The sequence below is a fragment of the Halichoerus grypus genome, unplaced genomic scaffold (genome assembly GCF_964656455.1).
Source record: "Halichoerus grypus unplaced genomic scaffold, mHalGry1.hap1.1 HAP1_SCAFFOLD_103, whole genome shotgun sequence".
In the NCBI taxonomy this organism is placed as follows: domain Eukaryota; kingdom Metazoa; phylum Chordata; class Mammalia; order Carnivora; family Phocidae; genus Halichoerus; species Halichoerus grypus.
In genome coordinates, this window is record NW_027555032.1 from 1 (window position 1) to 103,029 (window position 103,029).

At 40.9% G+C, this 103,029-nt stretch overlaps 1 long non-coding RNA gene across 7 annotated transcripts; it reads left to right on the plus strand.

The window, feature by feature from the left end:
* The first annotated feature begins 15,941 nt into the window (after nucleotides 1-15,941).
* Nucleotides 15,942-96,857, plus strand: LOC144380719 (uncharacterized). Of its 7 annotated transcripts, none has more exons than XR_013444928.1 (4): nucleotides 15,942-16,029; nucleotides 28,513-28,754; nucleotides 89,320-89,436; nucleotides 96,778-96,857. It is a non-coding gene; the product is annotated as an uncharacterized LOC144380719 (long non-coding RNA). The 7 variants fall into 7 exon arrangements; XR_013444924.1 differs by having other exon boundaries at nucleotides 28,513-28,550; XR_013444927.1 differs by lacking the exon at nucleotides 96,778-96,857 and adding an exon at nucleotides 94,010-94,097 and having other exon boundaries at nucleotides 28,513-28,550.
* Nucleotides 96,858-103,029: the final 6,172 nt, after the last annotated feature.

Sequence of the window (103,029 nt, forward strand, 5' to 3'; positions counted from 1 at the left end):
GAAGCAGACTCCCCACTGAGCAGAGAGCCGGAGGTGGGGCTCGATCCCAGGACCCTGGGATCATGACTTGAGCGAAGGCAGATGACCAAAGGACTGAGCCACCCAGGTGCCCCAAAACAAAATTATTTTAAGCACCAACAGGTAAGACCGCTGTCTCTTCTCCCCTAGAGCAATAGGCTTTCCTTGTGGGCCCAGGACTGAGAGATCCCGGGACATGGGAATTTCAGTGCTAAAATCGGCCAAGTCCCGGGCAAACTGGGATGAGTCGGTTATCCCACTTTCCATTCTTCCCTTCCTACATCTCTGTCATCAGATGGCACTGGAAAAAATACAGAGCCTATGAGATCTGGCAGAGGGGAGATTGAATAAGGGATGCATTTAGTTTTGGCCTGGTGGGTAGATGCCTGTGGTTGGCGATCATTCTGCGTTAAGTTATGGATAAGTGTTGCAGTGTAGGATCAGCGTCCAGGGTGCTAGCACTGACCCACTCAGCATTCTCTGACCCATCACAGCGCCCCACTCAGCATTCTCTCACCAAGACACAGAACCTCAGCTCACGCCACATTATGACCATGTCCTACTGCGCCCGGCACCTGGAGAACAGGTGTAGTGGGGGGGAACAAGGTTTGGAGAGTACAGGGCCAGAAATCAATGTGTGGAAAGCCTTCCAATGATCGAATATATACAATTGATGATAGAAGATGGAATTCTCATTGGTATTTAGTCAAAATGGAAGTTCTCCCCTCTCAAGAATCAACTCGAGAATGCAGTGTTATACCAATACAAAGGCATCATGGATTTTTTCTTTTTGGGAATTGAGTGAAGTGTTGTTTTTCAGATTTCCTATTTGAAAGGTTTTAAAATGAATGTGTTGGTGTCTGAATTCGTATGTGTGATACATCCCAATTATCAAGAACAAAACAATTTTTGATCAAGTCTACTAAAGGAAAGGCTAACTTTTCTTGTTATTTTCTCTATGGAAAATATACAATTGCAATTATGTAGTGAGGTGATCAAAGAATATGAAGCCAAAAAATGTAGGAAAATAAAAACACTACTACAGACATGCATTAAGCAGTCATTTCATAAAAAATATTATGCCATCTTTCTGGATTAGGGGCATAGTTGAGATATTTGTCAACATATTAAATTTTTTTTCTGTTGTGATTTCTTTTCACACTTTGGACAAATACTCACTTTTGTATCAAATTTTGTGTTTATGTTTGCATTTTTCATAAAAGGTCATTTAATAAATAAAATTACATGAATTTATTCCTCAGCCCTGGATCTTTCTCTGAAAGAAATGTATAAAAATCCTACAAGAACAGATAGGAGTCTATATGCATTTATTTTTTTTTTTTTTTTTTAAAGATTTTATTTATTTATTTGAGAGAGAGCGAGAGAATGAGAGACAGAGAGCATGAGAGGGAGGAGGGTCAGAGGGAGAAGCAGACTCCCTGCCAAGCAGGGAGCCCGATGCGGGACTCGATCCCGGGACTCCAGGATCATGACCTGAGCCGAAGGCAGTCGCTTAACCAACTGAGCCACCCAGGCGCCCCGAGTCTATATGCATTTAAAGTGGTGGGGTCCTCAGGCAATGTGGAATCCTACAAAGCATTAAAAAAAAGATAAGCAAATTTCACTCTATAAATAGCATGGTAAAAGATGACTTCAGTAAAGTCAATAGAAAATTATAAATTTTGAAAAATATGTTTGCAACCCAGATAGCACAGAGTGTTATCATCTAAACTGTATAAGGAGATCTTAAAACCAACAAGACGAGAATGCACAAACCATTTGAGAAAAAATAACCTAAGATGTGAAGAGGCAGCATTTCTTTTAAGCACATGTATTAGGCCAGAAAGGACATTGTAGCAGTTAATTTAGCTTTAATATTATACAGACCCAGAAGTCTGATCACAGTTAAGTCAGAGAATGGGAGCATAATAACCAGAAGAACCCATTCACATGGGAACATGAAACACATCTAAATAACTCATGGGCCAAAGAATCCATCATGGAAATTAAGCAATTCTTGAGAATTGGACAATAGTAAGAATACCTCATATCAAAATTTGTGGGCGGGGCAGGGGGGCTCCTGGGTGGTTCAGTTGGTTAACCCTCTGACTCTTGGTTTTGGCTCGGGTCATGATCTCAGGATCCTGGGAAAAGTTGTGGGAATGTCCCTAAAGCTAGAGCCTTAAATCCTTATGTTGGGAAAGAAGGTTAAATGAGCTAAGTGTCCACCTCCAAGAAAATTCTTAATAAGGATACGGTTCCCGAAGAAGTCAGAAGGAAGAAAAAATACATAAGCACAAGTTAATAAAATAGAACACAAAGAAAATCACTCAAAAAAAAGGAAAATGCTTCCTTTGCTTTAATTAATAAAATGGAAAATTCTGATGTGGTTGAGCAAGAAAAGAAAGAAAAGGCATTAATAAATATTAGGAACTAAAAGGGGTCACGATTAGAGATACAGTGTAGATAATGGTAAGAGAAAATCATGAATGAATTTACACCAACTAATTAAAAACAGAGATATATGGATCATTTTCTAGAAATTATTTAGTTCTGATTATATTTATCTAATTTTCTAATTGCACAGGTAACTTAACAGAAATTGTATTTCAAGAAGAACCAGAAACCAGAATTGATGTTTAACCATTACAATATTTTTTTAGAATCAGTAAATGACAGTCTATTTCCTGAATTGACTCGGGTCAGATGTCTTAGGAGCTAATTTTTGCAAAAATGAAGAAATACATTATCCGCATTTATACATCATATTTCAGAAAGTAGAAGAAATGAAGTGAGCCTCCTTAACTCCCTTTCTGAAGTTAATAATGACTTTGACACCAGACTGAAAAAGAACAGCACAAAATGTATTATGCAATCTCTCTCATGAAAGTAAACTCAAAAATCCTCAATAAATAGTAGCAAACAGAAGTTACCACTTGATTATTTTTAAAACCATTATGATCAAGGTTGATTTATCATGAGACATCCTGGATGATTTAAGACGAGAAAAAACCATAAATGCAATTCATCACACAAACTAATTTAAAGGATAAGAACTTTCTAAAATACCCAAATGTACATAAAACAAGAATTTATTAAAATCCAGTATCCATCTAAGATTTGCATATACACATATGCACACACAAAGCATAGAAAGCTAAACCTTAACTTATAAATATTATCTCATTCAACACTACAAACTACTTTATGTTTAATAGTGAAATGTAGAGCCATTATTTTGCAAGTCAGGAACAAGGCAAAGATGAGTCCAGTGCAGTAGGAAAAGGCAGAAACAGCTCTAAAAAATGATGAGCTAGCTTCTATGGAGGGAAAACAGATTTTATTGAATGATGCAGAGTAAAGAAATTAAGCAAGCTCTTGGATTGGAAGACATGCTTTCATAAAGATGCCAATTATTTTCAAATTAGTATATAAATTTCATGCAATCCTAATCAAAATCCAATCGGTTTTAGGTAGAACTCAAAATGCTCATTCTACAATGTATATGGGAAACATGAGGCAAAAAAAAAAAAAAACCCTGGTAACAAACAAACAAACAAAAAAACCCCACATAATTCTGAAATAGAACAAGGTAGAGAGACTCACCCTACCAGATATTCATATTTATTATAAAGTAATACCAATTAAGAGAGTGTGTATCAGTGCATGGTAGAAAAAAAGCAAGTTCAGGAAAGATAATGTACCTGACACTATTTATGTCAAGCGCCAAACATACAAAAATAATATGATTTATGCACATGGAAGAAAATGTGCAATGAAAACATAAAAATATTAATAAAAGTGTAAGTTATCAGAGGCACCTGGGTGGCTCAGTCAGTTAAGCTTCTGCCTTCAGTTCAAATAATGATCTCAGGATCCTGGGATCAATGGAGCCCTGTGTTGGGCTCCCTGCTCAGCGGCGAGTCTGCTTCTCTCTCTCCCTCTGCCTCTCCCCCCGCTTGTGTGTGCTCGCACTCTCTCTCTCTCTCAAATGGATAAATAAAATCTTTTTAAAAAAAGAAAGTGTCAATTTTCAAATTTCAGATTTGTAGTTCCTTTAAATGGGAAGAGAGAGGTACAAACCCACAGAGGCTATAGCTACAATTGTAATGTTTTATTTAAAAAAAAAATTTCTAAAGCAGAGATTCCCAATTTTCTTGGTTCATAGCACCTTTATTATCTCCATTCTTTTGTGATGCTACCCAAGCTGAAAGAAATGTCTAAAGGTTCAATTTATTAAGTATTTAGAGTCCAAAAATTTTGATAGTAATGGTTGTGAGGTGTCCAATGTCCCCATGTGTCCCTTGAAAACTAAAAACATACGATGGCATTCCTATGAGTTCCCTGTGGCACACAGTTTGGGAACCACAGATTTTTAAAACAGATCTTGAAAATAATCTAAATTCAACCAAGCTAGTTGATAGATCCATGAAAGTTTGTTGTATTTTCTCTCTACTTTGATGAATTGGGCTGAGTGCTTTGCACAAGTCATTCCATTTTGTCCTCACAAAGGATCCTGTGTTCTCTTCCTGTGTGAGAAGAAACAGAGGTTTAATAAGTTGGAGAAAATTCGCTGTCACACACTTGTAAGTGCTGAGGCCTAGACTGAAGCCAGTCCTCTCTGATTGAAGGCCACCGGGTCATGCGTTAATGGGACAGACCACTACTGAACATGTGTTTCAGGTACTAAACCCTGTCAGCCAAGGGAGAGTGGACATAGCCATTGTCCTTGCACATGTGGTGGGAGACAAACAGGGAAGGAGTGTAAGCACCGGGGAAAACGTGTGCTCAACCCAGTAGTGAGCAGTCAGAAGTCAGGAGGGGTTTGGGGTTGAGTTTGTGCTGAGGCTTGCAAGATAAATACACATTTGTTTATGGGGATCCACCAAAGTACAAAGACAGAGAGATAAGGAACCCTGTGGTCCTCTTAAAAAGCAATGGGTTATGCCCCAATGGCCAGGGCAAATATTAAATTATTTGTAAGGACTGCACCGTGATCTTACCCCCCTCCCTTGGCCCCCAAAGTGTTAGTGACTTTGACTACTCAGAGTCCAATTCCATTTTATTTCTATCACATCTTCCCATTCCTCCCAAACCAACAATAAAAGCTTTACACTAAAGATACATCTTTTACATGTCGAGTGACAGCTTACTCATTTCTGTATTTCCTAAGACCTCAGCCTATGTCCTGAATATGTTCTAAAGGGAATAGCAATTTTGAATATTTTTTGAAATCTGGATTGTTTGGGCTCACAAGTATTAAGCTGAAGGAAAAAGGAAAGGCTCAGTGCGTTTTCATATATGCTCTAGCTGTCCTATGAATCCCCTGGGTCTTAGGAATTTACAGAAAGGTACAAGAGTCCCTGCCATCTTGATGTTAACTTCTAATGTTCCAATTGCAAAAGCAAGTGAATGTTCTGAGCAGTCCTGGCTTCAGAGGTCCCTTGGAAATAGAATTCCATTTACACAGCAAGGCTCTGGGTCAAAAATCTGCCTGGGTTAAGTGGTGACTTTCTCTCCTTTGAAATTCATTTGAGTTCTGTTTCCTGCCTGTGTAGTTCTCCCCTTCTTGTGATGACAAACCTTGGCTTACCTTTAGTCTGGGTTTTCTAGGTCTCAATACCAAACTTTAAACTGCTTGTTTTGGGGTGCCTGGGTGACTCAGTCATTAAGCGTCTGCCTTCGGCTCAGGTCATGATCCCAGGGTCCTGGGATTGAGCCCCGCATCGGGCTCCCTGCTCGGTGGGAAGCCTGCTTCTCCCTCTCCCTCTCCCCCTTCTTGTGTTCCCTCCCTCGCTGTGTCTCTCTCTGTCAAATAAATAAAATCTTTAAAAAAAAAATAAAATAAACTGCTTGTTTCTCCTTTTGCTCATGCGGACCATACCACATATTCATTTCCCATTGCTCCTCATACTTGCCTTGTTCCATAACTCAACCTAATTTTTGACCTCCAGCCCTTTGACCAAAGATCTAGTTGACCTTTGACATCTCCATTCTCTGCAAGATACAGTCTGTTTTTCACCTCCTTGTTGCGTGTTCCAATCTGCGTATCATCTGCCCTATGCATCTCCAGGTGGTCTCCTAGAAAATAAATGGAGAACAGAACATGATGAACCTATGAAATCAAATAATCCAGAGACCATACTCTGCTCCCAGGAGATCAGATATGCCCACCCTTTGTGGTCTTGGAAAAGGTCATCGCAACTCAATTTCTCTGGTGGGATCCTTTAGAAGGTCCCTGGAACAGACATGACTACTGTCCAGATAGCAGAACAGAGGAGCTCCAAGAACAATTTTAGCCACTGCAAAATTTAGAGTGCAGGGCATCGAAATACTCCAAGTGACTCAGTGGAGAGAACCCCAAAATAGGAGTTGTGGGCTCTGGTGAGACAGTGTAAGGGTGTACCTCTGAAGAGTGCAACTCAGGAACCCCCAGCCCAGTAGCTCTATCTTAGAGTCCCCCAGTGTGGCTGCACACCAGCCTCCTGTAAGAGGCTAGGACACACGGTGCACTCTGGGCACAGGATGAACTCTTCTGGATACCTCTGCCATGGGGAATGTCCCCAGTGAGTTTACCCAGGTTTCACACTGGGCCTGGCCCTCTTTAGCATAAGGGAATTTACCTGCTGCATTCTGTGTTCAGCCTTATTAGGAATGTTGGCTTATGTCTCTGCTTTTCCTCTACAGCCTCCCCATAGAACAAGAGTCAAGGACCATACCATGCACTTCTAACAGGGCGGGCCCTGTGACTTCCATTCTCCTTAACTTGAACTCATGGGGCATCCTACAAAAATGACTCCTCCTTGCCTCTCTTCTGACCCTCACTGAAAACCCTTCTGCCAAGATCACCCCGTGATTGGCAAGTCAAAATATTCTTTTCCATTTATACCATACTTGCTTTTGTTTTGTTTGATTTCACTTCTTCAATTTTTAAAATTATGTACTCTACTATATTTAGCAATAATATACTTATTATTATATATTTATTATCTATGGAGGCACAGATCAGCATTTCTCAGTGGATACATGACAATTCCAACACCCCAAAGAATACCCCTGTTCTGCCTCTTTGTGTTCAGACTCTCCCCACCTTTAACCCTTGGCAACCACTGATCAGGTCTCTGTTCTTATATTTTTCACTTTTCCAGAATGTCATATAAATGGAATCATACAATATGTAATCTTTTAAGACTACATTCTTTCACTCAGTCAAAAGGGTGAACATGATTCTCAATCAGGACATTCAGCCATGTCTGCAGACATTTTTAATTGTTATGAGTTGGAAAGGGAAAACGTTACTGCCTCCTATGTATAGGGGTTGGATTGCCAGCAATGTGCTTGAAAAGCCTACAACACACCAGATAGGCCCATAGCAAATCATCCAGCCTCCAGAAAAGTTAAGAGCCATGATTTTGAGAAAACTTGACTTAGTACAGTTCCCTTAAGATTTATTTATATGGTCACATGTATCGAGAGTTCGTTCTTATTGAGTCCTGAGTTGTAGTCCATTGTGTGGATGTAACACAGATTGCTTATCCTTTCATCCTCTGAAAGACATGGGGGTTGTTTCCAGGGATGGGCAACAATGACTAATACTGCTACAAATATTCATGGAGAGGTTTTATTTTTTGGTTTTTATTTAAATTCCAGTTAGTTAACATACATGGATAGTTTTTGATTTAACATAAGTTTCATTTTTCTGGGATGCATATCCAGAAGTGGGTTGTCTGGGTCACCTGGTAAGTGTATGGTAACTTTTTAGAAACTAACAAAGGTTTCAGGAATGGCTAAACCAATTTGCATTTCCATCAGCAATGCTTGTGCTTTCCTGCTGTTCTGCCTTCTCAATAACACTTTAACCATACTTTGCTTTATGCCAGCATTTGACACTGTAAATTAAGAAATAGAACATTACCCGGGCACCTTTGACTTTGGCTCAAGTCATGATCTCAGGGCCGTGAGATCAGGGTCTTGAGATCAAGTCCCGTTTCAGGCTCTGTGCTCAGCAGGGAGTCTGCTGGAGATTCTCTCTCGCCCTCTCCCTCTGCCCCTCTCCCCACTCTAAAATAAATCTTTAAAAAAAAAGAAATAGAACATTGCCAACAACCCAGATCCTCCTTGGGCTCCCTTCCTATTACCACCCACTGCTCAAAGGTTAACACCATTCTAACATCCAACAGCAGAGATTCAGTTTCAATGTTTTGAACTTTATATCACTGAAATCATTGAACACACACTCTTCAATGTCTGGCTTTTATCTCTCAATATTTTGTGTATGGGACTTATCCCTATTGTTACGTGTAGTTGTGATTGTTTATACTCTTGATTACATAATGCCCTCTTGTGTGATTTATATTCTATTCCAGATGAATGTTTGCTTTTCTTTTTACTGAGGTTTAATTTGTAGTCAATAAAATGTACCGATTTTAAGTGTGCAGTTCAACAATTTATGAAAATACATATACTCATGTGAACATCAACTTCATCTAAATACAGGACATTTCATCACACCAAAAATATTTTCTCGTTCCCCTTTGCCCACATTCCCCTGTGGTACCCCCGTGCCCAGCGGCACATCGATCCACTTCTGTCACATTGCTGGGTCTTGTCTAGAGTTTCATGTAAATGGAAATATAGAGTATGCCATCTTTTTTTGTCTGACTTCTCCAGCTCAGCATAACATTTTTGAAGTCCATCTATGTTGTTGTATGTTATTATATGGTGTTGTATGTATGGTGTTGTACGTATATTGTATGTATGTTGTTGTATGTATGTATCAGTACTTTGTGTTATTTTATGGTCAAAGGACACTCCAATCCATATACCACAATTTTTTATCTCTTCACTTCCTGTTGGACATCTTTGCTATTCCAGCTTTGGGTTATTTTGAATAAGGCTGCTATGAAAAACCATATACAAGTCTTTATGTGGACACCCATTTTTATTTTCTTGGGTAAAAAAATAGGTGTGAGACTCCTGTGTCCTTGGTTATATCTACATTTAACTTTATAAAAATAACATGTCAAAGTGAATTCCAGATGGATTGTGCCATGTTGCATTCCCAGCAGCAGTAAATAAGAGTTTTAACCGCTTCAACATCCTCACCAACAACTTTTGGCAAGACTTTGCTTTGTTTCATTTTTAATTTTGCCATTCTAGTTGGTGCGTAGTTGTATCTCATTGTGGTTATAGCTCATACTGGAGTGTTCTGTCAGGTTATTCAAGTCTTCCTTCTCTTCACTGATTTTGTCTCCTTATTCTATACATTACTGGGAAAGGAGCTAAAATCTCTAACTATAGTTTTACACAATGCCTGTTTCTCCTTTCAGTTGTATAAGGCTTTATTTCATGTATTTTGAGGCTCTCTATTAGGTACTTACACATTTAAGATTATTATGTCCTCTTGATATCTTGGCTTCTTTATCATTATATAATGTTTTTCTTTATTCCTGGTCATTATCTCTTCCTGAAGTTTTCATCCGAATTTATATAGTCACTTCAACTTTTTTTTTATCCCATTCGCATTCATTTTACTTTATTCTTTTTTTAAAATTTTTTATTGTTATGTTAATCGCCATACATTACATCATTAGTTTTTGATGGAGTGTTCCATGATTCATTGTTTGTGCATAACACCCAGTGCTCCATGCAGAAAGTGCCCTCTTTAATACCCATCACCAGGCTAACCCATCCGCCCACCCCCTTTCCCTCTAGAACCCTCAGTCACATTCGTTTTACTTTAATTCAGCATGGATTTAACAAATACTAGTTGATTGTCTGTGCATCAGACACTATTGTAGGCATGGGGATAACATTAGTGAACAAAACAAAGACTTTTGGCCTTACAGGGCTTATGTCCTGTGGGGAGAGACAAACAATAAACAATCATCATAATAAATGAGCAAATAGTATGTTAGATGGTGATCAGCCCTATAGAAAATAACAATAGAGTAGGGTAAATGAATTGAGAATATAACTGTGGAGAGGGGGAGATGGTGGTTAGGTTTCCACTTTTTAACAAAGGGGTGTCCAGAGTTGTCTTCACTGAGATGATATTTGGGAGAAGATTTCAAAGGAGTGAGATGGTTGGCCATGGGGATTTTCATGATGAGACTTCTAGGCAGGGGACACAATGAGTGTAAAGGCCCTATGGCAGGAACGTGCAACTTTCTTTTGATTAGTGTTTGCGTGCTGTATGTCTTACTGCGTTCCTTGATTTCTAACATATGTCTATCTTTACCTGTAAAGCGTATTTATTTTAAAGAGTACATAGTTAAATCATGCTTATTAATTCAGTCTGACAATATCTACCTTTTATTTGAGGTATTTAAGACATCTCCATTTAATGCAGTTATTAAGTGTTTGGGTTCAATCTGCCATCTTGTTACCTGTTTTATATTTCTTACAGCTGTTCTTTGTTCCCTTTCTATTTTTTCATGCATTCCTTTGAGTTAATTTACTATTTGTCATGTCTCCTTTTTACCTTCATTATTGGTTTATTAGTAATTCCTCTTTGTTTTATAGTTTAGTGATTAAAGTTTAAAATGTGCATCTTTATCTTATACTCTATCTTCTCATAATAGTATATAACATCTCTTATGATGTAAGAACTTACATGAAGATATTTCCATTTCCTCTCATCCTTTGTGCTATTGTTGTCAGGCATTTTACTTTTGCATATATTAAAAATGAAAGACACTTTATTATTTTAGTTTTAGACAATCAATCATTTATTAGAGATATGCTGTTGCCCCAGCACCATTTATTGACAAGATCATCCTTACCACCCCGGGAAATGCATAGGTATGGTGCTGCAGGAGTAGGCACAAAGCATGAGGATCTGTGTATCACAGATTCAGGTCCACCAGAGAACATCCACTTGCAGGAGAAACACTAAATGGCTTGGTTGACAGGATGATTTATTCGATAGCTATAAACCAGCCTCTATCCTCAGCTGTTCTAATGTATGCATAATGGGGCCATGAATTGAGTAGTCATAATGATAGACTATGCATGAGCCCAGAGGTATGGGTTTCATCTTACCAAGACTGATCTAGCTATTGAATGTTTGGCCTGGTGGCCACAGCAATAAACATTTAGCCCTTAATGTAACTCCATCCCTTAAAGAGACCACCCATCTTCTTAGCGGCAAGATGATTACACCAGTCTATCTACATCCTGAAAATAAGAATTTTCTTGATTAGAACTGTCTTGTACATTGGGTATGGGTTCACTTTTCTTGTCCATATGTCTCACTGTCCAGAGGCTCACAGACTATTTATTTAACCACCGCCATGGGATCATGCAATGACATTGTCCCAGACCAAGTGGCCCACTTTATAGCACAGAGAACTACAATGGACATATAACCACAGGATCCACTGGTCATATTATATAACACATCATCTCGAAGCTGTTAGCCTGAATATTGACAGATAATGTGTAACAAGTTTATGGTACTATCCATCACCAACAACTTAAACCAATGACTGTTGTATGGTAATTATTTTTCCTCCCCAACAATTTTAGGTTCTACAGATCTAGAAGGCTTGTATCCCAGAGAAGGAATGATTTAACAGTAAGAATTCCATTAATACAGAGCTATAACTGCTGCATGGTCATATTGGGCTTCTCACACCGGTAGACTAGGCAAAGAAATAAATTACTCTACTGGTGGGGTAATATCCTCATCATCATGAAAAATGGGATTGCTCTACATAATATAGGAAGAGAGGAATGCATTTGGAGCCCAAGAGATCTTGGGGCCTCCATATCCAGGTTTGACTACAAAAAAGCAATTAGCCTAACTGCACTCTGATAAAAGCACAGACCCAGGGTCTAAAGCCCCTCAAGGATAAAGGGATCATCTCAACAAACAAACCATCTAGACCAGCAGAAGTGGTAATAGTGAGTAGAATCTAGAAGAGTTAGTAGAAGACTGTAAATTATGATGTTCTGATCAACTACAGCAGTGGGAGCTATGGCTCATCCTACAAACTCCCCTATTTTAATGTTTTCCTTTTTCTCTTCCCAACACCTTTAAAAAGCTATAATAGGATAGAGTGAAATTAATGTGATGTAAGTGGATCAGACTAGTGTAAGGAATGGACTCTATGGACATGTCCATACTCCACCCAGATCCCCATAATTCTCCTTTATTATTTATGGGTCCCCCTCCCTGGTTTTGTTACTCTTTCGTTTCTAAGAACCCGTTCTTGCAATTCTCTTGAGAAGACTACCTTCAGACTTCTGGATCCCCTTTGTCCCATAAGTAGAGAGCCAAAAGTGCCTGGGAGTTTATATCCCCAAAGGAGCCCTTAGCTAAAAACTGATTCATGTGGGACTTTGGAAGCCCAGTTCCCTTTCCACAACCTGTAAGAAACCCCATGGCATAATTTCCACTCCTGAGCATCCCTGCAAAGTTAAGCTGAAGCTGGAACTTTGTCTGAAAGATGCCCCTGCTTGATTTCTTTCCCTTCTGCTTTCTTTACATTTTTATTCCTGGGAACACTAAATCAGGGGTGTCCTTAAGCCAGTTCATACCAGAAAACAGCAAGTCACATAAGCCAATTGTTAAATTTTCAGGAATTTTGTAGGTGTGTTTGGAAACACAAACATAATAAAAAATCTAGAAGGCTACATATATGTCCAGAGCTGGACACGTGCTCAGAAAAGAATGAGAAGACTCCAAGCTTTCAACTCTGGCTGACTGTCAGGTTCCATCAAGCAGGAAGTAAAGGCTGAGGTAGAATTGTAAATGGCCTGGCTTAGCATTGTGAAGAAGTGCCCTAATACAAAGATAATCTGCAAAGACCAAAATAGTAATGTTTTTCCTTATTTATTTGGCCCAGGGGTGGGTGGTGGTGGCTCCATGTTTTTAAGAAAATCTCTAAAAATCACTAGTTCACCATTAAGAGACTTGAGTGACCACACATAGCAAATAATCCAGTCTCAAAAAATAGTTTAGAAAAGCCACTAAGCAATTACAACTCACAAGAAGCAGCAACAATAAAACCTGGGGGAGCGGGGAGGATCTGGTTTCCAGAATTACTGTATTATGACTCTCAAAATGTTCAGTCTTTAACAAAAAGGTACTATGCATGCAAAGAAATAAAGTGTGGCCCATTTACAAGGAAAAATATTCATAGAACTCTCCCTGACAAAAGCTGGATATTGGACTTACTAGATCAGACCTAAGGAGATAAGGGGCACCATAAAGTGTTACAACATACACTTAAAGGGAGTCCCAGAAGAGGAGAGAAAGAAATATAAAGTATATTTGAAGAAATAATGGCCCCAAATTTCTCCAGTAGGATGAATGACATGAATCTACACATCCAGGAATCTCAATAACCTCTAAGCAAGATAAACTGAAAGAGATCCACACTGAGACACATTATAATCAAACTGTCAGAAATCAAAGACAGAGAGAATCTTCAAAGAAGTAAAATAGATAAAATTCACCATGTGCAAGGGATCTTCAATACAATTAACAGTCAATTTCTCATCAAAAACCATGGAAGTCAGAAGGCAGTGCAATGACATATTAAAGTGATGGAAGAAAGAATGAAAAAACACCTTTCAGTGAATAATTGTATATACAGCAAAACCATTCTTCCAAAATGAGGAAGATATTAATAAATTTTCAGATAAACTAAAGCTGAAGGAGTTCATCACTTTTATAGTTCTGCCCTACAAGAAATGCTAAAGGGAATTCTTTAAGCTAAAATGAAAGGACCCTAGACAGTAACTTGAAGCCATATGAAAAAATAAGAAAATAAAAAACACAGGTAAACGTAACTACATAGGTAAATGTAACACCTAGCATTATATTTGACGTGTTACTCATTTTTATGCCTATATTATTCAAACTGAACATGCATGAAACAATTATAAATCTATGTTAATGGGCACACAATATATAGCAATGTAATTTGTAAAAAATAACAATATAAGGGGGGGCAGAGTTGTATAGGTGTAGAGTTTTTGCATATCATTTAAGTTGGTATTCATTCAAACTAGATTGTTATAAATTTAAGATGTTAATTGTAATACCCAGGGTAAACACTAAGAAATAACTGAAATATATACAGAATAGGAAATGAGAAAGGAATAAAAAGATATAATAGGAAAAAATCAATCAAACACAAAAGGTGGTAACAGTGAAAATGAGGGAAAAAAAGATAAAATAATATAATTCGTATAATGAGAGAAGTCAGTTCTTTCTTATCGGTAACTACTTTAAATGTACACATATGGAACTCACCAATCAAAAGATTGGCAGAAAGAATTTTGAAAAAACACATAAACTAACTGTTGTCTATAAGAGATGCAAATAAGTTTAAAGTGAAATTGTTTTAAAATATATTCCATGCAGGGGTGCCTGGGTAGCTCAGTCAGTTAAGTGTCAGCCTTCAGGCTCAGATCATGATCTCAGGGTCCTGGGATCCAGCCCCACATTGGGGTCCCAGTTCAGTGGGAAGTCTGCTTCTCCCTCTCCCTCTACCCCTCTGCCCTGCTCATGCACTCTCTCTCTCTCTCAAATAAATAAATAAAATCTTTGAAATATATATGTATATTCCATGCAAAGAGTAAATGAGAGCTGGGGTAGCTATATTAATATCAGACAAAATAGACTTTGTAAAAAGTTATTACAAGAAACAAAGGATATGGGGCTCCTGGGTGGTTCAGTCAGTTAAGCATCCCACTCTTGATTTTGGCTCAGGTTATAATCTCAGGGTCGTGAGATCTAGCCCCATGTGGGGTTCCTCACTGAGCAGCTTAAGACTCTCTCTCCCTCTCCTTCTTCCCCTCCTGCCCCACTTGCACATGCAGACACTCTCTCTCTAAAAAAATAAAAAAAATAAAAATAAATAAAGTATCTAAAAAAAAAACAGAAACAAAGGACATTATTGACAAAAGGGTTATTCCATCAAGAATATATAATGATTATAAACATATATGTATCTTTCTACAGAGCCTCAAAATATATAAAGGAATATTGAGTCTTCCAATTCATGAATATAAAATATCTCTCCATTTGATTAGATATTGATTTATTTCATCAGAGCTTTGTAGTTTTCCACATGTAGATCCTGTTTAGATTCATATAAGTATTCCATTTTTTGATGCTACTTTCAATAATATTTTTTTTAATTTTAAATTCCAATTGTTCATTACTGGCATACAGGAAAGCAATTGACTTTAGTATATTAGCCTTGTTTCACGTGCCATACTTGCTTACTATTGCCAAGAGTTATTTTGTAGATTCCTTGGGATTTTCTACATGAACTACTAGGTCATCTATGAATAAAGATTCTATTTCTTCCTTTTCAATCTACACACCTGTTTTTTTTGTTTTGTTTTTTTTTTTTTGTCTTATTGCACTAGTTGAGACCACTACTACAATGTATAATAGGAATGGTGAGAAAAGACCATCCTTGCATTGATTCCAAACTCAGGGGGAAAGCATCCATTTTTTCTCCATTTAATATAATGTTAGCTGCAGGGTTTTCATAGACAATCTTCATCAGGTTGATAAAGTTTCCCTCTACTTCTAGTTTGCTTAGAGTTATTATCAAAAATGGTTGTTGGATTTTGTCAAATACTCTTTCTACATCCGTTGACATGATCATATGATTTCTCTCCGTTAGGCTGTTGATATGATGGATTACATTGATTGTTTTTTTATTGTGAAATCAGCCTTTCATAACTGCAATAAACCCTACTTGTTTGTGGTGTATAAATATTTTTACCCATTGTTGGATTTGATTTGCTAATGATTAGTTTAGAATTTTGCATCCGTGCTCATGAGAGTTATCAGTCTGTATTTTCCCTTTCTTGTAATATCTATCTGGTTTTATTATTAAAGTTCTTCCTTTTTTTTTCTTTCTCCCTCTCTCCCTTCTTTGCATCCTTCCCTAAGGGCTCCTTCTCAGAGACGTCTGCATCTGGCTGCTAGCTCAACTGTACTGCACTGTTATACTGAAGCTCTGTCAGTGTGGTAGCAACGTATGGGCGAGGGAAAGCATTTTATAATCTTATGGGTTATTTTCAGTCTTTTAGTGGACCTGTTTATCTGGGCTATGGATGTTCACAAGTGTTTCTTCAGAGGTATAATTCCCCCTTCCCCTTCCACGTGGCTTTGGCGAAACAGAAAGGCAAGTGGGAGTTGAAATGGGAAAAATTATTTTCTCCATCTGAGATAAGGCAAGATGGATATAGTTTTTCTGCTCCTTGGAAGGCAGTGCTATGTTATAGAGCCCTCTTGGGGAATATGTCACAATAAAGAATCTTCCCCTTCCCCTTCCAAAGTCACAAAAGGGACTTTGTGACTGTGAGAATCTGATGGAGTTCCTAGAGGTAAACTTTAGGGTTTCTGCAAGACTGAAGCAGCCAGGAGTTTTCCCTCTCACACCAGTCCACACTCAGCTTCCAGCAATTCATCAAAATTACCATGATGTGTTCCTACCAGGTTATGACTCCAGCAGGTCTGCTCCAGGTGTGTATACCTCAGCTGTGACTCCCTGCATTGGCTTTTCTCCCCAGTTTTGGAATGGCAGCTTGTCCTTTGATCTCTGTTCTCTGAGGAGCCCAAGAAGAGTCATTGCTTTTGGTTTTGTTCAGTTTTTTCTGTTGTAAAGATGAGAGTGACATCTTCCAAGCTCTTTACATGTCAGAACTGAAACCAGAATTTATGTTTTTATTTTCATTCAGTTCAAAAGACTTTCTAAAATCCCTTTAATTTTTCTTTGTTCTGTGGTTTATAAAGAAGTATGCCATTTCATTTCCAAATATTTGGGGTTCTTTTAGTTTTTTTTTTCCTGTAAGCTAATTAAATTCTATTGTGATCAAAAAACATACTTTGCACATCTTGAACCATTTCAAATATATTGAGACTTATTTTATGGCACAGAGTATGGTATATGTTGGTACATTGTGCATATGCAGTTGAAAACAATGTGAATTCGGCTGTTTTTGGGTTGCAGTATTTTATAAATTAGGTCAATTAGATCAGAATGGTTGATAATATTATTCAAGTCATCTGTAGCCTTATTGATTTTCTGCCTACTTGTCCAGTCAATTAGAGAGAGACTAATTATGGAATTGTCTGTTTCTCCTTGCAGTTCTATCAGTTTTTGCTTTATGTATTTTAAAGCTTCATTAGTAAGTGTGTAAGTATTTTGGGTTGTTATACCTTCTTGATGAATTGGCTTCCTTATTATTACAGAAAAACTTTTATTTCTGGTAATATTTTTGCTTTGAAATTTAGTTTGTCTTATATTAATATAACCACTTCAGCATTATCTTTAAAAAAAAAAGATTTTATTTATTTATTTGAGAGACAGAGAGAGAGGGAGCACAAGCAGGGGGGAGGGGTAGAGGGAGAGGGAGAAGCAGACTCCCCGCTGAGCAGGGAACCTGACACAGGGCTCAATCCCAGGACATTGGGATCATGACCTGAACTGAAGGCAGACACCTAACTGACTGAGCCACCCAGGTGCCCCAACAGCATTATCTTGATTAAGCTTAGCATGAAATGTCTTTTTCCAACATTTTAACCTATTTGTGTCTTTATACTACTCTACATACTTTAAAGTAAGTTTCTGATGAGAAGCATATTTGGGTCTTGCTTTATTTATCCAATCTGACAATTTCTGATCTGTAATTGAGGTATTTACACATTTCACCTGTAATATAATTATTAATATGGTGGGCAGAAATCTACCACCTTGCTATTTGTTTTTTAATTGTCTTGGCTATGATTCATTTCCTTTTTCCTCTTTTCCTGCTTTCTTTTGGATTAAATGAATATTTTTTATGATTCCATTTTCTCTCCTTTTTTGGCTTTATTAGCTATAACCCTTTGTTATTTTAGTGGTTGCTTTATGATTTATAGTATATCTATAGTATTTTTAATAAGTTTATTTTTTAAAATAATCTCTACCCCCAACATGGGGCTCACACTTATGACCCAGAGATCAAGAGTTACATGCTCTACAGATGAGCCAGCCAAGGACCCCTATCATATACATTTTTATTTAATCACAGTCTCATGTCAAGTGATGTTATATGCATTCATGTGTAGTGTAAGAAACTAACAACAATATACTTCCATTTCCCCACCCTTAGCCTTTTTGGTTTGTTTATATGCATTGTAAATCTACATATGTTATCAACTTCCCTACTACATTGTTTAAGCAGTCTACTACCTTATAGAAAATGAAATATTTTTTAAAATCCTATGTATTTACACTTATACCTTAGTCAATTTAGGCTGATAGAACCAACTACCATAGACTGGGTGACTTACAAACAATAGAAATGTATTTCTCAGTCTGGAGGCTGGAAGTCTGAGATCAGGGTGCCAGCATGGTTGGGTTTTGGTAAGAACATTCTTCTGGGTTGCAGATAGCTGAATTCTCCTTTCTCTTCACATGGCAGAAAAAGAGCAAGCTATTTCCTGGCCTATTCTTATAAGGGCACTAATCCCATTGATAAGGGTTTCATTCTCCTGACTTAATCACCACCAAAGGGTCCCACCTCCAAATATCATCACATTGGGATTTGATATCAATAAATGAATTTTAGGGGGTACATATTCAATCCATATCATTCAGACAACATTTCTGATTTTTTATTTTTATAGATTGATATTTCTTTGATATTTTTTCCCCTCTGCCTGAAGAATGTCCTTTAACATTCCCTATAGTGCAGGTATTCTTGTGAGGAAATTTTTCAGATTTTGTATTTCTGGAAAAATCTTTTTTTACATTTGATGCCTCCATTATATTTCTATTGGATAGTGCTGTGTTCGATATATGTCCCATATCTTTTTTTTTCCCTTGTTTTTCACCTTTTTTTTTTCTTTTGGTCTCTCAAACTTGATATTTTTTACTGATCTGTTTTTCCATCTATTAATCATCTGTTCTGCTTTGTCTAATCTTCTATTAAACCAATAAGTTAAATTTTACTGTCAGATATAACATTTTTGTCAGTTTTAGAAATTTACTTTAGATTCCTATTCTCTGATGAAATTTTCCATCTTTTCTTCATTTTAAAGAGCACTTTAATCATAAGTTATTTAAAATCAATTATCTGGGCGTGCCTGGGTGGCTCAGTCAGTTAAGTGTCTGACCCTTGATAGGCTCAGGTCATGATCTCAAGGTTCTGAGATCCAGCCCCACGTTGGGCTCTGTGTTCAGCATGGAGTCTGCTTAAGATTTCCATCATCTCCCTCTGCCCCTCCCCCTCTGCTCACATACACTCGACATCTCTTAAAAACAAAAAAATCAATGATCTGGAACTCCTTGGTTGTGTTTCTATGTTCTTTATAAAAAATATGATTTTGTATGTCTTTTGGTCATTTAGTCCTGTTTTAATTGTCCTAGTAATTTTTAATGGATACATGACACTGTAGATGACACAATACAGAGGCTCTTGATGATGTCATTTTCCTCCACAGCAAGAGAGAGATTTTCTTCCAGGGACCATATAGGGACAGTGGATCACCATAATCTAGTTGCTGTTTAATTTTAGAGTTTTGGGGTTGGTGTATTTCAGTTTTGAGATTATTCCTAAGCCATGGTTAATCTTCTAGAGTGTGGTCTTTCTTCCAAGTCTGTGCTTTTATTCCTAGTTCATGGTCCTTTGGGAATCTCAACTGGAAGTCTAGGCTATATTCTAAAGCTCCTCCAACTTGTTAGGAATTGAAATCCAACCATAGTCTCCCCAGCAACAAGCAGCTGCTAAGATTTCTGCTATACTATTTGGCTTTCGAGATGTTGTAGTTGGCTGGACTTTTGGACTCTTGCCCTGACACATTTAGCATAGGAATTAACCAAGGATTTCGATGGGAATTAGAGATTTGGGGGACTCCTCTGTATTTCCCTATTCTCTGGGATTTTGTCCCTCAAATCCCAACCAATGTGGCAGTGTGGCATTCTGCCAACTGTATCTTTACTCCAATAAGTGAACCACTTTCTGCTTGGCCTCTATTTCCTCTACAGAAAATAGGAAAATGTCTTCATGGGAAAAGCCAGGATAAATGCGGAGCCTTCTGTGTGCTTCTCTCTTCTAAAGGATCACAGTCATCCAAGTTTCATCTCGGTTAGTTATTCTTCAATGAGTTGCAAGAGTCATCTCATACGTAGTTGTCAGTGGGAGGTTTAGTTTTATTCAGTCTAATCCACGTGTCCCAGAACCAGATATCTGCAATGCTCATTATGTTTTACCTGGTAATTTGAAGTGTCTTATATTGGAAACTGTTTCTCTGAAATTCTAGTTTGCCATATTGCCTCCAAAAGACTTACATCTGTACTAAACCATGGTACCTTAAGAGATCCATTTATAAAAATTAATGTGCAATCCATCTTTTCCTCTTAAATTTCTAAACTATATTTAATCTCCACTGCCAGGTACTTGATCTATTTAGTTGAATTTGAGTCACACATGTTTTCCTTTAATAGCCTATAATTTTTAGGAAATCAGAACAAGGACAAAAGAGTGTCATGTGGCACAGTGAAACCTGAGATTAGAGTCAAACCGGACTGATGATGTGGCCATTTGCACTTTTTTAGCTAAAATTTCCTCATTTGTGGGGTGCTTGTTTGGCTTAGTTGGTAGAACGTGTGACTCTTGATCTCAGGGTCCTGAGTTCAAGTCCCACATTGAGGATAGAGCTTACTGAAAAAAATAAAATAAGGGGCACCTGGGTGGCCTCAGTCCATTAAGCATCCAACTCTTGGTTTCAGCCCAGGCACGATCTCATGGTCCTGAGATCGAGCCCCATGTTGGGCTCTGTGCTCAGCATGGAGTGTGCTTGTCTTTCTCCCTCTGCTCCTCCCCCCACTCATGCTCTCTCTCTCTTTCTCTGTCCCTCTCTCTTAAATAAATAAAGAAAGAAATAAAATCTTTTAAAAAGAATAACAAATAAAATTTCCTCATTTGTAAAACTTTTATTTACCTTTCCTTAATTATAGTTTCCTCATTTGTAAAATGAAAATAACACTTAATCTCTTTATGTGTTCTTGTCATGGACAGGCACTAAGATGTTTACAATAGCATTGTCCATTGGGGCACAAATGTTTAAAACACAGTAAAGGCAAATTTTTTCATTTAAAAATTGTAAAACCCTTTCAGTAGGGTTCTGGCTGAATAAATTATGGTGTATCCACACCATGAACTAGTGTGCAGTCATTAAAAAGAGTAGCGAGGCCACTTGACTTCAGAGACTTATTCTGAGATATTAAATGAGAAAAGAAAGATGCAGACACATGAATATAATTTTGAACTATGTAATTGTGTGTACACATATCTATATATTCCATTGAAGAAAACCACTGAAATGCACATATTATGTTAACATGGGCTTCTGGATAAGGGAAGGTGGGAAGGGGAATAGGGTTGACACAGAAGAAAGAGAAAAAGAGAAGAAAAGGAAAAATGGGCAAATAAAAGTTTATTTCAAGAAATGCATGTATGCCATGATCACTTTTATATATTTTTTTAAAATTTTATTTCTATTTGTTTATAGGAATAAGTTAATTTTTAAGTGCTGACTTTTCAACTTTAAAGTGTAAATTTAGTATCATGAATATAAGTTCTTTAATAAAACACTTAAGTCATGAAAGGCAGTTAGAGTTGAAGGGGTAGATCCTTAGCTTGAAGATCTTCCAAGTGCAAATTATCACATTTACTAACAAAACAATCTTGATGCCTGTGCCAAGATCTCCTGCTAGGCCTAGTAGACATCCTAGCTTGACAGCATCTGGCTTTTATTTCTGGTATTTGTTATATTCATTTTAATGCTAAGGTCCTCCATATGCATTTTCATAATACAAAGGCTGATAATTCATGCCATGTATCTCTTTATGAAATAAATTGAATGAATAATTGAAATTTATTCCTTGGTTCCAAATAAAAGGTTAGCAACAAAAATAAACTTTCCGAGAGTGAATGTTCAGTGTGTGGACGTAAGTATAAATTTAGTTGAATCACTAAATTGCACTTCCATGAAATTGTACTAACATGCCCTTACTTGCCTAGCTATTCCTAGTTCTTTTCTCACCCTCACAATGTTTTGCAAGTTTCAAATCGTCGTTCAGATGAATAATATTCACAAAAGGACATATCTGCCACTGAACTTTTGGAATTTCTAGATTGCCTAGTCAGTCGACGGTTTTGTGTAAAAGACCAGGTGTGAGCGGGGAATGATGTTCATGCCCTAGAGGTCAGGCTATCAGCCCTACCCTGCCAGCCTTGAGGGAAGATACCACACAACTTACACACCTAACCCATACTACATTAATTTGTGCTATTTATAAATGTCAGTAGGGACCTAAGTCCATGCTGGAATTTGCTAAATGGCATTTGACCTCTTGATCCAAAGTGAATGACTAAAGATTTGGTATTATGTGCCAAAAGGCTAAAGATGTATGACGGAATAATATGTGAGCTATTAAGGGAACTGATTAATCACAATTGTTAATAATTACCAAACACTTATTATGCATTAGTTGCTCTTGGTGAAAAGCCCTGTGTATAAGAATGGACTTAATCCTCAAAGCCCTCCTAGGAAGTAGGAAGCATTATCCTTCTTCTTTTACAGGTGGGGAAACCGAGGCACTGGGAAATTAGGTAAATTCCCACTGATAGAATGCAGAACTAAGATGGAACAGAGTTATTTGAGATCCACATGACATCCTCTCAACCCCTATCTTATATCTGTTTAAACCCGGAGTGCCCAGAATGTGTGCTCTTCTCTTCTGTGCAGAAATTAGGCCCCTGTTTCCTTGTGCAGTGACCAGCACATGGAGAGTCTCGGCTTCTGTGGTAACAGGTCAAGAATTCAAGGATGAGACACAGATTTGAAGGTCCACGTTATGGTAGAACTGGGTTGTCATTACCTGGCTTTCATTCCTTCTTTATGTAAAGAGAGTTTGGGGTCGGGGGTGGGCACGTGGTGAAGGGGGACAAAGGATAGGATGGAAGAGGGATGTAGGGAGAGTGAGCTGTACACCGAAATTTGCTCTCAGCGCCTGGCAGCTCAGGGGCAAGAGAGAAATAAAGAAGATCCTCTGGGAACTTACATGTGTTAACAGTGAGACAGACAGACACACTGCGTCCCAGATGGAGTAGGAAAACAGAAGTCTCTGAGACACTAGGAGGACCCCTGGGAATGTGGACAGCAACTGAAGTGGCAGGTGGGGCATAACATACAGGCAGTAACATGGATCCTAGAAGGCCCACCCTCAACACCTGATAGATCTCATTTGGATCTCTTGGCTCAGAATGTATTCCAAGAATATCTTCCCATGAAACTTCCAGAGTGGCAGCAAGGAGCTAGCCTGCTAGTGGGACATGCTGGCAACAAGAACAAAGTGTTCCTCTTTTCCCTGCCCTGCCACTGTGACTCCAATCAAGAGTCAGCAGGAGAACAGAGGCAAAGCTTCCGATGAAATTTTGAGCCCGACTGTGATTGATTGATAATTCTGAATTAACCCCAAATTGCTACCTGTAATAGAGAATATTTGGAAGGTGACGAAAGAAGCAGTCCAACTCACCACAGCGACTCCAAGTAACCCTATTCACAGTATCCCTCCTACAGTTTTAATATCTCCAGCCTCGCCCTCACTTTCGTACAGTAAGGCTCCTTAAGTAGAGCTCCTATGTTCTTTTAACTCTTTGAAACAAATTGGTGAGCTCAGATAATTTCAGCTATATTTACTACCGAATTAGGAAAGAATTCAGTAAGGTCCCTTTCCAGCGCTACATTCTTGGATTCTGAGAGATTTTTTAAAAGCGCATGCATGCGTGTTTGTATGTGTATGTGGGAGTTGGGGGGGGTAATCATAAAATCTATTGCTTTGACAACTTTCCTCCGACTATATGAATTATATGAAATATTTTTCAGCCTCAAAGCTAGGAAAAAAATACTATCTAGAAACCGATAAACTTTCTCCTAATAGTCAATAGTTTACGTGAAATATTTGACATTAAATAATAAGAGGTCCTCAATCAAGAAAAATGGGGGGGAATGTTCTAGAACTGCTGGACACTATCTCTCTTAGAGAATGTCTGTAACATATAATTACATTCTCCAAGGTGCTGATAGTGGTTTGATTTGGATAGTTGATGGCTTAGGAAGGAGTCCACCAAACAATGCCACAGACTATAAACCACAGCTCCTAAAAACATCAGTTGTACTAAGGAGAACTAATAAACTGTTTTGCTCAATGATCCATCCCGTTTCATGCCAACTCGTTGATCTTTGTAATCAAATACCATTCAGGTTAGTCTGGCCTCAGCTGGAAGCTTAGGAGTAAATTAATATGTCATGGACTGAGTTCTTAACAGTGATGGACTTACGAATACAGACTTCAGCTAGTATCTATTTTCTAAACAGTTTAGAGAGTGATGATGAAATATATAGCAGCTTCCCCCAAAGGGAGGTGTTCTGATAATTCTGGAAACTATGTTAAGAACAACATGGAAGGGGATGAAGATGAAACTATTGGGGATTGGTGGGAAAAATATATACCCCCTAACAATTTAAAGGTTGATGCTTATAGGGTGCAGAAGGGTCTGTTATAGATACTGTGTAGGGAGATTTTTAAAAATAAAGAGTAGACCAGAAACATGTATGCAAGTGAAAAGCACTATATCTAGGAAACTGTGCGGGGAGTGGGGAGAAGGTCGTTATGGACATAGTCCGTTTCAAACCTTTTCCACTATGGACATTGGGTTCAAGAAGGTCAAGCATATAATAGTTCGTCCGTTTCTATTTCCCTTAAAACAAAAAGTCAAGCAGGATCTCAAATCATCTACAATGTCATCTATGTGGTTTATTGGTGTTATTGGAACAACATAAACTGGAACATTGCACGTAGGAGGGATATATTATCAACAACATATCCATAACACCTAGGACTGCCTAAAACCATGAATGCATATTTCCCATTGTCTTTTCTCTTGTCTTGAAACTTCCTTGTTAGAAGTTCACTGAGACTGAGTGCATGCTTTTTCTGAGGCAAGAGGTTATTAAAATGTGCAAAGTAAAAAGATAAGCACTAATCACTCCAACTAAGAAGAAGATGGGGAGCATCCTGAGAACAATTGGAAATGAGTTTGAAAAAGGAAAATATATCATGGTAGATGCCTTTTCCCCCCAGATAACACCTATTTATTTAATTATTTATTTTCAAATATTTTATTTATTTATTTGTCAAAGAGAGAGAGAGCACCAGCAGGGAGAGTGGCAGGCAGAGGAAGAAGTAGGGAGAGGGAGAAGCAGGCTCTCGACTGAACAAGGAGCCTGATGCGGGACTAGATCCCAGGGTCCTGGGATCACCACCGAGCTGGTGGCTTAACTGATTGAGCCACCCAGGTGCTCCAAATTACACCTCTTGATTCAATCCAGTGCTTGGTAGAATGACGGACAATTTTGAACAACTGCAGTGAAGCCTCTGTCTTTAAAAAAAAAAAACCCTGTGTCATGTAGCTTGTCTTTAATGTGGAACAGGGCAAAATCGCTTCCTAGTCTAATTGCCCAATTACAATTTAGTGTAAAGCCCCAAATCTGACAAAGATCACCATTTTGCAGTATCATAGGTTTTGTTAACAGATGAGAAAAATGTCTTTCTCTGGAAAGGGAGGAGTGGTATATTCTCATTTCGTAACATATATTTCCTCATAGAATTTAAGGACTATATTCAACTTATGTATTAAATTCAGTTGGTAAAAATTCATTGATAGTCCATTACTATTGGTGAACTGCAGTGTAGGGACTTCAGGAAATCCTCCCAAACCCCTGCTTGCTGGATACTTCTCTCCCCTCCCTCTTTTCAACTTCATCAAAAGTGATTCATTATAAGCAGACATATTTCTCTTCCAGCTAATCCCAAATGGTTGGAATAAAGAGCTTGACACCAATTTTAAGCTTTTCTTTTTTTCCTCCCCTAATCATTTATTGTGGAAGAAAAATAGCCCTAAAAAGATGGATTTTTTACTGCATCCTCAATAAATCCTACATGCATTTCTCTTATTCTCTGTCCACTGCAAACATGCCTCTATCAAGATTAATACTAAATTCAGCCCAAGGCTGAGCACTGGATTTGAGCAATGACAAATTCGTCACATTTCCCCACAGATCTTTTACTTTTTCTGCTAAGTTGTGAATTTCAGGCTTGCCCTCAAAATATACACAGTGGAAAAGCATTCCTATCACTGACTGTAAGTCATTATTTTTGAACCCTGACACATTGATACATCTCAGCTTTTTGATGTGTTATTTGATGTTTCATCCAGCTACTTTTTGAACTTTCTACAAATTTAGATCATTCATAGTTGAAGTCCAATCTTGTGTCTTGAGAGGAGAATAGAGAAGGATATAAGTGTTTTAGGTCAGTTGTCCCCAGATTTTGCATTTTTATCAGTAAAATATATTTTTTAAAAATTAGAAGATGAAAATGAGATGCAAACTCAAATGTGTCAAGTACAGACGTGCACTCACATAAAAAAAAAAAAAAAATCTCTGCCAGCTACTGTTTCTTCAATTTCAGGATAAAAATCTCAGGATGAAAAACAGTTTTTTAAAATGAATAGTTTGCTTTATGTGAATTTTCTTATTTTGTTGGAGATTTATCATGTATGTACCACTGTCTGCAGCTTTGCTTTTGGGACAATGGCATCAGGCAAAAAAAAAAAAAAAGAAAAAGAAACTTCTGTCCACACAGTTCTAAAATGGGGATCAGCTGACCCGGCCTGTGGTCTCAGCAATTTTTTTGATAAATAAATAACAATTCTATGGGATTGTCATTTGGGTCAGGAGAATCATTTTCCTTTCAGAAGCTCATGAGTTCATTTATATTGAAAGATCATCATAGAGATCAAATGAGACTGTGAGGCATGTCACTGATTAAAGGGACAGACTTACTAATAAGTATATACCGCTTGACTACGAGCCAGAAATTGGAGATGAAAACGGTTTTCAACTAAATTCTGATCATTGCCATCCAGGGTGCATAGAATTATTCTGGACATTTTAATTTATACATATTTTACTAAGTTAATCATGAACCCAAAACACTGAATCACAGAGAAGCCCATTATAAGAAACGTTCTGCCTCATTCCAGGTACAAAAATCACATTCACCTTTTGGGATTCACACTTTGCTTTTGAAAAGATAATTTTCTTCATTCTTAGAATCCTCACTATGACCTTGATTTTTTTTAAGATTTTATTTATTTGAAAGGGAGAGCATGAGCAGCGGCGAGGAGCAGAGGTAGAGGGAGAGGGAGAAGCGACTCCTCACTTAGTAGGGAGCCCCAATGTGGGGCTCGATGCCAGGACCCTGAGATCATGACATGAGTTGAAAGCAGATGCTTAACCGACTTAGCCACCCAAGCACCGCATGACCTTGATTTAGAAGGCTATTTTTAGGTGCCGAAGATTTCTTGGAGACTCTCTGTACTATTCTGTACTTGGACTATTTGAGTGAGGCCAAAGGCTGCCCTAAGAAAGTAACCATAACGTGTTGATCACATTTTATTCAAATTAAATGAATTCTGTAAACAGGTCCTAAACGTGAATCAGTGTGGGGGACACCTTCCCTCGTTTTTCATTCTATCTGTTCTGTTTGGAGAGAACAGCTTCCCTTGTTCTATGCCCTTTTATTTGAGAAATTGTCTCAAATTCTTCTCCACTCAGGGATTTGAGTTTTCTTTTTGGGTTTCATTACCTGTGTCTCCGTCATGCCTCAGCATAAAGCCATGTGTGGTCCACTGAGTGGTCAGGCTAGCCCTGGGACACTCTCCCTGATTGTGCTAGTCTAGAAAGACTACAACCCCTCAGGTGCATAACTGGGCATCTACGAAGTCAGAATTTAATCTCCGAGTTTTTTAGAACTAATTTTAATTAATTAGTTAGAATGCATGGGCCTCGTTGGACCTTCTAAACAATGACCAGATATTGTACATGTTAATTTATGTTGGGGATGGAGAGGGATACCTCGAGTGACTCCAGATACTGGAAGGTTATGCAAGTGCATTAAGTGGTGGAAATGCCATGTAATACCATTGGAGGATGGGGGGGTCAGGGCGTATGCATGCCCGTTCCATTTCTAAATGGAATGTTTTAAATATTCCAACTGCTAATTTTTGATCCTGGTTAATTGTGATCTACCCCCCATACACACAGAGAGTCCCTAAATCCCCCCTTTTCCCATTGCACTTAACATTTTGTAATACACTCTATGGTGTCTCTATTTTAGCTGTTTCTTTCTTGAGTCTCCCCTCACCCCTTAGCCATATAATTAAACTACATGAGGGAAGGGATTTTTGCTTGTTTTATTCACTTCTGAATCCCCATTGCCTATGTAAGTGCCAGACATGCAGCATGCATTCAAATATTTACGAATGGAGAGCTTAATTCTCTCCCCCATCACTATACAGATAATCAGCTTTTAACGTGAGATTTCATGTTTGTGTTTTCAGCTTGCAGGGCACTTAGGATCTCATTGGAAAATGTTCAGGTGAGGATCAAGACAGATATGGCCCATATCTGGAAGAGGATTTCCATCTAGCAATGCTGTGATGCAAACAATCATTGTATTCTTCCCAACTGAGATCTGTTCTCTTCACTGCATGTCAGGCAGACCATATGAACACCAATTAGAGTTTGCAATAGAAAGGAACACTTTTGTCATTCCTGAGCTCAGGCAACTTCAGTATTCCATGTAAGTGTACTATATTGCTGTATAACATATTTTAAATTAAGATATTTGGCATTCTCGATGTTACCCACGGCGACCATAGTGGCCAATTCCCCAAAATGCTTGAGACTCACAAGGGTGTCCTATTGACAAAAGACGGAAAACAGATGGAAAAACAGACTTGCAGAAACGGTAAAGTATTTCTCACCAATAGACTCGGTAAGCAGCCTTTGCTGGCTCAGGCACCAGCATCTAGAATATAATGATAAGTCGGCTCCACACACAGCAGGTCCCACAAACTAGGGGTCTTTGGATTCACCTGTACACATATATGTTAATTTGGCCAAAAAAATGTTGGCCTCATTACACTCACGTCGACATGTCAAAAATCTACTGAATTCAAGTCAAAATCTGGGTTACTGGCAGCTCTTGGACAATTAGGAGGCCTGGCAATATTGGGCAGGCATTCCCACAATTCCATTAGTGATAAATCTTGTGCAATTCATCCTGGCCGCGCCACTACTGAATCTTTTTTTTTTTTTTTTTTCCATTTTGTTCTCACAACGATATCGCCTGCTGCCTGGTCTATATTTTTAGAGTGTGATGTTGACTCTATTCTTAATTTCTGCTGAAGTTCCAATTACATGCTTATTAAATTACTTCGGTAGAGCGTGCAACTCTTGATCTCAGGGTTGTGAGTTCGAGCCCCACGCTGGGTGTAGAGATCACTTCAAAATAAAATCTTTAAAAAAAAAATGAACACATATTTAAGGGGTGACTGGGTGGCTCAGACGGTTAAGCATCTGCCTTCGGCTCAGGTCATGATCCCAGGGTCCTGGGATCGAGCCCCCCACGTGGGGCTCCTTGCTCAGTTGGGAGCGTGCTTCTCCTTCTCCCTCTGCCCCGCTCCCCTGTTTGTGCGCGTGCTCTCTCTCTCTCAAATAAATAAATCTTTTTTTTTTTAAAAGAGTAAATCAGGATGTTCTAAGGACAGAATGGTTGAACAAACTATTAATTTACAGCAGCAGGATCCAGGCACCAATTCTACGGACCGGACGGTAGGGTCCCAGAGCCATGTACCTCCTTCACTGAGAAGTTGCCACCACCCCTCTGTGGGAAGGAGGGTTATCTCAGCTTGGAATCTGTCGCTCTCCTTCTTTCACTGTTTTGCTCTGATGATTCCTAACTTGGGCCCCACATATTCCACGTCCCGTACCGCCGTCTTTGGAGTGCTCCTGCACTTAATCGGGACCGTTGACACTAAACTGTGGCAGAAAGAGAGGGGTCTCTACAAATGCAACAGACGTTGTATATATTGGTACAGAGATCGCTGTCTGCGCTGAACTGCCCCTCCTGCAGGAGCTTCTGTCTTCTAGAGTAAAACTTGCAGGATGTGTGATGCAGGTACTTGTCACTCTGGAAAAGCATCTTTTTGCTTTGTGTTCTCCTGGATCTCTTTCTGTGCCACTCTGTGCTGCACCAAGTCATGGAAAAAGCAGTTTCCGGGCTGATGGCAACCCCCCCCGAAATACAAAAATCAAAGATTTTGATAATTTTTATCTCACAAGTAAATTTTTGTCTCCTTCATCCAGATCCCAGAAGATTTTTTGTGTTTTGTTTTTTTGTTTTTTGTTTTTGTTTCAGATCCCATAAGGCTTGGCTGTTCACCCGTATCGGTCTGCTGTGTGTAGGCTGCGCTTAGTGATCCTAAAGAACATAGTGCCATGAGCCCGTTTTTCTATGATCCACGTGGATGTATGAACACGGGCATCCCCAATGCGGTGGTGTGACCCACACATGCCTCGTCTTTCAGAGACCTTCTGAACTCACAAGGGAAATAGATGATTGCTGGGTGGGATGGAACCAGTATGAGCAAAAGGAGAAACAAGCAGTTTATTTTATTTTTTTTTAAAGATTTTATTTATTTGACGGAGAGAGACACAGCGAGAGAGGGAACACCAGAAGGGGGAGAGGGAGAGGGAGAAGCAGGCTTCCCGCCGAGCAGGGAGTCCGATGCGGGGCTCAATCCCAGGACCCTGGGATCATGACCTGAGCCAAAGGCAGACGCTTAACGACTGAGTCACCCAGGCACCCCAAAACAAGCAGTTTAAAGTTTGGTATTGAGACCTAGAAAACCCAGACTAAAGGTAAGCCAAGGTTTGTCATCACAAGAAGGGGAGAACTACACAGGCAGGAAACAGAACTCAAATGAATTTCAAAGGAGAGAAAGTCACCACTTAACCCAGGCAGATTTTTGACCCAGAGCCTTGCTGTGTAAATGGAATTCTATTTCCAAGGGACCTCTGAAGCCAGGACTGCTCAGAACATTCACTTGCTTTTGCAATTGGAACATTAGAAGTTTACATCAAGATGGCAGGGACTCTTGTACCTTTCTGTAAATTCCTAAGACCCAGGGGATTCATAGGACAGCTAGAGCATATATGAAAACCCACTGAGCCTTACCTTTTTCCTTCAGCTTAATACTTGTGAGCCCAAACAATCCAGATTTCAAAAACATATTCAAAATTACTATTTCCTTTAGAACATATTCAGGACATAGGCTGAGGTCTTAGGAAATACAGAAATGAGTAAGCTGTTACTCGACATGTAAAAGATGTATCTTTAGTGTAAAGCTTTTATTGTTGGTTTGGGAGGAATGGGAAGATATGATAGAAATAAAATGGAATTGGACTCTGAGTAGTCAAAGTCACTAACACTTTGGGTGCCAAGGGAGGGGGGTAAGAGCACGGTGCAGTCCTTACAAATAATTTAATATTTGCCCTGGCCATTGGGGCATAACCCATTGCTTTTTAAGAGGACCACAGGGTTCCTTATCTCTCTGTCTTTGTACTTTGGTGGATCCCCATAAACAAATGTGTATTTATCTTGCAAGCCTCAGCACAAACTCAACCCCAAACCCCTCCTGACTTCTGACTGCTCACTACTGGGTTGAGCACACGTTTTCCCCGGTGCTTAACACTCCTTCCCTGTTCGTCTCCCACCACATGTGCAAGGACAATGGCTACGTCCACTCTCCCTTGGCTGACAGGGTTTAGTACCTGAAACACATGTTCAGTAGTGGTGTGTCCCATTAACGCATGACCCGGTGGCCTTCAATCAGAGAGGACTGGCTTCAGTCTAGGCCTCAGCACTTACAAGTGTGTGACAGCGAATTTTCTCCAACTTATTAAACCTCTGTTTCCTCTCACACAGAAAGAGAACACAGGATCCTTTGTGAGGACAAAATGGAATGACTTGGGCAAAGCACTCAGCCCAATTCATCAAAGTAGAGAGAAAATACAACAAACTTTCATGGATCTATCAACTAGCTTGGTTGAATTTAGATTATTTTCAAGATCTGTTTTAAAAATCTGTGGTTCCCAAACTGTGTGCCACAGGGAACTCATAGGAATGCCATCGTATGTTTTTAGTTTTCAAGGGACACATGGGGACATTGGACACCTCACAACCATTACTATCAAAATTTTTGGACTCTAAATACTTAATAAATTGAACCTTTAGACATTTCTTTCAGCTTGGGTAGCATCACAAAAGAATGGAGATAATAAAGGTGCTATGAACCAAGAAAATTGGGAATCTCTGCTTTAGAAATTTTTTTTTTAAATAAAACATTACAATTGTAGCTATAGCCTCTGTGGGTTTGTACCTCTCTCTTCCCATTTAAAGGAACTACAAATCTGAAATTTGAAAATTGACACTTTCTTTTTTTAAAAAGATTTTATTTATCCATTTGAGAGAGAGAGAGAGAGTGCGAGCACACACAAGCGGGGGGAGAGGCAGAGGGAGAGAGAGAAGCAGACTCGCCGCTGAGCAGGGAGCCCAACACAGGGCTCCATTGATCCCAGGATCCTGAGATCATTATTTGAACTGAAGGCAGAATCTTAACTGACTGAGCCACGATAACTGACACTTTTATTAATATTTTTATGTTTTCATTGTACATTTTCTTCCATGTGCATAAATCATATTATTTTTGTATGTTTGGCGCTTGACATAAATAGTGTCAGGTACATTATCTTTCCTGAACTTGCTTTTTTTCTACCCTGCACTGATACACACTCTCTTAATTGGTATTACTTTATAATAAATATGAATATCTGGTAGGGTGAGTCTCTCTACCTTGTTCTAATTCAGAATTATGTGGGGTTTTTTTTGTTTGTTTGTTTTCAGGGGTTCTTTTTTGCCTTATGCTTCCCATATACATTGTAGAATGAGCATTTTGAGTTCTACCAAAAACCGATTGGATTTTGATTAGAATTGCATGAAATTTATATACTAATTTGAAAATAATTGGCATCTTTATGAAAGCATGTCTTCCAATCCAAGAGCTTGCTTAATCCTTTACTCTGCATCATTCAATAAAATCTGTTTTTCCTCCATAGAAACTAGCTCATCATTTTTTAGAGCTGTTTCTACCTTTTCCTACTGCACTGGACTCATCTTTGCCTTGTTCCTGACTTGCAAAATAATGGCTCTACATTTCACTATTAAATATAAAGTAGTTTGTAGTGTTGAATTAGATAATATTTATAAGTTAAGGTTTAGCTTTCTATGCTTTGTGTGTGCATATGTGTATATGCAAATCTTAGATGGATACTGGATTTTAATAAATTCTTGTTTTATGTCCATTTGGGTACTTTAGAAAGTTCTTATCCTTTAAATTAGTTTGTGTGATGAATTGCATTTATGGTTTTTTCTCGTCTTAAATCATCCAGGAAGTCTCATGATAAATCAACCTTGTTCATAATGGTTTTAAAAATAATCAAGTGGTAACTTCTGTTTGCTAATATTTATTCAGGATTTTTGAGTTTACTTTCATGAGAGAGATTGCATAATACATTTTGTGCTCTTCTTTTTCAGTCTGGTGTCAAAGTCATTATTAACTTCAGAAAGGGAGTTAAGGAGGCTCACTTCATTTCTTCTACTTTCTGAAATATGATGTATAAATGCGGATAATGTATTTCTTCATTTTTGCAAAAATTAGCTCCTAAGACATCTGACCCGAGTCAATTCAGGAAATAGACTGTCATTTACTGATTCTAAAAAAATATTGTAATGGTTAAACATCAATTCTGGTTTCTGGTTCTTCTTGAAATACAATTTCTGTTAAGTTACTTGTGCAATTAGAAAATTAGATAAATATAATCAGAACTAAATAATTTCTAGAAAATGATCCATATATCTCTGTTTTTAATTAGTTGGTGTAAATTCATTCATAATTTCCTCTTACCATTATCTACACTGTATCTCTAATCGTGACCCTTTTAGTTCCTAATATTTATTAATGCCTTTTCTTTCTTTTCTTGCTCAACCACATCAGAATTTTCCATTTTATTAATCAAAGCAAAGGAAGCATTTTCCTTTTTTTTGAGTGATTTTCTTTGTGTTCTATTTTATTAACTTGTGCTTATGTATTTTTTCTTCCTTCTGACCTCTTTGGGTACCGTATCCTTATTAAGAATTTTCTTGGAGATGGACACTTAGTTCATTTAACCTTCTTTCCCAATATAAAGATTTAAGGCTCTAGCTTTAGGGACATTCCCACAACTTTTCCCAGGATCCTGAGATCATGACCCGAGCCAAAACCAAGAGTCAGAGGGTTAACCAACTGAACCACCCAGGAGCCCCCCTGCCCCGCCCACAAATTTTGATATGAGGTATTCTTACTATTGTCCAATTCTCAAGAATTGCTTAATTTCCATGATGGATTCTTTGGCCCATGAGTTATTTAGATGTGTTTCATGTTCCCATGTGAATGGGTTCTTCTGTTATTATGCTCCCATTCTCTAACTTAATTGTTATCAGACCTCTGGGTCTGTATAATATTAAAGCTAAATTAACTGCTACAATGTGCTTTCTGGCCTAATACATGTGCTTAAAAGAAATGCTGCCTCTTCACATCTTAGGTTATTTTTTCTCAAATGGTTTGTGCATTCTCGTCTTGTTGGTTTTAAGATCTCCTTATACAGTTTAGATGATAAGACTCTGTGCTATCTGGGTTGCAAACATATTTTTCAAAATTTATAATTTTCTATTGACTTTACTGAAGTCATCTTTTACCATGCTATTTATAGAGTGAAATTTGCTTATCTTTTTTTTAATGCTTTGTAGGATTCCACATTGCCTGAGGACCCCACCACTTTAAATGCATATAGACTCCTATCTGTTCTTGTAGGATTTTTATACATTTCTTTCAGAGAAAGATCCAGGGCTGAGGAATAAATTCATGTAAGTTTATTTATTAAAAGACCTTTTATGAAAAATGCAAACATAAACACAAAATTTGATACAAAAGTGAGTATTTGTCCAAAGTGTGAAAAGAAATCACAACAGAAAAAAAATTTAATATGTTGACAAATATCTCAACTATGCCCCTAATCCAGAAAGATGGCATAATATTTTTTATGAAATGACCGCTTAATATATGTCTGTAGTAGTGTTTTTATTTTCCTACATTTTTTGGCTTCATATTCTTTGATCACCTCACTATATAATTGCAATTGTATATTTTCCATAGAGAAAATAACAAGAAAAGTTAGCCTTTCCTTTAGTAGAGTTGATCAAAAATTGTTTTGTTCTTGATAATTGGGATGTATCACACATATGAATTCAGACACCAACACATTCATTATAAAACCTTTCAAATAGGAAATCTGAAAAACAACACTTCACTCAATTCCCAAAAAGAAAAAATCCATGATGCCTTTGTATTGGTATAACACTGCATTCTGGAGTTGATTCTTGAGAGGGGAGAACTTCCATTTTGACTAAATACCAATGAGAATTCCATCTTCTATCATCAATTGTATATATTTGATCATTGGAAGGCTTTCCACACATTGATTTCTGGCCCTGTACTCTCCAAACCTTGTTCTCCCCCACTACACCTGTTCTCCAGGTGCCGGGCGCAGTAGGACATGGTCATAATGTGGCGTGAGCTGAGGTTCTGTGTCTTGGTGAGAGAATGCTGAGTGGGGCGCTGTGATGGGTCAGAGAATGCTGAGTGGGTCAGTGCTAGCACCCTGGACGCTGATCTACACTGCAACACTTATCCATAACTTAACGCAAAATGATCGCCAACCACAGGCATCTACCCCACCAGGCCAAAACTAAATGCATCCCTTATTCAATCTCCCCTCTGCCAGATCCCATAGGCTCTGTATTTTTTCCAGTGCCATCTGATGACAGAGATGTAGGAAGGGAAGAATGGAAAGTGGGATAACTGACTCATCCCAGTTTGCCCTGGAGTTGGCCGATATTAGCACTGAAAGTCCCATGTCCCGGGATCTCTCAGTCCTGGGCCCACAAGGAAAACCTATTGCTCTAGGGGAGAAGAGACAGCGGTCTTAGCTGTTGGTGCTTAAAATAATTTTGTTTTGGGGCACCTGGGTGGCTCAGTCCTTTGGGCGTCTGCCTTCGTTCAGGTCATGATCCCAGGGTCCTGGGATTGAGGCCCACCTCCGGCTCTCTGCTCAGTGGGGAGTCTGCTTCTCCCTCTCCTTCTGCCTGCTACTCTTTCTCTGTCTCTGTCAGATAAGTAAATGAAATCTTAAAAATAAATAAGTTAAATAAAGTAACTTTGTTTTCCAAATTTTTGAGAACTTTGAGCCCATGGACACGGGCCTCTGCACTTCCTGGGGCATCAGAAGCGACCCAGGCCAGTGAGAGGCTTTAGTTCATGTCAGGGGCTAGAGATGAAGTTCTGGTAGCTTTCCAGTAAATTTGCTGAGTAGATCATTTAAGTCCTGAATCTATCTTTAATTTAAGTCTTTATCTGAAATTCATTGTTTACTTGCGTTCTTGATGTTTTCCCTAGTCTTCCTCCCTCTGGCCATAGTGCTCCTTGAGTGCTTTGTTATGTTTCTATGCCAACGTTCTGTGACTCAGGTACCACTTTTGGAGTCCCCATTTGTCAAAGAGGGGATGACGCAGTCTCCCGCTGGGGCTAGGAGAGTAGAAGCGGAGCGGTGTCCACCTCCCGCTGGGGCTCCCGGAGTGAGCTATGCCTCTGCTCCTGGAAGTCCCAGGCTTTGAAGCACAGAGCCACTGCCCCACTCAGCACGGCCGGGCATCTCCATATCGGGGAGCCGCGTGCATCTCCATATCAGGGAGCACCGGGCATCTCCGTATCTGGGAGCATCGAACATCTCCGTATCTGGGAGCACCAGGCATCTCCATATCTGGGAGCAGCAGACATCTCCGTATCTGGGAGCACCGAACATCTCCATATCTGGGAGCACCGGGCATCTCCATATTGGGGATGACCGAGCATCTCCATATCGGGGAGTACCGGGCATCTCCGTATCTGGGAGCACTAAGCATCTCAGTATCTGGGAGCATCGAGCATCTCCATATCTGTGAGCACCAGGCATCTCCATATCTGGAAGCATTGAGCATCTCCATATCTGGGAGCACCGGGCATCTCCTTATCTGGGACCACTGGGCATCTCCATATCGGGGAGCACCGAGCATCTCCATATCTGGGAGCACTAAGCATCTCAGTATCTGGGAGCATCGAGCATTTCCATATCTGGGAGCAGCAGGCATCTCCATACCGGGAGCACCGAGCATCTCCGTATCTGGGAGCACCAGGCATCTCCGTATCTGGGAGCACCAAGCATCTCCGTGTCTGGGAGCATTGAGCATCTCCATATCTGGGAGCACCAGGCATCTCCATTTGGGGAGCACCGGGCATCTCCATATCGGGGAGCACCGGGCATCTCCATATCGGGGAGCACCGGGCATCTCCGTACCTGGGAGCACCAGGCATCTCTGTACCTGGGAGCACCAGGCATCTCCGTACCTGGGAGCATCGGGCATCTCCGTATCTGGGAGCACCGGGCATCTCCGTATCTGGGAACACCGAGCATCTCCGTATCTGGGAACACCGAGCATCTCCATATCTGGGAGCACTGGGCATCTCCATATCAGAGAGCACGGGGCATCTCTGTATCTGGGAGCATCGAGCATCTCCATATCTGGGAGCACCAGGCATCTCCATATCAGGGAGCACCGGGCATCTCCATATCTCGGAGCACCGGGCATCTCCGTATCTGGGAGCATCAGGCATCTCCATATCCGGGAGCATCAGGCATCTCCCTATCAGGGAGCACCAGGCATGTCCATATCTGCGAGCACCGGGCATCTCCGTATCTGGGAGCATTGAGCATCTCCGTATCTGGGAGCATTGAGCATCTCCGTATCTGGGAGCATTGAGCATTTCCATATCTGGGAGCACCGGGCATCTCTGTATCCGGGAGCATCAGGCATCTCCATATCCAGGAGCACAGCCCCTCCAGTCCCCCACCCATGCTGCGCAAGCGGCCCCAGATCTCAGCACATCTTATTCCAAAGATCTGCCACTCTGCTCATCTTTACTACAGAAATCTCTGAGGCTATTTTCCAGGATCTTACAGAGTCCGTGAAAAAAGAAGGCTCAGAGCAATTTGGTTTGGGTCTGATTTTCTGCTGTAGGTCTGGTAAAAAGCCTCAGCTGTGCCTAACTGTGGCCTTTTGCCCTGGGCGCGTGTGTGTATGTGTGTCCACAGACTTCTGTACGTACGTGTGTACATATACAGTTGGCCCTTGAGTAACACAGGATTTAGGGGTGCTGACACCTGCACAAAAATCCCCGTACAGGGGCGCCTTGGGGGGAAGGGTAGACTTGGTCGAGCAATGGACTCTTGGTTTGGCTCAGGTCATGAGCTCATGGTCCTGGGTGTGGTTTCTACTTGGGATAGGGAATGTGGTGAGGCGGGGCGCTCTCCAGGAAAAAACAAAACAAAACCCACAGGTGGATGTCACATCAACCTGGATTCAAACTTTATCACATACCTGCAAGATTCTTAATCCATCAGGGACCCCAAGGTATCAACTGAGCTTACAAGCTATGTAGGAGAGCTGTGAAGATAAAAGTGAACAATGGCTAGGAATAGGGACAGAGGGACAGCGGGAGGGGGACCCAGGCAGGAGGAGTATTTCAAGATTCCCATCTAGGGGTTCCTGGGTGGTTCAGTCAGTTAAGTGTTTGGCTCTTGGTTTCAGCTCATGACCCTGGAATCAAGCCCCATGTCAGGCTCTGAGCTCAGCAGGGAGTCTACTTGAGGTTCTCTCCCTCTGCCTCTCTCCCTGCTTGTTCTCTCTTGCACTCTCTCGCTCTGTCTCTCTAAAACAAACAAACCTTTAAAAAAAATCTCCATTTCTCCCCCTTCAGCTCCTCCTCCCAACGCAACCCCCAGAAATGCAATGGTTTTACCAAGAAGAGAGAGTACAGGGCGGGCACCATGAAAAGCTTTGATTTCTTCCCCTTTTCTTGCTGCTTCCCTCTCCTTGGGACTTGTGCTAAGAACTTGGACTGTACAATTTCATATCATTTAAGAAAGAAGGGATATTAGGGGGCTGAAGGGGCAGCCGCTTGGCAAACATGAAAGCCTACTCCAAGACATCTTTATAAGCTCGATGCCCATCGGGGTGCTCCTCAGAGCTGCCTCCTGCTAGCTAACTGAGGCTTCAAGACCCAGCTGCTTACGCCCTGCCCTTCAACACGGGGCTTTCTTTTATCCTGTGATTGCTAGGGAGAGCTACAAACGGAATCCAGCGGGCAGCGATAGATAGCATTACCTGTTTTCCTTGTCATTTTTCGGTTTCATTTAGGTTCGACTGCCTTAAGCACTGGAAAAGCTTTACTTAGAAGGCTGGGCTCTGCACTTCCAGGTTCATCAAAATAAAGCAGAAGCCGAGCTGCCTAGTTTTAAGGGCACAAAGGAAAACACAGTTTGGTGATGGGAGGTTTTGAATTACAGTGGGCAAAGATAGTGGCTTTTGCTTAAGACTTAATTACTGAGTGCTTTAATAGGCTAGGTGGGAGCCATTCAAGGACTTTATATAGAGTATCACTTAACTCTGACAAAACCATAGAAGATACATAGGATGAAGATACACAGCATGAAGAAATTGAGACTCAGATAATTAACTTGCCAAAAATCAAGTAACTAGTAAATAATGGAGATCCAGAATATAAGAAAGAAGGGGTATTAGAGATTCAAGGTGACAGTAGATCTTTCACGTTCCAAAAGTCATGCCTTATCCATCAGGCCGCGCCTCTGATGTACGCAAAATAAATATTGCCATATTTCTCCAAGTATAAGATGATATCAATTGTAAGATGCTCCTTTGTGTATCACAGTGGGGAAAAGAGTCTGTGGATTAAACTGACGATTAATTCCAAGACATGCTTGGACTTCAGAGATGTAAAAACAGAGAAGAAAAAAGTACCTTTTAATATTCATGAAGAATGATCCTTGAAAAGTCAGCCAGTCTGAAATGGAAGGAACAGAATAGTTACCTGCTGGCCCAGCTTGAGGGCAGCCTGATGGCAGCCCAGGCGTATTCTGGTGACATGTTGCTTTCTCCAAAGCTCAGCATAAAATTCCGGCGGTGATTCAGGACTTTACCTGCAGGTGGCAGTGCAGGACACCGGATATGGCCTTTGGCCTCCTAGGGCGGGGTTTCAGGGGAGGAGCAGAAGGGGGCAGGTGAAAAACCTGTTTCCACAGCTTCCATTATATTCACCCTTCTGTGCTGTTCCAAACCTCGGAGTCTTTTCTGTTCCCTTTTTCTCCTGTCTGGTCTCTTCTTTCTCCGCATTAACTCTTTTTCTACCCATATTTCCAAAGTCCAAAGAGGTAGGCTTGCAATGAAAATGAATGTATCCTTCTTTTCCCCCCGCAAAATCAGATCAGAAATGTGGGAGTTAGCTAACGAGAAGGAAGCTGGTGTCTTAGTTTCCTGTTATTCTGTGATGTTTGGGTGTCTTGATTGTGTATGTCTGGAGCATATCCTAGATATAACCTCAAGATAGAGATTATTCCAGGGGTGCCTGGGTGGCTCGGTGGGTTCAGCATCCGACTCTTGGTTTCAGCTCAGATCATGATCTCAGTCTGGGATCGAGCCCTGCATCTGAGCTTGTCCCTCTCCCTCCTCCTCCCCACGTGCTCTCTCTCTCAATCTAAAATAAATAAATAAATAAATAAATAAATAAATAAATAAAATCTTTAAAAAATGATAGAGATTTTTCTATCTAAAGAACATTTCTCAGGTAGGTCTCCCTTCTCTCGATGTAGCCAGTGATCAAACCCAGTTGTATCACTCTTCTCCCAGAATCTTGAAACACTTCCGTGATTCTAGACAACTTCTCCCAGCTCCTTGCATACCACCTAACCAGGCTCCAGCTCCCTGAGAACACCTGTGAACACATCCTGTGTCCACTCCCAGTCCCAGACCTCTCCCCAAAATCTTCTTCCCCTCAGTCTCTGCCCATAAAAAAAGCTCATTCTTCAAAACTAAGTTCAGAGTTCCTTAATGAAGTCTTTGCTCACTTAAACCTCATTGCCCTCCACCTATAGCTTTTTTTTTTTTTTAAGATTTTATTTATTTATTTGACAGAGAGAGAGAACAAAGGCAGAGGGAGAAGCCCCAACATGGGGCTTGATCCCAGGACCCCGGATCATGATGGGAGCCGAAGGCAGTTGCTTAACCAACTGAGCCACCCAGGTGCCCCCACTTACAGCTCTTAACAGCTCTCTGTAAATATGTTCATTGTATGCCAGTCACCTCATCAGTTATCAATGTGGCAGTCTTCCTCTGTCCGTCCGATTTATATCCATATTCCTAGCACCTCGCACAGAGCTCAGGTTACAGTAGATACTCGACTGATATTTATTGAATGAATGAATAATTGAATGATTCTTTTCTAAAATATACCAGAACGGACAGGGAAATTATTTTTAACATTTTGCACATTAAAAGCTTTTAAAACTCCTGACATCCAGACTCCACCCAGAACCAGTGAAATCAGAACTTCTCAACTGATGTTTGGGTTGAGCCCAGGCATGGGTATTTTGTAAAGCTCCCCAGGTGATCTCAAGGTACAACCAAGGTTGAGAATCACCTCCATGGCAATGGTTCTCAAAGTGTGGTCCCAGGACCAGCATTAGAATATTACTCTCATCTTATTTAAAATGAAAATTCCTAGGACCCACCCTATACTGTAGAGTCAGAAATGGCAGGGCTGGGGGGATGGAGGGAGTTGACAACAATCCGTGTTTTAACAAGGCCTCCCATGATACAAAGTCAAGTTTGAGAAGCACTGTCTTAGAAGTTTACTTTAAATAAGTTATAGAGACTGTGTGTGAATGAATCCCTCCCACCATTTTCTTCTAATTTGATTCTGGCCCCTATTTCTTGCATATGGCTGTGCTTGCAGAAAAACAACAAGCCCTTTTTAGTTGAAGATTTTTTTTTTTCCAATCTAGTTGGTCTTACGATCAACATCAACTTATGGTAAAATAGCTTACTTATTTTATGTGGTTTGTTTTTTTTTTTTTTTTTCCAATCCTTAAAAAAACCAGAGAAGTATTCTCGTGGTTATTTTTTCAAATCATGGAAGAGAAATGAACAAAACCCAACATACATGGAACTTGTCCCATATGCCAGGCATGGTGCTGAAGTGCCCCATCATCTTACAATAAATCTAAGACATCCATCCCACAGAGGAGGAAAGAAAGGCTGGAAAAAATAGGATGAGTCCACAGGGACACAGCAGAGATGTGAACCCAGATCTGTGCTACCATCCGGTCGTTCTCAGGATTCTCATGACCCCCATTTTGTTATTTTGCCCATAATCCCATAGTTTTCATGAGGAAAATCGGCTGCTCTCAAGAATCCCTGGCTAGCTCTCGAACAGAGGTGGTCACTTTGAGCACATTAAGTACTCACGCTGTTTCCTGCTCATTTGCAGTGGAATACACTCAGGGCTTTCTTTTTCTCTAAGACCTTGGAAAGAAACATGGTTTCACAATGCATCTAGGGTTAAAAGCACAGTTTTCTTCTAAAATGTCTACTTCTCTGAAACTCATACGCTTTGTTCCAAATCTGTGGTCTGAGTTCTTGGATTCATTATTCACATGGTTCCTTTTTGAATCGTGAACCTTAGTAAAGTTGTACAGGCTCTGTGCTAGGCTCTGTGGGGGACCAGCAGTGAGAAAGACAGACAAACCCCACTTGCTCACCTTAAAGAAGAACCGTATACATAAAACTAACCAATGAAGACACTAAGTCTAGATGTTATGACTGTCTTATCCAGGGCAATAAGATAAGAAGAGGACGTCTATGAGTTCAATTCTATAGTGTCTTGTGTGTACGTCTTAAGAGGTCTTTTGAACAGAAAGATCTTTGAACCTATGCTTCTCTATTATAGTTTTTTGGGGAACTGGTATGGATGGTGTTTATTTTGGGAAATAGAGTAAATATTCCCAAGTTTGGAAGAGTCAGCCTATCAGAAGATGCAAACCCAACATTCCATTTCTAAAACAGGACACCTCAATCATCAGACCTCTTTCTCTGGGGAATGGCCAGCCAGTGTCGTCAGCAATTATACCAGTCAGAGGAGAAATTTCCGTGACTTCCGTGGGCCATAAAAATCTGATACCATCAGCAAACTGGAAGGCATTTCCAGTGAAGGTGGCTTCACATACAAAAGCAGCAGAACTGAGTACCACAAGCTCATGGCAAACCGCCAGGCCTGTTCCAGGACCCAGCCCTGCTCAGTGATGCCTATTCATCTGGGAGATGAATCCTAAATCTCAAATCCAAGCTGTGGGGCAAATAAGGCACCCAGGGGAGACTTTCTGTGCACCTGAGCACTCAGAGACACGCTCCACTTGCAAACACGTGAAAGAACCTGAAAAAGTAATCTTTTTTTAAGTCTTTAAAACATGAGAGAGCTTATCAAGACAGGGAGGAATTGCTAAGCCAATATGACAGAGAAACTGCTTACGTGGATAGGTCCATCAACTGGGAAGAAAGGTTTGCCCTAAGGGTACTTGTCAAGCCCAGAAATTTTTAGATTTCCTTCTGACAGCCTAAGGGGGCAAAGGGGATAGAAATGACAGGTTTGGCAAGGTCTTTTTTTTACAGTAATGGGACTGTTCTAAAATAAGCTTATTGTGATGGTTATATAATTCTTTATATATGCTAAAAATTCGTGGACTTGTACACTTAATATGGATGAATTGTATGGTATGTGAATTGTATCTCAATAAAGGTTGTGGGGGGAACTCAGTGAAGTGAGATCACTTTCTATTTGAGGGCAAAGTTAGGGGGAAACTGTCTTCTAGAAGCTGGCTGGCCTCCCCCTTCCCCACCCCAACTGATCTGCTCTGGTTGCCAGGCACATGTTTACCTTAGAGACAGAGCACCACCCCCCCCCAGGGTTCTGAGCCTCAGTTGAGACCCATAGGACACTGGCCCTTGGAGGCAGAGCTGTGGAGCCCTACACAGCCATGGAGGGCCTACTGCCTGCCATCAGATCCACTTTCCAGTTGGTCCTAGAGCCCCTGTGGGGTGCCCTGCTGGTGATTTCTGAAAGCTGGAGACATATTTCAGTTCTCCATGAGTTTCCCTGGGAGATCCTGGCATATATTGTAATACTGGTTTTGACAGCGAAGAAACGACACATTTGGAGAAGTGTGAAGGTGCTCGGCAAAAGCTGTTTGGCCCACGCTAAAGTCTGTGGAAAAGGTAGTGGGAATATGGGACCAATGACACAAGCTGATGATGCCCTAGGGCTGCCCGGGGTGGAGGCCAGTCTTCCCACATTACAAACCTTATGCTTCTCAGCAGTAAGTACTAACCGCTGTAGGCTGGCACTTCAGAACACCATTGACTTTCTGAAAATGGAGCAGAAGACCCAGCCTCCTAAACTTTCCCAAGTGACTGTTGATAGACCCATCTTAAGAACGTCAGAGAAGAATGGAAAACAACTTTGGAAGAAAATAATGGAGGATTTGAATGGAAACACTGACATTCTAGAGAGTCCAGAACTGCTAGCCCAAGAAATCGCGAGATGGAAGCAGAGACTCCAGGAAACGGAGCAGGAGAAAGAAAGGCTAGAGCAGTCGAACGCAGGACTGCAGCGGGCTCTGAAAGATAAAGTCAGCCAGTTAATACCACTGGGTGAAAACCTTCTGAAGGCCATCCCCTGGCCTTGTTTCCTTGGAGATCTCTTGGGTCACGTCAACTGGGAAGTCAAGCAAAAGAGGGAAGCAGAAAATGACAATCAGCCCATCCATCGGTCAGAGGGTGATCTGAAGGGTGTCACTGACGATGCTGATTCCAATGTGTCCCTTCAAAGTGCTGAAGAGAAAAATGAGGAACTAGCCAGACAACTGTGGGAAGAAAAGCGAATCAATGAAAAGCTTATGGGACAAATCACAGATCTTCGAGCCAAGGAAGCCTCTTTGCAGACGGAAAATTCACAGCTTCAAAGTGAGATTCAGCAGTTGAAATGGAAACTTCAACTTCTGCCTCAATTATATCAAGAATACACCAGGGAACTTGAGAGAAAATCATTGGAGAAGGAAGCGCAGTGCTCAGACATCGAGAAGAGTCTTTCCTACACGTGTGGAAACATCGAGTCCGCAACTCAGATTCGCAACTTATACAAGAAGATGGCCGAAGACACCCGCAGAGAACTGGAGGAGAACACCTCGCACTGTCTAAAGGACATCCTCTTCTATGCGAATAAAGTCCAGGAGAGCTGGATGGCAGCTGTGCTTACCGAGCGAAAAGTCAAGGAGCTGAGGAAAGAAAATGATCACATCAGGCAAATGTTGGCCAAAGCGGAGTTCAACTTCCCGCCTTTCCCAAGTGGCCGTTTTGCTCCTGCTCCCCCACAGGCAGCCCACGGAGGCCCAGACGTGTCAGGGGGCCCCCTGGATCATCAGCACCCCCAGGAAGGAGAAGAGCCATGCCGCGAGGGCCCACGCATCCAGGGACACCCACAGGTTTGACTGAGCTCACCGCAACGCGGTCCTGAACGCCCACAACCACGGCATAACACCTGCATGTGTTTTCTGTCTTTGAAGTAGTTTTCACTTATCTCTTTTTGGTTTAGATACTGCTATTTAATTGATATTACAATTGCTTTTATTCAAGTAGATTTAGCATTATAGTTTTCAGATACTATTTCTCCAGTCAAGTGTCATTTCCTATAATTCTTACCAATATATTGTTTTCACATCACCAGACCCTCTAGAATTAGATAATATTAAGTATTGTATTTTGATTTAAATTAAAGATCCACAATTACTTTAACAACTATTGAAATTTGGCATGGATACAAACATTTAAAATAACATTTTTCTATGGCATGAGCATTTTTGTATGCCATTTTGATACTCACGAGCATGTATTAGAAGTCTGTACGAGTAATTTAATATATATCTGAATAAATTTTGATTTAAAAAAATTGGAAAAAAAATCCCCTATTCCAACTTCATAATATTTTGATTAGACTAGCTTTAAATTCATAAATTAACTTATCGTAGTTTAAGGTTTACAATTTTTTTCTCCCCTGTTAACTTTTTTAAATGTTTTTCTTTTAAGATATTGTTTGCTCTTTAGACGTTTCTAAATTTTATGCAGTGAAAACGAAGGTTTTCCCTTGATGGCAAGCAAACACACACACACACAGCCCACCATGCCGATTACAAGGCACGCTGAGTCGGTATGTCAGGAACAGAGGATAATATAACAGTAAAGAAAGCTGCAAAATTGTAAAAAAATTTTAAAGAAAGAAAGAAAGAAACCATGCTCCCACAATTTGTATAATATACCTAACTCATATACACACAAAAGGAGAGTTGCCCAGAAAGTGAGGAAAAAGCAGGGGGAGACTCCCAGATGCTAACAACAGGGGAAGCTCTTCCCAGCTCTGGGACTGCCTGGAGCAAGAAGGGGGGTGCAAGTGGGGGGCTGTCCTCAAGGAAGACAAAGATTTGCTGCAGGTACACATGACAGCCACCAGAGGGCGGGGGAGCGCAGGCCAGGGGAGTGCACGGCAATAACTTGAAGAAGGACCAGCGCACTTGGGTCTATACAATCTAAAGTGTGTGTGTGTGTGTGTGTTACTGCATTAATTCATATCCCTTTATTTAGTACAGGCAGATCTCAGAGATCGTGCAGATTTAGTTCCAGGCCACCACAATAATGCAAATGCCACCATAAAGCAAATAATTCAATAATTAATATTTTTCTGGAAGTCATTTTTTTTCTGGTTTCCCAGTGCACACAAAAGTTATGTTTGTTACACTACACTGTCATCTAGTAAGTGTAGAATAGCATTATCTCTAAAAAAATAAAAATTAAACCATGTTGAATTAAAAAATATTTTCTTGCTAATAAATGCTAACCGTCGTCTGAGCTTTTAGCACGTTGTAATCTTTCAGCTGATGGAAGGGTCTTGCTTCAGTATTTGCTGACTGATCAGGGTGGTGGTTGATAGAAAGCTGTGGCAATTTCTTCAAAGAAGACAACTACGAAGGTTGCCGCCTCAGCTGACCCTTCTTGTCACAAAAGACTTCGCTGTATCGGGCAGCGCTGTGGAGGGATGTGAAGAAATTGAGGCGCTGTTGGGTGGGAATGTGAAACAGCATAGCTGCTGTGGAAAACAGTGTGGAGGCTCCTCCAAAAATTAAAAAGAGAGATACCATATGATCCGGTAATCCCACTTCTGAATATGTATCGCCCAAAACTGAAATCAGGATCTGAAAGGGGTACCTGCACTTCGAGTTTCATAGAGCACTATTCTTAGTAGCCCACGAGAGAAAGCCATCCAAATGTCCACCAATGGATGGATGGATGGGCTCAGAGAATATGGTATGAATGAGTAAAGAAAATGTAACATTATTCTTAAAAGAGAAGGAAATTCAGTCACACGCTACAATATGGATGAACCTTAAGGATAGTATCCTATGTAAAATAAGCCAGTCATACACACACACACACACACACACACCAGATATTGTCTGATACCTCTTATATGAGATCTCTAAAGTTGGTGAAAAATAAAATAAAAAATAAAGCAGTCCAACTCCTACAAACAGAAAGTGGACCCGTGGCTGCCACGGGCTGAGGAGTGAAAGGAATGGGTGGTTATTGCCTGGGTATAGAGTTTCAGATTTGCAAGATTAAAATTTCTAGCAATCTCTTGCTCAACTATGTGAATTTAGTTAATAATACAAAACTACCAAACTTAAAAAGAATTAAAAGGGTAGATTTCATGTCATGTGTTTTTTACCACAATTTGAAAAAAAAAAAGAAAAGGAAATGTGAGTTTTGGGATTTGAGTGGTGGGGAATTAGACTTGAGCTCTGTCTCCGACCAATGACTTCACCTCTCTACATTTTGGTTGAAGGAGTTGATCTAAATAATTTTTAAAGGTTCTACCCAGTTCTAAAATCTAATTGCTTTATAATTATAAAGAGAATATCTTAGTCATTGACTCTAAGACAAAGTCCTTTATAGTACAAAATGTTGACCTCCTTATCTTCCAAAAAATCCCTCTACTACACCTTGTCAATCGTATCAGACAGACAATCAATTCACATTGGATGCTCAGTGGTCAGCATCTCACTAAAGTAATTCATGCTGAAAACAACATGATAAGAACTTGAAAAAGGACAATGTTTACCTCAAGCCGAAGGAGGACCAAATTTTAAATATTCATATTATGCTCATTATATTTTTGATCACTAATCTTTACTGGATGTGTATGAGAAAGATGAGAGCAAAGGTCATTAGAAGAAAGAAAATTATCTCTGAAATGACCCTGATATCAGGTGAAGATCATCTGAATGCAGGAAGTACTAGAGGGATGGAAAGGAAGGAGCAGAATTACGACAGGTTGAGGATGGAACTTGGTGGGTATTAGACAGCAAAGGATCAGAGGATTTTCTAAGGTTTCAGTCGGGAGGGATGGGGGTAACAATGAAACAAGCAATGTTTGTAGAAAGGAAGGTACCTATGTCGAAATACACAGGAGAGAGATTGGGTCCTGGGATGAAGAGGCATCCTGGGGAGACTGCATGGGTACTTCTACATAGTGTTTGAAGAGAGACAAGAGCAGCAAGGCCTGGACCGATCCTTGGGGCACAGCGGCAGTTAAGCCAAAATCCTCACACTTGCAGCAGGTGTCTTAGGTGTTACAGAGTGTAATGAATAAGAAAGCTTATGAACGAGGAAGAAGAGGCCCTGGCAGGGGTGTAAACAGGGAGGAGGAAGTAACCAAGACAGAGAAATGAAGCCAAAGGGGCCAAGGGTGAGTCAAAAGAGCGCCCTGCAGCAGAAGTCAGAGGAAGGGTCTGGTGGGGAGGTGTTGGTTAGTGTATCTTTGCTGCCAGAAAGGTATGGGAAGGAGGACATCCAAAGTGAGAAAATTCCTGAAAAGGCAGGAAGGGAAAGATTTCCAGGCTCAGATGAGAGAATCAAGTTTGGAAATCGAGGCGGGAACGGTGGAAGGATGAGTGTAGAAAGAAAGGTTATTTACTGGAATGTATGGCCACAAGCCACAGCAAAAGAACTTTGCTAGCTCAAGTAGAAAGGAATTCATTTGGAAGGCTTTGGGGCAACTCCCAAACTGCATACGAAGGCCAGATAACCAGACTCGGCAGGACTGAACCAAGGGAGACTGGGCGTAAAAAAGACAGGTGAGCTCCAAGCACAGCATGAGCTTGGGTTAGGCCCCATCACTGGTACTAGACACGTACCAAGGACACAGGTGTCATCTGGTCTCCTCTACTGTCACCTCAAAGCTCTGAAATCCCCAACTGTCCTCCCAAGATTCAAAAGTCCGGTGCCAAGTGTCTTCTTAGCTAACCCTCCATTATCTGCCCACTCTCCCCCCGCCATGACTTCTAAGAGCACCTGACTATTCCGCTTTCTGAGACATACTTGATGTCCCACCAGATACCCAGGGCAGACATTCTTTCCAAAAATAAGGCTCTTACAAAAACAAAATAAAACAAATGAACCAAAAGCCTCATACAGTCAAAAGCAGCCCAAACAAGAGACACTTGTCTACCACTTCCCACCTCGCCAATTCCCAGACCTGCATTTCAAATCCAAAAGCAAAACAACATATATGATGCAAAAGTCTTCTGCCTCACATAAAAACAGTCTGCCTTCGTACTGCCGAAAACATTCTACTTCCCAGAGCAAGCCATTAAAATCTCTCCACTCTATCCAAGCTCCAGCCCCAAGACCCCCGACTGACACCCTTTCCTTTGGTTTGCATTCTCTAGCAAGCTTGTTCTGGTATTTTGCAAACCACAAAGCAGTGACAAAGTCAGACAACACTAATGCATGTGTAAACTTGGTGGAAAGAGATTTAAAAGGATGTTAAAACACTGACATGATACAATAAGGCAGGAAACTCTGGGTAATGGCTTTAGTTCTCTTCTCTGTGGCAGGTCTCGGCTGTGGGTAACATCAACGGCTTCCCTACGCCAGAGCCCCCTCCACGTCTACTTTGCCTTCAGCCAGCACTTTTGCAGCTGGGGACACTTAATCCTTGGGGTGAGCCTGTGACCCTCAATGTCACACATGGAGATGTCGGCTCTGGGTCATCCTGCGTGTATAGGGTTACAACAGCCTTTCAGAACTGCCTTTCACTAACTTTTTCTTTCTTTTTAAAACATCCTTTGGTTTTATACTGGGCAAGAGCAAAAATAAGATTACTTGATAGTAAATCGCCCCTACCGTACAATTACAAAATGCTGCTCTTTACCACATTGTAAGATTTCAATACGCAGCCAGCCTATTTCTGATTTCTTCATGGGGACTAATGTGATATAATAATAAAGATGGCTGTATCCCCACCAGGTAATTCAAATCCCCACTTAAATCCTCCACAAGTGGCCCCAACTTTTCTCTTGTCCAAATAAAGACTAAGAAGCAAGATGGTTTAAGAACAAATGAAAACTCCATCGCCTTCAACCGAACTCTAGCTCTATCTGTGCAAATAGTAAGCAGTATTTCCCTCTGATTAAACCATCTTTCATTTAAAGAACTATTTCACACTTGAAATTCTTAGGCCATATGCAACTGTTATGGGATAAACTGCGTTCCTCCAAAATTTATGTTGATGTGCTAACCCCAGGTAACTCAGAATGTGAATGTATTTGAAGATAGGGCCTTTTAAAGAGTGATTAAGCTAAAAGGAGACAATTAGGGTGAGCCTAATCCAATCTGACTGATGTCCCAATACGAAAAGGAAATTTGGACCACAAAGGGACACCAGGGACATATACACAGAGAAAGAAGGCAGCCATTTGTACGCCAAGGAGCAAAGCCCCAGAAGAAACCAAAGCTACCTCTACCTTGATCTTGGATTTCCACGCTCCAGAACTGTAGGAAAATACATTTCTGTTGTTTAGCCCCCAGTCTGTGGTACTTTGTTATGGCAGTCCTAGCAAACTCATACAGCAACCCGTTCAAAGAGACCAACTGGATTATTAGTAAAGAAAACAATGTATGAATTGCCATCTACTTTCATCGGTGTTTTAAATACTTTTCCCATGTCATGAGGGGATGGATTTTGTAATTCCCAGTAGGAAAACATACTTGAAAATCTCCGCTCTTCTCGGTCTTGCCTTCTTAATCCACATGAACATCAAAATGTGTAGCCTCTGAAGAAACAACTCCGTTGTGAATATGATCTTCGAGGTGGGGATTTCTCACTGCCCACATTTAGATTAGAGTCCTACCAGATACAATCGCTCTTAGATGCTGGACAGCATATGCTGGGTTGCAGGGCGATGTAATAATTTCACCGGTTCTTTTCCATGTTGAATGGCGTATTTCAGAAGCACTGCGGTGGAGGTATGTTAGCAATGTCGCTGTGTCTGTCTGAACGAGCAAGAGTAATTTAAATAGGACAAGTTCAGTGGCTACAGTCACCTGGGATCTCGGCCCATGGAGTTAAAGGAGTTTTCGCTGTCTGTAAATGCAGAGGATCAAAAGCTCCAACTCTTCTCTGCTCCTAGGGAATCACAACAGGACTCCTTGTGCCCTCCCTCCAGAGCTGGTCACGTGGTCAGTCCAGTCCAGCTCTGTTTGGAGGACTCAAAGCTCATCCTGGGGGTACGAACCCCTTGAATGCCCAAGGAAAAGTTTGTGAGATCTGCTAACGGTGACATAAAAACTTGACAATGAGCATCCCTCACATTTTCCTTCATTGGTGCTTCTTTTAATTTCTGGGCCAAAAAAAAAACTGAAGTGGGAAAACAATTGAGATGTAAATATATAGATCTAGACCTTCCAGGAGGTGAAATCCACATCATGGTTAAGGTAAAATTTAATCCACCATCCAAGTGGCCGATGTTTAGTGTGTGCCATAAGGAAGCATATGCACTTTGCTGCATGGCCTTGAGAAAATGGCATTCCTTTTACTGTTCGTGCAAATCATCTTTGTTATTAATTTGCTCAGTTCGGTTTCTTCCTATCATATAATTGTCATGATAGTTTACAGAAAACATATCCCCTTTTTATAGTGGCTTGTGTAGAGAGACCACACTTAGTGACCTACTCCTAGCCCTGCCACTTAACTAACTACATGTTTTCCTGCAGTTGGTAAGAAAAGAAAAAAAAAACAAAGAAAAAAAAGACAGTGGTTGGTGGGGTTTCAGTTCCTTGAACAAGGGAGTGGCCCCAACAGAAAAGGAGTCTACATTCTAATAGCTCAGAAGGAAGACCTATTATAAAATCTTTCTTTGGAAACCAAAACCAACATTTAACTGTCTTATTAATAATAAGCCTATGTAACATTATTTCAAATACCCACACATGTATTTAACACAAGCTAATTAGCTGGATATGTTCCCAGGTAGTAAGTTGCTCAAAGTTACATTTTCATAAATATTATAGTTTTCAAGGGTGAGAATTTTTATGGACAAAATGAACATCTGGTAAGAGTTGCTTTTAAAAAGTTAAAATTGTTGGAGAAATGGTAGGGTAAATCTTAGAGCCTCAGTCCCCCATTTATCAGTTAATTAAAGCAGACCCAAATTTACTTTTTTAGGTGAAGCTTTACCTTTCTCAAGAATACTTCGTCATCATCGGTATTTTGATGTCTGCTGATGTGAATTCCATCCAATGAGCTTGTTGCTTAAGCTTTCCCCCCAGATTAAACCAGACCAAGAGAGCATTCCATACGGTACAGCACTGCCGTGGCCCCACACGGAATCACTTTGTTGGATTGTTCTCTTGCGTGCTGCCATTGGCCCTAGTTTGGAGCATCTTGGAATCAGTCTTGAGAAATGTGTTGTTGAAATTGCACTTGGAATGTTGGCCAGGGTTATTGTTCTTAAAATCCTGGGGCTTGTTTTAAGATGATCCAAGGTAGAAGTTGTCGGTCATGACGGGTATGCAAACCTAGGCTTTTCCACACGATTGGTTTGTTGGCATCCCCTGAATTCTGTAGAGAGCACAAGTGAACTGGTTTTCCTAATTTGACTACTAGAATGCTCAGAGAGGTCTACCTCTGCAGTGCTTTTTTGTACATTGTATAACAAAGTTATATTTTTCTACCTTTACTGTTGTAAATCTGAGATGACACTGAAAGAATTTTCAGGACTGGAATATTGGAATAACAATTTTCTGTGCAATTAGACGGGCATTCATTGACACATTCACCCACATAACTACAACATATATTGAGTAGCTACAATGAGGGCCACAGACTAGCATGCCTATAGGGGCCAGGCTGGTAAAATAAATGTGTGACTGGCCACAAACAAAGAAACAGAGACTCCCACAAACTGCCCACCTAAAGGAATTCATTTATTAACTCTGTGCTGGCCGGATAAGGCAGGTGGCTAGAAGTCAGGTGGCTATTCCTACCCCCTGGCCAACAATGTGTCAAGCCCTAAAGTATACACTATGGCTATACATAAATAAGATATGAGGCTCCTGCCCCCCAGGGGCTTCACAGTTTGTTGAAGGGGGAAAACATGGAAACAAATGAGCACAATAGCATGTCAGAAGTAGTAGGAGCACCTGCAGGGTCCAGCAAGTAAAGTACAGAGTCAGGTGCAGGATTCCAGGTAGAAAATATACAAGGGAATTAGCAAACACAATGATTCCGCGCAACCCCAATTGCTGAGAGAGGAGATCCTCAGGATTGAGTCTTAGCGCACACCACTGCAAGGAACACACACTCAACCAGCAGGAGATCAATTCAGAAAATGAAGCCAGACCCGTCTAGCAATATTTCCGTGATTGTTTACTCGAGTAATCAGAAAATTAAAATATAGATACATGGAAAGAAATAACACTTAGTCGAGGACATTAACCAGTTTTGGACTTGACGTCTCCAGCCTATATTTGTGAGTGCTGGGACATATAATTTGAATAAGTTTTCACTCATCGAGCCTCCAATTACTGGCTGGAATGATGACCTACAAAGAAAATACAGAATCACTACTTAATGGATTGAAAAGTAGTCAGGAAATACATGGGGCTTTATTAAGTGCATAATAATATTTTCAAGCTGACTTGGTAAACGATGACCTGCATTACTGATTTTTTAGGTTCATATTTATAATGACTATTGTTGTATCTTCCTGAGAGACTCTGGGCCCAAAATAGAGAAAAAAATAGTAAGAAATCTGGGATGCCTGGGTGGCTCAGTCGGTTGAGCGTCTTCCTTTGGCTCAGGTCATGACCCTGGGGACCTGAGATCAAGTTCCACATTGGGCTCCTTGCTCAGTGGGGAGTCTGCTTCTCCCTCTGCCTGCCACTCCCCCTGCTTGTGCTCTTATCTCTGTGGAAATAAATAAATAAAATCTTTTTAAAGAATAATAATAAATTTCACATTAATACTAAATGAATTCCTTAATTTCCAGTATAAATGTGCTCTTTTTTTTTCTATGTTTAAAATTTTATACATTCTGTTAAGGGCTTATTCTTTAAAAAAATAAGTTGGCTTGGTAGTTTGAACTTCCTATTAGGCTTATTTTAAAATGAAGAATGGGAAGGATAAAAACCAATTCAGTGAAATGCAAAATGTATTTTAGATCATAAAGGAAAGAGAGTTTCACAGCTGATTCTCTCAATGTCAGACAAATTTGGTTGTAGTTTTGAACTTTTATAATGACCTTTGCACCCACCCTCCAAATGAGTTTGTGACCTATCTCCTTATTCTTGATGGATTTTGGTGAAACTGGACCCGACTTGATGAATTTGCAAAATGGAATTTCGCTTTAGTAACTCTCATTTGAAAATCCCAGCCTTAGATATCGAACTGAGTATGCTTTACCACACACATTCAGGGGTAAAATATGTTCAGGAATTCCGTAAAACTAAGGCAGGAATCCAAGCTATATGCCCACACAGTAGATGAAAACATTCTGGGCCTTGGTTAAGTTTTGTGTCCATAATGTCTCATTTCATACAGGCTCTTTCTTCCCCAGCAATAAAAACTAATCACTTCTCTTAAGAACCAAGCAAAGCCTAACATCATGTTATTTCACCTGAAGAAACTGTATTTTAGTATATGGCATAAATGTCAATTTTGTTAAATGAAAGAGAATTGCAAATTGAGTCAGAAGGAGTAGGCTCAGAGGACCAGCATTTAAAATGCGGGGCCTGGGTGGCTGGGTGGGTTAAGCATCTGACTCTTGGTTTTGGCTCAGGTCATGATCTCAGGATTGGGAGATCGAGCCCAAGTCGGGGTCCCTGCTCAACGCAGTCTGCTTGAGATTCTCTCTCTCCCTCGCCCTCTGCGCCTCCCCCCCACTTGTGTGCACGCTCTCTCTCTCAAGTAAAATAAATAAATAAAATCTTTAAAATGCATGTAGGGTCATTGTGCTGTTTCCTGCTCATGTTTTGTACAGCTCTGAAGTGCACATTTGAGCAAGGTGTGCTCAAGGAGGCTTGTGTCCCCAACAAGCTGGAAACTTCCACGGTCACTTAATGATGAAACATGGCAGCGGAAAAAAGGACGGAATTAGCAGCACCATGAAAAGTGTTATTGGACTCTAAAGGGCGGAAATTAAAAATGAGAAAGCGAGTGATCAATGAACAGTATGGAGAAGCAAGCTAGAATTTAAACTGGCAAGGAAAAACTACTAGAAACCATCAGGGAAAGAAAATCAAAGTGTGAAGATAAATAATATAGACAATAAGTCAAAGGGGCGCAATATAATCAAAGTTCATACTACGTGTAGGTGTAATGGAAGTCAGATGAGAAAATGGATTTTTCTTCTTTGTGATCACACCTCTCTCGAGGTGTACCTGTCATTGCAGCTTTCTGAAATACAGAAGTACTCTGCCTAATGAAGAGATTAGTAGTCTACCATTGCGCTCTATCTGACTATTATTCTCTGAGAATAAGAAAGCTAATTATCTCATGCCTTTAAATTTAACGCAGGTAGATACCACATGCTCAATGTGACTAAGGAAATTATAATGAAAAAAGAGTTATTTGTAAGAACTAATGTTTTGTGTTAATATGCAGTATCTCTATAACATGAGTCCAAAACAGAAGTTATGGTGATCTGCCTAGAAGAGTAGTATTTATTCCATCATTATCTTTTCTCTTGTTTTCTCATGCTACATTCTGCTCACGGTTTCCTATACGTGCCCTTTAGTTTCCCATCAGTCTTCTGACTAATTCTTTCACTCCAAGTGCCTAGATTCATTGTCAGCAAAATGTAGTCAAATTCTATCCCTTCAAGGCCCAAAATACTGTCTCCTCCTGAAAGAAGCCCCTCTTTTCTCAACCAGAAGCAATGCCTCCTCCCAAGAACTCTCATAGCAATATCCTTGCCAATCTTATAAAGCTTTAATGAAGAACAATTGCTTTCATCTTTATGGGAACAGTTATTTGGGGTACCTGTCTTATCTTTCATACATTCATTTGTTTTGCAAATGTTTCTGGAAAACCTTCTCCATTCAAGGATAGACTCTAGAATGTAAGATTTTTGATTTTAGATTCATGCATACTCAACATGTTAATTACCTATTGATAGGTGACAAATTACTTAAAAACTGAATGGCTCAAAGCAACAAGCATTTACGATCTCAGAGATTCTATGGGGCAGGAATCCTGGTGTGGCTAGGATGGATGTTTCTGGCTTAACATCTCTCATGACGTTGCAGTCATCTCAAGGCTCAAATGGGGCTGGAGAATCTGCTTCAAAACTCACTCAAACAGTTGTTGGCAGACCATCATTCCTCACCATATGGGCTATTCCATAGGTGGCCTATGGGTCCCCATGTCATGGCCACTGGTGATCAAAGAGAGAAAGAAAGAGACCAAGATGGAGCCACCATCTTTTTGTGACTTCATCTTGGCAATGACATCTGATCACTTCTGCCATATTCTCTTTTATTAGATGCAAACCAATAAATTCATCACATATGCAGGGAGAGGGTATGACACAAGAACATGAACACCAGGAGGCCAGGATTATAAACTTAGACACCTCTTACCATGCCTAATTACCACACACAATAAGTGTGTGATGAATAATCTGTTTAGGATTCTTGAACCTGTGAGTTTATGGTTTTCATTGAATTTGGTTATGATAAAAAAAAATTTCAAACATCCTTTCTTCAAATATTTTATGACCCCATTTTTTTCATTTTGAAAACTGTATGTATATACACTTAATATACTCATATATAATACACGTATATAATAATACACACACATATATATGTGAGGCCACTTAATGTTGTCCCAGAGCTCACAAATGCTCTGCTCATTTTTTCTCCATCTTTAGGCTTCCATTTTCTGTGTGTTTCATTCTATATGGCTAGGTTAATTAATTTTTCCCTGCAATATCTTACCTGCTCTTAATCCTATCCAATGTGTTTTTCAACAGACATTTTATTTTTCATTTTGAAAATTTTGATTTTGGTTCTTTGTATATCTTTTATTTTTCCTATCTGCTCATTCTCTCTTCCACTTTGTTAAAAGTAGAGAGTATATTGATAATACTGTTTATCTTTCTTGTCTACTAATTCTTATCATTTGTTTTGCTTCCGGGTTTTTTTCTATTTATGAATTTTTTCTACTTGCCATGGGTCTTTTTTCCTGTTTCCCTGCCTGCCTTGTCAATCTCGATTAAATGCCATGCAGTGTGAATTTTATGTTGCTTAGTGCTGAATTTTTTAAATGAATATTCATTTAAGTATCTGGGGGCTTTTTTTTTTTTTTTTCTGGAATGCGGATTAAGTTTGCTTGGAAATAGTTTGATTCTCTTGAGGGTTGTTTTTAAGCTTTGTTGGGTGGATATGGAACAATCTCTCATCTGGGGTTAAATATCGAGGTATAGGTGACCTTTAATAACATTTACATATTAAATTATGCAATTTAATAATTTTTGACATATTTGTACAATGTTCTTATTTATTTGTTGACCTATAATAAAATGTACGTGTTAACGTATACCGTTATTAAAGTTTTGAATTATTTATACATCCACGAAACCATCACCACAATCAAGACAGTGAACATATCCATCTTCCAAAGTTTCCATGTGCCCCTTGGCAATCCCTTCCTTGCTTTCTATGACTGTAGATTAACTCACATTTTCTAGAGTTTATATAAATGAAGTCTACAGAAGATATTCTATGTTTATCTGGCTTCTTTCACTCAGGATAATTAGTTCTCAATTCATACGCTATGTTGTAGTGTATACCAACAGCTCATTCAGTTATATTGCTGAGTTGTTTCCATTGTGTGGATATACCATAATGTGTTTATATATTCACTTGGTGATGAACAATTGGATTCTTTCCAATTTATAGCAATTATAAATAAGGCTGCTGTGAATATTTGTATACAAGTATTTGAAAGAACATAGGCTTTCTTTTCTCTTGAGTAAATAGCTAGGAGTAGAATGGATCATATGGTACATGGATGTTTAATTTTTAAAGTCAGTCCAATGATTTTCCAAAGTGGATGTACCATTTTACATTTCCAATAGCAGTATAGGAGGGTTCCAATTTCTCCACCCACTTGCCAGTACTTTGTATGGTTTTTAATTTTAGCCATTCTAAAAGGTATGTAGTGATATCTCCTTGTGGTTTTAATTGGCATTTTTAAATGACTTGTCAAAATCTAGCATGTTTGTATGTACTAATTTGCCATCAATATATCTGCTATGGTAAAATATTTGATCAGACTTTCTGCTCATTTTTAAAATTGTGCTGTTTCTTGTTGAGTTTTGAGTATTCTTTACCTATCCTAGATTCCAATCCTTTATCGGAGCTAAACTTTGCAAATATTCTCCTAGTCTGTGGATTATATTTTTATCCACCCAACAGTGTTGTTTGAAGAGCAGACATTTAAAAAGTGTTGAAGTATATTTTAAAAAAATATTTGATTATAACTATGCTTTGAAGTTGGATCTAAAACAATTTTTTTTTTTGCCTAATTCAAAGTTTACATTGTTAAATCTATTGACATGAAGTTATTTAGAAAATTACCTTGGGGGTGCCTCAATTGATCAGTCTGTTAAGAGATGGATGTTGATTTTGGCTCGGGTCATGATATCAGGGTCACGAGATTGAGCCCCATGTCAGGCTCCGTGCTCAGTGCGGAGTTTGCTTGGGATTTTCTCTCGCCCTCTGCCCCTCCCCCCACTCTCTCTCTTTCTCTCTCTTTCAAAGAAATCAAATCTAAAAAAAAGAAAAAGAAAAAAGTCCACAAAATTCCCTTGAGGTTCACTAATAGCTATAGAATCAGCTTTAATGTAATCTGTCCCATTAGCAATTTGGGTCTTCTTTTCTTTCCTTCACATCAAGCCTGGCTAGTTTGTCAATATTACATATTATCAGTCTTCTCAAATAATTTTAGTTTCATTTATTATCTCTAGTAATATTTTTTTTTGGTTTTCTGTTTCATCGATTTCCATTTCTATTTGCTTCCTTCTTCTTTGGATCAAATGTGCCTTTCCTTTTATTTTCTAGATTCTTAAGGTAGAAACATAGGCCATTAACGTAAGACATGTGTTCTGTTTAATAGAATTGTTTCGTGGTACAAGTATCACCCTAGTGTTATTTTACAGTATTCAACCAATTTTAACATGCTGTGTTTTTATTTTCTTTTTCCATTCAACATATTTCCTAATTCTCCTTTTTGATTGCTTCTTTGATAAATGGATTGCCTAAATATATGTTACTTAGTTTCTGTACTTCATAAGTTTTCAAGCAATCTTTCTGGTTTTGAATTGTAATTAAATTCTAACTTTATCCTAGAACATATTTTGCATGAATTGAATCTTTCAAAATTTATTGAGATTTGTTTTCTGGTCCAAATTATAACTTTATAAAAATGTTCCATGTGTGGTTGAGAAGAACCTGTAGTCTGATGTTTTGGAGTGGATTGTTCTATATATGTAACATAAGTCAGGTTTGTTGATAATTTTGTTCAATTTTTCTATATCCTGCCTGAATTTTATGTCTGCTCACTCTATCAATTATTGAGGGAGGGGGATACAAATCTCTGATTCTCTTTGTGAATTTGTTTGTTTTTGCACTTTCAGTGGATTTTAGCTTTGTGAATTTTAAAACTCTCTTAGGTCATGAACATTTTTGGTTGTTTTGTCTTCTTAAAGGACATTTTTACCACCATAAAATTACCTTATTTATCTCTTCTAATATTCTTGGAAATTTACTTTGTGGGATACTGATATACCCACTCTGCTTGGTTTTTCTGTTTTTTTGTTTTGTTTTGTTTTTTAGTGTTAACATAGCATATTTTTTCATCCTTATTTTTAATCTATTTGCATTGTTATAGAGATCATTTCTGCTAGGCAACAAGAATATCGGTATTGCTTTTTTATCCAATCTGACATTTTGCTTCTTAATTGGAATGTTTGGGCTCTTTACTTTTAATGTAATCAATGATATCATTAGGTTTAACTCTGTTTTCTTGTTGTTTGTTCCCTATTTGTCTCATTTGTTTTTTGTTCCCTTTTTCTGTTGTTCTATCTTGTTTGGAATTAATTAAATATAATTTTGGGATTCCATTTTATCTCCTTTTTGGCTCATTAGCTGAACCACTTGTTTGGTTATTTTAGTCATTGCTTTAGGGTTTGCCCTACATTTATCACAATCTCCCTTCAAGGGACATCATACCACCATGTAGGGTATAAAGCCTGTAATGGTATGAAACGCTTGCATTTCTCACCTCCTGACTTTTGTGCAACTGTATACATTTTCCTTAATAATTAGATTGAGCAAAGGCAAAGTTAAGAAGAAAGAAAGAGAGAGAGAGAGAGAAAGGGAGAAGAGAAGGGAATAAAGGAAAAACGGAAGGAAGAAAGAAAAGGCAGAAAGAGAGAGAGAGAACAAAACAGCTTTAATCTCTTCATGGCAATTCCAAAACCCAAGAAGTTCTGAAAACCAGAGGCTTTCATGACATGTTTTACAGCAATACCTGACCTAATCTGAATTGATTTGGTGGCAAAGCCTGACCCAAAGTGGCATGAGGCTGCTTGGAGTCTTCATGACTCTTCGTGTAATTATTCACAGATTTTGCTACAGAAAGCTGCGTGGGAAGAGTGAGCGCAGCAGGCCTGAGACTGCTCCACCTTAAAAAGGCCTCTGCATGATTGGCTCCTGACTGGCATCTGGAAACTTGCATTTTGGGAGGGTTGCCACCATCCCTGACTCATAAGAGCGGCTTACTATGCTCAGCTGTTCATAGAAACAATGTGGCTTATGTTGAAAACCTATTTCTCCTTATGGGAGTCTTGAATTTTGGTCTGTGCAAGGTGAAGGGTGTTTATGTGTCAAGTCCCCAATAAAAACCCTGGGCGCTGAATGTCCAATGAGCTTCCGTGGTAGATGCCATGTCACATGTGTTGTCACATATGTAGCTGGAGAGATCAAGTGCATCCTGTGTGATCCCCCTGGGAGAAGGCTCTGGAAGCTTATGCCTGGTTTCCTCTGGACTTTGTCCCTTGAGCTTTTTATCTTTGCTGATTCTGCTTTGTGTCCTTTTGTTATAATAACTCATAGCTATGAGCATGACTATATACTGACTTCTGCGAGTCCTTCTAGCAAATCACCAGGTCTGGGGATGGTCTTGGGAACCCCTGACAATGAAGTGAATGTGACTGATTGTAGGGCACTACTCAGGAATTCACTGGGATTGTTACATAGCATACGCTATGTGTCCTGTATAACTTATCTAATATTTCCAAAGTTCTGATTTCTTTTTTTTTTCTCTAAAGTTTGTATGACCTGTGAATTTGGATAAAAGATTGTGTAACTGTATCCACAAACACACATATATTAAATATAAATAGTTTGTATATATAACACGTCGGGAAGTTCTTATGAACTACTGATCTTTGCCAGGTAAGATCAATCATGATGCCTTAGACTAAGATGATAATGACGGAAGGTGCTAGTAATAATAATAATAATAATAATAATAATAATAGCTAACAGTCTTGAGTTCTCATGCCTAGTATCAGACACTATTTGCAACCTCTACAATAACTCAGCAAAATACGTATTATTAGTATTCCCCTTTTTGTTGTTGTTGAAAATAAACTATGTCTCAAAGAGGTTGTGCCATGTGACCAACAACGTAAAGTTCACAAGGGTGGGAGACAGGGACTTCAGCCCAAGTGTATGTGGATGGATGCCTGCGCCCCAATCACAATGCCACAGGGAGTGACTCTGCTCAGCACAGAGCTCATTTCTCTATTTTCTTTCATTAGGGCTTTTCCCCTCACTCACAGATTCACTTCTGGGATTTTCAAGAGTCTGTGCCTCAGGCTTGTTGACAGAATTACAGGCAGACTATTTGCTTCCCTCAGTGAGTGCTGCTAGTTGGCAGCAGAAAATGTGCTTTTGTGTTCCCTCGCTGGGCTTTTGTTCCTTTACCACGTAATCACTACCATATGTTGCCTCTCATTCACACAAGTGACCTTGTATTTTATTAAGTAATATCCTGAGTGCAGACAAAAGCAAACTTTATCAATCCTACTAAAATCCAAAAAATCAAAAAAAAAATGCACAGAGGAGAGGAGGAAAAAATAGGGAGTCCGAATGGAAGCTAGAACCCAGGTCACAAACAAGGCTAAGACCAGGCAGGCCAGAGAGAAAGGTTTAAGATTTGGCTGACTTCCACATGGCATATCCTTAACGCTCCAGGCTCATGGCTCTCCGAGAAAGCTACACTTGTGAGGACATTTGTAGCTGGTAGAAAAATGTAACAAGAGGGGTGCCTGGGTGGCTCAGTCGTTAAGTGTCTGCCTTCGGCTCAGGTCATGATCCCAGGGTCCTGGGATCGAGCCCCGCATCGGGCTCCCTGCTCGGCGGGAAGCCTGCTTCTCCCTCTCCCGTTCCCTCTGCTTGTGTTACCTCTCTCGCTGTCTCTCTCTCTGTCAAATAAATAAATAAAATCTTAAAAAAATATATTTAAAAAAAAAAAAAAAAAAAAAAAAAGAAAAATGTAACAAGGGATCTACAGGGAAAGGCTCACAGCTGAAGAGACCCTTAACTAAGAATCAAGAGATCTAGGTCCTATCAGTGGTGCTTCTCCTTCCTTGGGGTGTGACGTTGGGCATGTCACTCAGCTTTCCTGAACCTCAGTTGTCGCTGGCCACAAAATGCATGTTCAGCGTCACTCCTGAAGTCCCCTTCAACGTAAAAATTCACTGATCATCATCACCAAATAAACATTCTGGGTCAAAATAGGTTTCACAAGAGGTATCTGAAGAAAGAAAGAAAAAAAAAGTCTATGTTGTCAGTTAAACATTCTCCTTAAAGGACTATTATGCTTAAAGTCAATATCTGTAGTGGAGTTTCAAGAGGCCTTCCTATCCTCATTCTCTGACCCGTATGCTTAATCTCAAAATGTCCTCTAATCTCTCTGAGGTTTCAGAAGGTCTGAGAGAACAATGCCAGAGACTTAATGTTCTTTTTTTTTTTTTTAAGATTTTATTTATTTATTTTTTTGAGAGAGAGAGAGAGAGCCAGCACACAAGTGGGGGGAGGGGCACAGGTAGAGGGACAAGCCGACTCCACGCTGAGGGAAGACTCCCCATGCAGGGGCTCAATCTCATGACCCTGAGATCATGACCTGAAAATCAAGAGTCGGATGCTTAATCGCCTGAACCATCCAGGCTTAATGTTCTAGGATGCAGCAAGTTCAACCTGAATACATTGAATTTCAACTTTCTTCCTTCAGGAATAGATTATTTTGTCCCTACTAAGGAGGTTGTGAGCAACATTTCAATGTTTAAGACTGCCCACTGCTTTTTGTTTAACGGTGGCGCTAGGGATTATCTCAAAAGACACAGGAGACAATAAAAAAAAGCGCTGGACTTGGAGGAAAAGGAGAGGCCTTGGGATCTAGATCACTGCTCCCTAACTGTGTGACATGGACGTGCTCAGTTGAGGTCAGGAGAAGGGACGGTTCTGCTTCTCACTGAGCTGTAGAGATGAAGGAAATGGCATGCCTCAAGGGGCCCATGTGTACATGCAGCCCGCAGAGTGGGTCCCGAGACGTTCAACACAAATGTCTCTGAGCAAGTGCTACTCGGGAAGATCTGTGCGAGAAGGTATTACCACTGTGTTCAGTTGTTTGTCCAGAAGGGGATGTGTTCTAGTTTGGACGCTGTGATGGTTAAGTTTATGAGTGACCTTGACGGGCCACAGGATTCAACATTATTTCTGGGTGTGTTTGATGTTTGATTAAACATTATTTCTGGGTGTGCCTGTGAAGATGTTTCCAGAAGAGATTAACATTTGAAAAGGTGAACTGACTAAAGCAAATGGCCCTGTGCAGTGTGGGTAGGCATCATTCAACCCAAACTCTTAAATGTCTGAATCTCTCTCTGTCTGACAGTTGAAGCTGAGATATCTTCCTGCCCTCAGTGCTCCTGGTTCTCAGACCTTCACACCTGACCCAGAATCTATACCACCAACACTCAGGCCTTTGAACTATTCCATGAGCCAATTCCTTACAATAAATCATTATCTATCTATCTATCTATCTATCTATCTATCTATCTATCTATCTTTCTATCTATCTATCTATCTCCTATTGGTTTTGTTTCTCTGGAGAACCTTGACTAATACAGGCACCAAGAAAGAAGTTAAAGTTTATAACTTCAGAATAATAGACCAAGTAATGATTTAAGGAGTTGTTAATAATGGTGATATTAATAAACAGTAGGTTAAATGTATTGAATGCTTAGAGTGTATACTTTGGTGCTTAGTACTCTGGCTACATTAATTCTTTGAACATACCATAATAGTATTTGTACTAAGCAGATGAGAAAATTGAGGTCCCAAGGAGTTGAACCTACTCAAGACCACTCACCAGTGAGTGGCTAAGCTATACTTTGAACCAGAGTCCAATTCTAGAGTCCATTTTTTTTTAAAGATTTTATTTATTTATGTATTAGAGAGCGAGAGAGAGAGAAACACCATGAGAGGGGAGAAGGTCAGAGGGAGAAGCAGGCTCGCCGCTGAGCTGGGAGCCCGATGTGGGACTCCATCCCAGGACTCCAGGATCATGACCTGAGCTGAAGGCAGTCGCTTAACCAACTGAGCCACCCAGGTGCCCTCTAGAGTCCATTTTTATATACAAAGCAAGCAGTCAACATCATAGCAGGAATAGCTTTGGGAGACAATCATCTATAGAAATTTATACATTAAAAACTTGATATTTAGGGCGCCTGGGTGGCTCAGTTGGTTGGGCGACTGCCTTCGGCTCAGGTCATGATCCTGGAGTCCCTGGATCGAGTCCCGCATCAGGCTCCCTGCTCGGCGGGGAATCTGCTTCTCCCTCTCACCCTCCCCCCTCTCATGTGCTCTCTCTCATTCTCTCTCTCTCAAATAAAAAAATAAAATCTTTAAAAAAAAAAAAAACTTGATATTTAGAACTTTGGGGCACCTGGGTTGCTCAGTTGTTTAAGCATCTGATTTGATCTCAGCTCAGGTCTTGATCTCATGAGTTGGAGCCGCACATTGAGCTCCAGGCTGGGCGTGGAGACTACTTAAAAAAAAAATCCTAAAATTTTGAGCATTGAGAAATTAAAAACACAAGAAACAACAAATGTTGACAAGGATGTAGAGAAAAAGGAACTCTCGTGCTCTGTTGGTGGGAATGAAACCTGGTGTAGCCACTGTAAAAAGCAGTATGAAATTTACTCAAAAATTTAAAACTCTAACTATCCTATGATCCAGTGATGACACTACTGGGTATTTACCCCAAAAATACAAAAACACTAATTCGAAAGGATAGATGCACCCCTGTGTTTATTGCAGCATTATCTACAATAGCCCAATTGCCTATCAAGAGATGAATGGATAAAGCAGATGTGGTATACATATACAATGGAAAATTATTCAGCCATAAAAAGATTGAAATCTTGGGATGCCTGGGTGGCTCAGTCGATTAAGCATCTGCCTTGGGCTCAGGTCATGATCCCTGGGTCCTGGGATCGAGTCCCCCATTGGGCTCCTTGCTCAGTGGGGAGCCTGCTTCTCCCTCTGCCTGCCACACCCCCGCTTGTGCTCTCTCTCACTGACAAATAAATAAATAAAATCTTTAAAAAAATGAAATCTTGCCATTTGCAATGACACGGATGAAGCTGAAGGGTATTATGCTATGTGAAATAAAGACAAATACCATATGATTTCACTCATACGTGGAATTTAAGGAAAAAAATGAACAAAGAAAAAAGAGAGAGAGAGAGAGACAAACCAAGAAACAGCCTCTTAACTATAGAGAACAAACTGATGGTTACCAGAGGGGAGGTGGGTGGGGTTTGGGAGATACAGGTGATGGGGATTAAGGAGTGCACTTATCATGTTGAGCTCTGAGTAATGTATAGAATATTTGAAGCATTGTATTGTACACCTGAAACTAATAAACACTGTATGATGATTTTACTGGAATTAAAATTTAAAAACTTAATAAAATTAAGGAAAAAAACCCCAACTTTGAGCATTGAGAGATTTATAGATCTACAAACTAACCTGAACAGCAGGAAGCTAAATCCCAGGAAAAAGAGAACCTAGACAAAAAAGAACATTTTAGATAAAATAGCAACTGTTCTCTTGGTCTTTCTGGTGAAAGGTTAGCATTCCCTCTTATTAAGGAGTAATTGGATGTCTGTATCAGAACTTCACTATATAAAGCCATTTTATGGTGGTTGATCATAAAGTGAAAGAATGTGGGTTTGGTTATCTCTGATGAATACTTTAGACATCTTTTTTTTTTTTTAAGATTGATTGAGTGATTGATTGAGTGATTGATTTATCTGAGAGAGAGAGAACACACAAGTGGGGGAAGGGGCAGAGAGAGAGGGAGAAGGAGAGAAGCAGACTCCCCACTGACCGTGGAGTCTGACCCGGGGCTTGATCTCACCACCCTAAGATCATGACCTGAGCCGAAATCAAGAGTAGGACCCTTAACTGACTGAGCCACCCAGGTGCCCCAAAATCTTTAGACATCATTGCATACATCGTCTTCAAGATCTTTTCTAAGTGAAATATAGATCAGGATGTGACAAACTTTTTCTGTGCAGTGCTAGGTAGTAAGTATGCTCAGCGCTGTGGCCCATATGGTCTCCCTCTAAACACCTATTGGGCTCTGCTAGCATAGTGGGACATCACCCATAGACCATTCATAAGTAGATGGGCATGGCTGTATCCCAATAAAACTTCATTTACAAAAATAGGTGGCAGGTCATTTGCCAAACCTTGGTACGTAGCTGGTATCTGTGTTAGGTAAAGCAACCAGCGCATCTTATTTTGCTCTGCACTGTCCCAGCTTTATCACCGGAAGTCCTACATCCCATGAAACCCTTCATTCCAAGTTGATTGCCATGAATAAGTTGACTTACAGTCAAATTCTGAGACATAGAGCACTCCAGATATAACAGTCATCCCTCTCCCCACCCTAAAATTGCCTTTGCCGAGCTTATATCTGTCAGCATAGAGTTATAAATTACAAGTGCATTCTGTTAACCCCCACATATTACACATGCAGAAGGGACAGGAACCAGATACCAATTTTCTTTTACAACATTTGCTTCCATAAGGGGACTTCCCAGTTCCTCCCACAGTTGGTCCCATCTTCAGACAAAAGTACAGACTGAGTGTTGGCAAGGTGTCTGGGCATCTCCGGAGATAAAAGTGAAAGTATAATAGAATTGTCGTTTTGGACTAATTATGATGATTCCATGTTAGAGCAAGCCCCAGGGGGTCTGCTGAACTTCAGTGGATAAACAAAGGAAGGAGTCTTCAAGGAGTGCAGTAATACAGAGGAAAAGGAACCCCAAACAGAGCACTAACTGGCTGTTTTCTTGGCAGCTTCAGCCAGCTCCAGCCTGGGCTTTTATGGAGGATGTGTTAGGAATTACGGAAACCATGATCTCTCTACTGTCGAGAAGGCTGGGACACACCAGGGATGCAAATAATAGGTTGATGTTCATGGTATTTGGAGAGAAAATTGGCACCTCCCGTTGCTACCTATGTAGCCTTGGCCTTGGAGAAGTCCCTAAGTCCTTAGGCTTCAGAGTCCCCATCTTTCACGCAGTAATAAAACCAAGCACCCCATAGAGTTCTGTTGAGAACTGAAGGTGACATTCCTCATGAATTTGCCTAATTTAGGAATGTGTCTTTATACATATGGTCTGACTTGCCATGAGGCTGCATCCTCTGTGGGGTTCTGTATTTGGGGAACACACCCTGTATTGGTGAGTCAGGGATGGTATCCCAGAAGTTATTACTTTTATGTTAAAAGCTAAAGGATGATGAGTATTTATTTAATTAAAGTAAAAGGAAGGAGATGGGTGGAGCAAGATGGCGGAGGAGTAGGAGACCTGCATTTCGTCTCCTCTCAGGAATTCAGCTGGATAGGGATCAAACCATTCTGAACACCTACAAACTCAACAGGAGATCGAAGAAAAGAATAGCAACAACTCTCTGAACAGAAAAGCGACCACTTTCTGGAAGGTAGGACGTGCGGAGAAGTGAATCCAAGGCGTTATTCGGGAGGATAGACGGTGGGGGAGGGGCCTCCGTCGGCCGCTTCTGGCAAGTGATAGAGCCACGGAGCACAAAATCGGAACTTTTAGAAGTCTGCTCCGCTGAGGGACGTCACTCTGGTGGTGAAGTGGGGGGTGGAACCCTCGCGGGACAGTGTGGTCTCAGGACCCTCGGGGTCACAGAAAGACCGGGGGTGCCTGAGTGCGGCAGAGCTCCCAGGTATCGGAGCAGGGAAGCCGGCTGCAGAGACAGAGCCCAGGCGCGGGCTCTCAGCTCAGGGTTGCTATAAACCGTGATCCGCGGCACAGTCGGGCCACTGCTCCTCCAGCAGGGACCCAACAAGCGGCAGATCCGGGGAGACTCACCTTCTTCCCCCGGGAGGAGAGGTGCGGGAGCGCACCGCGGGGATCTGCTGGGTTTGGAGACTCCACGCCGGGTTGGGTGCCAGATAGAAAGGCGCGGTCACAGGCCGGGTGAGCGTGGAGTGTGGCCGGAGATCGGGGAGACGGGAGTAACTGACTGCTTTTCTCTGGGGGCTCGCTGAGAAGCGGGGCCCCGAGTTCTCCGCTACTCCGGGGCGGAGACTGGGAGGCCGCCATTTTCACTCTCCGCCTCCAAAGCTGTAGGGAAAGCTTGCAGGGAACAAAAGCTCCGGAGAGCAAACCCGAGCAGATTACTTAGCCCGGACCGGCAAGGGCGGGGCAATTTTGCCTCCGGCAAAGACATTTGGGAACCACGGCAACAGGCCCCCCCCCCCCAGAAGATCAGCGAGAACAGCCAGCCAAGACCAAGTTTACCGATCAATGAGAACGGCAGAACTCCAGCGCTAGGGGAATACTGCACATAGAATTCATGGCTTTTTTACCATGATTCTTCAGTCTTTCAAAGTTAATTATTTTTTTTAACTGTCTTTTTTTCTTTTTTCTTTTTTTCTTTTTTTTTTTGAATTTTTCTTTTTCCCTTTTTCAACCAACATCTTATCAATCCCTTTTTAAAAAAAAAAAAACATTTTTATTTTTCATTTTTAAAGTCATATTCTATCCCTTCATAGTAGTTACCCGTATTTTTGGCATATATATATATATAAGTTGTTCTCTCTTTAAAATCTTGAGATAGTTTCTTCTAACAGATCAAAATATACTCTAAATCTCTAGTGTATGGTTTTTTTCTACTCCCCTGGCTGATCACATTCTCTCCCTTTTTTCTTTCTTTCTTTTTTTTTTTTTAATCCTCTTCTTTCTTTTTTCAAACAACTTATCAAATCCTTTTTTAAAATTTTTTATAATTTCCATCTTACAGTCATATTCCATCCCTTCATCATATCAACCCTTATTATTGTACATATATAAGTTTTCTTTCTTTAAAATTTTGGGAGGCACTTTCTTTTAACAGACCAAAATACACCCAAAATCTAGTGTGTGGCACTGATCTATAAACCAGCCTGATCATATTTGATCACATTCTGTTTTTGTTTTGTTTTGTTTTGTTCTGCTTTTGTTTGTTTTTATCTTTATCTTTTTCTTTTTTTTTTTCTTTCTTTTTCTTTTTTCTCTCTTTCCCTTTCTTTTCCCACTACTTCAGGTCTTTTCTGAGTTGTTTAGAGTATATTTTCTGGGGACGTTGTTACCCTGCTAGCATTTTGTTCTCTCATTAATCTATTCTCCTCTGCACAAAATGACAAGACGGAAAAAATCACCTCAACAAAAAGAACAAGAGGTAGTACCGACTGCCAGGGACCTACTCAATACGGACATTAGTACGATATCAGATCTAGAGTTCAGAACCATCACTTTAAAGATACTAGCTGGGCTTGAAAAAAGCATGGAAGTTATTAGACAAACCCTTTCTGGAGAAGTAAAAGAACTAAAATCGAACCAAGTAGAAATCAAAAAGGCTATTAATGAGGTGCAATCAAATATGGGGGCACTAACTGCTAGGATAAATGAGGCAGAAGAAAGAATCAGTGAGATAGAAGACCAAATGATGGAAAATAAAGAAGCTGAGAAAAAGAGAGATAAACAACTACTGGATCACGAGGGCAGAATTCGAGAGATAAACGATACCATAAGACGAAACAACGTTAGAATAATTGGGATCCCAGAAGAAGAAGAAAGAGAGAGAGAGGCAGAAGGTATAATAGAGCAAATTATAGCAGAGAACTTCCCTAATTTGGGGAAGGAAACAGGCATCAAAATCCAGGGAGCACAGAGAACCCCTCTCAAAATGACTAAAAATAGGTCAACACCCTGACATCTAATAGTAAAACTTACGAGTCTCAGAGACAAAGAGAAAATCCTGAAAGCAGCTCGGGAGAAGAGATATGTAACCTACAATGGTAGAAACATTAGATTGGCAACAGACTTATCCACAGAGACCTGGCAGGCCAGAAAGGACTGGCAGGACATATTCAGAGCACTAAATGAGAAAAATATGCAGCCAAGAATACTATATCCAGCTAGACTGTCATTGAAAATTGAAGGAGAGATAAAAAGCTTCCAGGACAAACAAAAACTAAAGGAATTTGCAAATAAAAAACCAGCCCTACAAGAAATATTGAAAGGGGTCCTCTAAGCAAAGAGAGAGCCTAAAAGCAACATAGACCAGAAAGGAACACAAACAATATACAGTAACAGTCACTTTACAGGCAATACAATGGCACTAAATTCCTATCTTTCAATAGTTACCCTGAATGTAAATGGGCTAAATGCCCCAATCAAAAGACACAGGCTATCAGATTGGATTAAAAAACAAGACCCATCGATATGCTGTCTGCAAGAGACTCATTTTAGACCCAAAGACACCCCCAGATTGAAAGTGAGCAAGTGGAAAACCATTTACCATGCTAATGGACACCAAAAGAAAGCTGGGGTGGCAATCCTTATATCAGACAAATTAGATTTTAAACCAAAGACTGTAATAAGAGATGAGGAAGGACACTATATCCTACTTAAAGGGTCTATCCAACAAGAAGATCTACAATTGTAAATATCTATGCCCCTAACATGGGAGCAGCCAATTATATAAGGCAATTAATAACAAAAGCAAAGAAACACATCGACAACAATACAATAATAGTGGGGGACCTTAACACCCCCCTCACTGAAATGGACAGATCGTCTAAGCAAAAGCTCAACAAGGAAATAAAGACTTTAAATGACACACTGGACCAAATGGACTTCACAGACATATTCAGAACATTCCATCCCAAAGCAACGGAATACACATTCTTCTCTAGTGCCCATGGAACATTCTCCAGAATAGATCACATCCTAGGTCATAAATCAGGTCTCAACCGGTACCAGAAGATTGGGATCATCCCCTGCATATTTTCAGACCACAATGCTTTGAAACTAGAACTCAATCACAAGAGGAAAGTCGGAAAGAACTCAAATACATGGACGCTAAAGAGCATCCTACTGAAGAATGAACGGGTCAACCAGGAAATTAAAGAAGAATTAAAAAAATTCATGGAAACCAATGAAAATGAAAACACAACTATTCAAAATCTTTGGGATACAGCAAAGGCAGTCCTAAGAGGAAAGTATATAGCAATACAAGCCTTTCTCAAGAAACAAGAAAGGTCTCAAGTACACAACCTAACCCTACACCTAAAGGAGCTGGAGAAAGAACAGCAAATAAAGCCTAAACCCAGCAGGAGAAGAGAAATAATCAAGATCAGAGCAGAAATCAATGAAATAGAAACCAAAAGAACAGTAGAACAGATCAACGAAACTAGGAGCTGGTTCTTTGAAAGAGTTAACAAGACTGATAAGCCCCTGGCCAGACTTATCAAAAAGAAAAGAGAAATGACCCAAATCAACAAAATCATGAATGAAAGAGGAGAAATCACAACCAACACCAAAGAAATACAAACAATTATAAGAACATATTATGAGCAACTCTATGCCAGCAAATTAGATAACCTGGAAGTAATGGATGCATTCCTAGAGATGTATCAACTACCAAAACTGAACCAGGAAGAAATAGAACACCTGAACAGACCTATAACCACTAAGGAAATAGAAGCAGTCATCAAAAATCTCCCAAAACACAAAAGCCCAGGGCCAGATGGCTTCCCAGGGGAATTCTACCAAACATTTCAAGAAGAATTAATACCTATCCTTCTGAAACTGTACCAAAAAATAGAAATGGAAGGAAAACTTCCAAACTCATTTTATGAGGCCAGCATTACCTTGATCCCCAAACCAGACAAAGACCCCATCAAAAAGGAGAATTACAGACCAATATCCCTGATGAACATGGATGCAAAAATTCTCACCAAAATACTAGCCAATAGGATCCAACAGTACATTAAAAGGATTATTCACCACGACCAAGTGGGATTTATCCCTGGGTTGCAAGGTTGGTTCAACATCCGCAAATCAATCAACGTGATACAATACATTAACAAAAGAAACAACAAGAATCATATGATCCTCTCAATAGATGCAGAAAAAGCATTTGACAAAGTACAGCATCCTTTCTTGATCAAAACTCTTCAGAGTATAGGGATAGAGGGTACATACCTCAATATCATAAAAGCCATCTATGAAAAACCTACAGCGAATATCATTCTCAATGGGGAAAAACTGAGAGCTTTCCCCCTAAGGTCAGGAACGCGGCAGGGATGTCCACTATCACCACTGCTATTCAACATAGTATTGGAAGTCCTAGCCACAGCAATCAGACAACAAAAAGAAATCAAAGGCATCCAAATTGGCAAAGAAGAAGTCAAACTCTCACTCTTTGCAGATGATATGATACTTTATGTGGAAAATCCCAAAGACTCCACCCCAAAACTGCTAGAACTCATACAGGAATTCAGTCAAGTGGCAGGATATAAAATCAATGCACAGAAGTCAGTGGCATTCCTATACACCAACAACAAGTCAGAAGAAAGAGAAATTAAGGAGTCGATCCCATTTACAATTGCACCCAAAACCATAAGATACCTAGGAATAAATCTAACCAAAGAGACAAAGGATCTGTACTCAGAAAACTATAAAATACTCATGAAAGAAATTGAGGAAGACACAAAGAAATGGAAAAACGTTCCATGCTCATGGATTGGAAGAACAAATATTGTGAAGATGTCAATCCTACCTAGAGCAATCTACACATTCAATGCAATCCCCATCAAAATACCATCCACTTTTTTCACAGAAATGGAACAAATAATCCTAAAATTTGTATGGAACCAGAAAAGACCCCGCATAGCCAGAGGAATGTTGAAAAAGAAAAGCAAAGCTGGCGGCATCACAATTCCGGACTTCCAGCTCTACTACAAAGCTGTCATCATCAAGACAGTATGGTACTGGCACAAAAACAGACACATAGATCAATGGAACAGAATAGAGAGCCCAGAAATGGACCCTCAACTCTATGGTCAACTCATCTTTGACAAAGCAGGAAAGAATGTCCAATGGAAAAAAGACAGTCTCTTCAACAAATGGTGTTGGGAAAATTGGACAACCACATGCAGAAGAGTGAAACTGGACCATTTCCTTACACCACACACAAAAATAGACTCCAAATGGTTGAAAGACCTCAATGTGAGACAGGAGTTCATCAAAATCCTAAAGGAGAACACAGGCAGCAACCTGTTCGACTTCAGCCGCAGCAACTTCTTCCTAGAAACATTGCCAAAGGCAAGGGAAGCAAGGGCAAAAATGAACTATTGGGACTTCATCAAGATAAAAAGCTTTTGCAAAGCAAAGGAAACAGTCAACAAAACCAAAAGACAACTGACAGAATGGGAGAAGATATTTGCAAATGACATATCAGATAAAGGGCTCGTATCCAAAATCTATAAAGAACTCATCAAACTCAACACCAAAAGAACAAAGAATCCAATCAAGAAATGGGCAGAAGATATGAACAGACATTTTTCCAAAGAAGACATCCAAATGGCCAACAGACACATGAAAAGGTGCTTAACATCACTCGGCATCAGGGAAATCCAAATCAAAACCTCAATGAGATACCACCTCACACCAGTCAGAATGGCTAAAATTAACAAGTCAGGAAATGACAGATGTTGGCGGGGATGCGGAGAAAGGGGAACCCTCCTACACTGTTGGTGGGAATGCAAGCTGGTGCAGCCACTCTGGAAAACAGTATGGAGGTTCCTCAAAAAGTTGAAAATAGAGCTACCATATGATCCAGCAATTGCACTCCTGGGTATTTACCCCAAAGATACAAAAGTAGGGACCCGAAAGGGTACGTGCACCCCGATGTTTATAGCAGCAATGTCCACAATAGCCAAACTGTGGAAAGAGCCAAGATGTCCATCAACAGATGAATGGATAAAGAAGAGGTGGTATATATATACAATGGAATATTATGCAGCCATCAAAAGGAATGAGATCTTGCCATTTGCAACGATGTGGATGGAACTGGAGGGTATTATGCTGAGCGAAATAAGTCAAACAGAGAAAGACATGTATCATATGACCTCACTGATATGAGGAATTCTTTTTTTTTTTTTTTTTTTTTTATTTTAAAGATTTTATTTATTTATTTGAGAGAGACTGAGAGAGAGAGCACATGGGGGGGGGGAGGGTCCGGAGGGTCAGAGGGAGAAGCAGACTCCCTGCCGAGCAGGGAGCCCGATGCGGGACTCGATCCAGGGACTCCAGGATCATGACCTGAGCCGAAGGCAGTCGCCTAACCAACTGAGCCACCCAGGCGCCCTGATATGAGGAATTCTTAATCTCAGGAAACAAACTGAGGCTTGCTGGAGTGGGGGGTGGGATGGGAGGGATGGGGTGACTGGGAGATGGACACTGGGGAGGGTATGTGTTCTGGTAAGCGCTGTGAATTGTGCAAGACTGTTGAATCTCAGATCTGTACCTCTGAAACAAATAATGCAATATATGTTACGAAAGAAAAAAAGAAGAAGAAGAATGTAGCAGGAGGGGAAGAATGAAGGGGGGGAAATCGGAGTGGGAGAAGAACCATGAGAGACGATGGACTCTGAAAAACAAACTGAGGGTTCTAGAGGAGAGGGGGGTGGGAGGATGGGTTAGCCGGGTGATGGGTATTGAGGAGGGCACGTTCTGCATGGAGCACTGGGTGTTATGCACAAACAATGAATCATGGAACACTATATCTAAAACTAATGAGGTAATGTATGGGGATTAACATAACAATAAAAAATTAAAAAAAAATAAAGTAAAAGGAAGGAGATGTAAATGGATTTAGGAGAGGGAAAATACTTTGTGAAACTATGGAGATCAGAGAGTCAAGACAAGGAGGGAGAGAGACAGACAGAGAGAGAGAGAGATCCAAAGAAGTGAAAGAAATCCCCCACAACTGGGGAGGGAGGGCCCGTGGGGCAGAGCGGAGAGAGGTGTTTGAGGAGGGGTAACCTGGACCAGACCATGCACGCTTTGCCAACCACACTGAGGGGCAGCATTGTCCTGAGGGCTAGGGGTCTTCATAGCAGGTGCAACATTTAGGTTTTTACAAATTATTTTTAAAAGATTCTTGCTCTGACTACAGAACGGAAAATGTCTGTTGATAGAAGGCAGCAGCAGTGAGGGGTAGAGTGTCGGGTGTAAGGGTGAGGGAAAAAACAGGATTCAGAGAACCGGACCCACAAGGAGGCAGTTACGATCGTCTGGATGAGAGGCAATGGGCTGTGGCTGGGGTGATGTTCCATGAGAGAGTCCAGTGGAATCTCTGCCTGGGTCAGAGCCCGGGATCACTAGCGCAGCAGAGAAAGGCACGGGGCTAATGGAGGCAAGCAGTGAAATTTAAATTGGAAGGAAACCAAACTGACCCACAGTGGACCCAGAAGAGCAACAAAGTGGGAGCCAAAAACACCTGTCCAATTTTAAAGCATATTTAAAGTCACGCGTGCAGTTGGCGTTTGCTATTTCCTGGCCACCCGATATCCATTTATCCAAAGTCTGAGGGCGATCTCTAATTTCTTTCTGGAGGACCACTCCTAGATCTTCATTCAATGGCCCTGTGCTTCCTATGGTGTTGATTTCACTCCTGGCTATAAGGAAGGACAAGAAGCTGACCCTCTGCTCAGCACTGCCCCCAGATCTGTGCAAGTAGGACCCTATCTTGGGTCCTGCTTCAGCCTTCCTGCATCATATTCTTCTGCACTGTGGAGAATACAATGAGCCCAGTTGATATGCCCAACAGGACCCCCCACTTCCCATTTTTGTCCATGTTCAAGATCTAAGTAACCAGGATCCCAGAATGACCTGCCTAAACATCTCTACCTGCTTCCAAGTCACATGGTGGCCTCTTCCCTCTCCTGAGAGCAGACAAGGCAGCTGGTATGTGCTCACCTGGGTGGTTAATAGCTAGCTGTTTGTGGCATTGTGGACCAAGTATGGATGTGCATGCCAGAGTGACCACATGTGTACATATGGCTACAGGCTAGAGCCAAGAAAAGAAAGATAATTCATCAGGCCATAGGCCAGAGGCAAGAAAGGAAAGAGAATTCATCAGGCTTTGGGCTACCCTTTTCCATGATGCCCATATTCCAGAGCAGGCCTCTAAGGAGTCTAAGAATTCTAAATGCAGACCTTCCTCCCAGGTTATTGTTAAAGTATATTGTTAAGAGGGTAGAATATATTTTATTTAACATGTCATTTGATTTATAATTTTAAAATAATTTGACATATATTATAGGGGCCTCTACTTATAATCTTGCTCTAGACCCCTCCAAAAGTTAGGAATTGGACCAGCCTGGCCAATCAATGCAGAACATCATATTGACTGTGGTGACAGGTTAGGGTTTAGGGAATGTGTTCGGGGCTAACATAGTGAGAAACACTGAGGGTTTGCTGAACTCAAATGAAAGAGACCCTTGAGACCCTTCTTCTTATTATTACTTGGCTTAAAGCTGAGAGGACCAGGACCCCAGGGAAGCAGCAGGTTTCTTGTCACCATGTGGAGTAGAAGACTGAGTCTGAGGCGTAGGTGAGGGGATGGATTCTGAGAAGCAGACAAAAACCAAGGTCTGGACCGTTGAACTCTGGATTAATTATCAATTAAAGTCAGATCTACTCCTGGTCTTTTCAGTAAGGTAATACAGTAAATTTCACCATAAAATTTGGCCTGGGCATTCCATCCCTTCTGCCAATCAATGGGTAGAGGCAAATAAAGAATTTAATAATAGATTATTTTTAATCCACCTTCTTTAGCCCATCAATTTCATCTCCTCTATCCACCCATCATTTACCTCCACACTTCGAATTTACCGAGATCTTAAAGGCCATCCTTGGGAAACAAGACAGCATAATTATTAGGGTGAAAGCAAGTAAATGCAGTTGTGAATCCTGACTTGGTGGCATGGGGGCCAGATGGATGTTCTTGTCTGGGACGTTTATTCCTAAATGAGTGGTCGTGTCCTGTAGAGAGAGTTGGAACATTATTCGCGGGTGGGGGGGCGCTATGGAAGCATCAGGAGTCCTGCAATGATGATGTTGAGGTCTAGTGATAGTGTCGCTGGTGGAGATGTCCTAAAAGGATAGTTCTGTGGAAGAAGATGCTTATACTCACTGTTGTCTGGTCTCTCCTCATCCCAGCTGAGTTTCAAAGCCTGGTTACCCAGCTTCCCATCAGTTCTGGAAGTTACCAAGTCTCCATAGGCAGAGTTGGGCTCCACTGTATGAAACCAAGTGTCCTTACACCCAGTGATCTACAGTGTGGGATCCAGGAGTGTCTTGAAGGCAGTATAATCTAAGGGGATAGAACAGCAGTGGCTATCTGGGGTTGTCTATCTGGCTGAGGTGTGGCTGAAGGTAATAAAATTTCTTTTCTCTTAAGAAACAGGATTCTGAAAGCCACATTTAAATATTTAAATAACTGATGTAATTATTGCATGTGGTAATATGGAAAAAAGTGCCCACTGAGAGTCAGTATTGGGGCCATGGTGTCTCTATCATTAGAAGGCTCACTGGGCATGGAATCTTCCAGAAAGATAGAATGAGACAGCTGCCCTCATACCCCAGAGAGCTGAAAAGAAGGAATGAGGGGTTTACTTAATTTCATGCAGGTTAATTTTTTTTTTTTCCCCCTTGAGACATCCTCTTTGATCCATGTATTATTTAGAAGTGTGTTTTTAGTTTCTCAGTGTTTGAAGATTTTCCTGTTTTCTTTCCATGAGTGATGTCTAGTTTCATGCTGCTGTGGTCAGACAACACACTCTGTATCACTGCAGTTCTTCTAAACTTGTTGAGGTTTGTTTTATGGCCCAGAACATGGTCTATCTTGGTATGTGTCTCACAGGCAATTAAATAATGTGTGTTCTGCAGTTGCTGGGTGGAATATTGTATAAATGTCATTTAGATCCTATTGGTTGAGGGTATCTTGTATTCTCTATACTTGCAGATTTTCTGTTGAGTTGTTTCATCAAGTGTTGACAGGGGTGTTGAAGTCTCCAACTGTATTTGTGGATTTTTCTGTTTCTCCTTTAAATAGAGAAGACGTCCAGGATTTTTAGTTGTACTTAGTAAGAGGAACAGAGAAAAATACTGAGAAGAGTCCATATTGAAAAATATTGGGAAGATTCCATCTTCTCCAAAGTGGAAATCCCCTTTCTCGTGGTTCTTATAATTGAAAATTAGCTCCTGGTCTGGAGAGAATAGAATTTGGATCAAAATGTCATACCTCACTGCCTGATTCTCAAACTGAGTACCTTTGAGGTTTTGAAAAAAAAAAGTCAGAAATACACAGATTAAATCTTTTATTTAACTTCCCTTCAGCTATGTAGCAGGTTTTTTTGTTTTTCCCCCTAAAGAGAATGAGCTACTCAAATCTTCCGAGGGTCACTGGACACTGGCTATATGTAACATCAGTTCTTGGGATCTCAGTGTACCATTGCTTTGCACTGGTCATAATAGAGTCTTACAAGGGTCAAGAAACAAATGGAGTTTTGATTCACAAATGCTTCTCATACTTTTAGTAGATCACAAACCCTTTTATCTGATACAAAATCAATTATCTGGTTGGTGAGCATGTAGTTGCTATGTATACCCTCTATCCTAGAAGAACTGGCTTTCCAGATTTTGATACAAGAGCTATTAAGGTAAGAAGAGCCAAGTTGAAGCCTATGGAGCTCCCTTTAGCTATCAAACTAATAAAGCAAAGATACTACAATTTCTATGGAGAAATGTCTAAATTTAATGCTACCCCCAAAAAATTTTTTCCTGGGAAAATATGAGGATGATGTTTTTTTTTAATTTTTATTTAAATTCAATTAGCCAACATATATAGTACATCATTAGTTTCAGACATAGTGTTCAATAATTTATCAGTTGTGTGTAAGACGCAGTGCTCATCACACTGGGTGATGGGCATTAAGTAAGGCTCAAGATGTGAGGATGGTGATTTCTATTTTGTTTTTACTTAACTCTCAGGTTTGGCCAGGTCAACTGATCTTGGATTGGTCTTGGAGAATGAAAATGAATTGTTAAAGCTTAGCAGGTGGCAACTCCAATTGCATTTATTATTTGGAGGTGATCTCTTTCGAGGAGCAAAGCAATAAAAGTGCTCCTGTTGATCCACTGGGATAGTTTATTTTACGTAGGTAGATATCTAACAGCATGTCATAACCATCTTACCTCAGAATTATTTCAACTGTTCGGCTCCATGCCACAATTTAGTCTACAGAGGCATGACTGTCTCACTCATTCATAACATATTACATGGGCCAAATATACTGGTGACATGAGCTGCTAGAATATGAATACAAGAAAATTCTTTGGCCTTAGTAAAACTTATGTATGTCATGGAAAGGGACATAAATTCTGTGAAAACCCTACTACCTCATAGTCTTAGAGATGTTGGGGTATTTTTTTCCAAAGTAAAAGACAGGTTTCCTTTGTTTCCTCCACCTTGTATTGTGGACTAGTAAGAATATATGTTAGATTTGGATGGATATTTAAAGCTAATAACTGAGTAATCAGAAATAATTCTATGGTGGGTTGAAATATATGTCCACGTCCTAAATCCCAAGACCCGTAAATGTTATCTTATTTGGAAAAGGAGTCTTTGCAGACATAATTAAGTCAAGGATCTTAGAGGAAACCATCCTAGATTTAGATCACCCTTATAAACACATGTACCCAAAATCCAATGATAAATATCTTTATAAGAAAAGGGAAAGATACAAACAGACCCAGAGGGGAGGCCAATGGGAAGACAGAGGCAGAGATTGGAGTGATTCATCTAGAAGCCAAGAACGCCAAAGATTGCCACAGGCACCAACATCTAGGAGAGGAGCATGGAGCAGATTCTCGTCAGAGCCTCTAGCAGAAACCAACCTTGCCAACTCTTTGATGCTTAACTTTTGGCCTCCAGAACAGTGCGAGAATCAATTCCTGCTGTTTGAAGCCACTGAGTTTGTGGTAATTTGTTACAACAGAACAGCCCTAGAAAATTAATACAGTGTCCCAATTGGAATGGGATCCAGAACAATTTTCCCTAGACGGTCCAGATTGCAGTCTAAGCAGATCCAATAAATGGCACTTAAAGTTTTGGAAGTATATCAAGATACTGGAGGAGACAATGACAAACCCCAAGAGGAGAATCTCAGACCACTGAGGATTTAGTCCAGTTACTTTTTAGCAGGAATTTCTTCTCTTCTACAGAAAGAGCTTTGGGGTTGATATTGGGCCTTGATAAAAACTGAACTCCTGGTTATGGAAAACCAGGTGACCCTAGGCCCTGAGTTACTCATTATGACCTGTGTATCTATTCCATTCAGCAAAGCGTCACCCTATCCAAGCACTATGTAAAGATTAGGCCTGAGCAGGCTCCACAGGCACAGATAAATTGTATCAGCATATGACTCACATTTCTCTTATGCCTACTTTTGCTGTATCCTATTAAGCCAAATTCTCAATTAGTCAATATAAAGGCCAAGAAATCAAGGGACTTTTCAGACTGCAAAACGTGTATGCTCCCACTGGAGGCCATGACAGAGACCTGAATGTAAGTCCTAATTCAACCCAGCCCGGGGTGGCGGGAGAAAGCACGCAGTCTTCTAAGACCCTGCGGAAAGTCAGCCCATGATACTGTTCTTGTTTGTCAACCAGATTACAATAAGGATGCCAGCACAGTGCTGAAAGAAATCCAACCAAGAGTCCAGAAAAATGTAGAACATCAGAGAGTAGGAGTGAAGGATGTGATGAGAGAGAGAGAGAGAGACCCTCAGAAAGAGGATGGGCCGGGTGAAGAAGGTTTGAGAAGAAGGTGGGGCGCGGGGCAGAGGAAGAGGGAACACAGAGACTCTAGAGCTCAGGTAGCTCATTTCAGCTGGTTTCCCTGAGGAAGGAATGCCTGGAATAGGAGGCGGGGCATGGTAGAAATGATAGGAATATCTGGACCTAATAAAAATCTGAGTGATGCTGAAGTTCTTAAAGCAATGCAGACCCCAAAAGTCTAGGTGACTTTCCAGAATATGACCCATAATCTTCCAGATGAGCTGAAGAAAAAGAATGATTCAGTGTTTACTGTGATGTATAATGCTGGTATTCCCACCAGACCTCCTCAAGTCCCTTTTATTTTACTTTTGGTGCCCCAGGACTTTGAGGCACTTTTGGTCCCAATAGACAGCCTCTGAAGCTCTTTTTTTTCCCCCCAAAGGATTGGCCTGGTAGAGTCTGGCAATTTCCTCTCCCCTAAGCCAGTGACTGATGGATTTGGGAGTTTGAAAGTTCCATGGCTGTTGCCTTGGGTCAGGACAGGGCTGAGGTGCAAATTACACTCTCATGATCCAGTGATCCTCATCGTGGGATAAACCTGAAGTGATTATCTGTAAAACTTTGCTTGAAGACATGTCCTTATTTGGCTTCCTCCTTTTTATTTTCCTGATCTTCTGACTTAATTTGCCTTTGGGATTACTTCATTCATAAGTCACCTGTACAACACTCCCTGTCTGAGAGTCTGAGGTGGGGGCAGTGGACCTAGGACACTTATGAATCTTATCTGCAAATGGTCACTTGAATTTGGAAGTCAAGACTCATGTCTTTTAAACAAATAAAGCCTTTGCTGAAAGAAAAACAACACAGATCACTTAACGAGGGACACAGTCATGCAAGCAGCCAGCATGTATCTGGCCTTCTAATAAAGTAAGTCGGGGGACTTCGAAGACAGTCCTTACTGCCTGCCCCGACACAGCAAAAACATTTTACAACTGATTTGCCATTAGGCTTTTCAGGTATGTTTTCCTACTGGGAATTACAAAATCCATCCACTCATGACATGGGAAAAATATTTAAAACACCAATGAAAGTAGATGGTAATTCATACATTGTTTTCTTTACTAATAATTCAGTTGGTCTCTTTGTACGGGTTGCTGTATGAGTTTCCTAGGACTGCCATAACAAAGTACCACAGACTGGGGGCTAAACAACAGAAATGTATTTTCCTACAGTCTGGAGCCTGGAAATCCAAGATCAAGGTAGAGGTAGCTTTGGTTTCTTCTGGGGCTTTGCTCCTTGGCTTACAAATGGCTGCCTTCTTTCTCTGTGTATATGTCCCTGGTGTCCCTTTGTGTGTCCAAATTTCCTTTTCGTATTGGGACATCAGTCAGATTGGATTAGGCTCACCCTAATTGTCTCCTTTTAGCTTAATCACTCTTTAAAAGGCCCTATCTTCAAATACATTCACATTCTGAGTTACCTGGGGTTAGGACATCAACATCAATTTTGGAGGAACGCAGTTTATCCCATAACAGTTGCATATGGCGTGAGAATTTCAAGTGTGAAATAGTTCTTTAAATGAAAGATGGTTTAATCAGAGGGAAATACTGCTTACTATTTGCACAGATAGAGCTAGAGTTCGGTTGAAGGCGATGGAGTTTTCATTTGTTCCTAAACCATCTTGCGTCTTAGTCTTTATTTTGACAAGAGAAAAGTTGGGGCCACTTGTGGAGGATTTAAGTGGGGATTTGAATTACCTGGTGAGGATACAGCCATCTTTGTTATTATATCACATTAGTCCCCATGAAGAAATCAGAAATAGGCTGGCTGCGTATTGAAATCTTACAATGTGGTAAAGAGCAGCATTTTGTAATTGTACGGTAGGGGCGATTTACTATCAAGTAATCTTATTTTTGCTCTTGCCCAATATAAAACCAAAGGATGTTTTAAAAAGAAAGAAAAAGTTAGTGAAAGGCAGTTCTGAAAGGCTGTTGTAATCCTATACACGCAGGATGACCCAGAGCCGACATCTTCCTGTGTGACATTGAGGGTCACAGGCTCACCCCGAGGATTAAGTGTCCCCAGCTGCAAAAGTGCTGGCTGAAGGCAAAGTAGACGTGGAGGGGGCTCTGGCGTAGGGAAGCCGTTGATGTTACCCACAGCGGAGACCTGCCACAGAGAAGAGAACTAAAGCCATTACCCAGAGTTTCGTGCCTTATTGTATCATCTCAGTGTTTTAACTTCCTTTTCAATCTCTTTCCACCAAGTTTACACATGCATTAGTGTTGTCTGACTTTGTCACTGCTTTGTGGTTTGCAAAATACCAGAACAAGCTTGCTAGAGAATGCAAACCAAAGGAAAGGGTGTCAGTCGGGGGTCTTGGGGCTGGAGCTTGGATAGAGTGGAGAGATTTTAATGGCTTGCTCTGGGAAGTAGAGTGTTTTCGGCGGTACGAAGGCAGACTGTTTTTATGTGAGGCAGAAGACTTTTGCATCATATACGTTGTTTTGCTTTTGGTTTTGAAATGCAGGTCTGGGAATTGGCGAGGTGGGAAGTGGTAGACAAGTGTCTCTTGTTTTGACTACTTTTGACTCTTTGAGGCTTTTGGTTCATTTGTTTTATTTTGTTTTTGTAAGAGCCTTATTTTTGTAAAGAATGTCTGCCCTGGGTATCTGGTGGGACATCAAGTATGTCTCAGAAAGCGGAATAGTCAGGTGCTCTTAGAAGTCATGGCGGGGGGAGAGTGGGTAGATAATGGAGGGTTAGCTAAGAAGACACTTGGCACCGGGCTTTTGAATCTTGGGAGGACAGTTGGGGATTTCAGAGCTTTGAGGTGACCGTAGAGGAGACCAGATGACACCTGTGTTCTTGGTATGTGTCTAGTACCAGTGATGGGGCCTAACCCAAGCTCATGCTGTGCTTGGAGCTCACCTGTCTTTTTTAGGCCCAGTCTCCCTTGGTTCAGCCCTCTTGCCGAGTCTGGTTATCTGGTCTTCGCATGCATTTTGGGAGTTGCCCCAAAGCCTTCCAAATAAATTCCTTTCTACTTGAGCTAGCAAAGTTCTTTTGCTGTGGCTTGTGGCCATACATTCCAACAAATAACCTTTCTTTCTACACGCATCCTTCCACCGTTCCCTCCTCGATTTCGAAACTTGATTCTCTTGTCTGAGCCTGGAAATTTTTCCCTTCCTGCCTTTTCAGGAATTTTCTCACTTTGGATGTCCTCCTTCCCATACCTTTCTGGCAGCAAAGATACACTAACCAACACCTCCCCACCAGCCCCTTCCTCTGACTTCTGCTGCAGGGCGCTCTTTTGTCTCACCCTTGTCCCCTTTGGCTTCATTTCTCTGTCTTGGTTACTTCCTCCTCCCTGTTTACACCCCTGCCAGGGCCTCTTCTTCCTCGTTCATAAGCTTTCTTATTCATTACACTCTGTAACACCTAAGACACCTGCTGCAAGTGTGAGGATTTTGGCTTAACTGCCGCTGTGCCCCAAGGATCGGTCCAGGCCTTGCTGCTCTTGTCTCTCTTCAAACACTATGTAGAAGTACCCATGCAGTCTCCCCAGGATGCCTCTTCATCCCAGGACCCAATCTCTCTCCTGTGTGTTTCGACATATGCACCTTCCTTTCTACAAACATTGCTTGTTTCATTGTTACCCCCATCCCTCCAGACTGAAACCTTAGAAAATCCTCTGATCCTTTGCTGTCTAATACCCACCAAGTTCCATCCTCAACCTGTCGTAATTCTGCTCCTTCCTTTCCATCCCTCTAGTACTTCCTGCATTCAGATGATCTTCACCTGATATCAGGGTCATTTCAGAGATAGTTTTCTTTCTTCTAATGACCTTTGCTCTCATCTTTCTCATACACATCCAGTAAAGATTAGTGATCAAAAATATAATGAGCATAATATGAATATTTAAAATTTGGTCCTCCTTCGGCTTGAGGTAAACGTCCTTTTTCAAGTTATCATCATGTTGTTTTCAGCATGAATTACTTTAGTGAGATGCTGATCACTGAGCATCCAATGTGAATTGATTGTCTGATACGACTGACAAGGTGTAGTGGAGGGATTTTTTGGAAGATAAGGAGGTCAACATTTTGTACTATAGAGGACTTTGTCTTAGAGTCAATGGCTAAGATATTCTCTTTATAATTATAAAGCAATTAGATTTTAGAACTGGGTAGAACCTTTAAAAATTATTTAGATCAACTCCTTCAACCGAAACGTAGAGAGGTGAAGTCATTGGTCGGAGACAGAGCTCAAGTCTAATTCCCCACCACTCAAATCCCAAATCTCACATTTCCTTTTCTTTTTTTTTTTTCAAATTGTGGTAAAAAACACATGACATGAAATCTACCCTTTTAATTCTTTTTAAGTTTGGTAGTTTTGTATTATTATCTAAATTCACAAAGTTGAGCAGGAGATTGCTAGAAATTTTAATCTTGCAAATCTGAAACTCTATACCCAGGCAATAACCACCCATTCCTTTCACTCCTCAGCCCGTGGCAGCCACGGGTCCACTTTCTGTTTGTAGGAGTTGGACTGCTTTATTTTTTATTTTATTTTTCACCAACTTTAGAGATCTCATATAAGAGGCATCAGACAATATCTGCTGTGTGTGTGTGTGTGTGTGTGTGTGTGTGTGTGTGTGTGTGTGTGTAAGACTGGCTTATTTTACATAGGATACTATCCTTAAGGTTCATCCATATTGTAGCGTGTGACCGAATTTCCTTCTCTTTTCAGAATAATGTTACGTTTTCTTTACTCATTCATACCATATTCTCTGAGCCCATCCATCCATCCGTTGGTGGACATTTGGATGGCTTTCTCTCGTGGGCTACTAAGAATAGTGCTCTATGAAACTAGAAGTGCAGGTACCCCTTTCAGATCCTGATTTCAGTTTTGGGCGATACATATTCAGAAGTGGGATTACCGGATCATATGGTATCTCTCTTTTTAATTTTTGGAGGAGCCTCCACTCTGTTTTCCACAGCAGCTATGGTGTTTCACATTCCCACCCAACAGCGCTCCAATTTCTTCACATCCCTCCACAGCGCTGCCCGATACAGCGAAGTCTTTTGTGACAAGAAGGGTCAGCTGAGGCGGCAACCTTCGTAGTTGTCTTCTTTGAAGAAATTGCCACAGCTTTCTATCAACCACCACGCTGATCAGTCAGCAAATACTGAAGCAAGACCCTTCCATCAGCTAAAAGATTACAACGTGCTAAAAGCTCAGACGACGGTTAGCATTTATTAGCAAGAAAATATTTTTTAATTCAACATGGTTTAATTTTTATTTTTTTAGAGATAATGCTATTGTGCACTTACTAGATGACAGTGTAGTGTAATAAACATAACTTTTGTGTGCACTGGGAAACCAGAAAAAAAATGACTTCCAGAAAAATATTCATTATTGAATTGTTTGCTTTATGGTGGCATTTGCATTATTGTGGTGGCCTGGAACTAAATCTGCACGATCTCTGAGATCTGCCTGTGCTAAATAAACGGATATGAATTAATGCAGTAACACACACACACACACTTTAGATTGTATAGACCCAAGTGTGCTGGTCCTTCTCCAAGTTATTGCTGTGCACTTCCCTGGCCTGCGCTCCCATGCCCTCTGGTGGCTGTCATGTGTACCTGCAGCAAATCTTTGTCTTCCTTGAGGACAGCCCCCCACTTGCACCCCCCTTCTCCCTCCAGGCAGTCCCAGGGCTGGGAAGAGCTTCCCCTGTTGTTAGCATCTGGGAGTCTCCCCCTGCTTTTTCCTCACTTTCTGGGAAACTCTCCTTTTGTGTGTATATGAGTTAGGTATATTATACAAATTGTGTGAGCATGGTTTCTTTCTTTCTTTCTTTAAAATTTTTTTACAATTTTGCAGCTTTCTTTACTGTTCTATTATCCTCGGTTCCTGACATACCGACTCAGGGTGCCTTGGAATCGGCATGGTGGGCTGTGTGTGTGTGTGTTTGCTTGCCATCAAGGCAAAACCTTCATTTTCACTGCATAAAATTTAGAAACGTCTAAAGAGCAAACAATATCTTAAACAAAAGAAAAACGTTTAAAAAAGTTAAGAAGAGGAGAAAAAAATTGTAAACCTTAAACTACGATAAGTTAATTTATGAATTTAAAGCTAGTCTAATCAAAATATTATGAAGTTGGAATAGTGGATTTTTTTTTCCAATTTTTTTAAATCAAAATTTATTCAGATATATATTAAATTACTTGTACAGACTTCTAATACATGCTCGTGAGTTTCAAAATGGCCTACAAAAATGCTCATGCCATAGAAAAATGTTATTTTAAATGTTTGTATCCATGCCAAATTTCAATAGTTGTTAAAGTAATTGTGGATCTTTAATTTAAATCAAAATACAATACTTAATATTATCTAATTCTAGAGGGTCTGATGATGTGAAAACAATATATTTGTAAGAATTATAGGAAATGACACTTTACTGGAGAAATACTATCTGAAAACTATAATGCTAAATCTACTTAAATAAAAGCAATTGTAATATCAATTAAATAGCAGTATCTAAACCAAAAAGAGATAAGTGAAAACTACTTCAAAGACAGAAAACACATGCAGATGTTATGCCGTGGTTGTGGGCGTTCAGGACCGGGTTGCGGTGAGCTCAGTCAAACCTGCGGGTGTCCCTGGATGCGTGAGCCCTCGCGGCATGGCTCTTCTCCTTCCTGGGGGTGCTGAGGATCCAGGGGGTCCCCTGAGACTTCTGGGCCTCCGTGGCCTGCCTGTGGGGGAGCAGGAGCAAAACGGCCACTTGGGAAAGGCGGGAAGTTGAACTCCGCTTTGGCCAACATTTGCCTGATGTGATCATTTTCTTTCCTTAGCTCCTTGACTTTTCGCTCGGTGAGCACAGCTGCCATCCAGCTCTCCTGGACTTTATTCGCATAGAAGAGGATGTCCTTTAGACAGTGCGAGGTGTTCTCCTCCAGTTCTCTGCGGGTGTCTTCGGCCATCTTCTTGTAGAAGTTGTGAATCTGAGTTGCGGACTCGATGTTTCCACACGTGTAGGAAAGACTCTTCTCAATGTCTGAGCACTGCGCTTCCTTCTCCAATGATTTTCTCTCAAGTTCCCTGGTGTATTCTTGATATAATTGAGGCAGAAGTTGAAGCTTCCGTTTCAACTGCTGAATCTCACTTTGAAGCTGTGAATTTTCCGTCTGCAAAGAGGCTTCCTTGGCTCGAAGATCTGTTATTTGTCCCATAAGCTCATCATTGATTCGCTTTTCTTCCCACAGTTGTCTGGCTAGTTCCTCATTTTTCTCTTCAGCACTTTGAAGGGACACATTGGAATCAGCATCGTCAGTGACACCCTTCAGATCACCCTCTGACCGATGGATGGGCTGATTGTCATTTTCTGCTTCCCTCTTTTGCTTGACTTCCCAGTTGACGTGACCCAAGAGATCTCCAAGGAGACAAGGCCAGGGGATGGCCTCCAGAAGGTTTTCACCCAGTGGTATTAACTGGCTGACTTTCTCTTTCAGAGCCCGCTGCATTCCTGCGTTCGACTGCTCTAGCCTTTCTTTCTCCTGCTCCGTTTCCTGGAGTCTCTGCTTCCATCTCGCGATTTCTTGGGCGAGCAGTTCTGGACTCTCTAGAACGTCAGTGTTTCCATTCAAATCGTCCATTATTTTCTTCCAAAGTTGTTTTCCATTCTTCTCTGACATTCTTAAGATGGGTCTATCACCAGTCACTTGGGAAAGTTTAGGAGGCTGGGTCTTCTGCGCCATTTTCAGAAAGTCAATGGTGTTCTGAAGTGCCAGCCTACAGCGGTTAGTACTTACTGCTGAGAAGCATAAGGTTTGTAATGTGGGAAGACTGGCCTCCACCCCGGGCAGCCCTAGGGCATCATCAGCTTGTGTCATTGGTCCCATATTCCCACTACCTTTTCCACAGACTTTAGCGTGGGCCAAACACCTTTTGCCTAGCACCTTCACACTTCTCCAAATGTGTCGTTTCTTCGCTGTCAAAACCAGTATTACAATATATGCCAGCATGTCCCAGGGAAACTCATGGAGAACTGAAACATGTCTCCAGCTTTCAGAAATCACCAGCAGGGCACCCCACAGGGGCTCTAGGACCAACTGGAAAGTGGATCTGATGGCAGGCAGCAGGCCCTCCATGGCTGTGTAGGGCTCCACAGCTCTGCCTCCAAGGGCCAGTGTTCTATGGGTCTCAACTGAGGCTCAGAACCCTTGGGGGGGGGGTGCTCTGTCTCTAAGGTAAACATGTGCCTGGCAACAGAGCAGATCAGTTGGGGTGGGGAAGGGGGAGGCCAGCCAGCTTCTAGAAGACAGTTTCCCCCTAACTTTGCCCTCAAATAGAAAGTGATCTCACTTCACTGAGTTCCCCCCCCAACCTTTATTGAGATACAATTCACATATCATACAATTCATCCATTTTAAGTGTACAAGTCCACGAATTTTTAGCATATATAAAGAATTATATAACCATCACAATAAGCTTATTTTAGAACAGTTCCATTACTGTAAAAAAAAGACCTTGCCAAACCTGTCATTTCTATCCTCTTTGCCCCCTTAGGCTGTCAGTAGGAAATCTAAAAATTTCTGGGCTTGACAAGTACCCTTAGGGCAAACCTTTCTTCCAAGTTGATGTACCTATCCACGTAAGCAGTTTCTCTGTCATATTGGCTTAGCAATTCCTCCCTGTCTTGGTCAGCTCTCTCATGTTTTAAAGACTTAAAAAAAGATTACTTTTTCAGGTTCTTTCACGTGTTTGCAAGTGGAGCGTGTCTCTGAGTGCTCAGGTGCACAGAAAGTCTCCCCTGGGTGCCTTATTTGCCCCACAGCTTGGATTTGAGATTTAGGATTCGTCTCCCAGATGAATAAGCATCACTGAGCAGGGCTGGGTCCTGGAACAGGCCTGGCGGTTTGCCATGAGCTTGTGGTACTCAGTTCTGCTGCTTTTGTATATGAAGCCACCTTCACTGGAAATGCCTTCCAGTTTGCTGACGGTATCAGATTTTTATGGCCCACGGAAGTCACGGAAATTTCTCCTCTGACTGGTATAATTGCTGAAGACGCTGGCTGGCCATTCCCCAGAGAAAGAGGTCTGATGATTGAGGTGTCCTGTTTTAGAAATGGAATGTTGGGTTTGCATCTTCTGATAGGCTGACTCTTCCAAACTTGGGAATATTTACTCTATTTCCCAAAATAAACACCATCCATACCGGTTCCCCAAAAAACTAAAATAGAGAAGCATAGGTTCAAAGATCTTTCTGTTCAAAAGACCTCTTAAGACGTACACACAAGACACTATAGAATTGAACTCATAGAGGTCCTCTTCTTATCTTATTGCCCTGGATAATACAGTCATAACATCTAGACTTAGTGTCTTCATTGGTTAGTTTTATATATACGGTTCTTCTTGAAGGTGAGCAAGTGGGGATTGTCTGTCTTTTTCACTGCTGGTCCCCCACAGAGCCTAGCACAGAGCCTGTACAACTTTACTAAGGTTCACGATTCAAAAAGGAACCATGTGAATAATGAATCCAAGAACTCAGACCACAGATTTGGAACAAAGCGTATGAGTTTCAGAGAAGTAGACATTTTAGAAGAAAACTGTCCTTTTAACCCTAGATGCATTGTGAAACCATGTTTCTTTCCAAGGTCTTAGAGAAAAAGAAAGCCCTGAGTGTATTCCACTGCAAATGAGCAGGAAACAGCGTGAGTACTTAATGTGCTCAAAGTGACCACCTCTGTTTGAGAGCTAGCCAGGGATTCTTGAGAGCAGCCGATTTTCCTCATGAAAAGTATGGGATTGGGGCACCTGGGTGGCTCAGATGGTTAAGCGTCTGTCTTCGGCTCGGGTCGTGATCCCAGAGTCCTGGGATCGAGCCCCGCATCGGGCTCCCTGCTCGGCGGAGAGCCTGCTTCTCCCTCTCCCTCTGCCTGCTTCTTCCCCTGCTTGTACACTCTCTCTCTCTGTCAAAAATAAATAAAATCTTTAAAAAAAAAAAAGAAAGAAAACTATGGGATTATGGGCAAAATAACAAAATGGGGGTCATCAGAATCCTGAGAACGACCGGATGGTAGGACAGATCTGCGTTCACATCTCTGCTGTGTCCCTGTGGACTCATCCTATTTTTTCCAGCCTTTCTTTCCGCCTCTGTGGGATGGATGTCTTAGATTTATTGTAAGATGATGGGGCACCTCAGCACCATGCCTGGCATATGGGACAAGTTCCATGTATGTTGGGTTTTGTTCATTTCTGTTCCAGGATTTGAAAAAATAGCCATGAGAATACTTCTCTGGCTTTTTAAGGATTGAAAAAAAAAAAAAAAAAAAAACCACATAAAATAGGTAAGCTATTTTACCATAAGTTGATGTTGATCGTAAGACCAACTAGATTGGAAAAAAAAAATCTTCAACTAAAAGGGGCTTGTTGTTTTTCTGCAAGCACAGCCATATGCAAGAAATAGGGGCCAGAATCAAATTAGAAGAAAATGGTGGGAGGGATTCATTCACACACAGTCTCTATAACTTATTTAAAGTAAACCTCTAAGACAGTGCTTCTCAAACTTGACTTTGTATCATGGGAGGCCTTGTTAAAACACAGATTCTTGTCAACTCCCTCCATCCCCCCAGCCCTGCCATTTCTGATTGTACAGTATAGGGTGGGTCCTAGGAATTTTCATTTCAAATAAGAGGATAGTAATATTCTAATGCTGGTCCTGGGACCACACTTTGAGAACCATTGCCATGGAGGTGATTCTCAACCTTGGTTGTACCTTGAGATCACCTGGGGAGCTTTACAAAATACCCATGCCTGGGCTCAACCCAAACATCAGTTGAGAAGTTCTGATTTCACTGCTTCTGGGTGGAGTCTGGATGTCAGGAGTTTTAAAAGCTTTTAATGTGCAAAAGTTAAAAATAATTTCCCTGTCCGTTCTGGTATATTTTAGAAAAGAATCATTCAATTATTCATTCATTCAATAAATATCAGTCGAGTATCTACTATAACCTGGGCTCTGTTCGAGGTGCTAGGGATATGGATAGAAATCGGACGGACAGAGGAAGACTGCCACATTGATAACTCATGAAGTGACTGGCATACCAATGAACATATTTACAGAGAGCTGTTAAGAGCTGTAAGTGGGGGCACCTGGGTGGCTCAGTTGGTTAAGCAACTGCCTGTGGCTCCCATCATGATCCCGGGGCCTTGGGGTCAAGCCCCATGTTGGGGCTTCTCCCTCTGCCTGTGTTCTTTCTCTCTCTGGCAAATAAATAAATAAAATCTTAAAAAAAAAAAAAAAAAGCTATAGGTGGAGGGCAATGAGGTTTAAGTGAGCAAAGACTTCATTAAGGAACTCTGAACTTAGTTTTGAAGAATGAGCCTTTTTTATGGGCAGAGACTGAGGGGAAGAAGATTTTGGGGAGAGGTCTGGGACTGGGAGTGGACACAGGATGTGTTCCCAGGTTCTCAGGGAGCTGGAGCCTGGTTAGGTGGTATGCAAGGAGGTGGGAGAAGTTGTCTAGAATCAGGGGAAGTGTTTCAAGATTCTGGGAGGAGAGTGATACAACTGGGTTTGATCACTAGCTACATCGAGAGATAGAAGACCTACCTGAGAAATGTTCTTTAGATAGAATAATCTCTATCATTTTTTAAAGATTTTATTTATTTATTTATTTATTTATTTTAGATTGAGAGAGAGAGCACGTGGGGGAGGAGGAGGGACAGGGACAAGCTCAGATGCAGGGCTCGATCCCAGACTGAGATCATGATCTGAGCCGAAACCAAGAGTCGGATGCTGAACCCACTGAGCCACCCAGGCGCCCCTGGAATAATCTCTATCTTGAGGTTATATCTAGGATATGCTCCAGACATATACAATCAAGACACCCAAACATCACAGAATAACAGGAAACTAAGACACCAGCTTCCTTCTCGTTAGCTAACTCCCACATTTCTGATGATTTTGCGGGGGGAAAAGAAGGATGCATTCGTTTTCATTGCAAGCCTACCTCTTTTGGACTTTGGAAATATGGGTAGAAAAAGAGTTAATGCGGAGAAAGAAGAGACCAGACAGGAGAAAAAGGGAACGGAAAAGACTCCGAGGTTTGGAACAGCACAGAAGGGTGAATAAAAATGGAAGCTGTGGAAACATGTTTCTCACCTGCCCCCTTCTGCTCCTCCCCTGAAACCCCGCCCTAGGAGGCCAAAGGCCATATCCGGTGGCCTGCACTGCCTCCTGCAGGTAAAGTCCTGAATCACCGCCGGTATTTCATGCTGAGCTTTGGAGAAAGCAAGATGTCACCAGAATACCCCTGGGCTACCATCAGGCTGCCCAAAAGCTGGGCCAGCAGGTAACTATTCTGTTCCTTACATTTCAGACTGGCTGACTTTTCAAGGATCATTCTTCATGAATATTAAAAGGTACTTTTTTCTTCTCTGTTTTTACATCTCTGAAGTCCAAGCATGTCTTGGAATTAATCGTCAGTTTAATCCACAGACTGTTTTCCCCACTGTGATACACAAAGGAGCATCTTACAATTGATATCATCTTATACTTGGAGAAATATGGCAATATTTATTTTGCGTACATCAGACGTACGGCCTGATGGACAAGGCATGACTTTTGGAACGTGAAAGATCTACTGTCACCTTGAATCTCTAATACCGCTTCTTTCTTATATTCTGGATCTCCATTATTTACTAGTTACTTGATTTTTGGCAAGTGAATTATCTGAGTCTCGATTTCTTCATCCTGTGTATCTTCATCCTATGTATCTTCTATGGTTTTGTCAGAGTTAAGTGATACTCTATATAAAGTCCTTGAATGGCTCCCACCTAGCCTATTAAAGCACTCAGTAATTAAGTCTTAAGCAGAAGCCACTATCTTTGCCCACTGTAATTCAAAACCTCCCGTCACCAAACTGTGTTTTCCTTTGTGCCCTTAAAACTAGGCAGCTCGGCTTCTGCTTTATTTTGATCAACCTGGAAGTGCAGAGCCCAGCCTTCTAAGTAAAGCTTTTACAGTGCTTAAGGCAGTCGAACCTAAATGAAACCGAAAAATGACAAGGAAAACAGATAATGCTATCTATCGCTGCCCGCTGGATTCCATTTGTAGCTCTCCCTAGCAATCACAGGATAAAAGAAAGCCCCGTGTTGAAGGGCAGGGCGTAAGCAGCTGGGTCTTGAAGCCTCAGTTAGCTCTGCAGGGAGGCAGCTCTGAGGAGCACCCCGATGGGCATAGAGCTTATAAAGATGTCTTGGAGCAGGCTTTCATGTTTGCCAAGCGGCTGCCCCTTCAGCCCCCTAATATCCCTTCTTTCTTAAATGATATGAAATTGTACAGTCCAAGTTCTTAGCACAAGTCCCAAGGAGAGGGAAGCAGCAAGAAAAGGGGAAGAAATCAAAGCTTTTCATGGTGCCCGCCCTGTGCTCTCTCTTCTTGGTAAAACCATTGCACCCAACGCAACGTTGGGAGGAGGAGCTGAAGGGGGAGAAATGGAGATTTTTTTTAAAGGTTGATTTGTTTGTTTTAGAGAGACAGAGCGAGAGAGTGCAAGAGAGAACAAGCAGGGAGAGAGGCAGAGGGAGAGAACCTCAAGTAGACTTCCTGCTGAGCTCAGAGCCTGACATGGGGCTTGATTCCAGGGTCATGAGCTGAAACCAAGAGCCAAACACTTAACTGACTGAACCACCCAGGAACCCCTAGATGGGAATCTTGAAATACTCCTCCTGCCTGGGTCCCCCTCCCGCTGTCCCTCTGTCCCTATTCCTAGCCATTGTTCACTTTTATCTTCACAGCTCTCCTACATAGCTTGTAAGCTCAGTTGATACCTTGGGGTCCCTGATGGATTAAGAATCTTGCAGGTATGTGATAAAGTTTGAATCCAGGTTGATGTGACATCCACCTGTGGGTTTTGTTTTGTTTTTTCCTGGAGAGCGCCCCGCCTCACCACATTCCCTACCCCAAGTAGAAACCACACCTGCATCCATACCCACCTTCCCAGTAGGCATTTTTGCAGAGAGAGTGTTTATATTACTCATATATTAAGTCTGTTAACATCTGCTCATTTGTTTATGCCCCAGAACAGCTTATAGAGAGAAAACCATTGGGCCCATTTAAAAATGAGAAACTAGACCCCAAAGAAGGGAAGTCACTGGTCCCAGGTTAGAGACAGACTCTACACAGGGAAGCTCACATCCGAGCCCAGATTTGACAATGACAAGCCACATGTGTTGCCAATAAGGCACAAAATCCTAATTTTTATACTTAAAAAAGATGAAAACGTATATTTTCTAGGAATAGCCTATTTTGGTGACCAAAATGGCCCATGTTTCGAGGCTTCCTTAAGTTCCATAATAAACAAGGATGGTGTGGTGAGTCGGGACAGATGGTGACAAGTATGTATTGAACGTTAGAATCTCTTTTCACCTACTTTCATGTATGTTAGTGATTTAATTACATCTCTCCAAAAGTTTCCTTCACCTGTATAAAAAGTTATAAAAACTTTAATTAAGCACTCGGTGAGCTTTCGAGGGGACATCTGATAGCTCTCTGTGGTCTTGTGTAACTCTATTGTCCCACCTGCTATGATAATGAAATCGTAGGAACAGCAGGAAATGTATGCAATATACTACCCTGGCCAGGCTGCCATGTCATCAGAAGAGGGAAGGGAGGCAGGTCAGGGCAGTGTGGCTGGAGGTGTTTATGACGGGGGCAAGTCACATGCTCACACTGCCGAAAATGCGGACATGTGCAGAGTGAGATTGCATAGATGACCTCCTACTACCACGTGCTTCAGGGGAGAGGCCCACAGTGCCATGGAGGGGCTGGAAGGAGACTTAGCGGTCAGAGACCTGACATGGAACTCCAGGGCTGCCTCTCACCGGGATCAGGACGTTGGATATGCCGCCTTCTGTGCCTCTTTCCGCTCGTGGGTGAAACCAGGCTCATGGTTCCAACCTTGCAGGTCGGTCCTGAGGGTGAAGTGAGTTAATACTGGAGCAAGCTAGAGCAGATATTCTTCAGCACAATCCCAAGTGTCATCCCTACTATGGAGAAGAAGAAATAGAGGCCCAGAGAGAAGGAGAGGTCCCTGCAGGAGGCCACACAACCTCTGACGATTGGAGCCAAAATTAGAACCTGGATGTGGATGACCTAATGTTCATATGCTTTCCCCGTTCCATTCCTGTTTGACATACCCCAGCAATCATTTGATGTTCTTTCCTCTCCTGGAACATTCTTTTTTTTTTCTAAGGTTGCATTCATTCATTCATTCAGTCGTTTAAAGAGCATGCATGCCAGCGAGCAGGAGGGGGAGAGGCAGAGGGAGAGAGAGAATCCCAAGCAAACTCCACACTGAGCATGAAGCCCGAGGCTGGGCTCGATCTCACGACCCTGAGATCCTGATATGAGCTGAAATCAAGAGTCGGATGCTTAACCGACTGAGCCACCCAGGTCCCTCTTTCCTGGAACATTCTGACTCACAACGAGGTTTTCTGAGCAGACTTCTCCCTTGGGATGTGGCAAGTGGCCTTTAATGGTCACATCCCCAGGTATAATGTCCATTGCAAGTGAGTATGTCGGCTTTTGAGTTTACATTTTCAGCCTCTCTTGAGAACGGCCAAGTGTGAAAGACATCTCCAGCCTCTGTGTCTCCAGTAAGGCTTATAGTCTCCTATGCTTGAACCAAAACACGGAAGGCTCTTCTGAGGGGACCCACACCCTGTACGTTTCAGGTGTCAGAAATGACAACAGCACTTCGTGCATCCACAGTTATCCCACCGGCATTTAACAGACAGAAATGAGTTAGAGACGACGGCAGGAGATGGCTGTTTCTTTTTGTTTGAGAAATATCCTTTTGTTTGCATTACAATAGATGAATCTTCAGGACATGTGGGTGGCTCAGTCGGTTAAGCGTCTGCCTTCAGCTCAGGACATGATCCCAGGGTCCTGGGATCGAGCCCCGCATCGGCCTCCTTGCTCAGCGGGGAGCCTCCTTCTCCCTCTCCCTCTGCCTGCCACTCCCCCTGCTTGTGCTCTATCTCCCTCTTTCTCTCTCTGTCAAATAAATAAATAAAATCCTTTAAAAAAAGAATAGATGAATCTTCTTAAGTCTGAGCTAAAATTAAGGCAAGCTATGCAAATTCTTTGTTGAAGAAGGCAGGGTAATATACATAAATAATGTAAATATATTTAGGTAATGATTTCTGTTGTCCAGCATCATGTCATTTATTGATCCAATGATGGGTACACATGTATTTTATATATGTTTGTATAGTATCATAATGTTTTATATACAGTTAACCCTTGAACAACACAGGTTTGAATTGTGAGGGTCCACTTCCATGTGGATCTTTTTCGATAACTATAGGACTGAAAATATACTACATATATATTTTCCCTTCCTTATAAGTTTGAAATAACATTCTCTTTAGCTAATTTCATTGTAAGAATACAGTATATAATATCTGCAATATTATATACTGCATATATACAATATGCTTGAATCGACTGTTTATACTATTGGTAAGTCTTCTGATCAACAGTAGTGTATTTGCAGTTAAGTTTCTGGGGAGTCAAACGTTATTCACGGATTTTCTTTAAAATGTATTTATTTATTTGAAAGAGAGAGAGACGTAGTGTGAGGTGGGGGAGGGGCAGAGGGAGATGGAAAAATCCCAAGCAGACTCTGCGCTGACCGTGGATCCCATTGTGGGGCTCAATCCCAGGACCATGAGCTCATGATCTGAGCCAAACCAAGAGTCCATTGCTCGACCAACTCTACCCTTCCCCCCAAGGCGCCCCTCTACGGGGATTTTTGTGCAGGTGTCAGCACCCCTAAATCCTGTGTTATTCAAGGGCCAACTGTATATGTACACGTACGTACAGAAGTCTGTGGACACACATACACACACGCGCCCAGGGCAAAAGGCCACAGTTAGGCACAGCTGAGGCTTTTTACCGGACTTACAGCAGAAAATCAGACCCAAACCAAATTGCTCTGAGCCTTCTTTTTTCACGGACTCTGTAAGATCCTGGAAAGGAGCCTCAGAGATTTCTGTAGTAAAGATGAGCAGAGTGGCAGATCTTTGGAATAAGATGTGCTGAGATCTGGGGCCGCTTGCGCAGCATGGGTGGGGGACCGGAGGGGCTGTGCTCCTGGATATGGAGATGCCTGATGCTCCCGGATACGGAGATGCCCAGTGCTCCCAGATACGGAGATCCCCGGTGCTCCCTGATATGGAGATGCCCGATGCTCCCAGATACGGAGATGCCCGGTGCTCCCAGATATGGAGATGCCCAGTGCTCCCTGATACGGAGATGCCCGATGCTCCCAGATACGGAGATGCCCGGTGCTCCCTGATATGGAGATGCCCGATGATCCCGGATACGGAGATGCCTGATGCTCCCAGATACGGAGATGCCCGGTGCTCCCAGATATGGAGATGCCCGGTGCTTCCTGATATGGAGATGCCTGGTGCTACCAGATATTGAGATGCCTGGTGCTCCCAGATATGTAGATGCTCAATGCTCCCAGATACAGAGATGCCCGGTGGTCCCTGATATGGAGATGCCTGGCACTCCCACATATGGAGATGCTCGATGCTCCCAGATACGGAGATGCTTAGTGCTCCCAGATACGGAGATGCCCGGTGCTCCCCGATATGGAGATGCCTGGTACTCCCCGACATGGAGATGCCCGGTGCTCCCAGATATGGAGATGCTCAATGCTTCCAGATACGGAGATGCCCGGTGCTCCCTGATATGGAGATGCACGAGGCTCCCCGATATGGAGATGCCCGGCCGTGCTGAGTGGGGCAGTGGCTCTGTGCTTCCAAGGCTGGAACTTCCAGGAGCAGAGGCATAGCTCACTCCGGGAGCCCCAGCGGGAGGTGGACACCGCTCCGCTTCTACTCTCCTAGCCCCAGGGGGAGACTGCGTCATCCCCTCTTTGACAAATGGGGACTCCAAAAGTGGTACCTGAGTCACAGAACGTTGGCATAGAAACATAACAAAGCACTCGAGGAGCACTATGGCCAGAGGGAGGAAGACTAGGGAAAACGTCAAGAACGCAAGTAGACAATGAATTTCAGATAAAGACTTAAATTAAAAATAGATTCAGGACTTAAATGATCTACTCAGCAAATTTACTGGAAAGCTACCAGAACTTCATCTCTAGCCCCTGACTTGAACTAAAGCCTCTCACTGGCATGGGTCGCTTCTGATGCCCCAGGAAGTGCCGAGCCCCGTGTCCGTGGGCTCAAAGTTCTCAAAAATTTGCAAAACAAAGTTAATTTATTTAATTTATTTATTTTTAAGATTTCACTTACTTATCTGACAGAGACAGAGAAAGAGTAGCAGGCAGAAGGAGAGGGAGAAGCAGACTCCCCACTGAGCAGAGAGCCGGAGGTGGGGCTCGATCCCAGGACCCTGGGATCATGACTTGAGCGAAGGCAGATGACCAAAGGACTGAGCCACCCAGGTGCCCCAAAACAAAATTATTTTAAGCAGCAACAGCTAAGACCGCTGTCTCTTCTCCCCTAGAGCAATAGGCTTTCCTTGTGGGCCCAGGACTGAGAGATCCCGGGACATGGGACTTTCAGTGCTAAAATCGGCCAAGTCCCGGGCAGACTGGGATGAGTCGGTTATCCCACTTTCCATTCTTCCCTTCCTACATCTCTGTCATCAGATGGCACTGGAAAAAATACAGAGTCTATGAGATCTGGCAGAGGGGAGATTGACTAAGGGATGCATTTAGTTTTGGCCTGGTGGGGTAGATGCCTGTGGTTGGCGATCATTCTGCGTTAAGTTATGGATAAGTGTTGCAGTGTAAGATCAGCGTCCAGGGTGCTAGCACTGACCCACTCAGCATTCTCTGACCCATCACAGCGCCCCACTCAGCATTCTCTCACCAAGACACAGAACCTCAGCTCACGCCACATTATGACCATGTCCTACTGCGCCCGGCACCTGGAGAACAGGTGTAGTGGGGGAGAACAAGGTTTGGAGAGTACAGGGCCAGAAATCAATGTGTGGAAAGCCTCCCAATGATCGAATATATACAATTGATGATAGAAGATGGAATTCTCATTGGTATTTAGTCAAAATGGAAGTTCTCCCCTCTCAAGAATCAACTCGAGAATGCAGTGTTATACCAATACAAAGGCATCATGGATTTTTTCTTTTTGGGAATTGAGTGAAGTGTTGTTTTTCAGATTTCCTATTTGAAAGGTTTTAAAATGAATGTGTTGGTGTCTGAATTCGTATGTGTGATACATCCCAATTATCAAGAACAAAACAATTTTTGATCAACTCTACTAAAGGAAAGGCTAACTTTTCTTGTTATTTTCTCTATGGAAAATATACAATTGCAATTATGTAGTGAGGTGATCAAAGAATATGAAGCCAAAAAAGGTAGGAAAATAAAAACACTACTACAGACATGTATTAAGCGGTCATTTCATAAAAAATATTATGCCATCTTTCTGGATTAGGGGGATAGTTGAGATATTTGTCAACATATTAAATTTTTTTTCTGTTGTGATTTCTTTTCACACTTTGGACAAATACTCACTTTTGTACCAAATTTTGTGTTTATGTTTGCATTTTTCATAAAAGGTCTTTTAATAAATAAAATTACATGAATTTATTCCTCAGCCCTGGATCTTTCTCTGAAAGAAATGTATAAAAATCCTACAAGAACAGATAGGAGTCTATATGCATTTAAAGTGGTGGGGTCCTTAGGCAATGTGGAATCCTATAAAGCATTAAAAAAAAGATAAGCAAATTTCACTCTATAAATAGCATGGTAAAAGATGACTTCAGTAAAGTCAATAGAAAATTATAAATTTTGAAAAATATGTTTGCAACCGGGATAGCACAGAGTGTTAATATCGAAACTGTATAAGGAGATCTTAAAACCAATAAGAAGAGAATGCACAAACCATTTGAGAAAAAATAACATAAGATATGAAGAGGCAGCATTTCTTTTAAGCACATGTATTAGGCCAGAAAGCACATTGTAGCAGTTAATTTAGGTTTAATATTACACAGACCCAGAAGTCTGATAACAATTAAGTCAGAGAATGGGAGCATAATAACCAGAAGAACCCATTCACATGGGAACATGAAACACATCTAAATAACTCATGGGCCAAAGAATCCATCATGGAAATTAAGCAATTCTTGAGAATTGGACAATAGTAAGAATACCTCATATCAGAATTTGTGGGCAGGGCGGGGGGGCTCCTGGGTGGTTCAGTTGGTTAACCCTCTGACTCTTGGTTTTGGCTCGGGTCATGATCTCAGGATCCTGGGAAAAGTTGTGGGAATGTCCCTAAAGCTAGAGCCTTAAATCTTTATGTTGGGAAAGAAGGTTAAATGAGCTAAGTGTCCACCTCCAAGAAAATTCTTAATAAGGATACGGTACCCGAAGAGGTCAGAAGGAAGAAAAAATACATAAGCACAAGTTAATAAAATAGAACACAAAGAAAATCACTCAAAAAAAAAAAGGAAAATGCTTCCTTTGCTTTAATTAATAAAATGGAAAATTCTGATGTGGTTGAGCAAGAAAAGAAAGAAAAGGCTTTAATAAATATTAGGAACTAAAAGGATCACGATTGGAGATACAGTGTAGATAATGGTAAAAGAAAATCATGAATGAATTTACACCAACTAATTAAAAACTGAGATATATGGATCATTTTCTAGAAATTATTTAGTTCTGATTATATTTATCTCATTTTCTAATTGCACAAGTAACTTAACAAAAATTGTATTTCAAGAAGAACCAGAAACCAGAATTGATGTTTAACCATTACAATATTTTTTAAAATCAGTAAATGACAGTCTATTTCCTGAATTGACTCTGGGTCAGATGTTTTAGGAGCTAATTTTTGCAAAAATGAAGAAATACATTATCCGCATTTATACATAATATTTCAGAAAGTAGAAGAAATGAAGTGAGCCTCCTTAACTCCCTTTCTGAAGTTAATAATGACTTTGACACCAGACTGAAAAAGAACAGCACAAAATGTATTATGCAATCTCTCTCATGAAAGTAAACTCAAAAATCCTGAATAAATACTAGCAAACAGAAGTTACCACTTGATTATTTTTAAAACCATTATGATCAAGGTTGATTTATCATGAGACTTCCTGGATGATTTAAGACGAGAAAAAACCATAAATGCAATTCATCACACAAACTAATTTAAAG